Source organism: Vanacampus margaritifer, chromosome 17 (genome assembly GCF_051991255.1).
Source record: "Vanacampus margaritifer isolate UIUO_Vmar chromosome 17, RoL_Vmar_1.0, whole genome shotgun sequence".
Classification (NCBI taxonomy): domain Eukaryota; kingdom Metazoa; phylum Chordata; class Actinopteri; order Syngnathiformes; family Syngnathidae; genus Vanacampus; species Vanacampus margaritifer.
Genome location: NC_135448.1, coordinates 16909469 through 17025173, shown reverse-complemented (window position 1 = coordinate 17025173; position 115705 = coordinate 16909469). Strand labels below are relative to the sequence as shown.

Genomic DNA, 115705 nt, shown 5'->3' with positions numbered 1-115705 from the left:
TTTTGCTTTCTCTGTTGACATCAGCTTTACAGATGCCACGTCGACTCTGCAGCCACTATTGACATTCGCTGCTAGGCACGCTGCAATCAGATCCGATCATCATGTTGGTTTATTTCCGCAAGGGCAAGTGGTAGGCATTTATTTGAGCGCAAGCAGAGGAAATACGGTCATTTAGAAGATGGATTTTTTTTTTTTGCCGAGAGACTGAGCGCGCTCACTCCTCCTCCTCCTCCTCCTTGTCTTCTTCATCTTCAGGTTGCTCTGCCATCATTACGCTGCAATGTGGTTGCCACGGCAGCACCATCACCGGCTCCACACGACCGTTCTCTTTTGCAGTCCCGGCAAATCGGCTAATTCCGCTCCATGTAATGGAGTCGAGGCCTTGGCTTTGTTTGTGTGTGTGTGTGTGTGTGTGTGTGTGCGCGCGCGCTGTCGTTCTCCACCATCAGTGAGGTGAATGTCACCCTGTTCTGTTGCTTGGGAGCGCAGGGAGACGACAGGAATGTTAAAGAGCACGCTTGATATTGTGTGCCAAGAGCAGAAGAATATACTGTATTTCTTTAAAGCGACAATTAGACAAGATATTACTAAAATGGAGGCTAGAGATAAACCGATATGTTTTTGTCAGGGCCGATACCGATTATTAGTAGTCAATGACGCCGATAACCTCTTTTTTTTTTTCACTAAAAAGGAAACTATTGGCATAAAAAAATATATATATATCCAAACCCCAAACTTTTTATTTTTTTATTTTTAAGTATATGTTTGTTGAATAACGTTTAGGGTTTGTAAAATATTGGGAGTTTAAAAAAAATCTGAAGAGACATCTTAGTTTTACAAATCTAACAGAAAGTTGAGGAATCTTGCAGAGGCAGTAGAATGTCTTCAAAAGTTAAATAAAAACTCAAGTATATACAGTAGCTCCCTATTGTTTGCTACAGTAGATAAAGTATTAACATTTTGACAGAAGGTGCAGTAATTAGTTCCCTGATTTACGCCCCCCCCCCCCCCTTTTTTTTTAAACGGATCTTTTATCGGCTGTATGATTGTTCAAAATGGTCGATGCCGATAGTTGTCAAACCGGTCTATCCCTAAAAAGGACGCCTCGGCGTTCCCAACAAGGAAAGAAAATGATAGCGAGGGCAGCACGGTGGCCTAATGGTTCGAACATATGCCTTACTATTTTGAGGTTCAGGGTGCAACTCTTGTTTTGCACGCTCAGAACGCTGTTGAAGGGATGGTTCGTAAATGTACACACTAACTAGAATTGACTGCTGAGCCCATTTAGACTCTGTCGCTAACCAAAACAGCAGCACGTAAACAAAACCCCCCGATGCGCAGTATCAGTCAACAGCTTATTTGTCTTCCTCGGGTCTCTCAGCTTTCAATTTTGTTAGAAACTTGAGTTTGTCCTGCCGTACAGTACATATCGTACATTATTCCCCCCCCTCCCCCCTGGCCATTTTGAGTTTTGTGTTCGTCACAGTGCGGCAGCCTTTGTTTGTGCTGTGACTGGTATTCATTTCACCATTGTTTGTTTTAATTCCACCGCGTCAGCAGTTTTTCGACGCGTGCATCCTGCGATCAGGCCGTGACGGGAAGAAAAAGAACGAAAGAAATTTAGGAGGAGACGCTGACGTCATCCGCGGATGTAAGTGCTGTTTTTTTTTTTTTCAAGTTGTATGTGTGTGTGCGTGTGCGTGCGTGCGTTTGGGCAAACTGTAAATAGTCATGTGGGCGGAGAGAGAGAAAAAAAATAATGCACTCAACAGTTGTTTGACCTTTTTATTTATTGAGAATGGATTCTTGTGACCGATGCTCTTAGAAGCACACGCCGACGACAAAAGGACCTCAGTTCACCAGTCATAGGTTATGAAATTGAGTTTTTATCTTGGGAAAAAAAAAAAAAAAAAAAGTAAACAAACGGTTTACGTACCAATAAAAGAAGGAGAGTCACGATGGACAATTGTAATAAAGTAATAAATTGTAACAACATTTTAAATAAAGTTATATATTGGGGAACGTGCTGATGACGGGTGTTTGTTGTCTTTGCAGATTCGGCGAAATCTTTTAAGGAATTTACAGTGTCAAATTTGTGTTTGTGTACTTCTTTATACACTCACAGGATTTAAAAATCTTAACTTGTCATTTTTAACTTGTAAAGCACTTAAGCGTTTACTACTGCTCCAATAATTTGCAGGTCGGGGGGTGCACTGCAACTAACAATGTATCAAGTTTAATCAAGCCTAAAAACACATCACAGTCGGCAGGCATGGCGAGCGTAGCATCCATCAAGCGTCTGGATGCGCTCATCTCTCTCCTGCAGACGTCTACCTCCTCCTCCTCCTCCTCCTCCTCCTCCTTCTCCTCCCTCCTCCTCCGCTTCTTGTCAGCTCCATCGACCAGCGTGCCCCGTGCTAATTAAAAGTCATTGATTGGCTCCGAGATGCAAGATGCAATCGCGCCTCGCTTAACAGACACCGCAAATGACTCACGGTAACGTTGGGAAGATTTGGGGTGGGGGGTGGGGGGTAATCCGGCGTCTATTTGAGTCTGCAATTGAATTAAATCTACAAATCAATACTGCGCATTTATAGATCGGCTACCATCCTTATTGCAGGCCTGTCGAAATGGATGAAAATCGACTTTACTCCAATGTTTTGCAATTTCCAGGTCTGGCTGGGGATCCTGATGTAGGCGCTAAGGTTTTTATTTTTCAAAATGATTAAAAATCAATCCTGTAAATGTGTTTTCTTTTGGGGTTTGCCCAGGCACCTTAGTGTACAAAACCAAACAGTTGTTTGTTTGTTTTTTTAACAATTTGAGTCATTTTCTGTCATTTACTAGGGGGATTTGGCAAAAAAAAAAAAAAGTTTTGTCCCTCGCCACACTCCTAGACTTTTTTAAATTATTTTTTTACTTATTGTAGGTGAAAAAAAAATGCAATTTTGCTACATCTACGGACCTGTCAAAATAGCAGTTAAAAGTCCTGGAGGGGAAAAAAGGCTTTTTTTTTTGCTATTTCTGAGGGCCCCCTCAAGAAAAAGGGCCTCGCTATAAAACAATATGTTTTCTCCCCAACTAAATCCAAGGACTGACCACTTACCTGCCACCACCTCCCCTCACCCCCCATCCGCCCATTTCTTCCTACCTCGTGAACGAGGGATCAATTAAGGCCACGTCAGCATTCTCCCCATCCGTCTTACTTTATTTTTCAAAGAGAAACAAAGAGGTGCAGTAAACGTTTTATTTCCACGGTGATAAAAAACACTGGAAGATGCTGGCTTTACGATCGCTAGGGAGAGACGACTGGCGAATTGCTATTGAAGACATACCGAGGAATTGCTGGCTCTTATTTAAAGTATGACATCAATTGGCACCATATGTTCAGAAATACAAAATCACTGGGCAGAAAATGGCAGAGTTGTTGTCCATTGTGAGGCTAATGCCAAGGGAACGTAAAATCCTCTCTTGGAAGTCATAGAAATCCGTATTTGTCTGTTTGTTAGCTAGCAGGCTACTTCCTCGTTCTAGTAGGATGCGTGAAGATGACGGGATGTTTCATTTGTCATTCTCGGACAGTCGAAAGAGCTCTAACAGGATGGAAAATAGAAGGATTCACAGTGTCTTTATTTGTTTTGTTAGCTAGCAGGCTACTTCCTGCTTCAATGAAGATTAGCATTAGCTCATCTTTTGACAGGATCTATAAATTGCCTTCTGCGGTCGTTGGGGATCAGTTTCATGGTATTTGACGAAAATAAATCAATAATGGACGTTTTGATTGTGATTTTCACAAAGTCTGAAAGACTTTTTTTTTTTTGGTGCCTTCCAGCTGTTTAGTATCGGATCTCAACAGGTTGCGTTTGGTGGAGCTGCTTTTGTGTGTCTTCTTTCGTCTTGGCTGAAGATCTCCCATTAGACACAAATTAGCAAATGTGCCACAGGGCAGGAAATCTTTCTTATTGATTTTGGTTTGCTTTCTGTACACGGACAAGAGCGACCAAATGAAAGCGGCCTCATCCTTTTTGCGGCACCGCGCGTATTGAATGACAAACTTTGCTCGCATCGAATAAGACGTCGCTCCTCCCTATTGATTCTGGACCCGTTACCCCTGATCTGAGATCTGCTTCGGTTCCGCCGCAGCTTTAATTCATTTTAGGGAGGCCCGTCGGCTACGGGGATAATAAGGCCCTTGGAAATTTAAAGTGGCCAAGTCATCTTTTCAAAGCCGATTAGACGCACTTAAAGACGACGGGAGGACTTTTTTAATTTGACGGCCACTAGACGCTAAGGTTTGAATAATGGATGAGCACCATGTTCTCTTATTGTTTGCTGCGCTGCTCTTCTTTTAAAAAAAAAAAAAAAAATGTAATCTGTACGTCCTTGTCTTTGTTCTCCAAGGAGTCCTTCCTCAACACTGGAGCTTCTTTCACACGGAGATCTTGCAAAATAGCGCACCATAGGCATCGCTGGCTACGGTTGACCTGCCTTTACCTTTTACACACAACTCAACTGTATGTATCCTGATGGGAATGAAGATTCTTCCAGTTAGAGGCCCGTAAAAGTATTTTCAAATGGCCTTTTTGACAGAAAACAGCCAAGGCAGGCCCGGTCTCTTTTGGTCCCCCATTCTTGCGTCTTTCTCACAGTGCTCTGTCAAAATCGACACATCAGAGCTGTAGGCTCTTGCCTTTTACACAAGTCTCTTTTCGTTCCCTGATTCCGAACAATTTTTACAAATGTTGACTAAAGGTGGAAAAAGATCTGCATGGGATCATGAACTGGTCTGCTTTGCCCTTCACACAGAACCCAGCAAAGGCGGGCTTGCCAGTTTACACTTTCACAAGTTTTCAACTTCACAGCCCGTTCTGGTTTCACGCGATTCCATTTCACACAGACGCTGTCCCGCCTCTGTTACAGCTCTGATCTTCCTCGTCTCTTTTCTTTGAGTTCACTCAAGGTAGTGCAAAGAAATCCACATATTTTCCTTTTGTCTTCCAGTCTTTAGCCCACAAGAGAATGTGGAATCCCGCTGGATCCGAGCCCGCTTGATGCCATAAACTCTTCCCCATCCGCTTTCTTCCCCCTCGAGGCTTTTCAGACAAAGTCCTTCGAAACCGCGTCAGCAAAGTTTGGCGCCGACATGAGGATGGAGATGGTGCAGATGATGTTGAAGACGCTGAACGCGACCAGGCATAAGCGGTCGATGACGGCACCCGCAAACTTCCACTGGTCGGCAACGCACTCCGCCTCGTCCTGCTCGCGGAACCGGTCCGCCATGTAGCGGACCTCCTCCAGGATGGCCTGCAGCAGCGGGTCCCCATGGCCTGGGGCCTGACACGGTCCGCCGCCAACTCCAAACCCGCCCCCGCTGGAGACGGTACTGGGGCACCCTAGGCCGTCCAAATTGGGGGCGGGAGGCGGCGGGGATCCACAGAGGTGAGGTGGGCTGCGGGGCCCCGCGGGGATGTTGTTGCACCTCTGGGCGGCATCGGACAATAGCGTGGGCTCCTCCATCCCCTGGAAGTAGAGCACGGTCCCATTGTTGGTGCAGGACTGGGTGGGGAGGTGATGTTGGTGGAGCGGGGCCAGGCTCTGCGGGTGTAGTGAATGCAGGGCCGGGTCGCCGTGGTTGGGGATGCTCCCGCTGTGTGAGCCTGAGGAACAGCGGCGTAGGTGGGGGGCGCACGGGGGTCTCTTGGGCTTCTCTGCCTCGCCGGGGCGCTTCATCCGCAGGAACCACGCCACCCATTGGAGAAGGACCAGCTTCACCTGGACGCAAAAGCAGCAGCAGAATTCACTCATCAGAATGAGAGAGGTAGATGATGCCTTGATTGATTTATGACCCTTGATTGATCTATGGCACCACAAGTCTAGAAATTATTGATTTATGACCCTTGATTGATCTATGGCACTACAAGCCCCAATAAAATAAGACTGGTATGATTCATTTGTGTTACATATTAAAATAAAATGTACTTCCTGGATTTATGGGAGATGATTCTACTTGCATTCAAATAGTGATTGTTTTATGACCTTTGCTTAATGCATGGTACCCGCACACCCTATAAAATCAAAAAGCGGGATGACCAATTACATATTCTCTACTCTTAATTCTACAAAGGATTATGAATTTAAAGACATGCTTTTGTCAAAAAGATGACTATTTTGATGGCCCTTGATTGATGTAAACCAATACCGCAATCAAAGTGAGTGATTTATGACCCGCTAATCAATGTGATTTATGACCCTTTAATGAGATTGAATAGTAGGGTAATCACTTATTTAAGAATGCAATCAAATGTACATAATTGCTTTGAGGTACTATAGAGGGTTTCGTCAAAGTGAATTATTTATGACCCTTAATTGATTTATGGCACCCACACGCCAAAAAAGCTATAAAACTGTCAAAGATCAAAGGTAGGCTGATTAATTACATAAAACAACACCTGGAAGTTGTAAATGTCTGTCTGGGATATTAGCATGTCCATTTTTTAAAAGAACAAAGCCGAGGTTGATGTATGACCCTCATAAACTTACAAAAGAATGACACCAGAAGAAATCAAATGTATACATCAAGGAATTGAAATCCTAATAATCGTCATAAAGCTATGAAGAAATGCACACCCGGAAGGTATGAAATGTTTGTCCTGGATTTTATGACTCCCTGTTATTACCAGATCAAGGCGTAGAATGACAAATGGTGTCATGAAACTGCAGAGGAATTCACACCTGGAAACAATCAAATCTGCATTCTGCAGTTTTATGACCTCCTGTCGAGGGGGGCGTCAATCAAACACCTTCCACGAGATCCCATATGCCCGCGGGTACATCAGGAAAATCTGATTCTGATTGTATTTTTTTTTTTTTTTTTAGATAATCTGATGAAAAATGTATACAGTTCCGACATTATGGCTCCGTTCCAATCTCTCCTCAGCAACAGCACCGAGACGGCGCAGAGCTGGAGTCCTCCGCAAGGGCAACGCTGCTTCATCCAAAGTGGTGGGCGGATGTTACATCACTACACTGACTCCGTTTACAGCTCAGGTAACAAGACGCTGTAAAATGCTAAGGTTTTAGGTTGGCGACATTTTGAGCCGGAAACGACCCGATTTCCCAATACAGTACTTATAGTGTGGGAGCCGTTTGCAATCAGATGATGACATGAAGTCAAAAATGCATCACGACCCAAGGAGACGGAAAGTAAGACGAGTAAAAATAGGTATACCCTAAGTAAGAATGGAGACGAAAGGAGGGGAGTGTGTGAGCCTCACCCATTTGGGCATGTTGCCTCCATTGGGATCGTGGTGGTGGTATTGCAGGACCACCACGGTGGCAATGACGGACATGCCCACGATGATCATTATGCTGGCGAAGTACTGACCTGGAAGAGGAGACAACACGATTACTATTGGAAGTACCCAGGACTAAATTTGCAGGAACTTAAGAACAGAAATGTAGCAACAGAGGCAGCGGATATGTTCACTTGTCCCCAGAACCAAGAGTTCTCAGAATTTTGTGTTTCCACCTAAGGTTCTGGTTGGATGGACTAAGCGCCCCGCACAGGAAGTACAGACTCAAAAGATCCCGGAAGGCACCTGAAAAACAAAAGACTCCCTGAAATAGACGCCTCCTTATTTTAGCGGCTAGTGAGAAGTCTTTTTAGTGCTTTCCGGGTTGTAAAGGCTCTTTAATCAAGTCTCGCATTCACGCAATATAGTCATGTATCAGTCCCCGTAAAAGTCTGATTAAATGTGAAACAGTGCCAGCGGCGCTATAAAGTATGGATATATGACACTCGGGGGCCGGCAGTATAACACGTTCAATTCCTCGGTAATCAGCTGACAAGCGGGACGTGCGGAGGGCGGGAAAAAGGGAGCTAACAAGAGCTGTAAAAGTGGAGTGATGAGCTGGAATGCTAAAAAAAAAACAATTTAATAAAAAAAAAATGAAGTGCTGAAACTGCAGTCTGATGGTTAACGTTGCACATTTTTTTTTCTTTAGCGTTTGTGGCCAGATGTATTTCAATAGAAGGAGCTGCCACAACATGGCGTTGTTAAGGCGAATCACATGCTAACATCATTTGCTAACATTAGCGGCTAATGTTAAACACGAGGTAGCTATGCTGTTTCCTGGCTAGCTGCTATTTATGTTGAAAAGAAAGTGTCAAAAGTAGCACAAAATGATGAAAAAACACCAGCCACAAGCACTAGCTGCTATTTAGGTATGCTTTTGCCTGGCGAGCTGTTATTTAGATTTTTTTTTAAAAAGAAGTCAAAAGTAGCACAAAATAATGGAAAAACAACAGCAGCCATGAACAAGAGCTGCTAGTTAGCTTATGCCTTTGTCTGTCTAGTTGTTATTTAGGTAAAAATATGCATCAAAATTAACACAAAAATGATGGCAAAACGCCAAGCACTCGCTGCTAGTTAGCTATGCCGTTGTCTTGCTAGCTGCTATTTAGGTGAAAAGATGTGCCAAAAGAAGCACAAAATGATGGAGAAACGCCGGTCATGAGCACTATAGCAGCTTGTTAGCGATGTCGTTATTTGTCTAGCTGGAAAATATGCCTCAAAAGTACCACAAAAAGATGAATATACACCAGAGATTAGGTGAAACAAAGTTTGCTAACATTAGCCGCTGGTTTGCTATGTCAGCTTGCGGCTTGGGGTTAGGGTTACCTGTAACCGGAAGTTCTAAATACTTTTAATCCTGTGAAATTCCTTCCCTGGAACTGAAAGTACCTGTTGCGTCAAACTGTGATAGTTTTGGTTCTTGGTACTTTCAGTTCCGGGAACCAAAATGCGACTAGCTCAAGTTTCTGAAACATTTGGTTCTGGGTCTTGTCATTCTTGAGACTAAAATGGCTGCCGGAACTGAAAGTACCTTTTCACTGTCACTGCAACTGTTCGGGGAACTTTTAGGGCTGGGTACTTTTTGCTGGCATCGTCTCAAAAGTATATGAAGTCGGTCAAATAAAACAGGCCTACCTATGAGCGGCACCGAGTCTGACGTAGCTGGCATGATCTCGGCCACCAACAGCATGAAGACAGTCAGCGACAGCAAGACGGTGATGCCTTAAATAAAATGAATAAAAATGAAATAATAAATCGATCTCATACAGAAAGTCAACATGAGCTCCTAGCTGGGCGAGCCGCCAGCGTTTTTTGACGAACGAGCGCGAGGGCTCATCCACTAAATTGCTTTTTGACGTAGTGTAATGCTCGCCGGCCATTCATTTTACACGGCTCCAAACAGCATCTGCATCCAACAACAGCGCTGTCGTAATTCACAACCCCAAAGACAAACAATTACCAAAAATGCTTCTCTGGCAGAAATCTCAAGGCGTAAAAGGTAAGGAAAGAGAAGAGAGGGATGCCCTTGTTTCTACATAGCATGATGGTCGAGGGGGCGGGGCGACCTAATTAATTCACTAGCCTTTATTACATCAATAGCTTAATTGGCTGTGCATGTTAAAGATGCACACTTGAGTTTCCATACAACACATCGTCAGCATTATTCAAATGCATGGTTAATTAAATAGGTATTTGCTGTATTTTTTTCATAAGTAAAAATTCCTCTCTCAAATTAATGACCGGATACGGAAATGCATTGATGTCGTTGAACAAGGGTGTGTAGACTTTTTATACCCACTCTTTATATTGTTAAGTCACGCTCCCTGATAACGAGGATTTGTAGGAGGTATTTGTACTCTTAATTTATTTATTTTTTTCTTCAAATCGATGTACTTGAATTCATCTTGCACGGTTTTGTACGCGTGCTCCACTTTTCCCACGTCGCCCTCCACCTTCCCTCTCCCGTTTCCTTTGCGCTCTTCCTCCTCGTCTTCCTCGTCCTGCTTCATCCTGTAATCTCCTCTCAGCTCCGCTCGCTCCCCTCTTTCAGCCCCACTTCTTTCATTCGCACGTTCAATGTGAGCGTTTTAGAATCATATTTCCCGCAAAGACGGGGCGGGAGTGTCCCACTTGGAGATTTTTATGGCGCACATCAAAAAGAGTGTTTTTTTTTTTTTCCTCAAAAATATCTTGCTGACTTTTTCGTTTCTCTGCGTTTTGTGTGTGTGTACGCGCGCGCGCGCGTTTGCATCATCTCACATAAATTATACCAGCCGTTTGAACATCGCAAATGGCGAAAGTTTGCTTGCATTCTGAAAGGACAGAAAAAAACGTCTCTGGCATTGAATGTGTTTTTTTTTTTTGTTGTTGTATTTTTTTAATGCTCACCCAGCGAGATCTTCTCCCCGGAGTCCGCGGGCAGCACGAAGATGAGGAGCGTCATGGAGGACAGCAACATGCAAGGGATGAGCAGGTTGAGGGCGTAGTAGAGCGTCCGCCGCCGGATGGTCACCATGAAGGTCACGTCCGGGTACGGCTCCTTACAGCAATCGTAGTAAACCTCGTTGCGGGCGCCGGGCACCCCTAAGTCATCACAATCGCCACTTAATTGAAAAAAACAAAAACAAAGTAAAAGTAACAGGCTGTCCGTGTGTTCCAGGCTGACCTACGAGGTCCCACTCGCCGTTGGGCATGTAGCCCGAGATGTCGGCGTCGTTCATCTGGAGGTCCAGCAGCCAGCCGTCGTACGTCCACGAGCCGAACTTGAGGACGCACTTCTGGATGTCGAATGGGAACCAGCGCACGTCCACGTTGCACGTGCTCATGAAGATGCCTGCAAGGACGCCCGGCACGTAACGACATGCGCAGATGAGTTTTTGATTTGATGTTTGATCTTTTTTTTTTTGTACAGGGTTTTTTTTCAGTGTCGTGGCTGGTATCGGCATCCTTCATGAGTACCCGATACCTTGAAATAAGGCCGGTATCGATCCAATATCTGCGATCAGTACTTGCCCATCCTTGTTAGTATTGATAAAAAAAAATTGGTAAATCACTTTACATGCAGTGTTCTCAAAGTGCTCCAACCTAAAGTAGAACTAAATGCAATTAAAGAATTACCAGTTATTAAAACATATCTGTAAAAAAAAAAAAAAAAAAACACTTTAAATGCATGTGAAGTATTATTACTGACTCTGGCACTCATTAAAAATAAAATAAGATGTTAATTTCGATTTTTACATTTTGAAAAAGTTATTTGATTTAAAAACTTTCTGATTTATTTTAATTTTATTTTTTTTATGCAAAAATGTCTTATTGATTAGTGGGGTAAAGTTGTATTAATAGAAAAGTAATTGTAAAAGTGGAAGAATGTCATAAAATTAGGAAGAAAATTATTAACGTGTAATGCTCGAATTTAAAAAAAAATCTGTCCGTCCGTCCGTCCGTCTTCTTCCGCTTATCCGGGGTCGGGTCGCGGGGGCAGCAGCTTTAGCAGGGAAGCCCAGACTTCCCTCTCCCCAGCCACTTCAGCCAGCTCATCCGACGGGACCCCAAGGCGTTCCCAGGACAGCCGAGAGACATATTTTCTCCAGCGTGTCCTGGGTCGTCCCCGGGGCCTCCTGCCGGTAGGACATGCCCGGAACACCTCCCCAGGGAGGCGTCCAGGAGGCATCCGAACCAGATGCCCGAGCCACCTCAACTGGTTCCTAAAAAAAAATCTGCTATATTGGAAGTCATAATGTCAGGTGGAAAAAAAAAGTTTGAATATCGTATTAGATTGTGAGAAGAAATAACATTGTCAGTCGGAAAAGTCTTTATATTAGGAGAGTTGGTAACGTTGTATAGTTCAAAGAAAAAAATTGAATGTTTTAGAATAAAAAATAAAGCATAACAAAATTAACATTGGGAGAAGAAAATCCAAATATATGAACTGTCCTGCGATTGCATGTAGGTGCCCCAAGATGGCGGCAGTGAGCCCCTTTTCTCAATGAAGCTCCTCAACTCACTTGTGCAAAAAACGCCAGAGCACAAAAACAGCAAATAAGTTCCGGATTATATATATTTTTTGCAGTAGTGGAACGGCGTCCCTAATGTTGTGTCCAGCGAGGGACTCATATTGTGTGCGCGGCCAGCGCCTTGTTGGCAGCGCGCCTCTACCTCTCCTCTCACAGATATCCATCTTGTAACCTTGAGGCGACACTCACAAACAAGACTCGCTCACTCTGGCTCGACACAGTCCCAAAAATAAAAGACCGTCATTTGAAAGAGGCTCTTTTTCGCCAACACGACATTCATTTCGAGGCCCTCTCTCGCAAATGTCGCCGCATTTGCATATTTTCAGATCGCGTCGCCATGAAAGTCTTCCAGAAGAAAAAAAAAAAACACTTCAGATATGTAAATATGTTTATTTCCTCAATTGCAGATCGGGGGGGCGAGGTCTCTATTTGCCTTTTTAAAATGATACTTAATGTTACCCTGGATTTGGATTTGTAGGGTTTTGCATGGACAAAATACTAATAAGTTAATTGGCTTAACTGAAATGACACATAATTACTTTTTCTTTCCATAAATGTATTACTTTATTCTTGCAGTATTGCAAGTTAGCTGTTATGAAATTAGGGCATTTTCCTCGTGATATATATTTTTGAAAAATTATGACATATTTGTTTTTTAGTATCAAAATGTAATTTTTTTCCTTGTAAAATTGTCACTACTTGAAAAGTCTTATTGTGGAAGTGGGATTTTTTTTTTGGTGTAAAAATGTCATTTCTTATAAGATATGACTTTTTTTCCTCATAAAAGTAAACCTTTTTTTTTCCTCAACTTTTTCACCCAATTTATTTTATTTTATTTTTTTTGCATAATCCATTGCTACTATCCAATATTAGATCACGTGAGGTGCGTTGATGGACAACATGATGACTGTTCAAACTCCACAAATCGTTGTTTTTCCCTTTCGTTTAAATTTCACGCATAATCAATTGATGCCGTCTGCAATGACAACGAAACGATAGACTGGCTCTCCCTCAGCCATCCAACCCCCTTTTCGCTCTGCCCCTAATTGTCCCCAATCCCAATCTCGGCGGTGAGTTATTTACACGCCGCAGCATGCTATTAATAAACATGGCGGAGAACGAACGCACAGCAGCGGCGTTGGCCCCCGCAATGCACAAGTTTCACTTTGGAACGCCGACCGACCGGCTGTCAGCCTGCTAATGTAAAACAGGAAGTGCATGCAGCCTATTTGGAGGCCGCTGGCGAGATGTCAAAGGCGAACGGCATTCCACGGACGTGAAATATGAACCTTGGCTGCGCCGGCATCGGCAAGGGACACGCGGGGAATGCTGAGTGCCAAGCGCAAAAAAATGCTGTGCGTTGGCTGAGGGAAAGAAAATGTGCAAGGAGAACACGAGCCTATATTACAAAATGAAACAAAAAAGTTTTTGGGTGTTTTTCCAATTTCTCGAGAGTGGATGAGTTCTGACTTAATCGTCTTTTTCTTCTGCCATTTTCAGTGAGTGCGTGACTCACCTGGAGGCAAATATTCCGCATAGCCGCTGGAGTTGACCAGAACGTTGGTCTTGAAGGTGGAGTCGAAGTCGTCGTCTGCGCTGAGGATTGGTCGCAGGGCGGTTAGAACGCGTGAGTGCTCACCTGCGCGCGTGTTCAATGCTTACCTGTTGTACAGCAGAATGTCTGGAGTCCAGATTTGGTCGGTGGTGAAGCGGAGGTTTTTAACTCCGGGGTGTTCGCTCTGGTTCCACTGGAGATAGTGGTCGAACCAGCTCTTGACACGCACACGCACACACGCAGAAGTCATGGGTTACTAATTCCGTGTGATTGTGTTTCAAGTATGTTACTAATAGACACCAATAACAGATTGCCATTTGAAAATGTGAATGAAAACCTTTTAAAATAAGCTGCATTAGAATTAAATAATTAGAACTCATTTCAATTGGACAGGTGATTAATGAAAAATATTTACTGTACTATTATCTTTTGAATCAAAGTTGTCATCTTTGTAATAGTTTTCTGAATTAGATTTTTTTAAATGTGAAAATAATGTTTAAAAATATCTAAAAATGTATTGCATTGATATACATTGTGCATAAAATAATTATGTAATTAATTGTACATTTTAAAAATACACAAAATGGAAAAAAATAAAAAATTATGTGGGATAAGTCATGTTTTTCTATTTTAAATGTTTTTTTCTTTTTTTAAATTATATTCCCAGTAAATAAATACAGTCCATCCATTTTCTAAACTGCTTATCCAACAAATTATTAATTGTATTTATATAATCATGAAAATATTTTGGAAATAAATTGCTTTTTTTTTTTAAGTACGTATTATAATACATATAAAATAATCAGGTTTCTTGATGAAATTCAAATAGTTACTATTGATATTGTATTTTTTTCATAATGAGGTTTAAAGTTTTAAGTATTGTCATAAAGATAAAACCATAAACATGACGTCAATTAATATTTGAAAAATACTAACTACTGTTAACATTATATACATCATATTATACATAAATAAATAAATAGCAATACACATGCAAAATTCACCCACTGGCCACAGCATTAGGCACACCATCAAATGAGATGCAATTCAAGAAGTGTACGGAAAATTCCGCCTTTCAAATAGCAAGTCTGTGTACCTAATGTTGCGTCCGGTGACTCGAGCGTCCAAGTTGATTAGCACCACAAACCTGTCCGGCGTCCTTACCATCCGCAGCCAAATGTTGGAGGTCAGCACCTGGTTCTTCTCGTCCTGCCAACCACAAACACTTTGGAACATTTTCATTGCAAAAAACGGCCCGCGTGGTGTGTGGGGGGGGGGCGGCCACACCCACCACGTCCATGATCTGGATCAAACTGAGCGAGAAGGTGACGGTGAGCGGGTGCGAGTCGTTGCCGACGGGGCGCTCCATGCGGTTGTAGTCCTTCAGCAGGCTCTTCAGCAGGTTTCTCTGGTGAGGACCTCCTGAAGACACTGCAAAGGGATATGGGTGGGAAAAAAAAAAAAATTTGTGGAGTTTAAGCTGTCACTAAGTTTGTTTGTTTTTCCACATCGCACGCTGTGCCCCCCTCTAGAGGAGCACAGTTTGGGAGTTGCGCAATCACAGTGACTTCACTTCATTTTTTTGAGATTCTGTATAAGAAATTCTAACTCATATGCTACAAACATGCTTCCACTATCAATTAGAGAAAAAAAAAAAGCAGTCCAGTCACTGGATCCGTTTTCCGTCCTCGTTAGTCACCTTTTGTCACGTTTTTCCGGCCGGGCCGCCGCCGCTCGATAAAGCTGCGATTTCTGCGCCAACAAGGGCGCAAGACTTGCGGGGAACTCGGCAGCTCGGTAAACAAAGTCTAATTAGAGGCTGCAGGAAACTTCATCAGGGTTATTGATGCTAATGAGCCTGTAATGAACTTACTCTCAAATGAGATTCGCTTTCAAATAGGTGCCTTTTTTTTTGCAGGGGGTGGTGGTGGGGTGTGTGTTGGGGGGAGTGGGGGGGGGGCGTAAATGTGAGGCAGCACGGTAATGGTTATTGCATCAACTTCACACTTCTAAGGTTCAGGGTCGGAATCTAGAAAATAAATGGATGGATGGATAAACCTAAACCTAATTATGGTAAAATTTAATTATTTTTACTGTTAACATCACCCACACTCCATCTTCACCCCCCCCCCCCCCCCCACACACACACAAAAAATAACATATATATATATATATATATATGTTCTTTTTTTGGGGGTTTTAATTTTACATTTTATTCCATTCGATAACAGACAAAAGTTTTAGTGCATTAATTAACATTCTTTTATGATGCATGCTTTATTTGCATCTGTGTTTTATTAGGGGGGTGGGGGGGGGGGGTTGCTACGGTAGCAGATACAAGGTCAAAACAAAGGAACTGTATAAATTCAGTAATCGGCTACAGAATTGGAAACAGTTCAGACATTCAAATGGTCTTTTCCAATTGAAATGAACGGAAAAGCCATGAAAAAAAAAAATATATATATATAATGTGTTTTAATAGCACGCTGTAATATAATTTGTAAGACGTATAATAACATAATTCAGATTTATGTTTCATGATCAATTCATTGCGACCCCTCTGGCGTTCGCATCTTAGCCACATAGGGGCAGTATAATCCAGCAATTAAGACAAACGAAGAAGAGTTCCACAACTACTGTAAGTTACTTTGTCAAAACCAAAGAAGATAAAGAATATATGCCTACTAATGTTTTTATATTGTCTGTGTGTTGTTGCACCGTTTGGGTTGAAATAGCCTAAACTAAAAGGGTTATAACACCGCAACTGTTGATGCCATTCTTTAGCTCGTCTACGGCCGTTTGTATTGTACAGTATGTTAGCATTAAGCTAGCAGAAGGTAAAGTCGTGTGTTTTGCTCTGTTACAATATTTCATCATCGTCTCGTGTTTGGCGCTACTTTACGCCAACGACAAGCGCACGCGCGAGAGGCTGTCAAGTTTTGCACCTCTCAGCCGCAGCAACACGTCCTCCACGCTCACGCACACACACACACACACACACACACACACACACGCACACGCACACTCTTACTTATGCAAACACAACGGCTGCAGCAAGATGGAACGGTGGCCATCCATATGTTTAATCCAATTGATCCGTGCAACCCCCGCCCATCCCCCACCTAAGTTTGCTTATGAGTCACACAAGATAGATGACATGTCTCCCTGCGTCGTTTGCCGCTCTGGCAAAGCAAACAGGTGACCCGCTGCATCCGGCACTTTTTCCCTTTCTCTCCTTTTTCCAGTTTGAATCCCAAATATCAAAAAGAGCTCACCGTGGATCAACGCCGAGATTCCCGAGAGCAGCAGAGCCGCCGAGCGCCACATCCTGGTCGACAGGGAGGAGGAGGAGGAGGAAGAGTGGGAGCAGACAGACAGGAAGGCAGGAATGATGATGATGAGGAGGAGGACGAGGAGGAAGCTGCAGGAAAGCGAGCGAGGCAGAGAAGGAGCAGGTGCCTGAGGAAAAAGAGAGAGAGACCAAGAGGAAGAGGTGGGACTAAAATGGAGAGCACAACATAAAAATAAAAAAAATCGCTCGTCGGTGGGGGGGGGGTGAAGATGGAGTGTGGGTGATGTTTAATGTGTCTGTCGTGAGCTGACCTTATTAAAGACAAGACAATGCCACGAGAAGAAGACTGAAGGTCAGAGTAGAAACAAAAAAATTGAGAAGCGGGTGGGGGGGGTTGTTTTACTGTAGCAAAGTGGGTAGTAACCGCTAAATAATCAATTCTATGTAAGAAAAGTGAATTCCAAACTGTCAAAATAGATTTTATGGAAGAGTAGTCAGCAGTGCCTAAAATGGCTGCTTTAAAGTAAAATGGCCGACTTCTTGTTAAATTTTAGCCCTGGGTCCTTGAGACTTTTTTGTGCGTCCTGTTTTGATCGACTTGTCAACCAAATTTCATGTCGATTGGTGAAACTTATTTATTTTCATTGATAAGCCATGGCTGCTTCAAACCAAAATGGCCGACTTCCTATTTAATGTTAGCCCTGGGTCCTAAAGACTGTTTTGTGCATCCTTTTGTGATAGACATGTCGACCAAATTTTGTGTCGATTGGTGAAACTGTAATTTTTTTTCATGGATAAGCCATGGCAGCTTCAAACCAAAATGGCCGACTTCCTGTTCAATTTTAACCCTGGGTCCTTGAGACTTTTTCGTGCGTCCTCTTTTGATCGACATGTCAAGCAAATTTCGTGTCGATTCGTGAAACTTATTTATTGTCATTGTTAAGCCATGTCTGCTTCAAACCAAAATGGCCGACGACTTGTTCAATTTTAACCCTGGGTCCTTGAGACTTTTTCGTGCGTCCTGTTTTGATCCACATGTCAACCGAATTTCGTGTCGATTGGTGCAACTTATTTATTTTCATTGATAAGCCATGTCTGCTTCAAACCAAAATGGCCGACTTCCTGTTCAATTTTAACCCTGGGTCCTTGAGACTTTTTCGTGCGTCCTCTTTTGATTGACATGTCAAGCAAATTTCGTGTCGATTGGTGAAACTTATTTATTGTCATTGATAAGCCATGTCTGCTTCAAACCAAAATGGCCGACTTCCTGTTCAATTTTAGCCCTGGGTCCGAGAGACTTTTTCGTGCATCCTGTTTTGATCCACATGCCAACCGAATTTCGTGTCGATTGGTGAAACTTATTTATTTTCATTGATAAGCCATGTCTGCTTCAAACCAAAATGGCCGACTTCCTGTTCAATTTTAGCCCTGGGTCCGAGAGACTTTTTCGTGCGTCCTGTTTTGATCCACATGTCAACCGAATTTCGTGTCGATTGGTGAAACTGATTTATTTTCATTGATAAGCCATGTCTGCTTCAAACCAAAATGGCCGACTTCCTGCTCAATTTTAACCCTGGGTCCTGGAGACTTTTTCGTGCGTCCTGTTTTGATCCACATGTCAACCGAATTTCGTGTCGATTGGTGAAACTGATTTATTTTCATTGATAAGCCATGTCTGCTTCAAACCAAAATGGCCGACTTCCTGTTCAATTTTAGCCCTGGGTCCTAGAGACTTTTTCGTGCGTCCTGTTTTGATCCACATGTCAACCGAATTTCGTGTCGATTGGTGAAACTTATTTATTTTCATTGATAAGCCATGTCTGCTTCAAACCAAAATGGCCGACTTCCTGTTCAATTTTAGCCCTGGGTCCGAGCGACTTTTTCGTGCGTCCTGTTTTGATCCACATGTCAATCGAATTTCGTGTCGATTGGTGAAACTGATTTATTTTCATTGATAAGCCATGTCTGCTTCAAACCAAAATGGCCGACTTCCTGTTTTAATTTCAAGCATGGCTCCTCGCCCACCCATGTTCACCTCAATTGGTGAAAGTGGTGTCTTTTTCATAAGTAAGCCTCCAAATGTTCATCAAACTTTGTCACCATAGCGGAAGGCCCCCCAGGATTGCATGCATTTTTAAACCGGATTCCCCTCATTTGTCCTCCCCGGAATGCTGATGCAAGGGCAGAGCCAGCAAGAAGCTGATAAACTCCGAGGGGGTGAGAGGGAGAAGGAGGCGGGGGGTGGGGGGTCGAATGGCAAGCAAGGGAAAGAGTTTGGTTGTATAATAGATGACCTTATTACTTGGAGTCTACACTTTGGAATTAGGAGGAGGGAGGTGGGGGGTTGTTCCCCCCTTTTATTTTTTCTTGCTCCGCATCACCCCCCCAAGCCTGGCGGGTGGGCCTCAAGATGGATGACATCCATCAGAGAGTGCCACTTGGATGCAATTTTCCAAAGTGGGAATAGAAAGAGGGTGAGGAATAATAGGTTTGCTCAGTTGGGAAAACTCCATTCATCATCCTTCATTGGGATTACATTAGAAAGTGGCGGAATTGACGCATGGGCGCCTTCAGGTGGCTGCTTTTGTTACTGCATGCTGGCCAGCATGAAAATCTTCCTCCCATTCACTAATGATTTAAATTTTCCACATTCCGCAAATCCCACATTGTTCATCACTCCACGTCTTCCATGACAACTTTTAGCAAAAAGGATTCAGACCATTCCATTTTCACACTCTCTGTTCAATATGATTACGTAATGCGGGGAAAATTAACTGGCAATTGTCCGCGAGCCCGCCTTGTTGGGTAGCCGCGAATCCTCATCGTTTAACAGCTGTCGCAATTAGCGCCCGCGAGCATCTCGGCTTAATTCCACTTAGCCTGGATGCCAACGGGGTGATGCAATAATAACAGAGGAGGCTAAATGAAGACTGGCAACGCACGCACGCACACACATGAATGGACATGCTAAGCTAAGGCTTTTTTCAGCACTTACACAGGCTGGCAGATGTGAGATGTTAGGGAGGCAAACATCTGGTGGGACACTTCATTAGGTACACTAATTTCATTAGATGAATTGCAAAAATAAGAATACGCTGTAAACGTGCCATTAAGATGAACTCATTCACTGCCATTGACGCCTATATACGTCGGAAATTCATTTGAACTATTTTTTTTATTAGTTTAACCTTTTTTTCCACTTTTGTTAACAAGAGTATGAAAACCTAGAATGTTTTTATTGTATATTTAGAACAGATATAAAATGTGAGTTAACTAGTGAAGTCATGCGATTAATTACGATGACAAATTTTAATCGCCTGATGCCCCTAATTTTTAATCATCTTTTATTTTTTTTAAAGAAAAGATTATCTTAAAAGGTATTTTTTTCTTATTTAAATCTTTTTTTTTTAAGAAAAGATGATTAAAATTAGGGGCGTCAGGTGATAATTTTTTTCAATCGTGATTAATCGCATGACTTCACTAGTTAACTCACAATTAATCACAAATTTTATATCTGTTCTGAATGTGTAATAAAGAAATCTATGTTTTCATACTCTTGATAACAAAAGTGGGGAAAAAATGTTAAACTAATAAAAAATAGTTCTAATTAATTTTTGACGTCTATAGGCGTCAATGGCAGTGAATGAGTTAAAAAAAATTGTCACTGTGTCAATGACATTATCATCCTGGGAACTTTTTCTAAAAAAAAAAAAATAATAATTCAACGCTAATGTTAGCTACTTAAGCTAACTAAAGCATTAGCAATAGCTCTTTTTTTCTCGTCGGAATTTGTCAAGTGAATTAGTCTGTACCCAAATGCAAATTTGGAGGCACAATATGTCATCATTTTCATTCCAGTCCCAAAACCGTTTGGACTCGTCTGCATATGTTCCTCTCTCCCGCCCGCCCACGCCCACTCTGCCATCCCACCCTTGATACACGTCGCCTTCCGATTAGATAATACCGTTCTTTAGCTTGCTACTGGCCGGATCACCCCCACCCCCACCCCCACCCCCACCCCCAACCGCACCCATCTGTCAGGCGGATTGGGGTAAATAACCGCGTGGGATGTCATTGTTATGACTTTCGCGCTTAATATTCCACCTGTTCAGCTAAGAGGTGACATATTTGATATTTCATAAGCTCATAAGTATTGGGTCTCTCTTGATTAAAGTTTAATCTGCCCAATGGATAGTCAGGATTTATAATAAGAAAAATATTGTCTATTTGCTTTCAATGATTGATGCTAAGTTTTAGTTTATTGGATTTCTGTACATTTCATGGCTTCTTGAGACTTTTTTTTTTTTTTTTTTTTTGTGGGACAAACCTACCAAATCTCATGACGCTAAATGAAACTGGCTCTGAGGGCTGAATTTGAAAACGTTCCCTAGAAGTTGTCTTTCTTTTCGAAGAACCCCCAAGATTGGCCAACATGGCCCTAAAATGGCCGCCTCGAACCAAAATGGCGGACTTACTCTGCGTTTTCGAGGATGGCTTCTTGAGGCTTTTTTTTTTTTCTTTCTTTTTTCCGTGGGTCTGCTCATGATAGACAAGATAGCCTACGGATTTTCATGTCGCTGATTCTCAAAAATGTGGCTAACAACTAAGAAACTAAACCCAAATTACAGTTGGACTTGCCCTAAATAGTGATGTTGTAGTCGGGCTGATTTTTTGGCAACGCGCGCACACAGATGATTGTTTGCCTTTGCAACATCTGCAAGTGGAGTCTGCGCTGCCACTAAGCCCGGCTTTAAGGAAGACGTCCTGATGGCGGGACGGCGGCCAGGCAAAGAGAGTATAAATGCATGGGACATGTAATGGATATAAGTGCGTGTGTGTGTGTGTGTGTGTGTGTGTGTGTGGTCAGTGGTCACATGTCGGAATAATCGTATACACAAGGGGTTCATAACCTCATCTGGGATCTTATGGGAGGAGCTCCGGCTGCTAATGGACAGGTTTGTTAAGCGGGAGCGGGATCATTGTTATTGGATTTGATGATGTGATGACATCACATCACTACGGCACATTTTTAATCTTGACTCTTTTTTTTTTTTTTTTTTTTTTTTAAAGGAAGGACGTGCGACAGGATTTTCTAAATCGGACGAAATCGAGCTTGTTTTATAAAAGGTAAGGGATTTACACTGGTGGGAAATTTAGGGAGGGTCAATGATAAACTTTTCGGCATTTAAAAAAGGAAAACTTGCGAAATGTCGTTTTGCTTTCATGCAGTAAAACCAACAAAAACAAATATAAGCTCCATTTTTGGTACAGTTATTGTATTGAATATAGTTAGATTTTTATAGATTTATAAAATGTTACGATTCATTTTGAATTAATTACATTTTGCAACATAAATGAATGAATGTGTACAGTATAGTGGTAGTGGTCTTAAAAAAATATAACTTTTTTTTTATTAAATGCCATAATTTTCTGAGATTTTTTTTTCACAAATGCTACTTTTTATTAATTTTTTTATGTAAAAGTTAACAATAGAAAAGTGCAGTATTATCACGTTTGACATTGACATAATAAATGCAGGATAATATATAACAGGTCATATTTTTGTCCATGTAATGCAGCCAAAAAGAGCTACCCAAAACATTATTTGTGTATTTAATCGTTTTAATCAATATTTATTTATTTAAATTTAATAAAAAAATATATATATTTTGCTCATATGGCTGCCCAGTTAAAAAAAATAAAAATAAAATTCTGAGAAAAACTAAAATTATATGTAATATTGTTCTTCCTTTGTCCACAATTTGGTCAATTTAATATTTTTTATTTTTCACACATTATCGACCAGATCTAAAGGCTTGAAAATGGCTTTGCACTTTTTGACAGCGCAAAGAGAATTGCACAATAAATGTGCCGTGTTTTGTTTGTCTTGAAAAGTGATTGTTTTGGACGTACATACGATATAATGAGTATGTTTAATTGATGGCAAACAAAAACTTTGTGCGCTTCTTTCTAACATGTTGTCCCCCCCCCTTCAAGTTCACCTCGCTACCATGGAGCGCTCGTCCACCTCCATGGTCAACATTTCCCTGATGGACGAATGCGAGGTGGAGGAGCAGCGTTCCCTGCTGCCTCCCGCCCGGACGCTCTCCCCGCGCCGGGCCTGCCCTCCGCAATGCGGGCTGCGGCCGTCCATCCAGAGGTGCGCGGATGGCACGGTGTGGCTGGACCGCACCCAGGCCATGGCCACCATGCCTCTGTACAACGGCCACATTTGCACCCGAGCCTCGCCGTGCTCCCCCAGGAGGGCCGACAAGGTCAAATGCAAGGAGAAGAAACGGCAGAGTTGTCCCAGGAAGGAGCGCAAAGCCAAAAGCTCGGGCGCTTCCAGAAATCCGGAGAAAGGCTGCGTTTTTAATGACGCGACCCCATGCGGGTCCCCCTTCAGAACCCCTAGGAGGCCCCAGGTCCCGATCCTCCAGCGGCAAGCTCACAGCCCGAGCCTCCCGGAGATCATCATCACCAGCAGGGACGACGAGCCGCACCAGCCCGGCAAAGAGTCGCCACCGCCGCCGCCGCCCCGGGTCCGGAACCGGGGTCTCCTCCCGGGGGAGCCCAGCCACTCCAGCCCCAAGCACAAGGACGACCACTACTGGAAGACGCACAGCATCGGGTGGCGGCTGGTGCGGCGCAGGGCGCTCTTTGTACGCAGGCAGCGGCTGAACGACTGCGCGCTCGCCGTGGGCATTTTCGGCGTGGTCATGATGGTCATGGAGACGGAACTCTCGTGGAGCGTCTACAGCAAGGTCAAAGGTTTCATGTGTTTTGTTGGCCAGTGTTGTGAGCGGGCGCATGTTTGGAATCAATTAGCGAGATGCAATTTGATTTAGCGTTATTAGTCAACCGAAATGTGCATGTGAGGTATTTTTGTTGTCCACTCGGGGGCGCCATCTGTGACTTTGAGCGTGTATGGCTATAGAAGGCGGAGCCCGATTTGGTGAGTGACATGGGTGTCATCGAATGATAAATGTACATTTGGTTGAAACTAGGGGTGTCAAAATGAGTGTGTTGACTTTGACATTTAAAGTTCCTTTAATGCCACTTTATTTTTATTTTATTTTATTTTTTATTTTTTATTTTTTATTTTTTATTTTTTATTTTTTATTTTTATTTTTTTATTTTTTATTTTTATTTTTATTTTTTTTATTTTTTTTATTTTATTAATTGTAAAGCCTGTACTGGAGGAATTGCAGTCACAGCGCAGCAGACACGTCCACGTCAAAATTTAGCAGTAATAAGTTTAATCATATTTGTGGAGACTGGGGTCAAGTTGTATTTTACAATTTAAAAAATGTGCATAATTTTTACAAGTTACTTCATGTCAAAATGAACTCATTCACTGCCATTGACGGCTATAGACGTCAAAAATTCATTTGAACTATTTCTATTAGTTTAACTTTTTTTCCCACTTTTGTTAACAAGGAACGTAGAATTTTTGTTATTGCACATTTAGAACAGATAACATTTTTGATTAATCATGAGTTAACTAGTGAAGTCATGCAATTAATTATGAAAAGAAAAAAAAATTGCCTGACGCTCCTAATTTTTAATAATCTTTTCTTTGTTTTTCTAAATGGTGTCAGGCGATTAAATTTTTTAATTGTAATTAATTGCATGACTTCAATAGTTAACTCACGATTAATCACAAATTTTACATCTGTTCTAAATGTACACCACAAAAAAATTCTAGGTTTTCATACTCTTTTGTGTGCGTCACCTGGCAGAGCTCCGTCTACTCGCTCACGCTCAAATCCATCATCAGCGTTTCCACCATCGTCCTGCTGGGCCTCATCATCGCGTACCACTGCTGCGAGGTGCAGGTAACCCCCGCCGACGCCAGCGACCTTTCATTGCGACCTATCTCGGAAGCTTCACCCGCCATCTCTTTCAGCTGTACGTCCACGACAGCAGCGCCGAGGACTGGCGCATCGCCGTGACGACGGAGCGGCTGGCCCTGATGGCGCTGGAGCTGGCGGCGGCGGCCATCCATCCGTACCCGGTGGGCCTGCTGGCCTACCTGCAGCGGCGGACGGCGCCGGCGGCGACGCTGTCGGAGACGGAGCTGGAGATCGTGCTGGCGCTGCCCATGTTCCTCAGGCTGTACCTGCTGGGCCGCGCCATGATGCTGCACAGCCGGCTCTTCGCGGACACGGCCTCGCGCAGCATCGGGGCGCTCAACAAGGCACGCTATTAGGCTCGCAAGACTTTTAAGTCAACCTTAAACATTTCTTGACAATCATATGTTATGTGTCTAAACAAGACATTCTGATTCATTTAACTCATTCACTGCCATTGACGCCTAATGTTTAATAATGTTTTCTTCTTTTTTTTTTTATAGTGAGTTAACGAGTGTAGTCACGCGATTAGTTACAATTAATTTTAATCACCTGACGCCCCCGATTTTCAATAATCTTTTCTTCTTTTTTTGTAAAAAAAAAAAAAAGATTATTAAGAATTAGGGGCGTCAAGCGATTCGAATTTGTCATCGTAATTAATCGCCTTTCGTAATTGTGATGAATGACTTTACTAGTTAACTCACGATTAATCACACATTTTATATCTGTTGTAGGTTTTCATACTGTTGTTAACAAAAGTGGAAAAATAATGTTAAACTAATAGAAATAGTTAAAATGATTTTTTTTACGTTTTTAGCAGTCAATGGCTGTGAATGAGTTAATATTACATTTGTGGAGTTATGCAGCAAAATACATCCATCTCAGTGGGGCGGCCATTTTGCCATTTGCTGTCGACCCAGGCAACGACCAATCGCAGCTCACCTTTTTTTCTAAAGCTGAGCTGCGATTGGTTGTCACTTGAGACCTGAGCAACTGTGATGTCATTATCATCACTAAATAAGTGGCAAAATGGCCGCCTTCTGATATTGATCAAAACTACTGGATGCGGCTAATGTAATAATAACCAGAATACGGTACGCTTATTATGGTATGTCACAGTTTGGTATGGTATAATGCTTGCAATTTATTTTCGGGCTAGCTCACCTTGGACCCGCGGCAGATTGCAAAGTGTGACGTTTACATAATCTTAATCTGAACGCTCGCCAGATCCACTTCAACGCCCGCTTCGTGGGCAAGACCCTGATGACCACCTACCCCGGCACCGTGCTGATGATCTTCAGCGTCTCCCTGTGGATCGTGGCGGCGTGGGGGCTGCACGTATGCGAGAGGTCACCACTTGGACTTGGACGCATTTTGGGAAAAAAAAAAAAAAAAAAGACATTGATTGGATTATTTCAATAACGAATTTGACGCAAATCTTTTCAGACATCACAACTACCGGGACTTAAGCAGCAACTACATGGAGGCGCTGTGGATGGTGTCGGTCACCTTCCTGTCCATCGGCTACGGGGACGTGGTGCCTCACACCTACTGCGGACGCAGCATCTGCCTCCTCACCGGGATTATGGTGAGCAGGAAATTATCATTTATTTATTTATTTATTTATTTTCGGACAGAGGAATGTTTGAAAAAAGGATTTGCGGCAGGGGGCGGGCTGCACCGTCCTGGTGGTGGCGGTGGTGGCCAAGAAGCTGGAGCTGACGCGGGCTGAGAAGCACGTGCACAACTTCATGATCGACTCGCACATCTCCAAAAGGGTTCGATCCCGCATTCCCACGCTCGTCGTTTGCCGGAGGTTGTCGGTGAGGAAAGGTGTCGTTGCGGACGTTTTGTTTTTCCGTGCAGATGAAGATCGCGGCGGCAAACGTGCTGAGGGAGACTTGGTTCATCTACAAGCACACCAAACTCTCCAGGGAGAAAGACCACACTATGGTGCGCATGCACCAGCGCAAGCTGTTGCTCGCCATCCACCAGTAAGTCCACGCCTCGCCTTCAATAAATAACACCGTTAAGTTCGATGCCCAGTGGATATATATTTAAAAAAAAAAAAAAAAAGTCCACACACCCCTGCTCAAATGTCAAGTTTTGGTGGTATAAAAGATAAAACCCAGATTAAATGATCTCACTTTTTTCACCATTACCAAAAGAAATTCAAAATAACGTGAGATAATGTGGTTGCAAAAGTATGCGCACCCTCTCGAAACTTGGCTGTGTTCAGAATGAACCAAATTCAAACGCGTCAAATGTGAATCAGTGTGCACCTGCCGCCATCTTAAGTGCCTCTGATTAACTCCAAAGTAAAGTTCAAGTAGGCTTTTCCTGACACCATTTTGCTGACTTTGCTTTAGTTATTTAGTTAGAGTTACTTGGTTACGTTATCTTGGTAACTTTAACCAAGCAGCTGTAATTAAGTAACTGGATTTAAGAAACTGTCACTAAGTAACCTAAATTGTCATTTTAAGTAACTAAGAAGCTTCAACTGTACTAAGTAACTGTAACTAAGTATCTTAAATTATAATTGTAAGTAACTAAGAAGGTTCAACTGCACTAACTTACTGTGACTAAGTAACTGTAACTAAGTAACTTAAATTCTAATTGTGAGTAACTAAGAAGCTTCAACTGTACTAAGTAACTGTAACTAAGTGACTTAAATTATAATTGTAAGTAACTAAGAAGGTTCAACTGCACTAACTTACTGTGACTAAGTAACTGTAACTAAGTAACTTAAATTCTAATTGTGAGTAACTAAGAAGCTTCAACTGTACTAAGTAACTGTAACTAAGTGACTTAAATTGTAATTGTAAGTAACTGAGAGTAACTAAGAAGCTAAGAAGTTACTGTGACTAAGTAACTGTAACTGACTTAAATTGCAATTGTAAGTAACTAAGAAGCTTCAACTGTAACTAAGTAACTGTAAGTAACTAGCTTAGTTATTAAACAAAGTAAGCAAACAAAATGTCAGAAAAAGCCTACTAGAACCTCTGAACATGATTTCAGTGGCAGGCATGTGCTGGCTCCCATCTGTCAAGGGTTTAAATGTGATTGGTTCGTTCGGAACACAGCTACATCCCCCAGTTTGTGATTTAGTAGCTGTAACTAAGTAATTTAGAGCAAAGTGAAATCACCAAAATAATGTCAAGAAAAGTCTACTAGAACACCTGAACTTTAATTGGAGTTAATAAGACGCCCTTTAAATGGTGGCAGGTGTATGCTGGCTCCCATTTGACACGAGTTAAAATGTGATTGGTTCATTCTTACCACAAACTCATGCCCAATTTGACGATCAATCCATAGTGGGCCCGACCTTTGACCCAGCGTAAGCTAGGGAAGGCTCAAGCTCACTCCTGATAAGGGACAATTGCTATAGATGGATGGAATCCACTTGGAAGTTTTTCTCGCCATTGACATATAAATGTCGGTAAAAGCACACAACCGGGGTGTCCACTGTCCAGGCTGCGGCGCGTCAAGATGGACAAGCGGATCCTGGCCGACCAAGGCAGCACGCTGGTGGACCTCTGCAAGGTGAGAGAGGCAAGTGCACGCGCCGCTTAGCGACTCTGGAGCCGATTGCGAACGCACCGTTGTTGTGACGTGTGTCTGCTCCGGGACCCCTCAGCTGCAAACCACGCTGAGCGACGTGCTGGTGGAGGTGCAGGGCTGCCGGGCCGAGCTGGACACGCACGTCCACGGCCTGGAGAAGCACGTGGAGGAGCTGCGCGAGGCTTTCCGGGGCCTCATGCCGCTGCTGACCAGCACCTTGTCCACGCAGAACTCCTCCATACGACACCTGCTGCGTGAGAGGGAGAAGAAAGGAGATGCTGCTGGAAAGAGTGAGGACAGGTAGAATGAAAAGTGGGTGTCTGGCGCCCCCTGGGCGGAAGAGCCAAGTATTGCAGAATGGGAAAATGCGTGCTACTGTAATGGAATGGTCAAAGTGGACTTGAACCAAAACTTTTCTTGAAATTTTTTCTTTATTGGTGGGGGAAAAAATGGGAAATGTGGCACTAAATTGCACTTGAATGTTTTGCTTCTTTGTGTGATGAAACAAGAGGCAAGCATGTTTACTTCATTTTCATTCTTTACTTAGAATTTTAACGCAAAAGCAGACATTATGAATTGAGGACGGTAAAATGTTTGAATTTCTGGGTTCACGTTAAGGTAGATTTTTTTTTTGGGGGGGGGGGGGTATTCCAAGTAGGTATATAAAGCAATTTCGTGGCTAAGTAGTTAAAACCTCATTGCAAGAAAATTATTTTAAAACCATAAAAGTCTTAAACAAATTCGTAAGTATAAAATTACACTGCAATACGGTCAAATTTAATGTGTAAACCACATCCCTATTTTTTTTTTTGCACAAAGTTACATGAACATAACTGGTTTCATTTTCCAGTGGGAGCAATTCATGTTAAGAGGATAGAAACGGCACTTCCCATCTTGTAACGTAGCAGTATGATGATGTCATCGTTTCTAATAAACACGTAAGCACTTGTCTCCAAGAATCCAATTCATTCATGTAGCCAAAACATCATTTTATTGAGAAACAAGGAACGGAGGGCGGCGGAACGGCGGTTACAACGCATGCGGCGGCGACATCCGTCTCCCGCGCTCCCTCCCTTAGTCCCCACTTCAGCTCCGGGAACAACATCTTAGTGCTGCTTCCTCCTAAACGAGCACCCTGAGGGACAAAAGACAGAGGAGTCAGCTAAGTCAGTGCTTTGGCTACAAACGCCGCTTGTTCTCAGCCTTCGAATGGGAGGGGGCTACTGGTCGAGCTCAACCCTTCTGCAAACTGAGGTTCATCTGGCACAACAACGAGAACGGACGACCACCAAACAGGAAGTCCAGTCACTTACTTAGCTGTGCGGGAAAACACACCAACATTTTGTTTATGGCAAACTCCTTGTTGAAGTTTGCAAAAAATAACCACAAAACGTTGCCTTATAAATGTATGCTAGCTTAATGCTAACACAGCCATAACAAGTTTAATAAAAATAAAATTAAAATAAAACGTGTGTGTGTGTGTACCGACCCTCTGTGAGACGTGCTTTGCCTCCGGTGGGCTGACACAGGACAGTCGAGCAGCCGACGCACAGCACGACCGTCTGCGCGTGGCTGAACACCGTCGTGATCTTGTAGCATCCTGGGGAAAGACAAATCCGATCAATTCAAAACAAAATGTATGCCCCGGCAGTCACCCAACGGCGTACTTGCACCTTACCTGGACATTTGACGTCCATAAAGTAAGAGTTAGGACTCTGAACAAGGCGCTTCTTCTTGTGCCTCCTCCTCGTCTCCTCTAGAGATGGGTGCAACAAGTCTTTCGCGAGCTGACAGGGCGGACATAAGTCATTAGGAACCATGTTATTAAAGGCGGTACATGATATGGTGGCATTTTTCATGTCTCCTAACTGGTCGTTCCGGATTTGCCAACGAGGCTTCCAGGTTTGCCTATATTAGAGGTTAGATAGCGCACCCGTTATCTCTTTAGGCACACCGACTAACTACTTAAATTAGCTTAAAAAGAATACCAAAAAAAATATGCAACATTGAGAATCACAGAGGGGAATCTTGTAAGCACAAGCCCTAGCTCGGCTGACTCCATGATTTCCGTGTGCGCGCCGCCATCTTGAGTCACAATGCGCTCGAGAACAGTGCACATTAATTTGGGCCAAAGTGTCACCAAAAGACAGCAAGGATGATTTCGGCGGGTAACAGCGGAATCGCAAAGGTCTCCGCTAAACGTAGAGTCGCGAACGGGCGCCCAAAAGCGCCATTAAATGGGGGGAATGTCGTTGGATGAGGCGGCGCCGATACTCACTGGCATGTTGGCGAGGAAATAGCCGCTGCCGAAAAGGAGGTGCAACCGGAAGCGAGGCCCTGATATTCGCGGCCGCGTTGAGCCTAAGCAGGAAGTGACGACTTCGGCGCGACGACCACGGCCATCTTGGTGAGGTCTTTTTTCAACCATTGACGTGCGTTTTTTTTTTAACAGGTTCACGTTTTTTCCCCTTCCTACAACTAGATCTAATCCTTTTTGAAAGCACATATGCCGTATTTATCCAGCCTATGTTATGAACTAAATTTCAATTGTATTTGGAAAAGTTCACTAAATCAAATCTGATATTGTTAAACGATATAAAGATGGACTTCAAGCAATTGACTTTGAATGTTTAACGGTAACCGTTGTACTTAAAAATAATAATAATAATAAAAACTGTCTTGAACAGTTCAATTACTTCTTGCCTGGTGTTCTCGTTTATTACTTCTTTCATTATTTTACGGCATACATTTGCCGCTTTGGTCGCTTTGTTTCGGTAAAATCTTGGGTATAGTTGGCTTCTGATCTGGCATTTTCGTTGTAGATTGTTAACAAAAAAAAACTTAACAGAAACGATTCAGTCGATTTCAGTTGGAATAGTCAGTTTTGGAGGGAATTCAATTCACCAAGTAGAAACAAAGGACACACCCACTCAGAGCGTCTTCCTGTACGTGACGTCACCTGAAGAAAAGAGGCGGGAAGGGCGGAGTCAGCGGAGCGGAGTCAGCGGGTGGGGGAGTGGCTTAAGTTGGCTTAAGTATATATATATGTCACTGTTTAAAAAAAAGACAAATCATTTTAAAGACCAATACATCCCAATATAATTTTTTTCCGGTAAAATTGCATGGAATTAATGGCAATTTTATATTATTTTACATTCTAATTAATAGAGCATGATCGTAAAACGGCCACAAGAGGGCACCGATATACCTTGAAATAATATCAGCCTATCGGCTGGTATCCGTACTCGCCCATCCCTAATTTGCAATAAATCAATTGAATGAGAAAAGTTATTCAGTATTGAAGTTACCTCATTGCAGTTCCAGCAAGCACACGTACGTTTAGAACCAAAGTTTCATTCACTCCCTGGACCCACACCGCCCCCCTGTGCCAAAGTGGGGCATTGCAATACTCTATCCCCCATAAAACTATTAATGACAAATTTGCCCTCTAGTTTGTTATTCGCTACGGTGTTTATTATTTGTATTATTGTTATAATTATAATAATAATTATTATAATTATCATTTTTATGAGTAGTAGTATAATTAGTATTATTTTAGCTCGTTAGTTCTGAACTCAGCTGCGACCCGGAAGTTAAACACTGACCGGAAAAGGAAATGAAAAATTGTTTAGTTTGGCGTTTTTGTTTGTTTGTTTTGAGCACATGGTCGACTCCAAGTTACGTTAGTTGGTAATTTTGGATTGTTTACATGCACAGAGGCGTCCACAATAAAGGAATATTGTCTCCACGTCGACTGCTGCTCGTCCGCTGAAGAAAAGTGGCAACGTGTTGTGAAAAGGTAACTCGTGCTCAAATTTTCCACGTTTTTACTGCATGGTTTTCTAAAAGTATATTTTAGTTTAAAAAGAACCATCGTCTCTTATTTTGCGTGTCCTCGGTTGACTCGATTAGATAAACTAACGAAACACGATACTATTGTCCAATTTAAAATGTGTTTATTTGGTCTACTTGTCAAAAACGAGAAAGTGTGGGATAATAAATACTAAAAAATAACATCGGGATTAACAAAAAAAATCAATTTTGAGCATTTGAAAATGTTCTAATGAGTCAGTATTCCTGATGCCTTGTGGGATTAGTTGATACTGCATTCGAGAATGGTCAAAATTTATCCGAGTTGCTTTTTCAGAAAGTAAACAACCAAAATGGTGGATAGTGATAAATTTGTCTTTTTGTTTTGGTCCTCAAAACTCATTTTGACCCCCAGCAAACTTGCCTTCTCGCAATTTTGCTTAATTTATTGTTTTTATCTTATATCATAAGCATTTCATACAGTTCAGTAGTTCACCATATAGTTTCATGCCGGGACGCGTTGTTTTACGTGGAGTAATGTCGAATATTTATGAACGAAGAACGCTATCTAGTTTTAACCTCGAGTAAATTGTGTTTTCCAAAGGGGTCGCCATTGTAGAGTGACGTCACATTGTAGTCCGTCGGTGCGTTCCCGACTTCCTCGAATGCAGCATAAGTTCCAGAGGGCGGGGCAACAGCGATTGGAGAAGGCGCGACCTTGTGCGGGTGATGGGTGATGGGTGGAGTCAGCAGAGCGGAGTGAGCGGGTGGGGGAGTGGCTTAAATTGGAACGCACTGACCTGCTTGCTCACTGCATGTATCACTTGTATTCTATGAAAAATCATCAACAGGCAGCCTGTGGTCAAAACTTCAATAATATGACATTTATCAACGAGTGACACGAATATTTAAGAGAATTTCAATTGTATGAAAGTCTAGTGTTTTATGCAAATTGGCACCTACGATATGCAAATGAGCATTACTCACAGCTGCCGTTTGTATTTTCTTGACAGGATAAAGGCCGTTTGGGACATGGATGGGTCTGCGTTACAAGAATGCAATTGGAAAGCTGCTTTTCGACAGGTGCGTGTACTTTTTTTACACCGAGGATGCCATGTTGTGTGCTTGAGGTGTGTCTGATGCCACTTTGCCATTTGTCAGTGTGCTTGATGTACTTAGACACACACCAGAACAACATTCAATGGTTCTGAACATGTGCTTTTTTTTAAAAATCACATTGGTGTGGCTCAAATGATTGAAAAATTAAATATTTAGAAAATATAAACAACTTAAAAACAAAAATAAAAACTTTTTTTCCTAATATATTTAAAAAAAAATCTTAGGTTGATATTATGTTGCCTGCTTATTCAAATAAATACTATTTGTACAAAAAAAAATCTTCATAGCACATGGGTAGCATCGGACTTAGCTGTGTTGTGAGTAATTTGATGTGAATGAGCATGACTGACTCCTTTTGTTTTTGTTTCCCGACAGGATGGGAGGAGGTCTTGGACACACACGCAGCCAACAGACTCAAGACTTTTGGGACATGTCGGATGGTTCTGCACTCCATTGACAGCAAGCTGCTTGTGGACAGGTGTGTGCGCTATTTGAAGGCAAATGTTGTGTGCTTTTGAGGTATGTGATGTCACAAAGCCACTTCCCAGTGCGCTTGAACCTCTGCTTGATTTCCTACACACACACACAGCAGAACATCATTCAATGCTTGTGAACGTGTGCTTTGTGAAATGACATTGTTGTGGCTAAATGATTGAAAATGTTTGGCAAAATAACATGAAGGTCTTTTGAAATCAATCAATGGATGTTATTTTTGCCCACTTTTTCAAATAATGCTATTCAAACAAATGTCCAGAAGCATTGAATGATGTTCTTGTCTGTTAGTGTGTTTGTTGACTTTCGGAGATGATGGCTCGTTTGTGCTCATGTGACATCACACACACACACACACACACACACACACACATACACAACATGGTGCCGTGTGTTGCTGCTTCCATGTACAGCCTGTCAAGCAGTCTTTGTAACTTAAGTCCAACATTAAATTCTTGTTGTGTCCATAAAAGTGCTCGTCTCAACTCAAATATATTGTTGAAGTAAAATGAGTGTCTCCGTGTTTGATTTCTAACTGCACTGTGCTTGTATTTTCAGGGCCTTGAATGGATTGCACGTGGATTGTTCTTGAAGACGTTTGGTCTCCCGTCCGAGCTGGCTTTCTGGCTTCATTTTCAAAGCCAGATGGCGGGATTTTTAACATGAATCGAGGAAGCCTGCTCGGACCAGGGGCCAAAACATCTTCAAGGACAACCTGAACAATCCACTTGCAATCCATTCAAGGGCCCAAAAATGATTTTTTGCTACTAGGAAGCTTCAAAATGCAAATGAATGGACATAAAATAAAAAATAATAGAAAAATAATAATAATGATTTGCATAACTGGCCACGCCCTCTCTGTATTGACCAATCAGCTGGCTGCATGCAAATTAATTTGAATAACTGACCACACCCTCTCCAGATTGACCAATCAGCTGGCTGCATGCAAAAACCACGCCCACTTTTATGCACCGAAAATGGATATATGGCCTAATTTGCATAAATCATGCCCACTTATGCAAATAGGCTGTTTTATTTGCATAAACCACGCCCATTTATGGGGCCATCCAATCAGATTCTGGCACTTATTAGAGAACCCACCAATCAGATTGCTTCCTGCTCAGTAATTTGCATAAACCACACCCATTTATGGGGCCAACCAATCAGATTCTGGCAATTACAGAACCCACCAATAAGATGGCTTCCTGCTCAATAATTTGCATAACCATGCAATTTGGCCACACCCCTTTATTTAGCAAGATTTTTTTTCCGTTTTTTTTTTTATTTTACAAGAAAAGTTAATTCATTCAAAATGTTTTTTTGCAGGTTTTCTAATGTTACAAGAAGAGTTCAGCAAAGTTGAAATGTTTCAATTTCTGTTTTTTTGCAGAGTAATTGTTGAAATTACAAAATGAAAAAAGTAAAGCTGTTTTGTTTTAAGTTTTATTTTTTTTTAACACAAACAAAAGCACAACTGCACGTTGTATGACTTGATTGCTTTCTCCTTGTGGTCAGCAGGTGAAGTTGTGAGCCAGCGGGAGCAGATCGTGCGGCCCTAAAACAAAACGACATCAGTGAGTCAAGTCAACTTGTTGTGCAGCAAACGTTTTTGAAATATGATGAAGCCCACCAGCAAAGAAGGGGATCCGACAACTTTAGTGGGATTTGGGACGATAGCTCACACGGCTGCATCGCCAGGAAGTCCGCCATGTTCCTCGGCATCTGCAGAACAACATTGTAAGACAAAGGAGAAGCTCGCCAAGTCGACAACATTCAAAGCTTACCGTCAACTTCAAGCTGATGGCGTCAATGCAGCACCAAGAACACAAATGTTGGACAAAAGTCACTGCCTGGTCGAGGGGACTCTACAACAAAAAGGAAGTTATGAGTTTCTTTTTTTTTTTCAATGCATCAAATTTGACAGAAGATGAAACCCACCAGTGCAGATGAGGACCTGCGACTCGTTGCTGGGACTGTCAGCGATGACGCAGCTGCTTTCACAGGAAGATGACCATGACGAAAACATTGAAGTGACCTTCTACTTTTCAGTGGACAAACTGACACACAAACAGGAGATAAGCAATGAACCAGTCCAGCTTCTACGTCAGTTTATTAACGTGTCAACAATTAAAAAAAAAAGAAAGAAGCGGTTGAGCTTCTTCAGGCCCCAGAGATGCTTTGGCACCATTTAGTTAACAAAAGCAGAAGAAAACCAACGTCAACATGTCGGCACAAAAGGGTAAATTTACCTTTTTGAGGGTCCCGACTGAAGCGCCGTTCAACGCAGCTTTGGGGAAACTACAAAAAGAGAGACGTTCAAATAGGTTTATCAAATGTTCACGTCAGCCATTTTGTTTTGCAGCATGCTCAAACCCAGAAATGGCCAGCCTCTTACACGTTTCTTGTTCTTCATGCAGCTCAGGTTCAAGTCAAAATGTCGTTTTTACCTGCACATAGAAAAAGCAGGACGTTAGGAATGGTCAGTGCAAGTCACCTGGCATGTCTTTACCCTCCATTAGTCATCTTCACCATGTGCTAAAACAAATTAAAACATGATATCAAATTTTAACATGTATGAGTGTTTGTGTCTCACCAGTGACGACAACAGGGCTGGGCTGGACATCGTGTCAACGGCCTGAAAGACACGGTAACATAATATAGTTAGCTTGGAAACATGCAAGCACGTTTAGCCAGTGGAGAGAAAAAGAAAAAAAAAAGTCTAAGCTATGGTCAAAAAGATGGGGGAAGTAAGCAACTTGATTTCAAGGGGAGTCCATTCGCTTCACGATGCAAGCCTGTGGACAAATGTAAAGAAAGTTAAGAGTTGATTCTCACTAATGTACAAACGCTGGCAACTTACCTTCTGCCAAACGGTGCTTTTCTCCAGATGCTGGAAAGGGAAAAAACATTTCGTGTTACTCAAGATCTTCCGTTTCCAAGTACCGTTTGGCGTTTAAGAAGAAAGTTTTAACAAATTAGTACTTTACTTACCGCGAGCATTTATTTCCAAACATGTCAAATAAATGCGTTGGTGTCATTTTAGCACGCGATTGACGTTGATTTATTGACCAAGATCGAGCAAACATTTTAGCTAGCATGCTAGCAAGGTATTTGCATGCTGAAAAGGTGAACATTAAAAGTTACAACTACGAGTGTAAGAAGAATCTTTAAACAAACCTCTTGTCAAAGCTTTTGGTCATCTTGTCGAGATGAGTGGCGAACAGCAGGCTGTGGACGTCGACGTGATGCTGGCGAAGAAAAGAAAGACCGCTCGTCCAATTAGTCACACCTTAAATAGGTTTTCGGTAACAACGTCATCACTTGCTGTTTTTTTCGAAAGCTTTATTCAACCAAGAGACAAAAAAAAAAGTATTTCGACTGCATATAGACAGAAAATCCTGGTAAAATCAGTAAAGTATTTGATGGGGATCGAACCCTGCTCGTCTGTTCCAGAGCCCATGTCGTTAGCCATTCGTCTAAGCCGTCTTGTAACTTCCTGTTCTTTAGGTGAAAATTATGTTATAGGTATAGGGTGAAACACTCCTTCCGAACTCAAGTTAGTGTACAAACTCGATAAATTTGAGATTCACAAAGGCGAAATTGGCCGAGTGGTCAGTAACAAAGTTTATCGTATCCACAGACCTGAGTTCGATTCCAGATCCCTTCAGTTTTTATGAGATTATTTCTCAAATTCTAGAAAATAAGGTAAAGGGCGGGAATCGAACGCGTTACCACCGGTAAGGGAGTCGATGTTTTCATTTCATGTGCCACCTAATCATGTTTCTCTGACCAAAAATTAATGAAGGTGATGAGTACGCTTCTTCCGAACTCAAGTTAGTGTACAAACTCGATAAATTTGGATTTCATAGCGGGGAAATTGGCCGAGTGGTCAGTAACAAAGGTTACCGTATCCACAGACCTGAGTTCGATTCCAGAACCCTTCAGTTTTTATGAGATTATTTTTCAAATTATAGAAAATAAGGTAAAGGGCGGGAATCGAACGCGTTACCACCGGTACGGGAGTCCATATCTTATTTCACATGCCACCTGTTCACGCTGTTCTGATCAAAAATTAATGAAGGTGATGAGTACGCTTCTTCCGAACTCAAGTTAGTGTACAAACTCGATACATTTGAGTTTCACTATGGCGAAATTGGCCGAGTGGTCAGTATCAAAGGTTACCGCATCCACAGACCTGAGTTCGAATCCAGAGCCCTTCAGTTTTTATGAGATTATTTCTCAAATTCTAGAAAATAAGGTAAAGGGCGGGAATCGAACGCGTTACCACCGGTACGGGAGTCGGTGTTTTATTTCAAGTGCCACCGGATCACGTTACATTGACCAAAAATTAATGAAGGTGATGAGTAGCTTCTTCCGAACTCAAGTTAATAGTTATTTACTCACGAGTGCCTCCAACCTTCACCCCTCCCAACCAGCCATTATATTATTTTTATATGGGTATTACTTTCAATTCACGCATACACATCCTGGTCGTCAGATATGTAATCTACTCAAATACGAATCCAACGATTGTTTTATATATTAATTAACAGCTCACCAACAAGTCAATCCTATTTCCATTCATCCACAGGAGGGCAGTATTGCTTCGTGTCTCAGTTGCTTCTCCGTTTTTCTCTGAATTTTCACTAAACTTTGCTTGACTCCACCCACACGGATTCTCAACGATTCTTCTTTTTTGTCGAACTATTATTTCCTTGGTGGCTTTAATGATGCGCGTCTTATAACGGCACGCTTATTGTTTTATCACATTATTGAACAATTACAAACGTGCCGAAACCAGGTTATGCTAACCTGAAACGTCACCCTTCCAGGGAGTGCGCCATTTGCTGGGGACATGTGGTACTGCACCCAACCCACACATTTTTATGTGGAGGACTTCTTTTCCCACAACTTTTGAACCCAATGGCCTCGAGCAGCGTTTCTCAATCCTGGTCCTCGGGGCACACTATCCAGCCTGTTGTCCACGTCTCCATATTACAAAGCAGGTGAGGATTGTGATCAGGCTTCTCCTGAGCTTGCTCATGAGCGGTCATTGGAATGACATGCGTTGGTCGACACAAACCACATCACATCTGGATAGATTCAATATTTTTTATTTGCACAAAACCGAGATAAGAAAAAGTGCATGAGGTGAACACAGAAGACTTGAAGGAAAAAAAAAGTTCGGGAAAAACACTAATATCTAGTAAGGCATTTTTTTAAACGACTGTAGCATAACAGGCTTCCTCCAATGCCAACTTTGTAACTGAACCCCGATTTAGACCACTTTTCATCTGATAGACAAAAAACGTTCCCACTCACGTACACACCTACAGCCAATTTAGAGTCTTTAATGAACACAACTTGCCTGTTTTTTTTTAATGTGGGAGGAAGCAAAGGAAAGAACCTCAAAACTCCACAGAAAAAGCCCCTTTTGAGATTCAAACCCACAACCTTTGATGTGCTAACCACATGTTCCTGCACGCTGCCTCTCATTTGACTGTATTTTACAAAAATGATGACGATGATTGTGCATGTTATGAGCGATAGCGTGGGTCTGGAGGAGCGTCTGGTGCCGGCGTTGACGGCGAAAGCACCGGTGGAAGAGACAAGGGCCATCTGTCATGTGACCGACCGGCCATCTCTTCATCCTCCCATATTTACGAAATGGATCTTCTATGATGTTCAACATGTTTGGGGATTTTTTTTCCCACTAGGTTTCAGGTGTGAAAAAGAGCACTAATTTTGTTTATTTTATTTGAGGGGGGAGTTGGTAATGATAGGCAAAAATTCTTAAAACATTTTTTGTGAATTACTGTAAAAAATATTGATTCACTTAAAAATGTTGAAAAATAAATCAAAATTTTTCAGTTTAGTTCTATGCAATGGCATTTTTGTGTTAATGTTAAACAATGCAATATTTTTGCATTTAAATAACTAATAAATTGGAGTTGAAGTGGTTGATAAAAAAAATTAAACAAAAAATGTTTATTTATATACATATACTGATAATGAGTTTTTACTTTTTAACTCATTCACTGCCATTGACGGCTATAGACGTCAAAAATTCATTTGAACTATTTCTATTAGTTTAACATTTTCTCCCACTTTTGTTAAGAGCATGAAAACCTATACATTTTTTTATTGTATATTTAGAACAGATATAAAATTTGTAATTAATCAATACTTAACTAGTGAAGTCATGCGATTAATTATGATTAAAAAATTAATCGCAAAATAATCATTCTTTTTCTTTTTTTAAAAACAACAAACGTTTTTGGGACTGTCAGTGATGACGCAGCTGCATTCACAGGAAGATGACCTTGAAGTGACCTTCCACGTCGGCAGCGGACGAACACACACAAACAGGAGATGAGCAATGAACCAATCCAGCTTCTACTTCAGTTTATTAACACGTGTCAACAATTTAAAAAAAATAATAAAAAAGTGGTTGAGCTTCTCCAGGGCCCGGAGATGCTTTGGCACCATTTAGTGGACAAAAGCAGAAGACGTGTCGGGACAAAAAGGTCAATGTACCTTTTTGAGGGTCCAGAGTGAAGCGCAGTTCAATGCAGCTTTAGGGAAACTACAAAAAGAGAGATATATTCAAATACGGTTTTTTTTGGCAGCCATTTTGTTTTGCAGCATGCTCAAACCCAGCAATGGCCAGCCTCGTACACGTTTCTTGTTCCTCAGGCAGCTCTGGTTCAAGTCAAGATGACGTTTTTACCTGCACACAAAAAAAGCAGGACGTCAGGAATGGTCAGTGCAAGTCACCAGACATGTCCTTACCCTCCTTCAGTCATCTTCACCATGTGCTAAAACTAATTAAAACGTGATATCACATTTCAACGTGTATGAGTGTTTGAGTCTCACCAGTGGCGAGAACAGGGCTGAGCTGGACACCGACCGTGTCAATGGCCTGCTGCAAGATGGCTGGGCTGAAAGACGCTTCAAGATGCAAGCCTGTGGACACATTAAAAGAAAGTAAAGAGTTGATTCTCATTGAAGTTGTTGATGTACAAACGCTGGCAAGCTACCTTCTGCCGAACGGTGCTCTTCTCTGGACGCTGGAAAGGGAAAAAGAACTTCGTGTTATTCAAGATCTTCCGTTCAATAAAAGTTTTAACAAATAAGTACTTTACTTACCGCGAGCATTTATTTCCAAACATGTCAAATAAATGCGTTGGTGTCATTTTAGCACGCGGTTGACGTTAATTGACCGCGATCGAGCAAACATTTTAGCTAGCATGCTAGCAAGGTGTTTGCACGCTGAAAAGGTGAACATGTTAAAAGTTACAACTACGAGTGTAAGAAAAAATCTTTAAACAAACCTCTTGTCAAAGCTTTTGGTCATCTTGTCGAAAGGAGTGGAGAAGAGCAGGCGGAGGATGTCGACGTGATGCTGTCAGGTTGGCGAAGAAAAGAAAAATCGCTCGTTGAATTGGTCACAGCTTAAGTAGATTTTCGGTAACGACATCATCACGTGATGTTTTTTTTTTTTTTTTAAGCTTTATTTAACCAAGAGAACAAAAAAGTGTTTCAAGTGTATTTAGACAGAAAATCATGACAAAATTAGTTAAGCAATTGTCGGGGAATCGAACCCATGTCGCCTGCTTCAAAGCCCAAATCTCTAACCATTCACCCAAACTCACAACTCATTTCCGGTCCTTCAAGCCAATAATCAGTAAAATAACAGCTGCTGAGTCACAAAGTTCTTCCGGGTCACGTCCACCTCCATTCAACACTCATTTCCTTTCGTTCGTAGGGCAGTCACGTGATGACGTGACGTCGGTGCATATGCTTTTCTTTTCTTTTTTAATAAGGATGACCATGTATTTACATAGCAAGGCGTTTTGTGTTGTTTGTTTAAAAAACAAACAAAAAAACATTTATATTGTATAGTTAGGCGTTTATAAAAAAAAAAAAAAACAACGACCTTGTATAGTAAGGCGTTTTTTAAAACATGACCATGTTTTAAAAATACATACATACATAGAATGAGAAAAAATGACTTTATTTATTTATTTATTATGTAACCTAATTCATGCATGCAGGCCAACTTTTGAGTTGTAAATAAAATGATTCCTTTAAAATGATAAATTAATGCGTTTTTTTTAATGGCATGATTATAATTAATTCTCTGAGAGTTGTGGATGTCAACGAGACACTTTTACAGTGAATACATTAATTAAATTAATAATTTAATTTATTGGGCCAAAAATTGCCATTGAATTAATGCAATTTTAAAATGAGATATAAAGGTTTTAAAAAATATATCTGTCACTGTTTGAAAAAAATGAAAACAAAAACAACAATGACAAATCATTTTAAAGACCCATACATCCCAATATAATTTTTTTTTCCGTAAAATTGCATGGAATTAATGGCAATTCTATATTATTTTACATTCTAATTAATAGCGCATGATCGTAAAACGGCCACAAGAGGGCACCGATATACCTTGAAATAATATCAGCCTATCGGCTGGTATCCGTATTCGCCCATCCCTAATTTGCAATAAATCAATTGAATGAGAAAAGTTATTCAGTATTGAAGTTACCTCATTGCAGTTCCAGCAAGCACACGTACGTTTAGAACAAAAATATTAGGAACAGCTCTTGTATAACGTCAACAAAGTTGAGTGGGAAAACATGGATGGAGCAATAAACTCTCAAAATTGAGCATTAGTTTAAAAGTTCCACACATCTTGGACTGGATTAAAATTTTGTAGGTGTACCAAAATAAGTGTCCACTATTTAGCTTTAATGCCGTAAAATCTAAAGCACTACGATCTCTATTAACAAGCCACATGGAGTCTAAATTGAGTTTTTAATTTTCTATTCGAGGAATATGATTTGATGCGGTGCACGTGCTTACCAGGTGCTGATGGTTGCCGTCCAAATGATAAAGTGACGCCTCATTTCCCTAAAGGACCAAAAACAGGTGCGCTGTAGAAAAAACAAATGTCACCCATCATCACCATTTTCATAACACTGGGTTGTGTGTGAGTGTGATTCTTGTCTAGTGTGTATGTTTCAAAGCATTAAAAAAAAATAAGTAAAAACAAACCTGTTTTAAACCTAATTAAAAACCAACAAAATGTATAAATCACAAGTCAAAATGAAATAAAAACAAACTGTAATGGGGAAAAAATACCAAACTATTATGACCATGTTGCGCATGTGCGTGTGGACGTCCAAGCCATGTATAGTGAGGCTTTTTTATTTATTTAAGATGACCATGTAGTGGGGCATTGCAATACTCTATCCCCCATAAAACTATTAATGACAAATTTGCCCTCTAGTTTGTTATTCGCTACGGTGTTTATTATTTGTATTATTGTTATAATTATAATAATAATAATTATTATTATCATTTTTATGAGTAGTAGTATAATTAGTATTATTTTAGCTAGTTAGTGCTGAACTCAGCTGCGACCCGGAAGTTAAACACTGACCGGAAAAGGAAATGAAAAATTGTTTAGTTTGGCGTTTTTGTTTGTTTGTTTTGAGCACATGGTCGACTCCAAGTTACGTTAGTTGGTAATTTTGGATTGTTTATGCACAGAGGCGTCCACAATAAAGGAATATTGTCTCCACGTCGACTGCTACCCGTCAGCTGAAGAAAAGTGGCAACGTGTTGTGAAAAGGTAACTCGTGCTCAACTTTTCCACGTTTTTACTGCATGGTCCTCTAAAAGTATATTTTAGTTTAAAAAGAACCATCGTCTCTTATTTAGCGTGTCCTCGGTTGACTCGATTAGATAAACTAACGAAACACGATACTATTGTCCAATTTAAAATGTGTTTATTTGGTCTACTTGTCAAAAACGAGAAAGTGTGAGATAATAATAATAATAAATACTAAAAAATAACATCAGGATTAACAAAAAAATCCATTTTGAGCATTTGAAAATGTTCTAATGAGTCAATATTCCTGATGCCTTGTGGGATTAGTTGATACTGCATTCGAGAATGGTCAAAATTTATCCGAGTTGCTTTTTCAGTTCCGACCTGAAAGTGTTCGATGCGAAAGTAAACAACCAAAATGGTGGATAGTGATAAATTTGTCTTTTTGTTTTGGTCCTCAAAACTCATTTTGACCCCCAGCAAACTTGCCTTCTCGCAATTTTGCTTAATTTATTGTTTTTATCTTATATCATAAGCATTTCATACAGTTCAGTAGTTCACCATATAATTTCATGCAGGGAGACGTTGTTTTACGTGGAGTAATGTCGAATATTTATGAACGAAGAACGCTGTCTAGTTTTAACCTCGAGTAAATTGTGTTTTTCAAAGGGGTCGCCATTGTATAGTGACGTCACATTGTAGTCCGTCGGTGCGTTCCCGACTTCCTCGAATGCAGCATAAATTCCAGAGGGCGGGGCAGCAGCGATTGGCGAAGGCGCGAGCTTGTGCGGGTGATGGGTGGAGTCAGCAGAGCGGAGTGAGCGGGTGGGGGAGTGGCTTAAATTGGAATGCACTGACCTGCTTGCTCACTGCATGTATCACTTGTATTCTATGAAAAATCATCAACAGGCAGCCTGTGGTCAAAACTTCAATAATATGACATTTATCAACGAGTGACACGAATATTTAAGAGAATTTCAATTGTATGAAAGTCTAGTGTTTTATGCAAATTGGCACCTACGATATGCAAATGAGCATTACTCACAGCTGCCGTTTGTATTTTCTTGACAGGATAAAGGCCCTTTGGGACATGGATGGGTCTGCGTTACAAGAATGCAATTGGAAAGCTGCTTTTCGACAGGTGCGTGTACTTTTTTTTACACCGAGGATGCCATGTTGTGTGCTTGAGGTGTGTGTGATGCCACTTTGCCATTTGTCAGTGCGCTGACTTGCGCTTGATGTACTTAGACACACACCAGAACAACGTTCAATGGTTCTGAACATGTGCTTTTTTTTTTTAATCACATTGGTGTGGCTCAAATGATTGAAAAATTAAATATTTAGAAAATATAAACAACTTAAAAACAAAAATAAAAACTTTTTTTCCTAATATATTTAAAAAAAAATCTTAGGTTGATATTATGTTGCCTGCTTATTCAAATAAATACTATTTGTACAAAAAAAAATCTTCATAGCACATGCCCAGGAGCATTGAATGATGTGATGTGTGGTTCCACTTGTGGATGAATCGAGTGACGGGTCAGCCCGTTGGTTTTTGATTGCGCTCATCTACCTAATGACTTTCCAAACTAGTTGCTGTCTTGACTAATGTGTAGAGGTTCTGATAGTAGATAGAAAAGTCACAAGGTGCCCCTCAAGTGCACCTAATCAAGTGTCCAAATATAAAAAAAAAAAAAAAGAGTTGCTAAAAATGCTTCTGCTTTTACTGATGATTTCACATGCTAACCTTTGTTAACAATTTTTAGCCGATTTGGCATGATTGCTTACTGTCAGTTTAAAAAAATATATATATATTGGTTGAGCTGGGTAGCATCGGACTTAGCTGTGTTGTGAGTAATTTGATGTGAATGAGCATGACTGACTCCTTTTGTTTTTGTTTCCCGGCAGGATGGGAGGGAGGTCTTGGACAAACATGCAGCCAACAGACTCAAGACTTTTGGGACGTCGGATGGGTCTGCGCTCCATTGACAGCAAGCTGCTTCTGGACAGGTGTGTGCGCTACTTGAAGGCAAATGTTGTGTGCTTTTGAGGTATGTGATGTCACAAAGCCACTTTTCAGTGCGCTTGAACCTCTGCTTGATTTCCGACACACACACAGCAGAACATCATTCAATGCTTGTGAACGTGTGCTTTATGAAATGACATTGTTGTGGCTAAATTATTGAAAATGTTTGGCAAAATAACATGAAGGTCTTTTGAAATCCATCAATGGATGTTATTTGTGCCCACTTTTTCAAATAATGCTATTCAAACAAATGTCCAGAAGCATTGAATGATGTTCTTGTCTTTTAGTGTGTTTGTTGGCTTTCGGAGACGATGGCTCACTTGTGCTCATGTGACATCACACACACACACAACATGGTGCCGTGTGTTGCTGCTTCCATGTACAGCCTGTCAAGCAGTCTTTGTAACTTGAGTCCAACATTAAATTCTTGTTGTGTCCATAAAAGTGCTTGTCTCAACTCAAATATATTGTTGAAGTGAAATGAGTGTCTCCGTGTTTGATTTCTAACTGCACTGTGCTTGTATTTTCAGGGCCTCGAATGGATTGCACGTGGATTGTTCTTGAAGACGTTTGGTTTCCCGTCCGAGCTGGCTTTCTGGCTTCATTTTCAAGGCCAGATGGCGGGATTTTTAACATGAATCGAGGAAGCCTGCTCGGACCAGGGGCCAAAACATCTTCAAGAACAACCTGAACAATCCACTTGCAATCCATTCAAGAGCCCAATAATGTTTTTTTTTGCTACTAGGAAGCTTCAAAATGCAAATGAATGGACATAAAAAAAAATAAAAATAAAAAAATAATCAATGATTTGCATAACTGGCCACGCCCTCTCTGTATTGACCAATCAGCTGGCTGCATGCAAATTAATTTGAATAACTGACCACACCCTCTCCAGATTGACCAATCAGCTGCCTGCATGCAAATAACCACGCCCACTTTTCCACACAAAAACTGGATATGTGGCCTAATTTGCATAAATCATGCCCACTTATGCAAATAGACTTTTTAATTTGCATAAACCACGCCCATTTATGGGGCCATCCAATCAGATTCAGGCACTTATTACAGAACCCACCAATCAGATGGCTTCCTGCTCAATAATTTGCATAAACCACACCCATTTATGGGGCCGACCAATCAGATTCTGGCAATTACAGAACCCACCAATCAGATGGCTTCCTGCTCAATAATTTGCATAACCATGCCCACCATGCAATTTGGCCACACTCTATTTAGCAAGAATTTTTTCCCCGTTTTTTTTTTAATTTTACAAGAAAAGTTATAATTCTTTCAAAAAAAATTTTGCAGGTTTTCTAAGGTTACAAGAAGAGCTCAGCAAAGTTGAAATGTTTCAATTTCTAGTTGTTTTTTTGCAGAGTACATGTTGAAATGACAAAATGAAAAAAGTAAAGATGTTTTGTTTTAAGTTTTTTATTTTTTTTTAACAAACAAAAAAACAACAACTGCAAGTTGTATGACTTGATTGCTTTCTCCTTGTGGTCAGCAGGTGAAGTTGTGAGCCAGGAAGACATCGAGGAAAAGCTCGCCGAGTCGACAACATTCAAAGCTTACCGTCAACTTCAAGCTGATGGCATCAATTTAGCACCAAGAACACAAGTGTTGGACAAAAGTCACTGCCTGGTCAAGTGGACTCTATAATAACAATAACAAAAAAATCAGTCAAGTGTTTCTTTTTAATACAGCAAATTTGACAGACGCTGAAACCCACCAGTGCAGAAGAGGACCCGCGACTTGTTTCTGGACTGTCAGTGATGACGCAGCTGCATTCACAGGAAGATGACCTTGAAGAAAACATTGCACAGCGGGAGCAGATCGTGTGGCCCTAAAACAAAACGACATCAGTGAGTCAAGTCAACTTGTACAGCAAACGTTTTTCCAAATATGATGAAAGCTACCAGCACAGAAGGCGATCCGGGCCAAATTGCTCACACTGCTGCATCGCCAGGACGCCCGCCATGTTATTCGGCATCTGCAGAAGAACAACATTGGAAGACATCGAGGAAAAGCTCGCCGAGTTGACAACATTCAAAGCTTACCGTCAACGTCAAGCTGTTGGCATCAATGCAGCACCAAGAACACAAATGTTGGACAAAAGTCACTGCCTGGTCGAGGGGACTCTACAACAACAAAAAGGAAGTTATGAGTTTTTTTTAATGCAGCAAATTAGACATTAGATGAAACCCACCAGTGCAGAAGAGGACCTGCGACCCGTTTTTGGGACTGTCAGTGATGACGCAGCTGCAATCACAGGAAGATGACCATGACGAAAACATTGAAGTGACCTTCAACTTCTTTTCAGTGGACAAACTGACACAAACAGGAGATGAGCAATGAACCAGTCTAGCTTATACTTCAGTTTATTAACATGTGTCAACAATTAAAAAAAAAAAAAAAAGTGGTTGAGCTACTCCAAGGCCCAGAGATGCTTTGGCACCATTTAGTTAACAAAAGCAGAAGAAAACAAACGTCAACGTGTCGGCACAAAAAGGTAAATGTACCTTTAAAGGTTCCCGAGTGAAGCGCAGTTCAATGCAGCTTTGGGGAAACTACAAAAAGAGAGACGGTCAAATAGGTTTATCAAATGTTCACGTCAGCCATTTTGTTTTGCAGCATGCTCAAACCCAGAAATGGCCAGCCTCTTACACATTTCCTGTTCCTCAGGCAGCTCTGGTTCAAGTCAAAATGACGTTTTTACCTGCACACAAGAAAACAGGACGTTAGGAATGGTCAGTGCAAATCACCTGGCACGTCTATCTTCCTCACCATGTGCTAAAACAAATTAAAACATGATATCACATTTTAACATGTATGAGTGTTTGTGTCTCACCAGTGACGACAACAGGGCTGGGCTGGACATCGTGTCAACGGCCTGAAAGACACGGTAACATAATATAGTTAGCTTGGAAACATGAAAGCACGTTAAACCAGTGGAGAGAAAAATAAAAAAATAAGTGGTCAAAAAGATGGGGGACTAAGCAACTTGATTTCAAGGGGAGTCCATTCACTTCAAGATGCAAGCCTGTGGACAAATGTAAAGAAAGTTAAGAGTTGATTCTCACTAATGTACAAACGCTGGCAACTTACCTTCTGCCAAACGGTGCTTTTCTCCAGATGCTGGAAAGGGAAAAAGCATTTCGTGTTACTCAAGATCTTCCGTTTCCAAGTACCGTTTGGCGTTTAAGAACAAAGTTTTAACAAATAAGTACTTTACTTACCGCGAGCATTTATTTCCAAACATGTCAAATAAATGCGTTGGTGTCATTTTAGCACGCGATTGACGTTGATTTATTGACCAAGATCGAGCAAACATTTTAGCTAGCATGCTAGCAAGGTGTTTGCATGCTGAAAAGGTGAACATTAAAAGTTACAACTACGAGTGTATGCAGAATCTTTAAACAAACCTCTTGTCAAAGCTTTTGGTCATCTTGTCGAGATGAGTGGCGAACAGCAGGCGGAGGACGTCGACGTGATGCTGGCGAAGAAAAGAAAGACCGCTCGTTCAATTAGTCACACCTTAAATAGGTTTTCGGTAACAACGTCATCACTTGCTGTTTTTTTCGAAAGCTTTATTCAACCAAGAGACCAAAAAAAAGTATTTCGACTGCATATAGACAGAAAATCCTGGTAAAATCAGTAAAGTATTTGACGGGGATCGAACCCTGCTCGTCTGTTCCAGAGCCCATGTCGTTAGCCATTCGTCTAAGCCGTCTTGTAACTTCCGGTTCTTTAGGTCAAAATTATGTTATAGGTATAGGGTGAAACACTTCTTCCGAACTCAAGTTAGTGTACAAACTCGATAAATTTGGGATTCACAACAGCGAAATTGGCCGAGTGGTCAGTAACAAAGGTTACCGTATCCACAGACTTGAGTTCGATTCCAGATCCCTTCAGTTTTTATGAGATTATTTCTCAAATTATAGAAAATAAGGTAAAGGGCGGGAATCGAACGCGTTACCACCGGTACGGGAGTCCATATCTTATTTCACATGCCACCTGTTCACGTTGTTCTGACCAAAAATTAATGAAGGTGATGAGTACACTTCTTCCGAACTCAAGTTAGTGTACAAACTCGATAAATTTGAGATTCACAACGGCGAAATTGGCCGAGTGGTCAGTAACAAAGGTTACCGTATCTACAGACCTGAGTTCGATTCCAGAACTCTTCAGTTTTTATGAGATAATTTCTCAAATTATAGAAAATAAGGTAAAGGGCGGGAATCGAACCCGTTACCACAGGTACGGCAGTCGGCGTTTTATTTCAAGTGCCACCTGATCACGTTGCTTTGGCTAAAAATTAATGAAGGTGATGAGTAGCTTTTTCCGAACTCAAGTTAGTTATTTACTCACGAGTGCCTCCAACCTTCACCCCTCCCCACCAGCCATTATATTATTTTTTTATGGGTATTACTTTCAATTCACGCATACACATCCTGGTCGTCAGATATGTAATCTACTCAAATACGAATCCAACGATTGTTTTATATATTAATTAACAGCTCACGAACAAGTCAATCCTATTTCCATTCATCCACAGGAGGGCAGTATTGCATCGTGTCTCAGTTGCTTCTCCGTTTTTCTCTGAATTTTCACTAAACTTTGCTTGACTCCACCCACACGGATTCTCAACGATTCTTCTTTTTTGTCCAACTATTATTTCCTTGGCGGCTTTAATGATGCGCGTCTTATAACGGCACGCTTATTGTTTTATCACATTATTAAACAATTACAAACGAGACGAAACCCAGATATGCTAACCTGAAACGTCACCCTTCCAGGGAGTGCGCCATTTGCTGGGGACATGTGGTACTGCACCCAACCCATACATTTTTATGTGGAGGACTTCTTTTCCCACAACTTTTGAACCCAATGGCCTCGAGCAGTGTTTCTCAATCCTGGTCCTCGGGGCACACTATCCAGCCTGTTGTCCACGTCTCCATATTACAAAGCAGGTGAGGATTGTTATCAGGCTTCTCCTGAGCTTGCTCATGAGCGGTCATTGGAATGACATGCGTTGGTCGACACAAACCACATCACATCTGGATAGATTCAATATTTTTTATTTGCACAAAACCGAGATCAGAAAAAGTGCATGAGGTGAACACAGAAGACTTGAAGGGAAAAAAAAAGTTAAGATGACATGACATCGGTATGGGAACAACACTAATATCTAGTAAGGCATTTTTTTTTAAACGACTGTAGCATAACAACAGACTTCCTCCAATGTCAACTTTGGAGCACACGTCATGTGCTGTCAGATTGGGTATATATATATATATATATATATATATATATATATATATATATATATATATTTTTTTTTTTAAAGACATCCACCACAATCTTGGGTAATAAATCACGAGTGGAGCTGATGTGGCTCTGAAACACTCCAAAGCTCATAATGTCAACATTTGAAAGTGACAGACGACAAATAACCCTTCCAGGCCTATTTCCGGCACCCTTGAAGCCAAGGAAAGTGAGAGCGGCTGAAGCCAGGCTATCTATAGATGGGCTCGGTGCGAGGAAGAATGGAAGTGCGATGATGATAATGATGATGATGATGACGATGATTGCGCATGTTATGAGCGATAGTGTGAGTCTGGAGGAGCGTCTGGTGCCGGCGTTGAGACGGCGAAAGCACCGGTGGAAGAGACAAGGGCCATCTGTCATGTGACCGACCGGCCATCTTTTCATCCTCCCACATTTACGAAATGGATCTTCTGTGATGTTCAACATGTTTGGGGATTTTTTTTTTCCCCACTAGGTTTCAGGTGTGAAAAATGGCACTCATTTTGTTTATTTTATTTGGGGGGTTGGTAATGATAGGCAAAAATTCTTAAAACATTTTCTGTGAATTACTGTAAAAATGATTGATTCACTGAAAAATGATGTTGAAAAATAAATCTTTTAAATTAATTCCAAGTACCGTTGGCGTTTAAAAACAAAGTTAAACAAATAAGTACTTTACTTACCGCGAGCATTTATTTCCAAACATGTCAAATAAATGCGTTGGTGTCATTTTAGCACGCGGTTGACGTTGATTGACCACGTTTGAGCAAACATTTTAGCTAGCATGCTAGCAAGGTGTTTGCATGCTGAAAAAGGTGACCATGTTAAAAGTTACAACTACAAGTGTAAGAAGAATCTTCAAACAAATCTCTTGTCAAAGCTTTTGGTCATCTTGTCGAGATGTGGCGAACAGCAGGCGGAGGACGTCGGTGTGATGCTGGCGAAGAAACGAAAGACTGCTTCTTCAATTAGTCACAGCTTAAATAGGTTTTCGGTAATGACGTCATCACGTGGTGTTTTTTTTCAAAAGCTTTATTTAACCAAGAGACCACAAAACTTTATTTCAACTGCATTTCTACCGAAAATCCCCAGTGTGGCGCCATCCCTGCATGGACCTAATTTGACATTAACCCCTGGGCGTTATTATAGTTTGATTAAACTCTTGTAATTTTGCCAAAATCCAGCATTTCCTTTGAAGTGACATAACTTAGTCATTTATGAATATTTTTTTCACTTTCAACCACTCAAAATGTTCAGTGGCATCAGACCTATTTTTTTTTTTTTGAATGACCCATATGGACAACAATAGCAGTATTATGCTAATAGCAAGACTAACTATGGTGTATATATATATATATATATATATATATATATATATATATATATATATATATATATATATATATATATATAAAATATATATATTTTTTAATATATTTCATCTGACATAGTTAGAGGCTCAAACAAGTCAATAAGTCATAACAATAGATTTTTTTTATGCATGCATTTTGTATTTATTTATTAGCATTTGGCGCCACCTAGTGGATTTTTGTGTTAACACTCTAAACACAAATTCCTCTATTTTCATGTTTATGACTCGTCAAAGAAGCGATTGCATCAGTAATCACGGAAAATGCATTATAACACATCAGGTTTACAGCATATCAAAAACTGCGATTTATAATGGGAGTCAATGAGCCAAAATCGGGCATTATTACAACAACTTTGTGTGAATCTCTCCCTCCTGTTTGGTAATAGTTATAAATTACAGCATGGCGCCAATTTGAACTTCTACATTTTTAAACAATCCTGGTAAAATGTCAGGTCCCTAGTGTATTTTTTTTTCAAATGCTTTTTCTTTGATGAAAAACAGAAAAAAGCCAGAAAATGGACAAATAACGCCCAGGGGTTAATAACGATATCAAATAAATGCCTTTCATTAAAGCAACCACTGAAAATCAAAACAAACGTTTTATTGCAAAATCCCAAATTGCATAATACTTCAAAAATACCTTCAGCCATGTGTGGTTAGTATCCACTTTTCAAAAAAAAAAATGTTAGTAGTGCCATTTCAGCCTGACCGCCAAACCCATTCGTAACATCACATGACCAACATTAATCATCTGACGTCATCAGGAAGGTTCTCGCTGTGGCGGCCAATTAAGCCCCGCAAATAATCAATTGTGTCAGATGGGGGCCGGCGAGTCTGCTGGGCGTCGAAGTGTGAATGCTACATCGTTAAAGCAGTGACACATACTTTACCGGTTATATACATTAGATCATGATTTTGTTGTTGTTTTCATGAACTTGCTTGAAAAGAGCCAGAGATGCAACTCTCTATGCATTTCCAATGTTTACACATGATTTAACTCCCCCCAGATTTCGAGACAGGGAGATGCTATAAAAACAGTCAATATTGAACAAAGTCGTTAATAAAAATTAAAAACAAAACTTTATATACTTCATCGGCTGTGACATAAGGTACACCTTTGCAATCAAATGCAAATACTACTACTACTGACATATTAATTTCATGTGTATTGGAATATATTTTTGCTCAAGCATTATTTTATATAATGGCAGAATAGATTTTTTTTTTTGTTTTATCAGGCTCTTGAATTGTGCAAGTAATTCCTAATGTCATGGCCATCGGTTAACACCATTGCTGTATTAGTTTGTTTATAGTGTTAGGAAGATTTGTTTGGAACGCATCTTCTGTAGTGATGGGAAAATGAAGCTTCATGAAGCACTTGCGATACTTTTTGACTCCTCAAGATGGCACTCATGATTCAAAGATGCAATGCAAATGTAATCAATTTTTATTGCACTTGCCTTTATTTTTAAACCAAGAGCACCATCTAGAGGAGTCAAAAAGTATTGCAAATGCTTCATGAAGCTTCATTTTCCCATCACTAATCTTCTTCTTGTTTGCTGATAAAAACTCCCCATTTAGTGTTTTTGAGGGCAGAATAAAGCTACAGTAGTACTTTAGCACCACCTTGTGTCAAGGAGCTAGTGATTTACTGCCATCTTGTGGCATCTATGGGCAATTATGTTTTTTTTTTATCTTGGTTAAACTCCCTAGCAATATTAATGAATTATAAAATGGCGACCTTGTGACTGTCCAGCAGCCAGCCCTTGTTCCCGATGCGTTCCTCGCACGCCAGTGGTCAAGATTACTCCGGAGGTCCGGGAGCTTTCATGGCCATGCTGGCCGGATAACTCCGGTTCCGTCTGATCCCGTCCGGCCCGAAGGGGGAGCCCGATCTGCGCAGCCCGCCCAGAGGCCCCCCCAGGATAGGGCCGGGGCTGGCCGCCCGTGCCCCCGCCGCCCCGCCCACCCCGAGCCGTTTCACCTTGTCCAGCAGGTTGAGGTTGTGCACGGTCACGCTCACGTCCGTCTGGCTCTCGCAGTCCCGCCCCCTCTGGCGGCCCCTGGTCCCCGCCGTCACCTCCTTCAAAATGGAGCGCGCCGGCTTGGAAGCCAGGAAGTTGTCGTAAGACGGGCTCTTGAAGTCGAAGCCCATGGAGGTTGCTACGGCGGAAGCGCCCTGTCCCGTAGGGGAGTTGGGAGGGGTGGAGGGGCGTAAGGGGTCGGGGGCTTTGTTGGGTGTAATGGAAGTGCTGAATAAAAGCCCCTCGTTGGCCTGACTGGCATCCAATCCCTGACTCTGGTGATACATCGCCGCAGAGATTCCTCTCTCCTGAAGGAGGCGCACTAGGCCCAGGCAGGTGCTGGTGGTGCGGGTGGCATCTCTGCGGACCGATACAACAAACATAATCGTCAGTGCTTTTTAGTGAGTATTTGGGAGCCGATCGGTGTTTTCGTTTTGCCTGAGATTTGTTGACGACTCAGACGGCCTCAGACTGAGCCTGCGGGGCGTGCAGGGCGTTGCGGCGGGCGTGGCCAGTAGCGAGCTGGTCATCACGCAGGACGACGAGGAGGGGACGGCGTTCAGACTGTCGAGCAAAGTGAGACGACTCGGTGAAAAGAATCTTCAATTTCACTTATTTCCGAAAGGTGAGCGAGCCCTCGGAGCGCAGACGGAGGCGTGGCCCTAAACATTTGACTCCGCCCACACGAATTCTCAACCTCAAAGTGCCCTTATTGTTATTAAACTATTTATTTCTTTGGCCGCTTTAATGATGATGAACGCATTATTGAACATATAACTCTAAAGCCAACCATCCAGAGTTTGTGCCCTCTCCTGGGGACATGTGGTACTGCTTCCATCCAACTCATTTCTACGTGGGGGACATTTTTTGACACCAACTTTTGGATCAGGGGTGACCTAACTTTACCCCTGAGGGCTACATATAGGAAGAAAAAAAAGGCAACTTGGAATTTTTCTTACTTTAATTTATCAAGCACATAATAACAATCAGCCAACTAAGCCGGTGGTTCTCTAACATGAGATTTTAAAATATATTTTAAAAGTATATGTAAATATTTCAGATAAATATAAATTCCTTTTATATTACGTAGGCTATTCTATTTCGGTATCCTAAAAACCCTGCATCTCCCCCATACCAGAATGGTTTGACCCAACTTGTCATATGCCACCAATGACTTGAAAACTTTATTAGTAAATTATTTCTTTTTTGGGGAACAGAGCTTTACTGTGTTCCCACAGAGGACAACGTTGATAATGTTTTTTATGTGCTCAATTTTTATTTATTTATAATTTAATTAATTATATATATATATATATAATATTACATTGCAATTAAATAATAAAAAATAATTGCTACCTGAAAAACGTTCTATAAAGCAAATAGCTTTGGATTTTACAAAACTTTGCGGTGGTCGAGACCCTGGAACACACCAGGTTGTTGATTTAAAATTGTTATTATTTGGGGCTACTCGGCTTACCTGGGCGTTACTCGCGTCTGCTCATCGGTCGGATGCAGGATGCGGCAGGTCGTGAAAGTGTAGGTGGAGCTTGTATGGGCCATGCATTTACCTGGATAGTACGCAGCTGCATACAAAATCAACTGTCGTTACAAAAATGACACATTACACAATGTATTGCCCCCCCAACCCCCTCCTCACCCAGTGCATCAGTGTTGCTGAGATGCGGCGACGGTGAGGCTGGAGAAGGCGGAGCCAAGCGCGGCGAGGGCTGCCCGAGGCCGCAGGAGGTGGAGGGCGCGGCTGGGGAGGCCGAAGATGAGGTGGTGGGTAAATTCTGGAAATACTGCTCCCCTGCTTCGTCCTCCTCGAAGCTCCCCCAAGAATACACCTGCGGACGAGGACCGCCAGGAATCACACGTGGGTGGATACGTTAATAGGGGTGCAATCGACACTAAAGTATGCGGTTATTATGCAGTACGGTAGCAACGTAGCTAACTTAAAAGTCCCGATAAAAAGCAGTTGACTTCAAGGTCCAAAGGCGGCTTTGAGGATTCGAAGGGGACAGACAAACCTACAAAGGCAGAACTCGTGGTTGGAGTTGAATGCTGGCAGGATTCCCACGAGGCAGGAAGTTCAAGGGCAGAGGGGGGTCGGAAACGGGGGGGGGTTTGTCAATATACGTAAGAGTGCTGCAGAATCTGGTGGTACGTGATGAGGAGAGTTTCAAATAGGTGGGCGTGGCTGACTGGCACAAGGAGGGGGGAGTGAAAAGACACTCGGAAATTTCCGGCCCCCGAACACAGTTTAAGGCTTTCTCAAGTTGCTGCTGCTTTATCATTTTGTGTAATTTTCTACCTTGAAGTATTCAAAGTGCTTTTTTTTTTAACACCAAATCTACAAATCTGACAAACTAGTCAATCTCGTCAAATTACCTTCTTTTTAATTTTTTTATTTTTATTATGTGGCTTTGATGTCATTTTGGAAAAGATTTCTTTGACATACAGACCTACTTTTTTTTTTTTTTAACACAAAATCTACAAATCTGACAAACTAGTTTATCACGTCAAATGACCTTTTTTTATTATTTTTTTATTATGTGGCTTTGATGTCATTTTGGAAAAGATTTCTTTGACATACAGACCTACTTTTTTTTTTTTTAACACAAAATCTACAAATCTGACAAACTAGTTTATCACGTCAAATGACCTTTTTTTTATTATTTTTTTATTATGTGGCTTTGATGTCATTTTGGAAAAGATTTCTTTGACATACAGACCTACTTTTTTTTTTAACACAAAATCTACAAATTGGACAAACTAGTTAATCTCGTCAAATTACCTTTTTTTTTTTTTTAAAAAAAAATAAAAAATTATTATGTGGCTTTGATGTCATTTTGGAAAATATTTCTTTGACATACACACCTACTTTTTTTTTAACACAAAATCTACAAATCGGACAAACTAGTTAATCTCGTCAAATTACCTTCTAAAAAAAAAAATCTAAATTATTATGTGGCTTTGATGTCATTTTGGAAAACATTTCTTTGACATACAGACCTACTTTTTTTTTTTTTTTTTACCCAAAATCTACAAATCTGACAAACTAGTTAATCTCCTCAAATTACCTTTTTTAAAATAAAATAAAAAAATGATTATGTGGCTTTGATGTCATTTTGGAAAAGATTTCTTTGACATACAGACCTGGTCAAGCTCGAGTTCGAGAGGTCTGTATCCTTTCGACACCACGCCCGGCCTGGCGTCCAGAATCACCCCGAGATGCGGCTGGGCTAATTGCTGCCAGTGGTGCAGGGTGGCCGAGCCTGCGGCGGGAAAGACAAGCGTGACCTGACGACAGCCGGGGGAGACGCGAGATGGCGTCAGTTTGGATGAGATGCCGTAGAAATGAGCGGCCAAACGTGAACAAAATATGATCAAGCAACAAAAAAAGATGACAAAGTGACAGAAGAAGAAATGACATTTGAATGCCAAAGAAATGTGTTTTATTAGTCGGACATGGTGAAATTAAGAAGGGGAAGAAGACAATGTGGACAGAAAAGACAGAAAGCAGATGAAAAAAAAAAGTCAAGCAAAATGAATAGTGAACACAAAAACAGCGGTACAAATGACATACAGCACAAATAATATGTTTGGTATTGCGATTGTAATAGTATTGCATCAGACCGAGAACTGCGTATATAATAGACCCTCTAAAGTGCTACGTTTCTAATAATGACACTATTATCATGACATTGACATGATTATTGAATAGTACAGATATTAACCAAGCTTCATGTTGGCAAGTTTTTGTATTATGATATATTCTGGATTTGTTCTCAGTCATGTGATGTAATAAAAAAAAAAGAAAAAGTTTTTTAACAAAAGTGTAAACAAACAAAATCCTACTTAACTCTTTCACTGCCATTGACGGCCATAGACGTCCAAAATTAGCTACGCATTTTTCCCACTTTTTTTTAACAACAGTATGAAAACCTAATTTTTTTTTACTGTACATTTGATACGGATATTAAATTTGTGATTAATCGATTAATTACAATTAAAAAAAATAATCGTCTGACGCCCCTAATTTTTAATAATCTTATCTTTTCTTTTTTATTCGGGGCATCAGGCAATTATTTTTTTTTAATTGTAATTAATCACATAACTGCACTAGTTAACTCAAGATTAATTACAATTTTTACATCTGTTCTAAATGTACAATATATTTTTTTTCTAGGTTTTCATACTCTTGTTAACAAAAATGGAGAACATAGAAATAATTTTTTAAGTCTATAGCCGGGGGGATTCATTTACATGCTCTATTTATATCTGTTTCTTATATAAATAAAATTTCATTTGTGTGCAAGATGAAAAATAAATCTGATTGTGGAGATGTGCTTATGGCCGCGCTCTGGGCTGAGCTTCCCTGCACAAAGTGTGAGGAGACGCAAAAGTGCCGGACTTGTGATGATGCATGCTCTAGAGACCAGAAAGAGTTGAAGAGCATGAGCGAGGGGGGCGTGGCCTTCCCCTCTCTCGTCGCCTTCCTCTTCCTGCTCCGCGCCTTGTCCCTGGTCCACCTCCCCCCCCTCTCCCTCTGGAGCCCGGCCCCGGTCTTCCTCACCCAGCGCCAGCCGCCCCTTCCTTCACCCTCAGGTGTCTCTCTCGCTCCTTTTTGGCCCCGCCCTCACCTTCCAGCGGCTTGACAATCTGCAGTTTGTCGGGCAGGTAGGGCCCCCTAGAGGCCCACAGGTGGAGGTTGCCCAGCGACATGATGCTTTCCGAGGGGGTCATGACGCTACTCTGGTCGGGGAGGCCACCGCCGCCGCCGCCTCGCCGCCGCTCCCGCTCCTCCTCGAAGAAGCGCCGCTCGCTCAGGTTGTTTTGACGGCGCAGGGACAGACGACGCAGGGCCACACGCAAATCCTCAACTCCGCTCGTCTTCTTCTCTCGGACGTCTGTGCTCCTGAAGAGTCGCAGAAAGAGTCGCAGAAAGAGTCGCAGAAAGAGTCACAGAAAGAGTCACAGAAAGAGTCACAGAAAGAGTCATAGAAAGAGTCACAGAAAGAGTCACAGAAAGAGTCACAGAAAGAGTCACAAAATACATCAAGCACAGCAAGTTTAATATTGATAGCATAACAAAAACTGATTCCCCACTCAAGTGTGGCAAATGATTTGTCTAAGCAGTCCTAATGTTAATCAATTCTGGAAAATTATTCATCAAAAATGAGCGAGGAGGTTTAAGAATGAAAATCAGTATCAGGGCAATACTGGACTTATTTTAAAAAGTCGTATCAAACATCCTTACCTAAGAAATATACTTAATTTGCTAAGTCCACTGCATAATTAGCCACTTTGACCAATAACATTTAAATAAATTAAAATCAGGGTTAAAAAATATTAATCAATTATTATATTATAATTACAATTATTTAAAAAGGTGATTGATTAAAAACGTAAAGCTTGAAAAAAAACTATACATTAAAATGCAAAAAGTGTTATTCCTAAAATATAAATAATGCACAACAATTGTACTTAAAAAATGCACTGGATTTAAAAATGTACGTTGCTGTAACAGGTAATGTTTGACTTTTTAATTCAGTGATTACTTTTGATACCGCTATAAAAATAAATTGTATTTTGCTTACCACTAGAGGGAGCCATTATTGTATTTGCAATGGGCAAGCTGGAATTTGAAGGGTTAAAAAAAATTAATGGATGAATATTTTATACCTAAAACAGAAAATTAAAAAAGAAGAAGCAAAAATAAATATATATATATATTTTTTAAAATTAAACTGAAAGTGTTAGTAAAATTTAACTGCTCATTTAAGAAAAGTTGAACAAATATTAAAAGCACTTCCCGCCCTCACCTCTCCTGATTGGACGCCGTCTCCATGAGGATGCTCTGGGCGCGGTTGTCGAGGGCGACGCCGTCCCCGCCCAGGTCGCCTGCGCACAGGCTGGAGTGAGGACTGGTGAGCCCGCTGGACATGGGCGACGTGCGCGCCGACAGGGACTGGTTGGAACCCGGGATGTTGGCGCCGGTCGGGGTCAGAGAGCGCTGACGAACAGTCTGGTTCACGTTCTTCACCGTCTCGAAAACGCGCTTACGGTGGACCCTGCCGAGGAAATGTGGATTTAAATATGAATACAGATACGTGGATGAATTATGCATGAGCAAACACCTGGATTGCATAATTTTGCATAATTTAGTTTGCATCTTATTGAGGCCTCCTCCCTGTGTTAATGAATTGTAGAGCACTTGAATAAATAATCACTTCAAATACGAAAAAAAGGTGCCAGTAATGACCTTTAGTATAACATTAGTGAATATCATTTGAAATATCTCATCCGTACTTTTGCTGCTCGCAATCGGGGTCTTCCAGGCTCAGCTCCTTCCTCATGGTTCCCTCGATCTCCGCGGCCAGCGAATCCTGTCAAACACGCACGTGAGCTTCATCTTGCGCGTCCACGTACATCGCAGAGATGGCGCTCGAACCCGCACCATCGGGTACAATCCGAGCGGATGGAAGCGCCTGGGCGTCCCCACGGCGTAGTTTCTGTTCCGCAGGTTCTTCAGCTCCTCCTGGGCCTCGTGCAGCATTTCGATGCACTCCAGGTATTTCTCCTCCAACTCTTGCAGCTGGTGGAGAGGTTGCGTATTACACGTCACACTTTTACTGCAAGGGGCCGTATAAAAAAACACTTTCATGCACGCCACCAAAAAAAAAGTCTCATGCTAACAAGAAATAGCAAAAAAAATAACTGTGATTTTGGTGAATATAATATTTAGATTTTTTGTTGTGTCAGAATTTTTGGTGTGTGAGAGATTATTGGTGCATATATGAGTTTTCCGTGAGTGTGTGCCTGAGAGTTTATTGGGGTTGCATGTGAGTGCTTTTGGTCGAGCAAGTGTGTTTTTGTGAGTTTGAACGGTTTCTTGTTTTTTTATGTGAGAGTTTTTTTGGTGGGCGTAAGAGGTTTTGTGATTTTGAGAGTTTTTGTTGTGAGAGCTTTTTGGGTGAGTTTGAGAGTTTTTTTTTTTTTTTTGCTGTTCACGTGAGCAATTTATTTGGAGAATGGAGGACTCGTTTTAGTGAGTGTTATTCTTATTTTTTTGAAGTGAATATGAGTGGGGAGTTTTTAGGGTTAGTTTAGTTTTAGTATTTATTGGTTTAATGTGAGTTATTCTTTATGTGCAAATAATTTTGGTTCCAGTAAGAGTTTTTGTTTGTGCAAGTTAGGCTGAAGTGTGATTTTTTTTTTGTTTTTTTTGCGAGCGTGACAGTTCTTTTGGTGTTCACTTTTTCTGTTGCGTGTTAGTTTTGTGAGAGTTTTTTTTTGGGTGAGGGTGAAAGATTTGTGTGATTTTTTTTTTTTAATGTACAGTTCTTTTGGTGTATGGATTTTTACTGTATGTAAATGCAAGAATTTTATTTTAAAAAAATTTGCATTGTAAGATAATTATAATTATATTATATATATATATATATATTTTTTAGTACTACGTTTATGTTCATACGAGAATGTTTTTGTTTGATTAATAGTTTTTTTGTGCATGCTATATTTTTATGCTTGATTAACACTGTATTTTGTTGTGTGTGATGACAGTTGACGGCTGAATTTCAACACTCGGTCGCCGTGACAACCCGAGACTCACCTCTGCTGTGAGCTGCCTTTGCGCATCTTTAGCTGCAATCAGATGCTGAGAGAGCTCTTCGTTCTCCACGGCAAACTGCACACCAAGTTTGGGATCATGATGACAATGAATGTTTTTTTTTTTTTCTTTTTTTCTTCCTGTGACTTTTCTTTGCATTACTCACAGACTTGGCTTTCTTCTGCAAGTCGACAATTTGGGAGAGGAGGTGCGTGATCTCCTCTTGCTGTCGGGAGGCATCGTCGGTCTTGCGAGCCAGTTCCTCCGCGATGCTCGAGATCTGCAGGCTGGACAACCCTGCGGAGGAAATGTCGCGTTTCCGGCAACGGCACAAAAGGCCAAAAAAAATGGGAGGGAACTTACGGAGTTCCTTCACGCAGTCATTGACCAGCTGTTGCTCCTTCTCCTCGTACGTCTCCGTCTCAGACTTGAGATGGCTCGCCTGCGCGCCGACACAAAATGAGACGACGACGCGGTATTTGAAAGGGGTTCATTTGTGGGAGTACCTCCGAGCGGAGGGACAGGTTCTCTTCTTCCAGCTCCTTGAGTTTCCGCTGCAGGGTGTCATTCAGAAAACCTCCCGCGGCGGCTTCCACCCGACTCTTCTTACCCCTTCGGGGACATAAGCACAAGGTCAGAATCGTCAATTACATACAGTATCTATTTGAGTGATTTTCTGAGTTTCTCCCTCTTATTTATTTGGCGCCGTCCTGTTGCGTCACAAAGTGAGGGAAGGAGCTTCAGTTAATCTACCGCCCTCTTGTGGCATCAACTGGCAATTACAACGTTTTTGGGTGGTGCGTTAGCAATTTGCAACAGAGCTCATTCCCAGTCCCACATTAATTGTTAATTGTATATTAAACATTACAATGACGCTGCTCGGCCAATGAGAGACCAGAAGTAGATGACATCACTCATATGGTGTCGGCTCAGCAGGCTTGATTCATCGGTTTTGCCAATGTAAAGTGTCAATAGTGTGTAAAAATGGGATAGGGAAAATATGCAAATGAGTTGATCATTGTTGGATTTTTTTTTTTTTTAAATTGAGAAATAACAGACTGTATTATTATGATTATTAAGGGCACCAGTAAAGCTACCCATAAACAAAAAAAGACAGTCAACAGTTAATATTTCAGCATGATGCTCATTGGCAAATTCATAAAATAATAATAGTCAAGGAGTTGATTCTGATGGGACTGAGAAAATATGCAAATGAGTTCATCATTGTCGGAATTTAAAAAAAAAATGAGATTGCAATTAAAAAATTGTAATCACCTGACGCGATAAAAACGAAAAGATTATTAAACATTAGGGCCGTCGGGCAATTACAATTTTTAATTGTAATTAATTGCATGACTTCACTAATTAACTCACCAATAATCACAAATTTTATATCTGTTCTAAATGTACAATAATTTGTTTCCTCTAGGTTTTCATAGTCTTGTTAACAAAAGTGGAAAAAAAAAAAGTTAAACTAATACAAATAGTTAGCAAACATTTGGTGTCATACAATTGGTCAAATTGCACAAGAGATAAAATTTTGGACACGTCTACGTCTCCCCAAATTTTTTTTCATCCCGACAATGATGAACTCATTTGCATATTTTCCCAATCCCATCACAATCTTGACTATTATTATTTTACAAATTCGTCAATGAGCTTCATGCTGAAATATTAGCTGTTGACTATGTCTTTTTTTATTTTATTTATTTTAGTTACTAGCTTTACTGGTGCCCTTAATAATAATAGTAATAATAATAATAATGCAGTCTGTTATTTCTACAAGCCAACAGTGAACAAGTCAGCCAAGCATTGATGGATGCGCAGAAGTAGTGGACTTTCAAAATGCTGACGTGGGGGATCCGCCGGACTCCTCCTCGCTGTCGTCGGCCGCGTTGGTGTAAAACTGCAGCAGCTCGTCCTTCAGGTTCAACTCGTGGTGCAGCTGGGCCACCTGCCACAGCGAAACCTCACATTCAAGTGAACCCCCTGCCAGGCCGCGCGCGGGAAATCGTAAATCTGACGTGTGTGCGCACCTCTTCGGTGATTTGTCCCACTTGCTCCTCCAGATAGTCGTTGCGCTCAGTCAGAACTCGATTCTTCTTCAGGAGGGACTGACCGATCCTCGCCGCCAACTCTAGATCTCGCTCTTTCTAACGTACGAGACGAGAAGCTAAAATTAGACGCGCTGTGGGCCAAAAATACCTCTCACGAACACCCAAATATCGAAGGACCTTTTATTTATCAAAGTAAGACTTTTATTTTAAGTGAGAGTCAAAAATTACATTCAGCCGTCAAAACTTTTACATCAACAACAAACCTCAAACAATGTGGGGGGGGGAGGAAAAAAAATTCACACATCCACCAAAAATAATCTCACTTTCCGAAAAAAACCTCTCTCACTTCACCCCGAAAAATAATAAACAATTGTCTAAATTATCGCATGAGAGTAAAAAAAAAAAGCATGAGTGAAAGGAAGCTGAAATATGAAAACATATTCATGTCAAATCTGGATGCCGATTTGGCTTTTCATGCAACAAGTCCCTCCCTTGGTCTGTCGGCAAGGTTACGGTTCAACTGTCTCACATCTTAACTCATTCACTGCCGTTGACGGCTATAGACGTCAAAATTTCATTTAAACTATTTCTATTAGTTTCACATTTTTTTCTCCATTTTTGTTAACAAGAGTATGAAATTCTACTTTTTTTTATTGTGCACTTAGAACAGATATAAAATTTGTAATTTATCATGACTTAACAATTGAAGTCATGCGATTAATTACAATTAAAAAATGTAATCGTCTGACAACTCTAATTTTTAATAATCTTTTCTTCTTTTTTTAAATTGGCGGCATCAGGTGATTAATTTTTTTTTTGAATTTGTTATTATTCACATGACTTCACTAGTTAACTCAAGATCAATCAGGAATTTTATATCTGTTCTAAATGTGCAATACTAAAAGAAATAGTTCAAATGAATTTTTGACGTCTATAGTCGTCAATGGCAGTGAATGAGTTAAATGGATCCTGATTTTTTTTTCTTGTATCTAAGAGCTTCTTGTTCAAAATGCTTTTTTTTTTTTTTAATTATTTGTATATATATATATATATATATATATATATATATATATATATATATATATATATATATATATATGCTTTCCCTCCACAAAACATGCGAGCGCACCTCCTCAAGAAGACGTGTGACGGCGTCAATGTCGCTGAAGGTCTTGGTCATCTGGCCCACTCTGTCCGCACACAGCACTGTGGAAACACAGGTGCGCGTAACCCAGGTCAAGTTTTTGTGACGTAATTAAGTTATAAAGTTACAAACTTGCTCTAAAAAAAAAAGTTGCTGATTTTAAAAACAAACACAATAAAAGCTAACCATAATGCAAAGTCCAAAACCCTTACAGGCTTAGCGTGTACCACATGTGCGCTTCCATGCAGACTTACAGAAGTACTTGAGCGTCTCTTCAATCTGCTCGGTCGTCAGGTCGTGCGGGGCGTCGGCCGCCAGCAGGGGCGTGTGCAGCCAGTCATCGCGGTCGTACCCGTAAACCGTGTCGGCCCGCAAGCGATAAACCGGCAGCTGCTCCTCCAGGAGGCTGATGATCTCAAACTCTGGCAGGTCGGTGCTGTTGCACACATCTAAAGACACAGGAAAACATCTCAAAGAAGCGCCTCAACTCACGTCAACATAGCGGCACCAAAAGCTGGTTCACCTGTGATGGTCTCCGCGTCCTTGAAGTCAGAGAGAGCCTGGCACGCGTCAGGCTGACTGGACTCGCCCTCACCTACATACTGATCCTCATCGCCGTGTCCCCAGTCGGGGCCCGGGTCAGGGTCGGGGTCCGGGGCGGGGGTCTGGGAGGGGGCCGGGGAGGCCAGCTTGGCTCACCTGTCAGTGGCGGACCGAAACGGCGGCCATGGACCTCTCGGGCTGAATAACAAAACACGCCCAGCAATTGAAGTCAAACAAATGTTTTGTAAAGCCGATCAAGTCTAGAGCGATCGATGCACCTCCCGTCTTTAAGTTGAGTGCCGCTGACTCAGCATTGTGCTGCATGCTTTAAATCGTGCAAAACATCCCCACTGCAGAGCTACGGTCATCCCTCCTCAAACATACTCATGCATTAGACTTGATTAAAAAAATATATGTTTTTATTAACTACAATACATTTAGTAAGCATTTATTTAGAAATATATTAATACAAAATATATGTAACATGAAGGGGAAATTAGTTATTGGTGAAAAAGGTAACTGCAATTAATAACCATTTAATGATAATTGAAATTTACAAAACCATCACAAAACCACATTTTGTCTAATTTTGAAAATTGTCTAAATAATGCAGCACAAAAAAAAACATCAAAGATTTGAAGTAAATGCACAAAGCAGCTTTTTAGCATGACAACTACATTTGACTACTGAAATGCATGCATGATACTAGTGACATAAAAATCCGAGCACTTCGCCACTAGTAGCGCGCAGATGTCAACTTGTGGGCAATTGTGCTCATAGAAAGTCACGATGACTTCGGTATCCTGATAGTGTGCAGAAATGTCAACGTGAAAGGCAGTCAATGGAAATAAACTGCTACTAGTAAAACAGAGTCGCCGCACTAGTGCGCTGAATCGTCTCAGAGACCTTAAACGTGTATATCAAGGCTATGGAATGAGCTGAAACGGTTTTCTCATACTAGGCCAGGAGTTCATTCAAGTGGCAGGGTTATTTGAGGGTGTGGCTTCATCCTCATCGCCACGTGACGTCACGGATGCGGTTCTCACATCATATAATAGACCTTGTCCTTACAGGGGGACACAAACAGAAGCAGCTCATGGCAGGACATCCTCGCTCATGCATTTCAAAAGGTGGAAACTACTTACACTTGAAAAAGGCTGTCCAAATCGTCTCGGTCTGTCTGGACGATGCTGGCTGTCTCACGGTGTCCACAGGCCGGGAAGAAGCGCCGAGGTGCAGGCCGCCACTGTGGAGCCACACCCCCCCACCCCCGGGAACCGGACAGCTCGGTAGACGGTCAAGGTCACGTTCGAGAGCGTTCCAAAGTCGCGACTGGCCCGGTCCACTTGTCTCCTCCAGTAGCCATCTCTTGTTTCTGTCAGTCTGCCACTCCTGCGTCAAGGCACCACGAGCGAGGCAACGACAACACTTCCGGGTTGGGCTTTCAAAATAGCATACTTGACAATGAGCACACTGAAAATAAAAGCGACGCGTTTCAAAATAAATCACTGACAATGAACAGACTGAACGCGAAAATATTGCCATGTAGGTCCATCCATTCATTACAATACTTACCTTACCGTCCAAACACACGTCTGTTTAATTAAAAGCTTGTATTTGGGCAATTTCCTCATCAAAAACAATGAAAAACCTACCTGCATCCATGACGTCAAGATGGATTTAACTTCAGTTTCTTCGTGGATACCAAGAAGTACAACCAATTGAACTCACCGAGTATTCAATGATGATGGAGTAAATGAAAGGTCCATTGTTCTCTATTGAAGTATTAAACCAGGGCTGGACAAACTTGGTCCTCGAGGGCAGGAGTCCTGCAGGTTTGGGATGTTTCCCTTCTCCAACACAGCTGATATATGATCAGATCATCAGCAAGCTCTGCATAAGCCTGATAACGATCATGTTGATTGGAATCAGCTTGTGTTGGAAGCGGGTTAGTAACCAGTATTAGTATTAGTTCAGAAAAAAATGACTTAACCATTTTTGTAGTCCTGCAAGGAACAAAAATAAATAAATAAAATTAAACTTTTTAAGCAAGTAGGCATTACACTGATAAAAAAATCTGCACTCTTTAGATATTTTATTTAACAAAATGTAAAGTACGAGAAGAACAGAAAACAGAAGAAAACAGAAAACGCAAAAGAAACGAGGACTATTTTTGGTTCCTTTGCACGTTCAATGAATCTGTTGTGTGAGAAAAGTAAAACATTTGTTTCCAGTGCTACAGAATCATTAGCTTTTTTAAAATCACGTCCAAACAAGAAATGACACATTTAAGAAGAAAAATCGTTCGACTACATGTGAACTTCTCGACACGAGGTAACAATCAAAGCCATGGGTTGTGCTGTGACGGGAGTACAGATGTTTAGAATGTGATGATGTCAGAATACATTCGAAGTGCGTCCACTTCAAGCGTTGTTGCATAGCTGTCCCCAAACACAAACCGCGCGCTGCTAAATATGGGGGAGGACATTCATATTACTGGCTAATATTTATGACATCTTTAGCGTTCCAACAAATAGCGTTCCTAATACGACATATCATGTGACGTTGACGGCTCTTGAAGCAACCAGATGTTTCTCAAAAAAGGGGGAATGTGGAGTCACTTCATACAACATTAAGATGAAATGATAGCACGGAGGATTCGTTTTCAAAAGTTTCATTCCTGCGTGGCGACGGGCTGCGGCGCTTCCGCCCGGGTGTCCGTGTTCATTTCCGGGTTCTGGGAGCTGGATTTGGGGGCGGCGTGGCTGCTCGGGCCGCCTTCCGCCAGAGAGTCCGCGGGTGTCGGGGAGGGGCATTCCGGGTCGGAGGTGGGCGGCGCCGGGCTGCCGCTGAGCTTTTGTACCTTCTTGTTGAGCTCGTTGCGTTCCACTTTGAGGGCGCGCCGCAGCTTCTCCAGCCGCTGGACTTTACCTTGGAGGGCTTCGAACTCGCGGTCTTGTGTGGATTTCTGTGCGGAACGCGTCAAAGTTCATTTTCAAAGTTATGGAGGATGTTGGACATGACTTTTTTTCAGAATATATTGTACTTTAGATCCCCCCCCCACACACAAAAACCCAATACCAGATTATTTAAAAAAAAAAAAGGAAAATAAATAAATTAATGGCAATTTTCTAGTTCCTGATTGTAAAATGGCCACTAGAGGGCGGCCTAGCGTGAGTACTGATACCTTTAAATAAGACCAAGTATCTGACTCGCCCAGCAAAATTGGAGTTACTAATTTGATGAAAACACCAATGATATATAGAGGAAAACTTATCTTTTTTTTCCTGGCAAAGGACAAGGGTTCAACACAACCTCCAATTTCAAATCATCATCATCACAGTATTAGCAAATCTTGAGCACGAAAAGCAATCGTGCGCCACGTCGTCTAGTCGTAGTACAAGAATGAATCGCATAGTATTTAAAATGTAAACTTTAACTACTGTATATTCAATCGATTGGAATTTAATCTTCAAGGGCTTTTTTAAACATTTATTTACAATGTTTATTTTTTGTACATTTTAATTATTATTATTATTTTTTTAACTTACAACCTTGCTTTTAAGCAACTATAAATGGTGAGATTTTATTTTATTTTTTTGTACATAGTGAATGAAGTCTGATTTATATCCAATTGAGACTACAGTATGAATTTTTTTTTTGGGGGGGGCGCTTGTCTGCTATTATTTGTTGAAAAAGTAGAACTGGTGGATTTGAGCTATTTGCTGCAGTGCTCATCGAAATTCAATTACAATTATTACACTCCACAATTACAAAATCTGCATGATGGTAAAAAGAAAAAGATTATTAATACTGAAGTTTGTGTTGTTTAATTTTTTTTAAATAACTAATTTAATACATTTTGTTTCATCTAAAAAGAACTTCCATAATGATCAATGTGTTTCAAATATGATTTTTTTTTTCGCGATTTCAACTATTCCCAAAATAATCGTGATTAATAATCGAGCATCCCTCGTGCTCATTTCCGCTGAGCACCGTTTTGAGTGTTTGCGGTGTCGGGTGTCGCCGCATTACCTCCTCGGCCATCTCCAAAAGAGCTTTGTTGCTGCTCTCCCACCTGGAGCGATACATGGCCGTCTCCTTCTCCAGCTTCTTGATCTTTTTAGTCATCTGCTCAAACGTTAACGAGAGAATCAAAGCAAATCTGTGGGGCGGCCCCTCGCCGCGCTCCTCACCTTCTCCATCTCCTGCTTGAAGGTCGCGAAGACCTCGTTGCTCTTGGACAAGGTGGTCTGGAACTCCTCGAACTTCTCCGTGTACAAGGAAAGCTATGAAAAGCACAAGGCGGCGTTAGGGGCGGGAACGATGGCGACGTTGCGGGGGGGGAGGAGAGGATTGTGGGAAACCTGCTGCTTGAGGTGACCTTCCTGCTGCTTCATCAACTCGCACATGCGTTGAGACTCCAGCGTTTCTTGCAGCAGCTGATGAAGAGAAGACAGTTGGGACGCTTTGGCTGACAAGTGGACGATTTGCGTGTGTGTGTCATCATTTACAAAATTCTTCTCGGTGTCGTGGCGGTCCTCCGACTCGTTGAGGAGCTCCTGCGCCTGGTGGAGTTTGGTGTCCACCAGCTGCTGCTGCAGGTCCTTGTGCTTCACCACTTTCTCGATATGCTGATCAGGGTGAGCGTCATTTAGCCAAGCGGCGCTCATGAAGATTAACTCATTCACTGCCATTGACGGCTATAAACGTCAAAAATTCATTGAACTATTTCTATTAATTTTCCCCCCCACTTTTGTTAACTATAGTAGGATAACCTAGAATTTTTTGATTGTACATTTAGAACAGATATGAAATTTGTGATTAATCACAAGTTAACCAGTGAAGTCATGCGATTAATTACGAATATAAACTTTAATCGTTTGACGCCCCGAATTTGTAATAATCTTAAAAAAAATAAATAAAATTGATTCACTGCCATTGATGGCTATAAACGTCAAAAATTCATTGAACTATTTCTATTAGTTATTTTTTTTCCACTTTTGTTAACAACAGTATGAAAACCTAGATTTTTTTTCATCGTACATTTAGAACAGATACAAAATTTTAATTAGTGAAGTCATGCGATTAATTATGATTCAAAACTTTATATCGCCTGACGCCCCGAATTTTGTAATAATCTTTTCTTTCTTTAAAAAAAAAAAATTTGATTCACTGCCATTGACGGGTATAAACATCAAAAATTCATTTGAACTATTTCTATTAGTTACATTTTTTTCCCACTTTTGTTAACTATAGTATAACCTAGAATTTTTTTATTGTACATTTAGAACAGATATGAAATTTGTGATTAATCACAAGTTAACCAGTGAAGTCATGCGATTAATTACGAATATAAACTTTAATCGCTTGACGCCCCAAATTTTGTAATATTCTTTTCTTCTTTTAAAAAAAAAAAAATTGATTCACTGCCATTGACGGCTATAAACGTCAAAAATTCATTGAACTATTTCTATTAGTTTTTTTTTTCCACTTTTGTTAACAATAGTATGAAAACCTAGATTTTTTTTCATTGTACATTTAGAACAGATACAAAATTTTAATTAGTGAAGTCATGCGATTAATTATGATTCAAAACTTTATATCGCCTGACGCCCCGAATTTTGTAATAATCGTTTCTTCTTTTTAAAAAAATTTTTTGATTCACTGCCATTGACGGCTATAAACGTCAAAAATTCATTTTAACTATTTCTATTTGTTACATTTTTTTCCCACTTTTGTTAACTATACTATAACCTAGAATTTTTTTTATCGTACATTTAGAAGAGATATACAATTTGTGATTAATCGAGAGTTAACTAGTGAAGTCATGCGATTAATTACAATTTTAAAAAAATATCGCCTCTTGCCCCTAATTTTTAATAATTAAAAAAAAAAAAATTATGGCAGTAAATGAGTTAACGGCGGAGACGCACCTCTTCCCGTAACTTGTACTGTTCGTGGAGCTTTTTCAGCTTCTCGGCAAGCTCTGTGTTCTCCTGCCGAAGGCTGGCGTTCCTCTCGTTGTGCTGCTCCATTTGCACCTGGATGTCGTTGAGCGTCATCTGAAAATGCGAAGTCACCTCTTTTCGTTTCTCCTCCTCCAGACGCGTCCTCTGTATCCCTTCGTCCTGTGGAGGAAAGAAAAGAGCACGTCCAAAGTGAATCGTTGGATGGATGACGTCACAAAATGTCGATTTTAAAGTAAGTTGTGATTATAGTAAAAAACTTATGTCATGTTAGAATAATTTTGTCAAGAACTACTTTGTAATGTTTTGACCCTAAAGTGCCAATATTGTGAGAGTATTTTCTTCAAAATAAAATTGCAATGCTTAATAGCATTTTTTTCAGAATAGTGTTGTAATGTTATGAAGATGATTTTATTTTTTGAAGACAAAGTTGTATTACAAGAACAATGGTGAAGAAAAAAGTAAATTTGTCAGGAAAAAAAACATAATACAAAACAAAAGCTTGAATACAACTATCTCAATATATTAATATATTAAATTATCATTTTAGAGAATATAGTCCTAATTTTATGAAAATTAAAAAAAAAATTGAACAAAAATGCTAACGTTATTTATTTTTAAAACTATTCTAAGAAAAACATTTTAATATTAAATGAATTAAAAAATACAAGTGCTTGCAAAGGTTATTTTTTTGTTTTGAGAAAAAAAAAATCATGTAACTAGAATTTATCAATTCAGCTCTAGAAAAAAAATTGACTACTGTAAAATTATCAGCTTCTCTGATTTCTAAATATAGTGTTTAATTCTCTACATTACTGAAAACATCATTGCAAAATTCCAAATAAAAACATCCATCTAGAAAATGTACTTGCAGAAAGCTTAAAATGATCAAAGTCCCCCCCCCCAAAAAAAAGTCCAGTGTTTTTTTGGTCTCTTATTTTTTTGTTTATAGTTCAGTACGTTTCGTTTTGCTAAAATTGCTAAATTGAAAGCCAAAATTCCAACGTTCAACAGGTAGCGCTACAATTTGTCTTTACCACAAACTAAAGGAAATGATTTGTGCAAGCTTGGCGACCTTGAGTGTGCGGTTGTGCCTCTGCAGCTCGCGGCAGAGGCTCTCCAGCTTGCTGCGAGCCAGGATGGCCTTGCTGTGTTCGTTCCTCAGGTTGTCCTTCTCCTGCACCAGCTGCGTTTGCTTCTTCTGCAGCGCTCGCATCTGCTTCTGCCGGTTTCGATGCTCCTCCAGCTGCCGTCGACACACACACACACACACAAACGCCATTTAACAAAGCACATTTTCTGGTCTTGGTGAAGAAGAAGAAGAAGAGAGGAAAACGCTCACCAGTTCAGCATACTTCTTGCAGAGGCCTGTTAGCTTCTCCTCTGGTGTGCTCAACGTGTTGAGGGTTTGCATGAGGAGGGTGATTTCTTTGCCTGTAATAAAATCAGTTTAATCAGTACTTCCAACTAGTGATGGGACGAACAACACTGGCGCGCCAGCACTGTGCCGAGTGCGCAAGTGTGAAACCCCGTATCGGCGCGTGTATCGCTTTAATAAAAAAAATCACGTGACCGAAACAGGAAGTGTGTCGTTTGGATGTGCCGCGCCAAATTGTATTTATAGGTAGACAAACTGTATCAACATGTTGCGTGTTTGTTGGATGGAGAGGAAACTGTTTTCTGTTGCTGTAAATTTACCTGTGCCTGTTGGATTTTTGTTTGTTTCCACTCATGGATCGTTGTAGAAAATTTTCACAAGTCTGGAATCATTTTGATCTTTTGACGCCACATAAGGTAAATCTTTCCCTACTTTGGGCATTGTTTTCTGTTTTTTAATTAAATGTGTCTACTCGCCTTGGAGCAATCACACTTCAAAAACTTTTGTTTCTCAATAAAAATGTATGACAGAATCTGTTTTTAGTGTATTATTACATATGGTTTAAAACTTTTAACAAAATCCCATACAGAAGTTAAACATTTTAACTTTTATTATTTATTTTATTACATACAAATTTGCTATATTTTACAAGCCAACTCATATGAGCATCTAATAAACAACTTAACTCAGCAAGCAAATGGACCAACTGAAATTATACAAAGATGAGATCATATTTTAAGTAAAAGACTAGCAAGTGAATAAATAAAATTTATGAAATTTATTTTATAAATATAAATTCATAAGCTAATAAGGTTTACAGCATGCACGTTTTACCATCTTATTTTCATTTTGTTTATCTGCAATGATTTTAGATCTACAGCAGAGGTCACTATTGAGTGACCAACACAGTCGCAATACAGTGTCAATACAGTTTGTCTAATGTGTCAATACACTCCTTGAGGTATCATCGTCCCATCACTACTTCCAACCCCCCCCCTCCAAGTATCTGCAGACCGTAAGTATTTGCACCTCACCCAAACCCTTCACTTTCTTCTTCTCCTGCGTCTTCTTCTGCTCTTTGTCTCCGCCGCCAGCACACCCCTTGCCTTTGCCCGCCCGGGCCCCGTCACCCGCTTTGACGTTGAAGTCGAGGCTGTCCGACTGGCCGTTGGCGAGGGCGCCAGCGTCGTCCGAAAGGCTCTCTCTGCAGTAGATGTTGAGGATGTCCTCCAGCTGACGGCTCAGCTCGGTGGCCTTGTCGCTTCGCGTCTGAGCTGTTGCCGCTGAGGAGGGAGAAAAGCGGGTTAGAAGAAAATAATGAGGTACAGGCAAGGGTTCACTGAACATCCGTATATTACCTTCACTCGCCGCTTCATCTCCTTGAGGCGTCGTTGCAGACTCTTGAGGACAGCTATTGCTGTCCACGTTGTCCTGGGTGACAGACTCCTCTGTGTTTTGCTTCATCATCTCGGAATTCTGTTTTTTAAATTTTATTTTAAGGATAGGCTGGTTTGCAAAGGCATCAAGTTGCAATTCTTTAAAACCCTACAGGCTGATAAGTTTATTGTGGACTCCTGTGAAGTTTAGTCTCTACATAAAAAAAAGTACCTACTAGTCTCCCCTAAAAGCAAAACAAACCGTACATGGCGACGTTCCGAATACCGCCATTGAATAGACGACAGCCACAGATAGTTAGACGCTATATGGCAAATAGGCACTCATGGTCATGTTTCAAAAACGCAACGCTAAATCGATTCGGGTTTACATTAATGGCTATTTGCCTTTAAACTTTCACTGCAAACATAAAACTGAATACACAAAGATCGACTTAGGTTGCTTTTGAACTTAGTATATAATGAAACAATACAAAGAAATACAAGCATAATGTATCATGTCAGTTCACCTTACCTTCGCTTTCTTTTGCACTTTGCCACTCATTGTCAGAAAAGCTACCACAAAGCAACAGTAGGGGCAAAATTAGCTTGGGATGCAGTACGTTACTTCAGACAGGATAACAATAACTAAACAATGCACATTATAAGAGTACAATTATTTAAATGATATCCGATCTTTGCAGACAATATAGACTATTTCTGTAGATTCAATGAGTGAAATGCTACGAGCCAGGCTGCTACCATGAGCTAAAATGTGTACACTTCCGGTTTGAACTTCGTCTTCTTCTTCGTTTTTTTCAATGATGGTTTCGCTGTCTTTAGATACATATGCGGAGATACCACATTTGGCGCTGAATAATACGTAGACGTCGCTGCCATAGTGGATGTGGCAAAGTAGATCTCGCGGGAAGTGAAGGTTCCCTTTGCCACATCCAGTAAGGCGGCAACGTCGACGTATGTCTGCGCCAAATGTGGTATTTATCACAGGGCGTCCTCGGATTTGCCTGACTCCAATTCCACATATTTTCCGGTGGTACACCGGGGCGTGCATGTATGCATATAAAATCAAAATCTTAAATACTACCCAAACCCATTTTTCTTTTAAACGTCATCAAATACATTTAAAGCAATGACACACCACTCACACTTGTCAACTACACCAAAGTTCATAGCCTCGTTTTGCGGGTTGCTCTACGCAACTTCAGTTGAATAAACTAAAAATATCGAATTTACTTCTCGCGTTCGTGTATTACTGACAAAAACTTTGTTTCAGGCATATATGGTGGCTAGTTAAGAAGGGTCCTGATTCACATGCGTCAGAAACTACACACGCTTCGGGCTTTTAGCGTAGCACGGGGGTTCTGCGGTTAAATGTACACAAATATTTCTTGTTCACTTTTGTACCAAGATTGCACGCCACTTTGGGTTATTTGCGCTGATCACGTTGCTTCGTATACGTTCCTCTAGAGCTGTACTCTTCCGCAAAATGGGGAAAAGAAGCAGACAGAGGCAGAAAAATCAGCCGGCAGGCAGAGACGACAGAGACGCTGTAAGAGTCACTCTTCTGCTCTAACTCTTGAAAAAAATGTTTTTAACTGGTGTGTTTTTAGTCTATACCTCCAGTCTGTTTAACGAGCTGTTGTATTGTTTATAGCATAGCAATAACAATTATGAAAGCAAAACCAGTTGTTTACTAGAGTCCAGTGCAATTAAAAAAAACGCGATTTGTTTTCTTGTTGACGAAAGGCTAAATGTTCTAAATGTGCTAAATTCCAAACAAGAAAATCGGAGTCAAATTAAAAGTTGTTTGTGATGCAGGGTTGGGGTGCTGGTTATGCTGACATTGTTAAGGAAAACAAGCTGTTTGAGCACTACTACAAGGAACAAGGCTTGATTCCAGAGGGAGAGTTTGAACAGTTTATGGATATAATGAGAGAGCCGCTGCCAGCCACCATACGCATCACTGGATATAAAAGGTAAAGTTCCCAGAAAACAAATAAGGATGTTTTTGTGGAGGGCTGGAATTGAAATAATTGTATTGAATTCATTTCAATGGGGAAAATTGCGTTGACGTCCATCTTTTGCTCCCCGGTTGCAGCCACGCCAAGGAAATCCTCCACTGCCTGAAAGAAAAGTACTTTAAGGATATTCAGGAGTTGGAGATCGACGGCCAGAAGATCGAGGCTCCGCAGCCTCTCAGCTGGTAATCTTCATCCTGAGATGTTTGCTTGCAAGCACAGTTGCAAGAAAAAACGCTCACTGTGCCCACTTTTCCCAGGTATCCGGACGAGCAAGCCTGGCACACCAACATGAGTCGCAAGATTATCAGGAAGTCGCCCCTGCTGGAGAAGTTCCACCAGTTTCTTGTCAGCGAGACAGAGTCGGTGAGTATGTGCCAAGAGAGAGCGGCGGCTTAAACGAGGAAGTAAAGTGAGTAAGACGGAATACCAGACGCAAAATTCTGAATGATCTTGTTTTATGTTGACCTTTTTGTAGGGTAACATTAGCCGCCAGGAAGCCGTCAGTATGATCCCTCCACTTCTCCTCAATATTGAGTCCAATCACAAGGTAATAAGAGGGTCACATTTGAATCGAAATTTGAATATTGTGGAAAACGGCATTTATTTTATAGTACTTCAATAAAAAAAAAAGTGAATCTATAGATTCAGTACACAGAGAAATATTTTATCCATCCATTTATATCATTTAAATTAGTATGCTTTTAATTATTGCATTTTTCCAGCCGAGAAAGTCTGAAAATTCAAACAACCAATAATGAAAATGTTTTTTGTTTTTTTTACTGTTAAAATGACGCAATTGCCAACAGACTGCTAACATTTTTATGTTTCGTGAAGATTTTGGACATGTGCGCAGCGCCGGGCTCAAAGACAGCCCAGCTGATTGAAATGCTTCACTCTGACATGGAAGTGCCATTTCCAGGTAAGAATTCCATTTTGCCGTCACAAACAACCTTGTGTGAATAATTGTGTATTCAGTGGAACCTCAACTCAGTCTTGACATGACTTATAAGTCACAGACAATATAACAATACTCACAGGCTCTTTATCCTCTGTGGAAAAAAATGACTTACTGAGCTTAGATGACTCTGACGCTTATTTATGTAATTATACTGCCCCCTTGTGGCCAAGCACCCACACCAGAAGGCGCAGCATCATGACATTTTCCATTCATTTCAATGGGGAAAGACGATTTGTCACACGAGTGCTTTGCGTCACGGGCTGAATTAACCTCGGCGTGACTTGTCCGATCCATTCCAGAGGGCTTTGTCATCGCCAACGACGTGGACAACAAACGCTGCTACCTGCTGGTGCACCAGGCCAAGCGTCTCAACAGCCCGTGCATCATGGTGGCCAACCACGACGCCTCCTGCATCCCCATGCTGCAGATCCAAGGTGCCGACGGGAAGAAGGACGTCCTCTTCTACGACCGCATCTTGTGCGACGTGCCCTGCAGGTCAGGAAATACTGACCATGTGCACGTTTTTTTTTTTTTTTGGGGGGGGGGGGGGATTTTTTGTTTAACTCATTCACTGCCATTGACGGCTATAGACGTCACAAATTCATTTCAACTTTTTCTATTAGTTTAACATTTTTTCCACTTTTATTAACAAGAGTATGAAAACCTAGAAAAAAATTATTGGACATTTTGAACAGATATAAAATTTCTAATTAATCATGAGTTAACTATTGAAGTCATGTGATTAATTACAATTAAAAAATTGTAATCGCGATAAAAAAAAAAGATAAAAAATTCAGGCAATTAATTTTTTAAAATCCTAATTAATCGCACAACTTCACAAATTTTATATGTTTTAAATGTACTGTACAGTAAAAAAATTGGAAATAGGTTTTCATACTCTTGTTAACAAAAGTGGGAAAAAATGTTAAACTAATAGAAATAGTTAAAATGATTTTTTGACGTTAATAGCCGTCAACGGCAGTGAATGAATAAAAAAAAAAAAGATTATAAAAAATTAGGGGCGTCCGGCGATTACATTTTTTTATCGTAATTAATGGCATGACTTCAATAGTTAACTCACGATTAATCACATTTTTATATCTGTTCTAAATGTACAATAAAAACAATTCTAGGTTTTTATACTCTTGTAAACAAAAGTAGAAAAAATGTTAAACTAATAGAAAAAGTTCAAATGAATTTTTGACGTCTATAACCGTCAATGGCAGTGAATGAGTTAAAAATCGGAACCAATTGCGCTCGGTGTTGTCGCAGCGGTGACGGCACGATGAGGAAGAATATCGACGTGTGGAAGAAGTGGACGACCAGCAACAGCCTGCACCTTCACGGGTGAGCAGAGGCAGCGATTATGCGCTCCGGCGGCCTTTTAACTTTTTTTTATTTATTTTTTACGTTAAATCAAATGGCTTTTAATGGCAGGGCTGCGGAGCCGGCTCTCGAGGTGCTAATTATAAAAGTTGGCAGTGTTACAGTGTGCGTTTCCACTCACCAGCCTCCAGCTGCGCATCGCCGTGCGTGGCGTTGAACAGCTGGCCGTGGGCGGCAGGATGGTCTATTCCACCTGTTCCCTCAACCCCATCGAGGACGAGGCTGTCATAGCGGCGCTCCTGGAGAAAAGCGAAGGTATCAAACGCTCAAGGACTTTGATTTTGGACTACATTTGCCTTTTTAGGATATGGACATGTTTTTTTTTTTTTGGTGGGGCCATGCCTCTTTGAAAACATGCGACTCCATGGGTGTGACCTTCAGCTTTATAAGACCATTTGAATTTTTCAATATTACATGATTATGGCGCAGTCATCTTTTTTTGGGTTGGGTTGAAATTGTTGAATTGTATTTCAATTTATGAGACCCCCAAAAACAGCATGATTTTTCTTTGTAAACAGCAGCGCATCGCCGCGGCAACAGCGTGCCACGCAGTTAACTCTTTGACTGCCAAAAACGTTAAATAACGTTTAGTAAAATCCTATGGAGGAGTGCCAAAGACGTTAAAAGACGTTTGTTTCAAAACAGAGGTGAAATTAACCATTTTCTATTGTTGATTACTGAAAAACGGAATAAGGTAGAAACAAACTTTTTTCTTCTGATGAAAGATGAGAGTACAATCTTTCATTTGGTAGTATGTGTGTTTCCATAGTCCAAACACATAATTTTCTGTGGACCTTGAAAGATCAGTCAAAATGCTTAAATCGGCTGGCACCCACGGCATCCCTTTTCTGAAAACGTCTGTCAGTCAAAGAGTTAAAAAATATCAATAACTTTTTATCTGAACCATTTTTAGATGAAACAAGCAAAATTTGAAGACACTCAGATTAATTCTTTGTCAGCTATAATATACAAAATGAGTCCTTACTTCATTGCTTGTCACATTAACGTTGCAAGGCGCACTGGAGCTGGTCGACTGTTCTTCCGACCTGCCCGGCTTGAAGTGGATGCCCGGCGTCACTTCCTGGAAGGTACGACGACAACAGCAAAAGACATCATTTCAACTAATAGCTCTGACTGGATGCCAAATGGGTGCGCTGGAAACAATTGTCATATCTCTCCAGCTGATGACTAAAGAGGGCAAGTGGTACGCCGACTGGTCGGAGGTTCCGACCAGCCGCCACACTCAAATCAGGCCCACCATGTTCGCGCCAACGGATGCGGAAAAGCTGGCTGGCATGCATCTGGAGCGGTGGTATGGACACGCATGCACACAAATGTCATCCATGACATCACAGTTGGATGGCAGTGAAACATCCTGGCCTGCAGGTGGCACTGTTGCCACATGATTCAGTCTGTCTTATGAAACGGATCGATTTTCGGGGGAAAAAAAACAAGTGCATTTGAAACCCGATTTGATGCGAATCTTTTCTTGTCAGTATGAGGATTCTGCCACATCACCAAAACACGGGAGGTTTCTTCGTGGCTGTGCTGGTGAAGAAAGCCCCGATGCCCTGGAACAAAAGATATCCCAAGGTGCTTTCTCATTAACAACCATGGATGATTAAACCGTCATTCTCACCAGACCGACTTTCCCTCACCTGTTCAGTTCTTCTCATCCCAGCTGCTAACAAATGACATTTCCTTGTCCCGCTCGCCCCCAGCTGAGGAAAGAGGCCTCGTCTGGCTCCGAAGCCCAAACGCAAAGCTCGGCGGCGGCGGCGGAGACGCCCTGCCTCCCTGAGGGAGAGGAGATGCAGGAAGAAGGCGCCGAGAGAAAAGGAGACGGGGAGGAGGCCCAGCAGGGAGCACCCAAAGGAGCTTCTTCGAGCGACAAACAAGATGGCGTGTGTGGGTGAGTCAAGAAAATAAGAACAGGTCAACAAATTAAGAGTCCATTTCACCACTTTTTTGTCTTTCTTTCCTTAGACCGCCACCCTCCAAAAAGGTGAAGCTGTTTGGATACAAGGAAGATCCGTTTGTGTTCCTCAGTGAAGATGACCCCGTTTTCACCACCATACAGTGAGTCTCCTTACAAGTTTTTTTTTTTTAACACAAAAAAAAACCAAAAACCTAAATGGATAATTGAATGTCCTCCAGATCCTTCTACGACTTGTCTCCAAACTTCCCCAAGAGGAACGTCCTGACCAGAACGCACGAGGGCAAGAAGAGACATTTGTACATGGTGTCCAAAGAGTTGCGCAACGTGATGCTCAACAACAGCGAGCGCATGAAGGTGCCGGACTTTACGGTCACATTTCAAATCGAGAGTAATTTGTTCCCAGATGGCTCTTTTTTTTTTTTTTTTTGACATACTGGGAATCCTCGAGCTACGTCGTTTCAGCTTCGTCCGTAGCACCTTCTTTTTCGTTAATTTCCCACAGTAATCACGCCATTTTAAAGTTATTTAAAGTTTAAAGTCACCAGCATAGGAACGGAACTCCGCCGTAACTTTAGGACTCCCTGTATTGAACTCATTCCATCCCAAGAACGTGTAAATACGTTTTTCAATACTTTGTTCTTCACTGCCCAAAAACGTACTTTTACGTTTTTCTAATGTTTTTCTTTTTTTTTTTAATGCAAGAGCACACAGAAATATTTGACGCAGCTTCTGACATGAAGAGGTTGCTTAAAGCAATGCTAGTTATTACAAAAAAACGGCCAGCAGAGAATAAGAGATCATCCATGGTCATGTTTCAACAAGCTCTTTTTTTACAGTGTTTTCACCAGGAATGTGAATAGTGATGAAACTTGGCTATACTCGAATGTTAATTGCTGATACAAATATACTTTCCTGATGATTTCCTGAATCTTTTTTTTTTTTGGTAGGTTCCATGTCTTTCTAGCAATAGAACAGAATATCTTGTAGGCCTTGCAAAATCAGTCAAAATCCAGTAAAACCGCCGGGAGCGAAGGGGGTTGCTTCAGTGAAAATGGCCAGGAGTGAATGAGTTAATATTGCCCTTCAATATTGAATTGAATCATTTCACTTTGAGCCTCGAGCAAGGAAGAGAAGAAAAAAAAAAAAGAACGTTGCACTAATTTTATAATCCAAACCGCCTTAATATAGTCATCCCTGATTATAATTCCGGAAGGGTACTACTGATATTAAAAACTTCTATTTTTCCCCGCTCCCTTCTAGGTGGTAAATACAGGGGTGAAAGTGTGGTCTCGCAACAGCGACGGCGAAGAGTTTGGTTGTGCCTTCAGGCTGGCTCAAGAGGTGAGTCAGGAATTCATCCTTAAACACTTAATAGTTTATCTCTTAAACAGTTTCTTTGAATATGTTTGGAAGCAGTCAAAAAAAACAAAAAAACCCTCTTCTCTTCGCCGTCAGGGTATCTACACTCTGCAGCCGTATATTCGCTCGAGAATCATCACAGTGAGTGTGGAGGACATCAAAGTGCTGCTGACTCAGGAAAACCCCTTCTTCAGCAAATTGGGGGATGACGCCCACGCTCAGGCTAAAAAAATAGGTGGGTTTAAGAAAAAAATCTAATAAATTTAACCTATGGAATTAGATTTCGGCTTCATGTATTTATCTACGTTTGCCTTTTTTTTTTTTTGTAGTTATGGGCAGCATTGTGTTGAAGTACATTCCCAACCCAAAGTAAGTCTTGCAGGTAGTAAACTGGACCCCCCCAAATGTGTTTCCATCACAATTTCTGTGTGCTTTACCTTCCGTTTGCCAGCAACCCAGAAGAGCCGCAGTGTTCCATCCAACTGTGCGGCTGGAGGGGGAAGACGTCCATCCGGGCCTTCGTCCCCCGCAACGAGAGGTACCACTACCTCCGCATGCTGGGCGTGGAGGTCTTCCGGGACAAGCAGGGCGTGGCGGGCTGCAAGCCGGCAGACGAGGAGGCCAAAGGCGAGGAGGAGGAGGGGGCGGGGGGGCTGGATTTGGAGAACGGGAGCGAGAATGGATCATCACAAGCAAAGATGGACGACGACAATAAAGGGTCTAGTGTGTGAGGGTGGAAGGAAGGACTTAGTGAAAAGCGCGTTGAAGCTCTCAGGGCTGCAGGCCACTCCGAAGACCACATTGTTTGTGTGGGAGGAAGAGGAGGAGTTTATTTTTCAGCACAAATGTCATTACAGAAGGAATCCCTGTTCAGAGGAAGACAGCTTGGCTGAAATAATTTTTTTTGGGGGGGGTGCCCCAGGAAGAGGACTTTTTAGTTAATGAAATGGTCTATTTCTTTTATGCTTTAATAATGGTAGTCACCTGGTCTAGTGGCATCACCTTTAAAAGAGTTTTATATTCTTATTTTGTACACCTGTATGAGCAGAAATTGAGCTGAATAAAGGGTGTGAAAGACGATTGATTTCATGTGAAATTATTTTGAAGATTTTTCTTATCTCAGCCATTTTGCCACTTGCTGTCCACTGAAAATGACGTCACAGTTGCTCAGGTAATCACGGCTGAGCTTGCGAACGTCGCAAACGCATAAAACAGCTCAGCAACTGCGATGCTATTATCAGTCCGGAGCAAGTAGCAAAGTGGCTATCCTCTTAGATAGATAGGCTGCAGCGACATGAACAAGATAAGCGGAACAAGATGGATGGATGCTATATAATTGCCATTTGTGCATACGGGTGAAGACAAAAAGATGATTAAAAGGGTACATTCGTTTCAAATATTCAAAATTCACATCTATTTAAGACAGCGTTAGCCCATTGTTAAGGGGCGGATTTGTCGCGATTACTGTCTAGTAGAGTTACCGTGACAACAGCTGTTATGACAAGGACTCACTCACCTCTTGTGCTGCAAAAAGGCAAGGAACCGGACACGCACGTCTCACAGCATCCTGCGCTTGATGACAAATTTGGAGTTTTGACGCTAAAACGAGAGAAAAAGAGAAGCGAAGATGAAGTCAGGGAGGATGAATGAGATTAAAAAAAAAACACCCCAACCCAAGTAGAGACGCGTTTGTGCAAAATGATAAAAGCCTCAGGAAAATGAATAGATGATTGGATGCAGGAGATGGGAAAATCGAATTGGGCAGGTAGAAAAAAGTTTTTACAGCCACTGATAGGATTATATATATGTATGTGTGCGGAACTAAAACTTAATTCTACATGATTACTTTCACTGTTTACTGTCTACCTAAATCAGCTCTTTACAGGGACACACAATGGACATTAGTATTGAGAGACATTACTTAATCAATGAACTAATTAATCAGGCATTAAACTAGACTCCTACGTTCCCTCCTGAATCGTCATTTATTATCTTACCCAGACATTGTGGACAGTTTTATCCTTCCAACTTTGTGGGAACAGTTTGCTAAAAAAAAAACGTTTTTTTTTCCCCCGTTCCCCAATGCACAAAGCAATTAAGGCCATAAAGAGTTTGAAGGCAATCAAACACCTTTGGAATGAACTCGGAATGCAAATTGGAGAAGGGCTAGGCCCTCTCGGCTTTGCATATTTGAGCTTCGGTACCCTGTCAGCAATGTTGTATGCGCTGTTTGTATGTGTTACTGCTTCACGTTTGTTAGTGTTTGAAGATTTAGAGCGTAACATCAATGTCAACAGTCGCACCCGAGACCATCATGAGTAGCCTGCGGGCCTATTGTAAAACTATCTAACCAGTGGTGGGACATTGTTATTTCCTAAGAATATAATAGAAGTGATCATTTGAAAATGTAAATCATTAGCATGGATGATTAACCATTTATTTTATGTAGCTTAATCTGACTAGAATCATGACATTAATTATGAATAGCAACAATTACAACTAATATGAGCAAATTTAAGAATTTGTTATTTAGAAACATTGATCAAACTTGTGTCACTACCTACCAGTTACCCAAGAGGTAGCTTCCCGTTCCAAAATGGTTGTTGACACCTGATTGACGATAATTTCCATTAGCACGTCTATGTTAGCATTAAGATAGCAGATTTTCGTTAGCCATTATTGGCTTTTGACATACAAATTTGGTGTTTAAATATACGATTTTGAATTATTTTTTGCTGAATGCTCTGCTTGAATGCGTTGCATCTCCATATGTGTTAAAGTAGCAGTTATTTGAAGGTTTAAATGTACTTTAACAGCTACGCTAATTTCGTTAGCCATATATCTCACATGCTAGCAACTAGCTAGTAAAGTTCCACTAGCTATTATTGGTTTTTGACAAACCAATTTGGTGTTTAAATATACAATTTTGAATTATTTTTTTGCTGAATGCTCTGCTTGAATGCGTTGCATCTCCATATGTGTTAAAGTAGCAGTTATTTGAAGGTTTAAATGTACTTTAACAGCTACGCTAATTTCGTTAGCCATCTAGCTCACATGCTAGCAACTAGCTAGTAAAGCTCCACTAGCCATTATTGTTTTTTGACAAACCAATTTGGTGTTTAAATATACAACTTTGAATTTTTTTTTGCTGAATGCTCTGCTTGAATGCGTTGCATCTCCATATGTGTTAAAGTAGCAGTTATTTGAAGGTTTAAATGTACTTTTAACAGCTACGCTAATTTCGTTAGCCATCTATCTCACATGCTAGCAACTAGCTAGTAAAGCTCCACTAGATGAAATGATACAAATTGTTTGAACATTTGGGTGATTAAATATACGTTTAATTCTTTTGTTTCATGGGCCAGATTTGTTGTAAATTTAGAGTGACAAACAGCCTTAAACAAGAACACGTTGCCTATTTTTTGGAGAAGAAAAATAGGCAATTTGAAAGCGTTTTTTTTTTCTAAAGCGAGTGTGAGTTGTAAAACTGTAAAAATATTGTCTCCAAATCGCTCATTTTTACCTACTGCACCTGTCTTTGTTTATTTTTTTTAATGACTTACTAATAATCTATTCAATATTGTGGGCCAGGTTAACCTATAGAATGCATTTACACTTCTAAGAGGCTTTTGCTTGGGAAATGGTCGCAGCTCTCAAGTCTTTTATGCATCTTGAAGAGTACACTGAGTGGAATAAAAGCAATGACATCACCACTACTCGTCACGAAGTGCACTTGAAGTAGCACCACCGAGTAATAATGCATGTTGTCCCCTATTCCCCCCCTTTCCTTCCTCCTCCTCCTCCTTCTTCTGCTGTGGTCCCCACTGACGCTCGCATGCTCTGTGCCCACTCGCCGCCTTGCTAAACCTCGTCCACATGCATATATGTTTGGGATTATATAATCCAGCGGTTATGCAACGCGACGCTGACTGAGCCAGGCAAATTCACCCAAACACACGCACACACACAGTGACCGGAGACTCTTGTGTTTGGATTAAAAAACCAAACCACACACTGGAAGGCCGTTAAAATCTGTTGCTAAATCTCTGGCTAGGCCTGCTGGCTTTATCTGATAATTGTGCAAAGCCTGTTCTCATTCTTTGCAAAATTAGACAATGGCACGGGATGCAGCCTGTCTGTCGCTGTACTTATCCAGTGACGCTGCAGCTTTTACACCATTTAATCCTCATCCTCTGCCTGTGATTTAAGCGAAACGTGCATGTGCGTGCCCCCCCCCCCTCTGCCCTTGTGCACAGTCCTCGTAGTGTTTTCTCCCTCGGACGACATCATCCGCGTTCATCTCGAGTGCGTTACACAATAGAAAAGATGAACAAACACCCATCCGGGAGGCACACTTCAGCGCTCTTATCACACCTGCTAAACACACTTCTGAAACAACATCCAGCGACCGATACTTAAGAAAATTACCATGAATGTCAATGCTTCCCTGCTATACAATTTTTTTTTTTTTTAAAGCAATCTTAAAATAAAAAAAAATCCTGTAAAATCCATGCATGTGAGAAAGGAGAGCCCCCAATGCACTTTTCCAAACAAAAAGACTAATTCACTCAAACCACAGGACCTGCTGTTGATCACAGCTCACACACAAACTAATGTGACTTAGATCAGCAGAATGAGAGTTTGGGTTTATCGTGACCCCCTAAAAAGCGTACAATAAGGACTCTTCTTTTTTTTTTTTGACAAATAAAGACAGGATTCTGGTCACTATGACCTAACAGCGAGGGAAAGCAAAAAAAAAAAAAAAAAGACAAAATGAATGTGGATCGCACTGTTCATACGGATGCGGTGACATGTTAATACCTCACGTCATTGACATCGCAGCTGCCTCGGCTGCCATCTGCTGCCGACTGTTACGTTATTTATCATCGTTGCATCCCTAAAATGGCACATATGCCGTTTTCCCATGAAGACTTCATTGCTCGTCTAATGTGATAACGGCCTGATGTAATGCTCGTTTGGAGCGGAGGGAAGCTCAAGTTACTGACAATTAGTTTTTTTCTTTGCACTAACTAGTTCTTTAGGTATTCTTTTTGAAGCCGCTCAGAAATGCACGGCAGGATGAAGAGCATCCAATTCCAGACCTGTCAAAATTGCACTAAATCGCACCGCACTGAAAATGTTGTTAAGCCATTCTGATACAAGTCAGGGCGCCCGAAGCTATTTTTTTTTTTTTTTTTGCTGTGCCTTTTGGCTGTTAGTGTTGGACACAATACCCAAAATGCAACAAATTGGTGAAAATGGTACCCTGTGGCAAATGCACTTACACATTATATTGTGTGTGTGTGTGTGTGGTCTAAATTTGTGATCAAGGGCTAAATATTAGGGGTGTGCCAAAAAATAGATTCTCATCTAATACGAATCAGAATCGATTTTAAATGTCCCAAAATCGATTTTATTTAAATTATTTTATACTGTCTTGCCGTTGTCTGTGTGCGCCTTTATTTGGAGCGCTGTTCATGTTGTACCCGGTTTGGCCACTGAGGGGCAGTGTGGTTCCACGCGGTCTAATACACTGTTAAGTTGTAGCCACATTAGAGAGTAGAAGGAAAAAGTCACGATCAAGTTATTCCAAAAAAAAGTATTTTTTTTTTCCCCCCAGCATGGAGCCGTTCTTTTAAGTGATAAAAGTGGCGCGAGTAGCGCGCTAATTAGCATTAGCGAGTCAGACTGGAGTAGATCATTACAATTCTATCGATTGAAGCAAAAATCATTGTCAATCAAATCATTTTGAGAAAAAAACAAAAAACGCTCTTAATCGAAAATCGATTTGGAATCGAATCGCAGGCCCAAAAAATCATAATCGAACCGAATCGTGAGACATTCAAAGATTCCCACCCCTACGAAATCAGATTCAACCTTCCATGGCACAGGTCGAGTCAAGAAGGCTGATGATGGGTGGTGGGGGGGAGGGGGGGATTGGTTGGGGGGTTGTACTCATAAATTGACGTCTGTTGAAATGAAGGGGGCGAGTGGGCGGGCGGGGGAGGGGGGGGGGTATTTAGAGTATCCTAAAGAGGTGAGGGACAAGCAGAAGAAGAAGAGATGGATTAGGTTGAGCAGTGAGAGTTGGCAAGGAGGTAGGCGGGTGGGGTGTGGGTGGCTTGGGTGGGGGCTAGTGGCGGACACAAGGCTTTATTTAGTGCATGCCTGCAGGTGTTGCCTAGTAACAGACACGGAGCGTGAGAAGAGAAGCCGAAGAACATCCCTCGCTTCATCTTGCTTTCCCTCTTCCGTCGCTTCCCGGCCTTACATTTGCCTACCACAACCAGGCAAAAAAATAAAAAATTGCTAGCTCACGCACCACCCACGTACCCCCCCCCCCCCAAACAAATGCATTCTGCCTCGCTTTTATTCTCACACTTGGCACAAGCGTCGCTCCTCATTAGCAGTCAGCGTGGACGGCAGTCAGGAAGGAGACGAGGAAAGGAGGGCAAAGGGAGGCGGAGCCAGAGGTGGAGCGAGAATCGACATCCGCCGATGTTGTTGCCATAGCATTTGTTGCTCCGTTACACTTTCTCCCTATTCAATCTTTAAAAGGAGGCTATACGTTCGTGTGTGCGTGGGGAGGGGACGGCTCTTGCCAAAGAGCTGCTCAATAAATCAGCTTTAATGTCCTGTTGTATCTCACACGCAATCACCGCCATTTAACGCGATTGATCAAGGTGAGATGGAGGGCACTCCGCAGGGTGGCACTTATTGGTTCGCAAACCTGGAGCAAAATGTGCCAGAGAGAAGACGGATCAAGATTTAACCCTTCCACACTATTCAGGCTGAGAAATTTGACTCTTTAGGACATTGGACGGCAAAAAAAAAAAAAGAAGTCATTCTTTTTTTTTTTATTATTATTATTATTTTTTTAGGAGAGCTCAGTATTGTTCATTCGATTTGACATCATCATTGCTCCTGAAGAAAGAAGTCATTCTTTTGGGACCCAAATGCCGTTCTTTGGCTTTTAAAAAATGTTGGCAAATTGAACCCATGTCGCACTAAGATACATTCAGGGTTTTAATAGTTTTTCATTTAAAGTTTGCTTTTATTTCATTTTTACTTAAAAAAATATAGTTTTACTTAGTTCTTCGAGCAATTTTGTTAGTTTTTATATTTTTGAAAATGCTTCATTTTAGTTGACTTTTTTTATTTTACTACTTAACACATGAGTAATCACTGATTCCGATTACACGAGTACTCTTGTTACATATACCCCCCCCCCCCCATGACAGATCATTTTAAAGAAAGACCTTCGCTTTCGTATCGTTTTGCTTTTATTTTATTTTGTTCAGAAAATGTTGAAATTTTTTTTTGTAAAACTGTACATGCCATAAATGTGTGGATTTTTTTCCCTTTCAATGATTTGGGACGGTGATAACAATCATAAAGGCCGTGATTTGCATTTTAACCACCCGACCTCTGCTTACAGACATTTTTGGTGGGTTTCGCCTTCGCAATTCAGAATGATAAAAAAAAAATTCCAACATGACTTCATAGTCTGATAGCATAGCCAAGGTTGACTAGTTGACTAGTCGACTAGAACTACTCCAGCTTGACAATGACTAGCCCCTTTATCACATTTTAACATGACTGTGTTAAGTGAAATAAGTCCATCATTTCAATTGATTTAAATGGTCTTTTCAAAAAAAAAAAAAAATTATACCACAAGAAAAGGCCAAGTTGCGCAAATGTTAGCTGATGTCAAAATTCTTAGCACGCGCGTCAGCACTAGCAGCACATTCGACCTTCCATGTAAAGCACATCGCAGTTAGTTTGACAGATGCGCATTCGTAAAGAGCCGGGCCGCCACGCGCTAAAAATACATTTTCCCACATGCGCTGTGCCATATCAAATATTTATAGTGAGCTTTAGCCTGCTAAGAATGGCAGCGATGCCGAAAGCCGAAAGCAGGGGAAGGCGGGAGCGCATGCCAAAGCTGACTGTCGCCGCCATCCCGCTGCCAGAGCTTACATAAGAGCTAACTGCCGCTTGACTTGCACTTGTTTGTGCGCCGTATCTGCCGTCGACGCGCTCACGTGAATGGCACCGGGGCTCGGTGCGGTCCACTCATAATTTAGATGACCGCCAAAACCAGTGCGGGCAATTTAACAGAGAATTAACACATCGTTTACAGTGGTGAGGGCGAAATGTGGCTTAGGTGTTTTATCATTATCTTTTATAATAGGTATACGTAATAATAATATTTTATTATCATCAATTATTACACATTATTATATCATTATGATAATAGGCAGAATATCGGTCCTTAATTCATAAAAAAACACAAAATGAAAACAATAAAAAGGCATTTTATTGAATGAAATATATTGAAACTCATTCGCTGCCATTGACGGCTATAGACGTCAAAGATTCATGTGAACAATTTCTATTACTTTAAATTTTTTCCCACTTTTGTTAACAACAGTATGAAAACCTAACGAGGTAAATCATGCGATTAATTATGACAAATTTTAATCGCCTGACGCCCCTAATTTTTTTTATATATTTTTTCTTTTTTAAATCATTTTTTAAAGAAAAGATTATTTAAAAAAAAGTTGGGGGCGTTGGGTGATTATTTTTTTAAATTGTAATTAATCGCATGACTTTACTAGTTAACTCACGATTCAAAAAAGAAAAGAAAGATTACGAAAAATTAGGGGCGTCAGGTGATAATTAAAAAAAAAAATTCTAATTAATCGCATGACTTTACTAGTTAACTCACGATTCAAAAAAGAAAAGAAAGATTATGAAAAATTAGGGGCGTCAGGTGATAATTAAAAAAAAAATTCTAATTAATCGCATGACTTTACTAGTTAACTCACGATTCAAAAAAGAAAAGAAAGATTATGAAAAATTAGGGGCGTCAGGTGATAATTAAAAAAAAAAATTCTAATTAATCGCATGACTTCACTAGTTAACTCACAATTAATAACGCATTTGATATCTGTTCTAAATGTGCAATCATTTTTTTTCTAGGTTTTCATACCTTTGTTAACAAAAGTGGAAAAAAAACGTTAAATAGAAATCGTTATAATGAATTTTTGACGACTATGGGCGTCAATGGCAGTTAATTAAAGTATTTTGTGTTTTTCCTTACTTTTTTTCTCCCTTCCACCTAATGCATTCATTATGCCACACGTACGCACTCGCCATGTCCGTCTTGTTCCATACGTGTGAATATAAGGCAGGGAAAAACACATTCATTATTGAACATTTCCAAGTAAACGGAGCCACGGCTGCATTATGCATGCCGCCGTATAGAATGAAATCACATCTGCCTCCAAGCCTACTCTATGTTTGATATAAGGTGCCGTTAATGCACAAGGTGAGGCGGCTTGTGATTGCATATCATGCTGGGGGGCTGATCATAAAATAAGATCTACTGTAACACAGGCTGTGCAAAAATGTAACGCGTGCGACCGTGCTTCCAAAATCGCCTTCTGTGTGTTTGGGAGCGGAAATAGGACAGGCGCAAATCACTTCTTATATAATGACATCAATATGATTTAGATGGAGATGAGCCAATCCTATAATCTTTAAGCTTTGGGACTTTATGACAAGGTCACTTCCCATTTTTTGCTGTCTGCTTTAAACCTTAACTGCTGAATCCCATGAGCTGTCACATAAATAAAAAATAAAATAATAATCATTTTTGTAAGAGAATGAGCAAAGTAGTAGTAGTATAAAACGTACAGTGATGACATCATTCAATAGAATATTTAAAAAAAAACTTTTTGCTTCAGTTCAGGAGATCGTGCTTCTCCTTCTGGCGTACATGCCTTGGCCACATGGGGGCAGTATAAAACAGACATATGGATTACACATGGCGAGGGAGAACTCCTTAGTAGGCTGAAGTAATCCGGGATCCAGCCAGGCTATTTATTATTTATTTATTTTTTACAAGGAGCACCCCAAACACTGTAAGTCGACTTGTAAAGCAAATATTCACATCCATTCATTTTCACAATTTTACTGATAAATGGGCTTAAGTGTGGAGCAGAGTTTGTAATATATATATATATATATATATATATATATATATATATATATATATATATATATATATTATATATAAATATATATACACTTTATATATATATATATATATACACTTTATATATATATATATATATATATATATATATATACACTTATATATATATACACTTATATATATATACACTTTATATATATATACACTTATATATATATATACTTTATATATATACTTTATATATATACTTTATATATATATATATATATATATATATATATATATATATATATATATATACAGTATTTATACGTATATAATACATGTAATACTTAAAGTACATTATATGACCTCAAAATAATTACATTTTGACAGTTTATTGACTGCATTTAAATTGTTTCAACTTATGTGCTGTTTTTTTTTTTTTTTACAAACAGCTCTACGTGGTTGTACTTTTAGTCACAAATCAAATCAAACACGTCTCATCTCGTCTGACCCGAACTGATGTGACCTTTATGGACTGGAATATTATCCCTGAATTTGAGTCTGATTGTTTTCCTATCCCCAAGAGTCATGTACTGTATTGACTTAATGAGAATATTTTGCCGCTTTTGCACGCCCCGGCGTCCACGCCGAGTTTTCCTCGTCAATATTTCGCTCACCGAGTCGGATCCATAGTATGGATTTTCATATGCTGCTCAGGTTCTCCTGCGCTAATGAGCAGCAGGGAGCATCAGCTACGCAAAAAACAAGAGCGCTCGGAGGGGATTCATTAATTAGGATTCATTTGTAATGATGATGATGTGTTAAGGTGTGTACGCGCATGTCAATCGCTTCTTGGCAAATTTGTGCACAACGGCAGAATTGTGATTGGAACCTGCTGAGCATGTGCTGACGCGGACGGAATCGGAGTTTGGGGCACTTTTGTAAACCTTAGCAAAAGATAAATACAATAAAATAGCCCGCAGGAGTATGTGCTCACACACACACACACACACACACACAAACACACACACACACGCGCACACTACAAACCAAACCATTTAAAATCAGTCTGGATCAGACATTAACAATATTTTTTTCTATTGCTTCATCAAATGCTGAAAACCAAAAAAAAAATCACATAAATATGACACCTTTGGATAAAAAGGTACTCTTATTGCACAGGTGTGCCTTTGGCTGCCCATGAAAACAGGACATTCCAAAATGTCCGCAGGGGTGTGTAGACTTTTTATATCTGTTGTACGGGGGTTGGTCGAGAGTCGCTTTGCTAGAATTTAAAAGTGATTCACATAAAAACGACTAAAAATCTAAATGGCGGGTGAAGGTCAGAAAATGAGTCCGTGTCGAGAAAAGCACCTGCGCGGTGGATGGTTTATCTCGGCAAAGTAGATGTGCTCACTAACACTGATTTGCACAGATTTGGGAATAACAGTTTAAGAGCAATAGATCTTTTGGTAAAAAATGCAAATATTTCAAATGATATTCTACTTTAAAAATATATTTTTTAATCAATAAATATTAGGGATGTTCGATAGAATTCATACCACTTTTTTTTTTATTTCAGACCGATACCAGTACTCAAATACTTACAATTTCTTTAAACAGATGGTTTTAAAGAAATACCTATATATACCAATATTAAAATAGAAATAACAAATTATTAAACTACTTAAAATTGCATGAAATTACCTAGAAGTGGAGCTATGCTACATTGCTATGCTAAAAATGGCACAGAACAGGCCAAAAGTGCTGAATCTTTAACTTAGATTTGCTCAAAGTCTGTTTTAAGTGTCTGGGTTGACTGTGCCAGGGAAATGCAGCTTATATATAACAAGTGCTGAAACGGAACACAAACAATTCAAAAGTTTTGGTTAAAAGTAGGACGCTGCAGCGGGCAGGCAGAGGACGCTGCAGCCTGAAATCGCAATGTACGGCGGTCCAGTTTTACGCGGATTACAAACAAAACACACACACACACACACGCACACACAATGCAATCACTTTGAATATGCTGTGTATTTTATTGCACATTCTTGTTTGGTCTTGCTAACGACATTTTTTTTTTTCTTTCGACCAAACAATCAAGTCAGGAGAATGGAATTGTCCGGACGAGCTGATCTCAGGTCAGATGTGCACATGCTCATACGATACATGAGATGTGAAGCACTGGGAGGTCCAGACGGATCCGACATCCGTGAACTGAGGGTGGGGACTTTTATCCACATTTGAGTTTTGAAGAGCATGAAGCCAAATCACAGCAGGACGGACGGGGAAGGTGAGACTTTACGGGAGCTGTCGTGAATTTCATTTGGGCCGTGGCGGGATTTTCTTCCATGGGGAAAGTCCCTTTAAGGTGTTGAGGCTTTGAATCTTTGTCCTTCAGTCCTCCAAATACACAAATATACCATTCTTGGTAAGATTTTTCCGCTCCTTCCCTTCATTTTCTTGTGACAATCCCTTCATCATGCTTCAAATCTTCATTTTTGGCAAACCACAAATAAATTAAAACACAAACATTCATAGAAGACATTTGAGGACGCGTAAAAAGAAAAAGCACATACAGTACAGAAACTCCTCGTCGCACCTTCCAAAACAATAAAACAACAAGAAGCATTTTGCCTTTTTACCTCCACAGTTTTCTGACTTTTCTTGAAAAAAAAAAAGAAAAAAAAATATACAGTAGGTCGCTACCAATCACAGTTGACATGCAAATATAATACAACATAACCAGCTCCGTTTGTGTCTGCTAACTACCGGTCTAAATCTAGAGATCACAAAACGATTGGCTTGAAACCAGCAAACACTCAGCTAAGAGATATTTTCTGGTAGAATATGAATTCAATTTACAGTATTTCTGCACTGCCGAGAGAGGACGATACAATCAACCCTGAAATGAAACTTCTTACATGGACCACACTTGATGCTTAACCCCCCCCGAACACCCCCACCCCCACCCCTCTGCACACACTCGCATCCTCCAGCCTCACCTCTCCGTCTGCCTAAAACAAACACAGCGGGGCTACGCGACGCGGACCCAAATGCCAGCGGGCGGAGGCGGGAGCCGAGCGGGAGGTTTGACATCCTCCATCCTTTCCCGCTCAACCGCCCGTCTCTCTCTCTCTCTCTCTCTCTCTCTCTCATGACGCCTGGCGTAAATGTCAGCCCAATTAGCAGCTTTGTCTCTGACATTTAACTGGCACAGAGCAGAAGGAACGCACGTGGAAGCCGAGTTGACAGGACGGGCACGCCGCTGACGCCTGAGTGGCATAATAACACACATTGTGGGACGGAAGTATTGGGACACACGATTGGGCTGATTCTACACTTTGTAGGAACAGTTTTGTGAAAGCCTTTCTATCTTCTCGCAGTTCGAAACGGATGTTTTCAGCTTTAACGCCGTTCCAGCTGGCGACGGGACAAATGAAGCTTCATGAAGCACTTGTGATATTTTTTGACTCCTCTAGATGGCACTCTTGGTTCAAAGATGCAGTGGACATTCAATCTATTTCCATTGCACTTGCATTTATATTTAAACCTAGAGCGCCATCTAGAAGAGTTAAAAAATATGAACCTTAAATATTAAAATAAGTGCTTCATGAAGTGTCATTTTCCCATCACGAGTTCCAGTCTATAAAAAGTGTACTCCATCACCCAAGCACTTAATTCCGCTATGCGCTAGCTGAGTCAATCCTAGGTTAGCTTAGTAGATAGCAGGGCTTCTCCATCTTTTCTCATTATGCCTTCATGAGCATGATACTTACTTACTTACTAAATGTAACTTATTCATCGCCACAGAGATAATAATTAGTGACACAACATGTTTAGGAGCCCTAGTACCTAGCTGAAGCTTGTTGCTAGCTAGCTAGCTAGCTAGCTGCTGTGGTATTAGCAGCAGAGCTTCCCTCCAACTACCCATTGTAGGCGACGTGAGCGTAGAGAAGCTTTTTGGGACAAAAAAAAATGTAATTCTCAGTTTTGCTATTCAAAGTGTTTTACTGAGGCACAAACTGCTAATTTTGCCACACAAAATGCAATGCGAAGACGCCTTGGTCTGTGTAGAATGCGTAATGTGTAACGCACCTATTCGCGTAATTTTCTTCAATATTTTTTGAAATAGCAAAGGGTCCACCTGTATATACATATTCTATTTTTTAATTTTGACTGTAGAGACAGACTAAGACCATTACTGAGTGGTCTGCAATGAAACCAACTCCTAATATGGACATCCTGTCCTTTCCTAACACTTCAGTCCGGAAATTTCCATCGTAAAGAAAATCTGTTCAGGAGAGTAGAGGCCGACTATATTTTCTTCAATTTTCCCCTCCAGGTGTTCCAACGTTGCCTCTTAATAGTCCGTGTTTTTCTTCCTGTGCATCCATTAAGTTGTCAACGCATGTTTCTACCATCTTGCAACCCGCTGACATTTCCAAGAAGCATCCCCCCCCCCCCCCCGCTGTGCGCCCCGTACTCTCGTCTTGCCCTCTCCCTAATATCCCCGGATGTCTCTTTGTGGGCAATCATGCGGTGCTGTGGAGCGTTACCGTCATTGAAATGGCGAGCCCCCCCCCCCCGTCTGCATTTCAAGCCGTGCAGGTACAGTAGGTGTGCGTACGTGTGTTCGTCGCACAAGAGATTTCCTGCTGGACTTTGGTTGTTTTTACCCCGATCGCACAAACACACACATATTCCCTTAACTCTTTGACTGCCAGACGTTTTCAGAAAAGGGATGCCGTGGGTGCCAGTAAAGTAAAAATTCTGTGTTTGGACTATGGAAACACACATACTACCAAATGAAAGATTGGACTCTCATCTTTCATCAGAACAAAAAGTTTGTTTCTACCTTATTCCGTTTTTCAGTAATCAACAATAGAAAATGGTTAGTTTCACCTCTGTTTTGAAAAAAAAAAAAAAAAAACGTCTTTTAACGTCTTTGGCACTCCTCCATAGGATTTTACTAAACGTTATTTAACGTTTTTGGCAGTCAAAGAGTTAAAAACAGTAACTCTTTAGGCCTTAGTGTCATTCGCAGTTCAGCTTTCTCTTTTAAAGGGTCGTTCCCCTTTCACACAAATACACAAAATGAGGCCTAAATCATGAGGATGGCAGCCTGGCGAGATGATTTGACTATCATTCTACGTATCGCACAAAGTCTCTGCATAATGCAACATGTGACTTTTTTTTCCCCTTTCCTTCCATTAGAAATCAATATCCAACAGTGAGCGCTAAATTTAGCCACGAGACAAAAGAGACAGTGGGCGAGCGGGCTTGGAGAGGAGTGAGAAAGAGAGAGAGCACGGCTCCATGTACATTACAATCTTCATGTTGCATCCAAGTGTGGGCAACCGCACAGCCGACGGAAAAAAGGGACGAAACGAAGGAGTGAAGGAGCGCAGAAGTCGGCGCGCTGCCCATCTATTAAACATTAACGGCTTCATTTATATGCAAATGAGCCCACAGCCGCACGCAGACGACCAAGAGTAATGCCGGAAGGAAGGGGGGGGGGGGGGGGGGGTGAGAGAGTGACGGGGAGGATGCTTCATTCAGCTGCTAAAGTCCACACTGTGCCCAACTGCACGTGCATGAGACGAACAAAAGAAAAAAAAAAAGTGAGGAAAAGCACAAAATGCATTCCCAAATGCGCGCACGCCTCCCTCTCAGGCCTTTCCCAAAACGGGGAAATAATTTCCCTGGGCGAGAGTGAGGGCAAGTCACTTCCTGAAGAATTGATGATGATGATGATGATGATGATCACTTGTCTGTATATTCAAAACGAAATCCCACACATACACACACACACACACACACAAAGAAAGCTACAGCAAAAAGGTGAGTGTGACAGATTGTTGAGTTAGCGTGGTGTCATTTTGCGCGCGGAGGTCAGGGGTCGGCGCTCAGCCGTCCGACACGGGCGGAGACACCCAGCCGTACTTCTCGTGGGTCTTCACCAACGACTTGAAGGTGGCCTCGGCTTCTTTACGGCTGAAGGCCTTCTTGGACTTGCCGGCTTTCCGACATATACGCCCCTGCAAGAGAAGAAATGAATGGTTATTATTTTTTTTTAAATCAGCTGAAAAAGGATCAATGGAAAATGGAAAAAGGTCAGTAAAAGGCAGAGTAAGTCATATCTCAAATGATCTTTCTTCATCGAAATAATGGAAATGCAATTATTCCGTTCCAGCCATACATTGTGCTTTCTGGTGTGCACGTCTTGTAAATAAAATCACTACTAGTAAATTACTTCCAAACTAAAAGAACAAAAAGTGCACAAGGTCATCAAATGTTCAGATTTTTCATTCACTGTTAACTCTTTGACTGCCAGACGTTTTCAGAAAAGGGATGCCGTGGGTGCCAGCCGATTTAAGCATTTTTGACTGATCTTTCAAGGTCCACAGAAAATTATGTGTTTGGACTATGGAAACACACATACTACCAAATGAAAGATTGGACTCTCATCTTTCATCAGAAAAAAAAGTTTGTTTCTACCTTATTCCGTTTTTCAGTAATCAACAATAGAAAATGTTTAGTTTCGCCTCTGTTTTGAAAAAAACGTATTTTAACGTCTTTGGCACTCCTCCATAGGATTTTGGCAGTCAAAGAGTTAACTCATTCACTGCCATTGACGACTATAGACGTAAAAAAAGTCATTAGAACTATTTATTTTAGTTTCACATTTTTTTTCCACTTTTGCTAACAAGAGTATGAAAACCTAGGAAATTGTTTTTATTGTACATTTAAAATAGATATAAAATTCCTGATTAATCTTGAGTTAACTAGTGAAGTCATGTGATTAATAACAATTAAAAAAAATTAATGATCATCTGATGCCGCTAATTAAAAAGAAGAAAAGATTATTAAAAATTAGGGGCGTCAAGACGATTATTTTTTTTTATTGTAATTAATCGCATGACTTCACTAGTTAACTCACGATTAATTAATTAAATTAATTAATTTATATCTGTTCTAAATGTACAATAAAAAAAATCTAGGATTTCATACTCTTGTTAACAAAAGTGGAAAAAAAAATGAAACTAATAGAAATAGTCCAAATGAATTTTTGACGTCTATAGCCGTCAATGGCAGTGAATGAGTTAATAATCCCTCCATTGGCACTCATTCAATGCAATGTAAACAAACAACTAATCATATTGTTTGACCAAGCCAAATAAGAACACATAATAAGTCACAGTTGGAGGTGGACACTTGATTTCATGCGGATGATTAAACGAATAAAAACGTCATCATCACACAGTGACTGCACGGCCGCTGTAAATCTACCCACTGCTCACCCGACATGCGACTAGTATGATCTACGACTCTGCCGTGGGTTTGCTACCTCTCACTTTTGTTTTATAACACTGCGCCACTTCCCTCAGCCCGCTTTATTGGCTGGCGGCTTTCTGCTCAGACTAACGCAACAATGCATCTCCGGCCGGCCTTTTTCCCGCACGCTGCACTGCGGTTCAGATAAATACTCGGGATAATATTGCTCGCGTTATTATATACGAGCGCCGTCCGCGCCGTGATCCTCCTCCCGTGTTGTGATTTACATTAGAAATACGCGGATCGAATGATGGTGGCACTTTACGGCATGAATGGTTATAACACGTGCGCGGTTCATAAAGAAATGTTGTGGTTTAAGGGCTGCGTATGTGAGATCCTAATGTCAACTGGAGTATCACGGGAAGGATTAAACCCGAAAGGTCGAAGAGCACAGAAACGCCGCTTTGTATGCGTCATAAGGAATTAGGGTTGTAAAACACTGAAGTTATGAGGACGAACAGGAAATGATGATACTTTGCAAGAATGAGCGAGACTTAATTGCATCTTCGTCGCGGCAAATGTTAAATCTGAGCATTGACATAACCCTACGGAAGATATGCAATTTTTGAATCACTGCCCATTAATCAATAACAGGGGTCAGCAACCTTTGTGAAACCGACAGCTATTTCTTAGCTAATGATTAATGCGAAGGGCGACTAGTTTGAAACACTGAGGAAACACACAGAAAAGAGGCTTCATAAAACTGATAGCACAAAAACCGTCACAAAGCGTAAAATTACAAATAAAAGATAAAGAGTGGGTACTGAAAATCATATCATGTGAATATGGCTGGGTGATAAAACCTAAACTTCACATCAAGGTATAAAATGAATCCCTTCATGGTAACTACAGTATATAAATTATCATCATAAATGGAAGCATTTTTTGAATCTGAAGCTAAATTGATTTATAAAACTAAAAGAGCAAACTGATATTAGACTGATACAGACTTCTGTTGAAAGTGTATGGCACCTCTCGCCTACATACAGTTCATGCTAGCTTAGCGGTTAGCATGGCTTCTCCCAACTCGCTCTTCTCTTTCTGCTCGCTGCATTCGCTATTTCTTCTCCTCCCTTTTAGTGATACCTGTCAGAAGTGTTGCTTATTTGCCACCATAGAAGAAAAGATTAGTGACTTAGAGATGTGGCTCCGCATTGCTTTTAGCTGAGCTAGCTAGCTAGCTATCCAACACAGCTTGTTTCAAGTTTGTTTAGCGCCTAGCATCCTCCGGTAGTTTTCCAGCAGCCGGGAAAACGGAGGAAATGGTTGACTTTAATTTATACGAGTTCCATTTTCCATCCTTGAATAAAACACGGGCCTCATTTTAGCAACAAACTTTATGAAACGCTGTTCTTGCAATTTCTGTCCTGCCATTTGTCCTCCTATTTTGTAAGTTGTTGTGAAATCAATCAACCAATGTCTATTGTGAACACATATTGAGTTTTTTTTTTTCTACACTCTCTCACTTTGTGAGAGGACATCGATGCGTCCGTTATGTCACAATGTTGCAGACGTGCTCGCAGGCTCGTTCCGGTCACAGAGGCGGCGATCACATGCGATCTGATTAGCCATGCATATTTTCCCGGTCACATAACGCTTGCTCTCGCCAACTCAAAATGGCGCCTGTTGCCTTGCTGATGTGCCTCATTATTGCCCGCTATTGTTAAAGACTTTGCTGCCATGGCGATGCGCTGGCAAGGAACATAACCTCACTTTCATTGAACTCTTTTATTTATTTATTTTTTATGGAGGTGGTATGTTCCCTTATTTGTGAGCAATTGAGAGGGCTGTTAAATGTGTCAACCTTACATAAAAGTCTGTGACCTGAGCATGAAATGCATAAATTGAGCATTCATTAGCCATATTTTGCTCTCAGACAACAATGATGAAAAAAAAATAAAAAATAAAGTTCACTGCAGTTGTTGTTAGATAGACGAAAATGACAAAATATCCATTTGGAGTGGGCAAATAGGGAGAGCAGGTTTAACGAGTGAGCGCCCCGGGGCGCTTTCGTCGTCCCATGTCGGTCTTTATCTATTTGGGCAAGTGCTCGCTTGTGGAGGGGGGACTCACTCGCGCAGAGTGGATGCTGGCTAATTGTATGAATGGGAATCGGTCAATGGACGGAACAGGACAGGCCTGGCGAGGCCCCGTTGCATGTTGGGAATCGGCGCTAAGGGACCGGAGGCGGCTTGTTGCGTAACGCGGGCATGCGCTTGAAGAGGTCAGGATGAACAAACAAGAGATCAATAGTGGACTCATCAGATCATGGAGCTCCTCTGGGACTGAGAGTCGGGTCATTAGAGGATAAAATCATGTTGAAAAAAATGTTAGCGCTCAAAATGTGTGGTTGGCTGTCATAAGCAGAATGAAATTCCGCATAGCACTTGAAGCACTTGAAAGCACTTACATGCCACAGTAAGCATTAACGGGACGGGTCATCAAGCTAACACGTTACTGATGATGTCATCATGCTTGACTGGGATGTGTCAGGGGTTGGAAAAAAAAATAGACACGACTCTGGCCTTCCTATGTGGTATTTGCATTCACATTCCAAAAACATGCATGTTTAAGTTAATCCAAATTCTTTGGTACCTTGCATGGGTCGATATTAGATTCTGACAGTATGACAATTATGAGGAAAAATATTGTATCACGGTATTAAAATGACAGCTCTAAAATGGGTTTTTGAAATATTGGGGTAAATAAACACACTTTTTTTTTTACCCCATTGAACACAATCTATTTTATTTTTAAACAAAATAAAGAATATTTGGTACAGAAATATTAAATAAATAAATGTTAACATTCTTCTGTACTTATTATTCTTAGTAAGTCACAGTGTCATTTTTAGAACACACCTGTGGGCTACTCATGTTGTCATTGGGGCAAACTAGTACTCACTTGCACCTTTTTTTTTTAGGACAATGCACATTATACTCATAGCAAAAAGATATCTGTATTTACAGTGTCTCGTTCATTTTGCTATTTCTTTACATTATATTTTATTGTTTTTAATAGGGATGTTCGACACCACTTTTTTCAGATATCAGTTTGAGTACATTCACTGCCATTGACGGCAATAGACGTCAATAATTCATTTGAACTATTTCTATTAGTTTTCCATTTTTCCCACTTTTGTTAACAAGAGTATGAAAACCTAGAATTTGTTTTTATTGTATTACAACAGATATAAAATGTGTGATTAATCGTGAGTTAACTAGTGAAGTCATGCGATTAATTATGATTTTCTTAAAAAAAATTAAAATTGGAAAAAATAATTACAATTATATTATTTATTCAGATAAAAAAAGATTATTAAAAATTAGGGGTGTCAGGTGATTATTATTTCTTTATTGTAATTAATCGCATGACTTCACTAGTTAACTCACGATTAATCACAAATTTTATATCTGTTCTAAATGTACAAAAAAAAATCCAAGGTTTTCATACTCTTGTTAACAAAAATGGAAAACAATGTTAAACTAATAGAAATAGTTAAAATTAATTTATGACATCTATGGCCGTCAATGGCAGTGAATGAGTTAACTCATGAGCAGTCACTGTAGTAGTTTTATCCATGCCATTGTTTTTTAAGGGGGAATTTTATGTACAATTGGTATCGGTATTTGGCATTGATATTGGTGACTAATTTTTTATATTTATATTATTATTATTGTTGTAGATGTTTGTCATATTGACTTAAAATTCTAAATCAAGCTACCATTATGTTAAAATGTATGTGCTGTATACATTTCGCTCTGCTATTTGTTTTGATTATAAACCATGTACACTATTTGTCTTCTAGCAACGGCATTGGAATAAAAAATGGAAGAGAAAGACAAAAACTGATGACCTACATACTGTATACGCTCAATGAGTGTGTGTGTGTGTCTCATTGTTGACTTTCATCTCACCACTCCCACAACCCTAAAAATAGAGCTTTGTCGTGACGGACATCAAAACGATGGCCTACGAATGCATCAACACATTGTTGTGTATTTTGGATTAGCATGTCCCCCGAGCGCGCGAGAGAGATGATCTGCTTGGGAAAATGCAGCGCATGCAAACACTCTGTAAGACACGCACGCACGTACTGTGCATCCACGTTAATCAATACGGTTTCCATTAGCTACAAGGAGACACTGCAGCACATTTTGTGAGGCCGCGCGCTCGTCAATCTGCCAATCGTGTCTCATCTTGAGCAGGAGATGCTTCAACAAAAGAAAGCAACGGCACGACGGGGGGTTGCATGGAGGACAATCTGCTGTTTTTGGTTTTGGGAATATTCGGAATGTTCGTCATCCCGCCGAGTCTCATTGAGTCAGACTTATTTTTCACGAAATCTCTCCAGGTTATAACGATGAGTGCATTTGAGGATGCAGCCGTTTCCGTCGGAAGCGCAGAGATGCTGCAAAAAAAAAAAACGAGGGGGGGGTGGAGGGGGGCTGGATTTGACGGGATTACATAATCGAGTTGATCCGAATCACACAGGTCTGCAATCGTGGCATTCCCGCTGCTTGCTTTTCCATCCCCTGTGGTCTAATAGTTCTTTGGAAATTTGTTGGGGAGGGGTGGGGGTTGGGGGGGGGGGCATTTCGGGAGTCTGTGTGACTTTCACTTGGTGGCTATGCGGGTCTTTGTTGCCAGAGGATGAAAGGCAATCAAACAGGGACTGCAGAGAGTAGTGAGGAGGGGGAGGAGGGGCGGGTGCCGTAAAAAAAAAAACATTCATCAATCTACTGTAGCGCTCGTCCTCATTTGGGTCAAGACAAAACAAGGGATGTTTGATACCACTTTTTTTCAGACCGATACCAGTACGGCGGGTACATAACTGTTGAGTAGTCACCGATACCACAATGACAGATCATTTTAAAGAAAAGAAAGAATTATTTTTGCCACTATAGCATTTTCCCTTAACATTCACAACGGTGGCTGATGTATCGATATCTTGAAATAAGGCCTGTATCCGCCCGATACCTGGTATCTATACTCGCCCGTCCCTAGAGAAAACCAAATAAGGGGAACGCATGCAAACTCCCGTCAGGTCAAGATTCAAACCCAGAAGCTGATGACTGTGAGGAAGATGTAATAACTGTACTTTTTTCAATTTAATTAATTTTGTCAGATAATTAATATATTGAAAAGCATGCCTGAATCTTTGGGTCAGAAAATTAACAATACTTTTGGTTATTATTTTTAGACATAAAAACAAAAACAATTTTGTAGATATGGTGGTGCCTAAAGATACAAGATGCATTTTTTATCAATGACCAAAACTCCATCACAAATCATCAATGCAATTAATCCATGACACCAACCCACAAAAAATACCCAATTTCGTTTTTAAATATTTTTTTTAGTTGATTTTTTTTTTAGAAGAGAACTTACACTTCACAGTGGTGTACTGTATATAATCAAGTATTACATTTAGCCTTTGGCTGATTAAACACCTAATAAATTGTCTTATCATCCTCTTCCTCTGTGGGTGGACAAACCAGCTCAATGGTGCATTACCGCCACCTACTGATAATGTCCTTCCACTGCAAGGAAACCAATGTGAATTGATTGGGGACTTATTTTGTTGTTTTAAGTTTAAGACATCAACAAAATAATTCGACCAAGGGGTGGATTGTATCTTGAAATGCTTGTAAGTCAATGCACTTGTATCTCAAGACAACACTGTATGTTTTTTTTTTATTAGACTATACGGCGCTGTGCTGCTCTGTATTATAATACACACTATTCTAATATTTAAAAAATGCAAATCCATTTTATGGATTCTACTGTATTCTGTTATATTCTACATTATTCCATTTCAATACAAAAAAAAATCCAGTCTATATGCAAAATGAGACTAACTCCAAACGGTTAGCGTGAAGCAGAAAAATATGCTTTAACATTTTCACTAAAGCAATCCCCTTCGCTCCCTCTTTTACTGGATTTTGACAGATTTTTGCAAGACCCCCAGAATATTGTGTTCTATTGCTATAAAAACATGGATTCTACCAAAAGAAAGATTAGAGTCTCTTCTTTCATCAGGAAAATAAGCATATTTCTATCTGTTTTCATTTAGCAGCAATTAGCATTAGAATATAGCTAAGTTTCATCATTATTCACAAATCTGTTTAAAACAGTGCGGGGAAGCTTTTTTGCAAAAAGGCCCTGGTTGAGCTCGTATACTCTGCTGCCTCCTGCTGGCCGTTTGTGTAACAACTATCATTGCTTCAAGCATTCTTTTCAGTTCAGAGGCTGCATCAAAGCCTTCTGTATGCCCTAGCATAAAAAACAAACAAACGTATAAATACGTTTTTGGGAGCATGGCAATATTCAAAATAGAGCAAATGAGTTAACAGTAGGTATGGGGGATGATCATCTCACCTGTCCTTTTACGAGGCTGGCCGCAAACTGCCTCATGACCGCCTCCACCGTGTAGGCGCTGGACCATCCGCGGGGGGTCAGCAGCTCCATGCAAATGGCGCCGCCGTCCAGCACGTAGCCGTTCTCCAAGCGGGGCGTCAGCACCCGCATGAAGGGCGGCGAGAAGGGGAAGTTGTCGGGGAAGGTGACGTTGAGCAGGATGAACTCGGTGCTCGTCTCCTTCATGTCCTGCCACAGCGCCGAGTCCTTGTCCACCTGGTGAAGCTTGACGTTCCAGTCGAACAGGTTGTCCTCCACCAGCTCCACCGTGATGAAGTTGTCCCCTAACCTCCGGATCTCCTGCAGCTCCTTCATCAGCCTGCGCGTCCGCACTTGGGTGCAGTGATGCCGGTGAGGGGCGAGGGGGGGGACGGAGGAGGCTCCGGTGCTTTTATTCCCGCCTCCTCCGGTTTGCTGCTGCTGCTGCTGCTGTTTCTCCTTGGCATCCTTGCCTGGCTTCTCCTTGTCCTTGTCCTTGCCGTGCTGGTCCAGCTTCCTCGCCTTAATCTCCGGGGTGCTGAGGATGTTGGTGTCGTTGGCCGTCTGACAGTTTTTGTTGTTTTTCTGGTTGCCTTTGGTGCCCTTTAACGAACCCTGGTGGTGTTTGGGGTCCTCTGTGTCTCGGTCGTGCAGGCGGATCAGACCGATTTTCCGCAGTAGAGTGGCCATAATTTAGTGTACGGATCTGGTTTGGATTTCTCCGCAGATCCCCCCCCTGCAGAGGGTCGAGATTGCACCCTTTCCCCCTGGAACGGATGTGGACTATTGAGTTTACCTCGCTTGCACCACTCTCCCTTCACTGCAGCCTTCGGGGTTGATCACAGCCCACGATCCTGCGCTTTTCCGCTCAGTTCATCATCATAGCACGGCGTGACTACAAACAGAAATGAGGAAATAAATGAATAGCATCTTAATCCCTTCGAAATATCAATTTAAGATAATTAGTCCGGAATTCAACCCCATCCCTCCCCCGCCCTGTTAACATTATTACAGCCGCAGTACGGACACATGCATTGAAAAAGAAACACGCTACACGCCACGACATCGAAATGTATTGCATTAAATGACCAACAAAACGGCTACGACATAATTCAATGTCTAAAAAAAACTAACAGATGAGGTCACGAATCGAACGCGCGATGAGCACGAGTTAACATCAAACCATAAACTCGCTTACCCAATACGTTAAATCCAGAGGGTCTTCTGCAAGTAGCCACCTCGTATGGACGAAAAAAAAAAAGAAGACAATCCAGAAGATCCACGAGAGCTGCCACGGAGCAGAGCTGCAGGAAAGCGCTTTATAATAGTGCGTGTCTTTGTGCGTGTACGCGTGTATGCATGTGCGTGCAGCTGCAGCAGCTCTAGTAATGCAGGGGATGACGAGCAAGCAGACCAACTTAAACGCTCAGCCCACATGCGCTCACCCTTGCAAACGCGCATTTCAAAGTAAAGCTCGTCACACACGGCGACGATTTTTATTTTTTTCAGCGTGTGTGCAGACTCAAATGATACCACTCCGTTTGGAACTAACCCAAGTAAACAGGAAACACATCAAAAATATGCATTACGTGTGACTAGATAAATGTGATATTCGATTTCTGACGACTTTCTTTCGATAACGAGACAATCACAACACCCACTTGACAAACAATACAGTTTAAACATCTCGATTAACACAATGCATCTTATTCATCATTAAACCATTATTGTGTCATTAATTATTACATCATCGTGACACCGCGAAGGAATGACGACTCGCTTTTACTGCAAAAATTGTGTCATTTCCGGTTCATTCGCTCTTATTTTCCTACATATTCTATTTGAACTGCTATTTATTTACACCAATAATGAGTGTTTTTCACTGAGAATAAATGATTGTTTGTTTGTTTTAAATTCATTTTTACTTAACGCTTAGATACTGATAAATGGGTTACTTACGTGATGACTCTTTCCTGTTCGGTGCTTTGGTTTGAGAAAGTTACAAATGTTAAGATGTTTATACACCTTTTTATGATTCAATTAAATTCATATTGTGAAAAAGCAATGCAGCGTTTTTGTTTAATGCTTACAGAGTTGAGAAACAGCCTTCCAGCAGCACGACGTTTTGAGCCAGAAAACGACAGCCCTTCATTGGTTGTCACCATGGCAACAAACAGAATCCAGCAGTGGTTGGCTTGGTTCGCTGCCGTAAAGCACGACTGCGCTTTAGATACGCTAGCCGAGGTGGCTAACGAGAGACCTACGATTGTTTTGTCACGCGGCGCCACTGTAAACCATTTATATTTTTAAAATAACATTTAAATGGCGGAGAAAAATGAAAACCTCGAGGAGCATCTCGAAAAGTTTGTCGAAAATATTCGGCAGCTTGGAATTATTGTCAGCGACTTCCAGTCGAGCAGCCAAGCGGGACTCAACCAAAAACTGTGAGTCATGTTTGAATTGACGCGTTGTAAACATTCGAGTTTTTAATCGTTTATTTTTTTTATTTTTACAGAAATTTAATGATAACGGGACTGCAGGACATCGAAAAGTGCCGTCAACAGCTGCATGAGATCAACGTACCACTGGAAGTATTTGAGTAAGTTTGGACGAGGATGTTGACTTCGGGTCTTCATTTGAGCTCACAATATTACCTTGGCTTTATTTCTTATATCACTAAAGTCTGGCCTTTTAATTAGTGGTCGGGTGTATATGATTCTTATATTCATTTAAACCCTGTTTTTGGCTCAGTTCAGGGTGCCTCTCATCCAAAAGTCTCTCTCGTGATTCTAATGCTGTCAAGAGCTATAGAAAATGGATGGAGGAAAATTATAATGATTTTCATGACGTGTGTGTTTTGCCTGTGCGATATTATTCAGATATATCGACCAGGGTCGCAACCCACAGCTGTACACAAAGGAGTGTTTGGAGAGAGCCTTGGCTCGCAATGAGCAAGTTAAAGGAAAAATTGACACCCTGACGGTAAAAAGTAACACTGCGATCCTGTAACAATCGGACACAGCTGATTTACAGGCTCCTTTTGTTCTATTACAGAAATTCAAGAGTCTTCTCATCTCCGAGCTCGGCAAAGTCTTCCCGGAGGAGATGTCGAAATATAAGGCGATACACGGTGACGACGCCCCATCTTAGTGACTCCTGTCAGCCCTGACCTGTTGACCTGTGACAATTACATTTTAAGCCTTGCATCGGTCAGATCAAGGAAGAGAATCTTCCGCGGCCGTATTAGCAGCAGGGTCAATTTCAAGCTCCATATTGTACATAAGCTCCTTCCTGACTAGCCATTTCTTATTTATATCTTTTTATAATAATTCATACGGCATACTGTCACACCACTTGTACATAATGTTTTTGTAAATAAAATTATGAATGCGGGTGTTTTTTTTTTTTTTTGGTTTTGTTCAGACCTGCTCAGAAACATGTGTTCTTTATTTGTATCCTGTTTGTATTAAAAGTTTTGTAAGTAGAAATTGGACTGACTTTTTATTTCAAGAGTAAACATTCTGTTCGTTTTTGCCATCTCAACTATATTCGTGCGGCTTCTCTTAAATGTAAAGAGGAAAAAAGTCGCAAAAAATGAAGGCTATTTGCCAAACCGTCACTGCACAATGAGACGGTTACATTAAAGAAGGCACACTTAAGGCATTGTCGAAAATACATTCAAGTTGTGTGTTACTTGTTCCTTACATTGACTTGTGTCGGCATGTGGGGAGAGCAGGACCATCATCAGTCCTGGGGACGCTGATCCACATCGTCTCCTGCCACATCAAGACATGCAAGCTCACACTGATCTTGGTTTACTCTTTACTAGCTGCTGTGTGGGAGCAAGAGGATAAAAAAAAAAAGCAAACATTGAAGCAATTTGAGTCCACTGGTAAAAAAAAACAAAAACTGCAAAGGTTAACTTAAAATTTGGGTTAATTAAACTCAAGGTTAACACTTAAGAAATCCTAAAATTATGATGCAGTGCTTTTCTAAAATCTCAGTTAAAAACTCATTAAATAATTCAAGTCAAATTACAGGTGTCAATCAAAATTCTGCATTATCTCTTATCAATTTTAGTCAATATTTCCGATAGTCTCGCACCTTCATGATGACGACGTCCGCTTCCATTAGGTGGCCCCACTATTATTCAGGCATGCCATCAGCGCTTCCTCATTCGCCCTTTGACCTTGCGAGTCCTCCTGGAGATGACGCGAATCCGGTCAAGGGCAGATTTTTCAATCCAATAATGAGCCAAGTGTGAGATGGTTCAAATTGAATTAGTGGCTGTTTTTATCCACTTTGGTTTGCAATACTACACACACTGTGGCGTGTGTGTGCGTGTTTGTTGTGTTGTCACGCGTAAAGAACAAAAAACAAAAAAAAAGCTTCCCGTTTTGTCCCACGATGAGACAAATTAAACCAAAGCTCCGTAAAGAAGAAACAAAGCTGAAATTTTGAGATTAGCTCCCTTGGCAAGTGGAACCGGGTAAATTTGTTTAGAAAAAAAAAAAGTTTTACACTTCATTAGGTTTTGTCCCGATTTTCAAACTGATCCTGTCTTCATTTGTTCTTCGATTTCACGGTGTTAGATACCAATCCGTAAATAAGAGATGCACCGACCTGAAAACGTCTCGCCGGCTCACTGAGCTGACGTACAGCGACAACAACGCCACCGCAAAGAATTGGGGAAAAAATATGGAGGAAGACACGCGCTTTCGCAGATTTCACAGGCTTGAAAGCGTGGAAGGTCAAAAGTTCCCGCGCCACGTGCTAGCTACTATCGTTTCTTAACAGCTCTCCCCGGTCTCATTTTGCTACATGCTGCACTTATGGGAAAGGCATGAATGGCTGCAATGCGTCACTGAATGTGTCCTGCAGGTCTTGAGAGTTTGGTGCAGTATCAGGTGATCTGCTGTTTTCTGTGCAGCAGGAAAACAGAAGTCACACTACAGAATTTCCGTTTTACAGCCTTCGAATAAAAAAAAAAATCTTACAACATTCACTACGCCAGCAAATGCTTCGTGCATTTAGGCTAGCATGTACAATCCCCCCCCCCCAGTGTCCTTGGATTGCTACTGGGACACAAAAGCAGGGCTAGCCACCTTTTGATGCTATTAGCATAATGTCTTTTTGATGCTAATGCTAAGTGGTGAGTAGCCCGCTGAAGCCCAGGCAATTTGTTTGCACGGGTGCGGGTCGCCCCTCTCCCCGTCTCCTCGCATTGTGACCAGCGCCCGTCTCGCCTCAGCTCCGTGATTGTCATTCAACTTCTCCGTGTGGGTCAGGAGGCGGACCCCCGTCTTCCTTCTGTTGCATTCGTCCCTATGGCAACGATCCCTGCACTCTTTCTCTCCACTAGTCTCCCGACCAGGGTTTTTCGCAGTCTTTATTGAGCCAGGGTACATGTTTGGCACGCCACCAAACGAAAACAGAGAAGTGGCAGCAGAACAGTTCAAAATCCAGATGTAAGGCAGGGGAGAAATACTAGTTGCGTATTATGTGGAGGAACAAGTCTCAAGTCGAGACTGAATACATTCTCCAGAGGGAGCCGTTCTACCAAAATGTTTTACTAAGCAAGACAATTTTGTCAAAAGTCGACTAGCTTAATGCTAACAGGACTTAGCATCAAGTTTAGGGTAATTATAAACCAAAGCTGGGAGAATTTTTTTTCAGACAACTTTTTACTTGTACACCCTACATTTGAAAATGTATATCGGTACTTTCTACTCCTGACTTTGTCAAAATAGATTTGTTTAACATCCATGGATGACGACGCGACATAAAAAAAGACAAACAGAGAAAGGTTCAAATCAACCATGGTTGAGATCTTGACTGATTTTGAGGTCTTATGAGGCGATTTTCTGGTTTATTATTAGAGTGAATAAAGAACCCAGGGGTGAGCAGATACAATGAAAACAGCAGAGGCCCTCAGAATTGAACCCTGTGGAACACCATACTTTGTGTATTGCCTAACTACTGGTAAACATCTGAACAATATGAAAGTTTCATTTCTTATTATATTTTTTTGGGCAAACAAGTGTTATTCATAGGATTTTACAGTATTTTTTTGTTTTGTTTACATGAGTCATAATGGAACCGTTTACTGCACCACAATCAAAAAACGTCATGATTTGTCATCAGTGTTTATCAACACTTTAATGCCAGCACTCAAGTGAGCGATATTCTGGCTTCACACACGTCATTGCAAAAAAAAAAAAACACACAAAAAAAAAAAAACACATTCACACCGCATTTAAAAAAAATCCATCTGTCTGCTATCAACCCTAACGAGCAAAAACCGCACACGTGAGGCCTTCATGCGTCACATTTTGCAGCCACTGACCCCGCCCCGCGTCAGCGATCGGCACGTCGGGCGGGAGGACAGATTGTGTGCGTGAGGGTGCCGTTAATAGGATGATAAAGGCGCTAAATGAAAACTATAAATCAGCGCGATGATGTCTGCCGCCTGATGTCACTCGCACCCCCCCCCCCCCCCGCGCTAAGGACTCGTCAGCGGCGGCCATCGAATGACGGCGCTTAAAACCCCCCCGCAGATGGGCCTTAATAGACGGAAAACAATAGTTTGCCATGCTTTTTGCCGCGCATGCACACGGCCCGCTTATTAAATGCATCTGCAGCCGGCCTCATTTGCAGGGAAAAACAAACAACGCGGAAAGCGAGGCAGGCAGAAATGAAGAAAGGATGAGAGAGAGGAGCGAGGGGAGTTCTCGTAATTTCCCTTTGGTTTAATTAAGTCTGCATCTCGTTTGCCTCATGTGGTGCGATGTTAAAGGGTGAAATTGTGAGCCCTGAGTGTGACATTTACAACAAAAGCTCAGCCACTGATGTCATCTCACTGTCAAGTTTAAACCTCACGAGTCAGTCCAAGGAGAACCAACGAGGTAATTACCCACCATTGTAATAGTTGTAATACATGATGACGCCATTACTAGTAGTGGTTTCAAATGAGTGCTCGGTTGGAAAATGTGGGAAGGCCGTCAGTGGATTTTCTCACAGTCAATGGCCATTGTAATATTATTGGTATTTGCCAGAGGGGGTGATAGCGCTGCAGGCGTTTTTAAAGCAGGATGCTGGGAAAAACACTCGGGGTCAAGGGAACACATCATGAATTTGACATTTCCGGGGCAGAAAATATTTACAAAAAAGCACAAATGCAACCGATTCCTGTTTGGAAAAAAAAAAAGTGAAATTTAGGAAACTACAATGGACATTAGGGGTTAAATAATCAACGATTTTTTTTGTAATTGACTCCGAGGTGATGATAGTCGAGTTGACGTCAAGAAATCGATGTCAACTTGCTGTGTTTTTGTTTTGTTGTCTACGCAAGCGTTACAGTATATCATCTGTCGTGTTACAGTTTGGTGAATTCACGGTTGACCGACGGGGAGAATTTAGGCTTTTCATGAACTAGCGTTAGCTGCTGGTTAGCTGCTGGTTAGCTGCGTCGACCGACCACCTGTTGATTCCAGCTTGTTAATGCAAACTGTAGATGAATCGACTTCAAACTATAATTATTATTGCGCTGCGGCAAGGTCAACGCGTCAGCTAGTCAGTTCAACCCCGAATGCGTCCGTCTGTAAATCATGCTTTTGAAATGAATAATTATGACATTCATTTTCATTACACAAAAGTGGCCACTGCGAGCAGATGACACGGTCAATTTCATGTTTTGTTTTCAAATCATTCCCATCCAAGAGCGAGTTGTTTAGCACTGTTAAACTGTCAACCAAGATAGCATTTAGCATTAGCTAAAGCCATAACACAACCACCGGGTCATCCGATTGACTAGCGATTAAATTTGTTATAAATTGTCCCTGGTGAGAATTTATTGTTTCATTTTCAGCGGAACTGCAATGTCCCGGTTTTTACATTTAAAAATCTGGACATCCTACAAAACATATTATTTTAATTAAAATGGAGTTAGCATATGAAATCCTTTGTACTAATTCATCATCATTTTGAAAACAATGGATGGATGTAGGCTTCATTTGATTGCAAACAGGCTGCCAAATCAATTAATAATCCTTTCTTTTTTGCACGGTAGATGATAAAATAGAGCCATATTATTGTGCCACGCTCACTCAAAATACAATACTGGATAGCCAAGTGAATAAGGCTATTTGATTGTGATGGGTGATGTCCCACGTGGTCGAGTGGGCCGTTAATTTGTTTCCTGAATATTTGATCCTATAGTCAGCTGCTACCTACAAAACCCCCATTGTGACCCAAGATGTCTTATCCCAACGGACGCACATACACACGCTCCATAAAACTCCCCCTCACCCCACGAACCCCTTCGCTGAGGTCAGCCCATAAATGCCAGGCCATCCCTCCCCCTCCCTCGTTTTTTTTTTTTTTTTTTTTTACTCCTCCACCCGCCTCCCAAAAGTGCTGCTCACGCCCTATTTTATGAAGGGCGGCCAAAAAAATAACAGGAGAGGTACATGGAGCGTAAGTACAGATTGTAAGTACTTTTGCCACCTCTGGTGTAAAAACCCTAACTAGAATGTTGAGATTGACTGGCCACTGTGTAAAAGGCCGTATTGGACGTGGTTGGTGCTGACGTCCCCCCCATGGCGGCGCACGTGGCGCTGCATGGCAACAAAAAGAGCTCATTAATCACCGCCGAGGACGCACATGTTTGTTTATGTGCGTGTCGGTGTGTGTGACGTCGGCCTGCCAGGTGGTTTTGCATCGATGCATTTTCTCTTCGCTTGCTGATGTACACTATGCATGAGTGGCTTTCTTTTATGTATGGTAAAAATGCAGATAAATATGCACGTACTTGAGGCATCGTTCATCACAGTAGAAAGGGAATCACTTGCAAGGCAACTCCACAAGATATTATTATTACATTTGAAATGCTGAGCAGATACAATATAAATATAATATAAAGAGTGAAAGAAAGTAGGGAAAATAGCATGCATCCACACAAACAGATAAATACACACAATTGCATGTATGGGCTCCCTCATTCCCATGTATGGACTCCCTCACTTCCATGTATGGACACATTCACTCCCTCACTCCCATGTATGGACACATTCACTCCCTCACTCGCGTCTATGTAATACCTCATTCCCATGTATGGACTCCCTCACTCTCATGTATGGACACATTCACTCCATCACCCCATGTATGGACCTATTCACTCCCTCAATTGCATGTATGGGCTCCCTCACTCCCATGTATGGACTCCCTCACTCCCATGTATGGACACATTCATTCCATCACCCCATGTATGGACACATTCACTTCCTCACTCCCTCACCCACATGTATGGACACATTCATTCCCTCAATTGCATGTATGGGCTCCCTCATTCCCATGTATGGACACATTCACTCCCTCACTCCCATGTATGGGCACATTCACTCCCTCACTCGCGTCTATGTAATACCTCATTCCCATGTATGGACTCCCTCACTCTCATGTATGGACACATTCACTCCATCACCCCATGTATGGACCTATTCACTCCCTCACTTGCATGTATGGGCTCCCTCACTCCCATGTATGGACACATTCATTCCATCACCCCATGTATGGACACATTCACTTCCTCACTCCCTCACCCACATGTATGGACACATTCATTCCCTCAATTGCATGTATGGGCTCCCTCACTCCCATGTATGGACACATTCACTCAATCACCCCATGTTTGGACACATTCACTTTCTCACTCCCTCGCCCACACGTATGGACACATTCACTCCCTCAATTGCATCTATGGACTCCCTCACTTCCATGTATGGACACATTCACTCCCTCACTCCCTTGTATGGAAACATTCACTCCCTCACTCGCATGTATGGACACATTCACCCCCCTCACTTGCATATATGAGCTCCCTCACTCCCATGTATGGACACATTCATTCAATTACCCCATGTTTGGACACATTGACTTTCTCACTCCCTTGTATGAAAACATTCACTCCCTCACTCGCATGTATGGAATACCTCATTTCCATGTATGAACTCCCTCACTCCCATGTATGGACACATTCACTCCCTCTCTCCCTCCCCCACATGTATGGACAATTGGACATATTTACTCCCTCACTTGCATGTATGGGCTCCCTCACTCCCATGTATGGACACATTCACCCCCTCACTTGCATATATGAGCTCCCTCACTCCCATGTATGGGCTCCCTCCCTCGCATGTATGGACTCATTCACGCCCTCCCTCCCTCAAGCAGTGAATGGTTCCCCCTCCCACTCTCTCCCAAGTTGTGCAGCCCGCACAACTTGGGAATCTTCAACTGCGTGGATACG

General features: G+C 41.1%; 9 protein-coding genes, 4 long non-coding RNA genes and 1 other non-coding gene across 31 annotated transcripts; 5 read left to right on the top strand and 9 right to left on the bottom strand.

Annotated features, from left to right (window-relative positions):
• Positions 1-3233: 3233 nt before the first annotated feature.
• Positions 3234-16884, bottom strand: chrna11 (cholinergic receptor, nicotinic, alpha 11). Of its 2 annotated transcripts, none has more exons than XM_077548225.1 (10): positions 16700-16884; positions 14716-14855; positions 14589-14633; positions 13532-13641; positions 13386-13465; positions 10522-10689; positions 10245-10439; positions 8991-9077; positions 7275-7384; positions 3234-5772 (listed from the first exon to the last, which is right to left on the bottom strand). In XM_077548225.1, the coding sequence occupies exons 1-10, from the start codon at positions 16749-16751 to the stop codon at positions 5098-5100; spliced, it is 1662 nt and encodes a 553-aa protein (XP_077404351.1). In that variant the 5' UTR covers positions 16752-16884; the 3' UTR covers positions 3234-5097. The 2 variants fall into 2 exon arrangements, with proteins under 2 accessions (XP_077404351.1, XP_077404353.1); XM_077548227.1 differs by having other exon boundaries at positions 14572-14633; positions 16700-16856.
• On the top strand, positions 16770-29081 carry LOC144037086 (small conductance calcium-activated potassium channel protein 1-like). Of its 5 annotated transcripts, none has more exons than XM_077548223.1 (11): positions 16770-16917; positions 21787-21843; positions 22714-23480; positions 24459-24554; positions 24626-24916; positions 25797-25918; positions 26016-26157; positions 26237-26347; positions 26436-26563; positions 28043-28112; positions 28207-29081. In XM_077548223.1, exons 3-11 carry the CDS (start codon positions 22728-22730, stop codon positions 28432-28434), a joined length of 1941 nt encoding a protein of 646 aa, XP_077404349.1. In that variant the 5' UTR covers positions 16770-16917; positions 21787-21843; positions 22714-22727; the 3' UTR covers positions 28435-29081. The 5 variants fall into 5 exon arrangements, with proteins under 5 accessions (XP_077404349.1, XP_077404348.1, XP_077404347.1 ...); XM_077548222.1 differs by having other exon boundaries at positions 28043-28121; XM_077548220.1 differs by adding an exon at positions 21584-21671 and having other exon boundaries at positions 16781-16917; positions 26237-26563; positions 28043-28121.
• Positions 29082-29102: 21 nt separating this feature from the next.
• LOC144037089 (small ribosomal subunit protein eS27-like) lies at positions 29103-30573 on the bottom strand. Its single transcript, XM_077548228.1, has 4 exons — positions 30409-30573; positions 29809-29917; positions 29620-29730; positions 29103-29265 (listed from the first exon to the last, which is right to left on the bottom strand). Exons 1-4 carry the CDS (start codon positions 30556-30558, stop codon positions 29237-29239), a joined length of 399 nt encoding a protein of 132 aa, XP_077404354.1. The 5' UTR covers positions 30559-30573; the 3' UTR covers positions 29103-29236.
• Positions 29321-29455, bottom strand: LOC144037870 (small nucleolar RNA SNORA35). Its single transcript, XR_013289104.1, has one exon. It is a non-coding gene; the product is annotated as a small nucleolar RNA SNORA35 (small nucleolar RNA).
• A 1149-nt stretch (positions 30574-31722) lies between the features above and the next one.
• LOC144037143 (uncharacterized) lies at positions 31723-36120 on the top strand. Its single transcript, XR_013288833.1, has 3 exons — positions 31723-31929; positions 32954-33023; positions 33435-36120. It is a non-coding gene; the product is annotated as an uncharacterized LOC144037143 (long non-coding RNA).
• LOC144037140 (uncharacterized) lies at positions 34978-36846 on the bottom strand. Of its 10 annotated transcripts, XM_077548337.1 has the most exons (11): positions 36729-36843; positions 36543-36669; positions 36412-36441; positions 36308-36346; positions 36145-36186; positions 35947-35998; positions 35801-35849; positions 35490-35608; positions 35336-35416; positions 35182-35273; positions 34978-35106 (listed from the first exon to the last, which is right to left on the bottom strand). In XM_077548337.1, exons 6-11 carry the CDS (start codon positions 35962-35964, stop codon positions 34995-34997), a joined length of 471 nt encoding a protein of 156 aa, XP_077404463.1. In that variant the 5' UTR covers positions 35965-35998; positions 36145-36186; positions 36308-36346; positions 36412-36441; positions 36543-36669; positions 36729-36843; the 3' UTR covers positions 34978-34994. The 10 variants fall into 10 exon arrangements, with proteins under 10 accessions (XP_077404463.1, XP_077404457.1, XP_077404462.1 ...); XM_077548331.1 differs by lacking the exon at positions 36543-36669 and having other exon boundaries at positions 36729-36846; XM_077548336.1 differs by lacking the exon at positions 36308-36346.
• Positions 36847-39822: 2976 nt separating this feature from the next.
• LOC144037142 (uncharacterized) lies at positions 39823-41047 on the bottom strand. Its single transcript, XR_013288831.1, has 6 exons — positions 40886-41047; positions 40592-40823; positions 40428-40517; positions 40230-40281; positions 40089-40137; positions 39823-39884 (listed from the first exon to the last, which is right to left on the bottom strand). It is a non-coding gene; the product is annotated as an uncharacterized LOC144037142 (long non-coding RNA).
• A 1940-nt stretch (positions 41048-42987) lies between these two features.
• Positions 42988-48026, top strand: LOC144037145 (uncharacterized). Of its 2 annotated transcripts, none has more exons than XR_013288836.1 (4): positions 42988-43203; positions 44254-44323; positions 45091-45192; positions 46716-48026. It is a non-coding gene; the product is annotated as an uncharacterized LOC144037145 (long non-coding RNA). The 2 variants fall into 2 exon arrangements; XR_013288835.1 differs by having other exon boundaries at positions 46713-48026.
• Positions 48027-48054: 28 nt separating this feature from the next.
• On the bottom strand, positions 48055-48912 carry LOC144037144 (uncharacterized). The gene is made up of 3 exons (XR_013288834.1): positions 48445-48912; positions 48314-48343; positions 48055-48098 (listed from the first exon to the last, which is right to left on the bottom strand). It is a non-coding gene; the product is annotated as an uncharacterized LOC144037144 (long non-coding RNA).
• A 3555-nt stretch (positions 48913-52467) lies between these two features.
• trak1b (trafficking protein, kinesin binding 1b) lies at positions 52468-65406 on the bottom strand. Of its 2 annotated transcripts, XM_077548323.1 has the most exons (18): positions 65251-65406; positions 64982-65176; positions 64713-64789; positions 63563-63679; positions 63380-63480; positions 62033-62138; positions 61890-61968; positions 61693-61823; positions 61530-61604; positions 60375-60512; positions 60227-60303; positions 59740-59988; positions 58558-58832; positions 57071-57189; positions 55569-55758; positions 55389-55494; positions 54350-54475; positions 52468-54271 (listed from the first exon to the last, which is right to left on the bottom strand). In XM_077548323.1, exons 3-18 carry the CDS (start codon positions 64761-64763, stop codon positions 53692-53694), a joined length of 2520 nt encoding a protein of 839 aa, XP_077404449.1. In that variant the 5' UTR covers positions 64764-64789; positions 64982-65176; positions 65251-65406; the 3' UTR covers positions 52468-53691. The 2 variants fall into 2 exon arrangements, with proteins under 2 accessions (XP_077404449.1, XP_077404448.1); XM_077548322.1 differs by having other exon boundaries at positions 61693-61968.
• Positions 65407-67348: 1942 nt separating this feature from the next.
• Positions 67349-82248, bottom strand: txlna (taxilin alpha). 2 transcript variants are annotated; one of them, XM_077548326.1, is made up of 14 exons: positions 82112-82248; positions 80035-80173; positions 79362-79947; positions 78498-78615; positions 73976-74093; positions 73652-73900; positions 72582-72673; positions 72315-72485; positions 71207-71401; positions 69785-69904; positions 69638-69712; positions 69467-69559; positions 69306-69401; positions 67349-68238 (listed from the first exon to the last, which is right to left on the bottom strand). In XM_077548326.1, the coding sequence occupies exons 4-14, from the start codon at positions 78513-78515 to the stop codon at positions 67945-67947; spliced, it is 1521 nt and encodes a 506-aa protein (XP_077404452.1). In that variant the 5' UTR covers positions 78516-78615; positions 79362-79947; positions 80035-80173; positions 82112-82248; the 3' UTR covers positions 67349-67944. The 2 variants fall into 2 exon arrangements, with proteins under 2 accessions (XP_077404452.1, XP_077404451.1); XM_077548325.1 differs by lacking the exons at positions 78498-78615; positions 79362-79947; positions 80035-80173; positions 82112-82248 and adding an exon at positions 74526-76676.
• On the top strand, positions 75301-82754 carry nsun2 (NOP2/Sun RNA methyltransferase 2). The gene is made up of 20 exons (XM_077548324.1): positions 75301-75384; positions 75479-75560; positions 75830-75987; positions 76110-76214; positions 76290-76395; positions 76508-76579; positions 76867-76951; positions 77290-77485; positions 78263-78337; positions 78501-78631; positions 79391-79464; positions 79558-79688; positions 79873-79969; positions 80098-80288; positions 80363-80455; positions 80534-80669; positions 81576-81656; positions 81771-81909; positions 82004-82043; positions 82126-82754. Exons 2-20 carry the CDS (start codon positions 75498-75500, stop codon positions 82403-82405), a joined length of 2253 nt encoding a protein of 750 aa, XP_077404450.1. The 5' UTR covers positions 75301-75384; positions 75479-75497; the 3' UTR covers positions 82406-82754.
• Positions 82755-93677: 10923 nt separating this feature from the next.
• On the bottom strand, positions 93678-107052 carry ube2ql1 (ubiquitin conjugating enzyme E2 QL1). Its single transcript, XM_077549218.1, has 3 exons — positions 106598-107052; positions 105382-106294; positions 93678-97703 (listed from the first exon to the last, which is right to left on the bottom strand). The coding sequence occupies exons 2-3, from the start codon at positions 106087-106089 to the stop codon at positions 97572-97574; spliced, it is 840 nt and encodes a 279-aa protein (XP_077405344.1). The 5' UTR covers positions 106090-106294; positions 106598-107052; the 3' UTR covers positions 93678-97571.
• Positions 107053-107583: 531 nt separating this feature from the next.
• Positions 107584-108887, top strand: med10 (mediator complex subunit 10). Its single transcript, XM_077548340.1, has 4 exons — positions 107584-107843; positions 107915-107998; positions 108279-108381; positions 108454-108887. Exons 1-4 carry the CDS (start codon positions 107722-107724, stop codon positions 108547-108549), a joined length of 405 nt encoding a protein of 134 aa, XP_077404466.1. The 5' UTR covers positions 107584-107721; the 3' UTR covers positions 108550-108887.
• Positions 108888-115705: the final 6818 nt, after the last annotated feature.

Coding starts and splice junctions, on each gene's coding strand:
- chrna11 (XM_077548225.1), bottom strand. CDS start 16,751: ATGTGGCGCTCGGCGGCTCTGCTGCTCTCGGGAATCTCGGCGTTGATC. Junction 14,634..14,715: donor TGATCCAGATCATGGACGTG/GTGGGTGTGGCC, acceptor TGTGGTTGGCAG/GACGAGAAGAACCAGGTGCT. Junction 10,690..13,385: donor TGCGGAATATTTGCCTCCAG/GTGAGTCACGCA, acceptor GCGTCCTTGCAG/GCATCTTCATGAGCACGTGC.
- LOC144037086 (XM_077548219.1), top strand. CDS start 22,728: ATGGAGCGCTCGTCCACCTCCATGGTCAACATTTCCCTGATGGACGAA. Junction 26,564..28,042: donor CTGTTGCTCGCCATCCACCA/GTAAGTCCACGC, acceptor TCCACTGTCCAG/GCTGCGGCGCGTCAAGATGG. Junction 28,122..28,206: donor ACCTCTGCAAGGTGAGAGAG/GCAAGTGCACGC, acceptor GGGACCCCTCAG/CTGCAAACCACGCTGAGCGA.
- LOC144037089 (XM_077548228.1), bottom strand. CDS start 30,558: ATGGTTGAAAAAAGACCTCACCAAGATGGCCGTGGTCGTCGCGCCGAA. Junction 29,918..30,408: donor ATTTCCTCGCCAACATGCCA/GTGAGTATCGGC, acceptor CCGCCCTGTCAG/CTCGCGAAAGACTTGTTGCA. Junction 29,266..29,619: donor CAAAGCACGTCTCACAGAGG/GTCGGTACACAC, acceptor TTTGTCCCTCAG/GGTGCTCGTTTAGGAGGAAG.
- LOC144037140 (XM_077548331.1), bottom strand. Junction 35,417..35,489: donor GCAGGTCCTCATCTGCACTG/GTGGGTTTCATC, acceptor TTTTTGTTGTAG/AGTCCCCTCGACCAGGCAGT. Junction 35,107..35,181: donor TCGGATCCCCTTCTTTGCTG/GTGGGCTTCATC, acceptor GTTTTGTTTTAG/GGCCGCACGATCTGCTCCCG.
- trak1b (XM_077548322.1), bottom strand. CDS start 64,763: ATGACCAAGACCTTCAGCGACATTGACGCCGTCACACGTCTTCTTGAG. Junction 61,969..62,032: donor ACCTGTCCCTCCGCTCGGAG/GTACTCCCACAA, acceptor GTCGGCGCGCAG/GCGAGCCATCTCAAGTCTGA. Junction 55,759..57,070: donor TCGAACTCGAGCTTGACCAG/GTCTGTATGTCA, acceptor CCTCGTCCGCAG/GTGTATTCTTGGGGGAGCTT.
- txlna (XM_077548325.1), bottom strand. CDS start 74,555: ATGAGTGGCAAAGTGCAAAAGAAAGCGAAG. Junction 71,402..72,314: donor GGCACAACCGCACACTCAAG/GTCGCCAAGCTT, acceptor TTTCCTCCACAG/GACGAAGGGATACAGAGGAC. Junction 68,239..69,305: donor TTTTGGAGATGGCCGAGGAG/GTAATGCGGCGA, acceptor CGTTCCGCACAG/AAATCCACACAAGACCGCGA.
- nsun2 (XM_077548324.1), top strand. CDS start 75,498: ATGGGGAAAAGAAGCAGACAGAGGCAGAAAAATCAGCCGGCAGGCAGA. Junction 76,952..77,289: donor CATGGAAGTGCCATTTCCAG/GTAAGAATTCCA, acceptor GATCCATTCCAG/AGGGCTTTGTCATCGCCAAC. Junction 79,465..79,557: donor CCGGCGTCACTTCCTGGAAG/GTACGACGACAA, acceptor ATATCTCTCCAG/CTGATGACTAAAGAGGGCAA.
- ube2ql1 (XM_077549218.1), bottom strand. CDS start 106,089: ATGGCCACTCTACTGCGGAAAATCGGTCTGATCCGCCTGCACGACCGA. Junction 97,704..105,381: donor CCAGCCTCGTAAAAGGACAG/GTGAGATGATCA, acceptor CTTCTCTTGCAG/GGGCGTATATGTCGGAAAGC.
- med10 (XM_077548340.1), top strand. CDS start 107,722: ATGGCGGAGAAAAATGAAAACCTCGAGGAGCATCTCGAAAAGTTTGTC. Junction 107,844..107,914: donor GCGGGACTCAACCAAAAACT/GTGAGTCATGTT, acceptor TTATTTTTACAG/AAATTTAATGATAACGGGAC. Junction 108,382..108,453: donor GAAAAATTGACACCCTGACG/GTAAAAAGTAAC, acceptor GTTCTATTACAG/AAATTCAAGAGTCTTCTCAT.